Here is a 144,179-nt window from a genome sequence, read left to right on the forward strand (position 1 = left end):
CTGGAAGTTGTGGGATTTATTATAACAATTAATTTGATACCAAACTCTTGGTATCTGTCACTTAAGGGGACTTTTAAAATAAAAATAAAGTCTCCCCATTCTAGCCTATGAAGGTAATTCACTGCAATGAGGGAAACACACATTTGACTGTTTTTACCTCACCAGGGCTTATAAAACTATTTTTATAAGGTCCCTGCTTATAGTTACACGGCACCCAGCCCTAGGGGCACATAGGGCACACCTTAGGGGTGACTTATATGTAAAAATAAGGTAGTTTAAGACTTTGGATCTACTTTTAATTCCAAAGTCGAATTTGCATATAACTTTAATTTAAAAGCAGCCAGCAAGGTAGGCCTGCCTTTAAAATGACACTGGGCACCTCAGCAGTGCACCTATGGGTGCACTACCTATGCTGGGGTCCCTAAACCTACATGCCCTACTATATACTAGGGACTTATAGGTAGGTTGACTTAGCCAATTATAATTAACCTATTTGCATATTGATTTTACACAGAGCACAGGCCCTGGGACTGGTTAGCAGTACCCAGGGCACCATCAGAGTCAGGAAAACACCAGCAAAAAGGGGAAAATGGGGGCAAAAAGTTAGGGGGCCTCTGCAATCAGCCCTGTTTTCTCACAGTACCGATTTCATTTTTTACATCTTTGTTTTTCCATTTTCACCCAGTAAAGTATATTGCTAAAAGCACAGAACAGTCTGTTTGATAGAAAAAACACCGCTCATGGAACAGACTGCGATCCCGCATGATTAGAAACTTATTGGGTCGTTGGTACGAATCTCGCATGTTAGTCTCAAAGATAGCATTTATTGCAAAGAATGACCGCATCTCCAAGAAGGGGTGACACCTGACCACTATTTTACCGACCTGCCTGGTAGTTTCATGTCAGGCCAGATAAAACGGTCATGAAAATAATCAAAATCCAATGTTTTTTCCACTTGAAATAAAAACTGAACATAACAAACATAAGATGAAAAGACATTTAAAAGCTATTTTACGGTGTCTAAACTATTCAGAATTTATGGTTAAAAAGAAGCATTGGCAAAACCAATAGGTCCCGCCTATTTGAGGGCTATTGGCTTAGTCAATGTCTTTTAACCATGTTGTAAAAGCAGTGCAATTGCTGTGCAGCATGACAAAAACAGAAGAAGAATCCAGATGATGCGGTCAGTGCAGGCCGTATCATAGTGCTTTTTTTCCAGCAGGAGGGACAGTGCAAGCAGCTCTCGTGGGTGGGACAGGAGAAGCGACACAACGTGGAAGGAGAATTGGGTAAGCAGCACAACATTGGAGAGCAGTGGCATAACAAAGGCCCCTGCAGCCCCCGCAGTGTGGTGGGGAAGGCCCGAGCACCAGAGGATCCCCTCAGCACAGTACTCTGGCCTGAGAGCCCCTGCCTGAGTCCGGCGGAGGGGCCCCTACATGAACTGTGAAGGGGGACCCCCTCAAGTTTCGTTACACCACTCCTGGCTTATGAACGAAAATGCCCTTTGTGTCACTGATGGGTTTAGCCACTCAATAAGTCATCATACATGCACTCTGACACTCATCTTTGCACTCACTTATCCATTCATCCATCGACTGACTCATTCTTGCATTCACCTTGTGTCACAACCTCAATAAAAGACACTCAAACTCAACAACATATACAAGGCAAATTAAAAGAATACAGGTAAAAAATAGAAAATAGACTGCTGTCTAAACACAGCATTCATTTGCTTGCAGTAACGAAACAAAACATGGAAGCTGATTTCCACCTTACAGAGATATTGTACATAGTCTGTCATTGTTTTATAGTTCCAGCATGACCGCCAAGCTTAGAGCCAACATGTTCGTAATTTTGCATGTAAAAACAGTGCAACAATGTGGACAACAGCAATCTATAACAGTTGCCTGATTTAGAGGAAGTGAGCACCTCTGGTGCAGCACACTACAGATGGGATGATAGGCAAGCAAGAGACCCATATGTTTGCGTGGAGAGCTGTAGTATGCTCTTGAGAAAACTAAAAATAAGAAAGGGAAGCAAAGTAGTGAAATTAGAACTTTAAAAAGAGAAAACTAAAAGGCTGGCCAACCAGCCATGACATTGAAGTGCACTTATTGTCAGGTGATTGTGGACATTTAATCAGGAAATGTCATTCCCAGGGCAAGAAAGCCATTGACTGACGCAGACTGAACAATTACCCCATGCAGGACACTCACATGGATGGAAGCAGAGTGCAAATGACAGACAGACCAGTGGCAGAAGGGGGTCATATGGATACATGTAATATTTAACATTTGGTTTTAATTGAATACTCATGGCAGACAGCTACGTCTGTCAGGCCTTCTGAAGAGATTCTAGCAAAAATCAATATAGTGCAAATCTTCTACCCCATAGGTTTTCATTACAAAGGTAATCTGTGAGATTTGATGTAACAAAATACCTGTATGTAGTATTTAATGCAGAGTAATAACAAAGCCTGTTGACTTTAACATATGCTTTTCACAATGAATATGTCCAGCCTACTGCTGTTATCATAACTCGTCATAATAAACAGATCAGACCAATGGCATTTGAAATCAAATTTTCTATTGAAACAATCATGTCTAAAGCTGGTATAATCATGCCTAAATCTACTATAATTGGTTTGTCACTATGGCAAATGCAGGCCTCCTGTATTGATTGTAACTTTTTGCACCATGCAGAAATTCCTATGGAACAATCTATGGAATGAAAAATAGGTATGGGGGAGAACTATGTATTTTTAAAACATGCTGTAGGAAGCTGGCTCTGTATATACTATATCAAAATGAGATATAGGGGGTCATTCTAAGTTTGGCGGGCGGCGGTTGCCGCCCGCCAAACGGTAACCGCCAATTGGCCGCTCCGCGGTCAAAAGACTGCGGAGGCCATTCTGACTTTCCCGCTGGGCCGGCGGGCGCCCGCCAAGGGAGCGCCCGCCGGCCCAGCGGGAAAGGGCCTGCAACACAGAAGCCGGCTCCGAATGGAGCCGGCGGTGTTGCAGGTGTGCGACGGGTGCAGTTGCACCCGTCGTGCTTTTCACTGTCTGCTAAGCAGACAGTGAAAAGCATACTGGGGCCCTGTTAGGGGGCCCCTGCACTGCCCATGCCAGTGGCATGGGCAGTGCAGGGGCCCCCAGGAGCCCCAGGACACCCGTTCCCGCCATCCTGTTTCTGGCAGTGAAAACCGCCAGAAACAGGCTGGCGGGAAGGGGGTCGGAATCCCCAGCGCCGCCATGGAGGATTCTCCCAGCCGGGGCTAATCTGGCGGGAAACCGCCGGACCCGGTTTTCCGACCGCGGCTTAAAGCCGCGGTCGGAATGGGCACTGAAGCACCGCCAGCCTGTTGGCGGTGCTTCCGTTGCCCGCGGAATGAGGGCCATAGTGTGCACAGGGCCCAGGGCTTCCCCAGAGACTTAACAGAGCCTAAAGTAGATAAAACTAATGCTCTCTTTTGTGGTAGTGTGGTCGGGCAGTTAGGCTTATCAGAGGGTAGTGCAAAGCATTTGTTGTACATACACAGACAAAATAAAAAGCACACACTCAATTTCTTAACTCCAGACAAAGGGTTTTTATAATGCAAATATATATTTTCTTAATTTATTTTAAGAACCACAAGGTTCAAGTTGCAGGTAAGAACTTCAAGAGATTCATATTTCACACATGTATCAACAGTACTTTGTTTGAAATCGATAAGTTATACAGTTTTGGAAATATTGGCAATAATCTGTTTTAAAACTTGACTGCAATTTTCAGAAACAGTTCCTGGGGGGAAGAAAAGTGCAGGTAAGTACAACACTTACAGTTCCAGTCTCCGGGTGTTAGGAATTCCACAGGTTGGGGTTCAAATTAACCCCCAGCACCCACCACCAGCAACACGGGGCCGGTCGGGTGCAGAGGTCAAAGTGTAGGCAAAATTAACATGGGCTCCTATGGAGACTGGGGGTGCTCGGTTCCATTTCTGCAGCCTGGAACCCACGGCTTCGGAGGGCAGACCTGAGGGGTTAAGGGGAGTACTGGGTGGGGGGCACAAGTTGGCACCAAATATACACCCCAGCGGCACTGGGGCAGCCGGGTGCAGGGTGCAAACAAAGCATCGGGTCTCCAATGATTCTCTATGAGGTGACCCCAGGGGTCACACAGATGCTGCAAGCGAGGTCAAGGAAGTTTTCTCAGGCAAACCACAGGCTGGACAGGGAGGAGGGCCGTCAGCTGAACATTGCTGCACTGGAGGTCAGGTTCTCCAAGGCATGAGGGCTGCGGGTGCAGTTTGTCTTTAGGTGTCGGATATCTTCGTCTGGAGCTTTCACGGTCGGGGGACCTTGGAATTCCCTCTGCAGGCATCATTCTGGAGGGGTGGAGAGGTCAACCCAGGATGGGCAACTGCTCAGAACGGCCCTTAGGATCCTCTCTAGCTGGTTGGACCACCTGGACACGTGTAGTGGGCGTCAAGTGAAGAGTGGTCAGGACTCACGCATTCGGTGTGGGTTTGGAGTCCTTAGTTGTTGTTTCTTCTTTGGACGGGGTGCTGTCCATGGGAGTTCTTGGTACTTTTGGGTGCAGGGCAGTCCTCTGTAGCTTGGCAGAGGTTGCTAATCTCACTGGATGCATCGCTGTACTTGTGCAGGTTCTTTGAAGCAGGAGACAGGCCTGTAGGGCTGGGGCCAAATCAGTTGTCATCTTTCTTCGTCTCTGCTGGGGGTTTCAGCTATGCAGTCCTTCTTCTTGTCAGGTCACCAGGAATCTGGTGAGCTGGGTTCATGGAGGCCCTTGAATCCTAGATGTAGGGGTGTTTCAGGGTTCAGAGGGCAGTAGCCAATGGCTGCTGTCCCTGAGGGTGGCTACAGCCTCCTTGTTCCCACTCCCTTAGGGGAGTGGGGCACAAACCTAATCCTATTGAGCCCTATCCTCCAAACCAAGATGGAGGATTCTGCAGTGAGGCGGTCACCTCAGCTCTAGACGCCTTAGGGTTGGTCCTGGCTGGGATAGTCTCTCCTCCCTATTTTCCCTAATTTTCCCACCTGACTTGCTGCCAAAAGTGGGACTTTGTCCAGGGGGTGGGCATCTACACTAGCCCTGAGGCACTGTAACATGAGGCTTGAGCCTTTGAGGCTCACAACCAGGTGTGACGGTTCCTGCAGAGGGGAGGTGTGAAGCACCTCCACCTAGGACAGGCTTTGTTTCTGACCATAGAGTGCACAAAGGCTCTCACCCCATGTGGTCAGACAATTGTCTAAAAGTGGCAGGCTGGCACAGACTGGTCAGTCCTGCACTAGCAGTTTAGCTAACATGCAGGGAGCATCTTTAAGATGCCCTCTGGGTGCATTTTTCAATAAATCCCACACTGGCATGAGTGTGGGTTTATTGTGCTGAGAAGTTTGGTACCAAACTTCCCAGTATTCAGTGGAGCCATCATGGAGCTGTGAAGTTTGTAAATGACAAACTCTCAGACCATATACTCAATATGGCTATACTGCACTTACAATGTACAAAGAATGGACATAGACACTGTAGGGGCATATTGCTCATGCAGCTATGCCCTCATCTGTGGTACAATGCACCCTGCCTTAGGACAGTAAGGCCTGCTAGATGGGTGTCTTACCTATGCCACAGGCAGTGGTTTGTGGGCATGGCACCCTGAGAGGGGTGCCATGTCGACTTTGCCTTTTTCTCCCCACCAGCACACACAAGCTGCAAAGGCAGTGTACATGTGCTTAGTGAGGGGTCCCCTAGGGTGGCATAATGCATGCTGCAGCCCTTGGGTACCTTTTACAAGGGGGTTAAATGTGTGCCAGGGTTGTGCCAATTGCAGAAACAAAGGTACAGATTAGGGAAAGAACACTGGTGCTGGGGCCTGGATAGCAGGATCCCAGCACACTTTCAATCAAAGTTGGCATCAACATTAGGCAACAAGTGGGTGGTAACCATGCCAACAGTAGGACTTTCCTACACATGCACTATGTTTTTTTAACTAGAATGGCCTACAGACCTTAAGCTTTGGCTAAAATCATGCATTGTCTTCACATTTCTGGAAAAGAAAGTTGTGGAATCTCGATGAGCCACATAGTTTCCAATTCAGCATTCTCACACATTTTCCACTAAAAACTGTACCTCACTGTGTGGCTGGGCCTAGTGCATCTGACAGGAACTGATGAAACCAGGGAACATGCGAGTCTTGGGGGTCTTGTCCCCACCAAAAAACAGTAAAGATGGTGTTCTAGTGAGGGGAAATTAATTGGGGTAAATACCCCATACATACTTTCCCCTTAAACACAGTAAAGATGCCCACATGGGGCTAGAAAGGCTGTTATGCCAAGGAAGGAGGGCACAGGCTCATGCCGATGCCCATTAAGGAGGTGCTCCCCCGTCAAAGAGTAGCCTTGGTGTCCAGTGGAGTGGATCCCTACTAAATGCGATTGATTGATTCCTGGTGCAATAACGTAGCATAACAACATAACATAACATACAATGTGGCCTATAGCCTTTACCATTGGTTTAACCAACACAAGCCTATTCAACGTCAGACAAACTAGCAACCATCATGCATACAGGTACAAAATTACAAATGTGTTAAAAACACAATTTGCAAAACTATGCACAAAACAAACTACAACCCTTCTCAATAGGAACAAACAAGAATACCACTATGAAAACTCCCAGGGTTTCTCACAGTGGGTGGCCAATGCCATCATCCTCGCTTACTACTGTAATCTGTGAGACTACATGTAAAAAAACATACCTTCCAATAGCTCTTATCACAACAACTGACTGTGAAAGGCCTGCTAGCATTAACAATTGCTTTTCCCAGTAAATAAGCTAGGCCTACTGTACTTGTCACACCTTTTCATAACAGGCAGCACCGTTCGTGGTGCTGTATCTTCACAATTCTGTGCTTGGCTCTGCCTGTCTGGCAATTTAGTCTGCCGGCCACCTGGTAAACTCATTGCTATGGTGATCAGTAGCAGTGAGATACATTGTTTCAGACACCCTGATGCTGCATGGCAAAAACAAATTCTACCTCACTTGCAGCTCAGCGCAGACTGTCTGAAACACACTTAACAGGCTGGCTGTGAGGTAATCCGGCATGGGTGGGTCAGGAAAGTAGTGCGCCTGTCTCCATTCTTCCATACAGGCGGTGCAGCAGGCAAGACCAGATTGTTTCTTCTGTCATGACCTCTTTACTGCCACTGCGCCCGCCTAGACAACTATTGGTAGTGCCATACGATGCGCAGGACCCCTGGACCCTCTTAATAGCCAGAAGGTGGTTGGAGCACTTAGCGTGGGCACCAGAGTGCATTACCATTTGCCCACTGGAGAGCTCTCCCAGCTCTCTACTCTTGGCCCCCCAGTCAGCCTGTGCAACCAGGCGAAGTGCAGTACGGCACTAGCTACCCAGACACAGCTGACCAAGGAGAGCTGTGCACCTGCAGTGGATGAGGCGGCATAGAGCAGACCCCATCCCAGCTGAGGAGAGAGACCCCTGGACACTGGTGGGAGTCACCCACAGAGAGTGGATTTGTTTCCGAGAGTCACTGCCCTCAGTAGGGAGCACTTTCTGTAACCCATACCATGTGTTCTTGCAGTGAACCCTTTTACTGTCACTAAATATAAATTATATAGCTCCAAGTCGACTGTATTCAGCAATGCACAAAATAAATGCTTGTAATAGAGTGTCAATTGATATGTGACCTATGACAAACAGAAATGTCACACATAGGTACTGCACAAACATAAAAATGCCAGGCATACACACAGAGAACCTGGCAGCTTTGTACTAAGAGGGCCTACAAAGGATTTGCACAAAACCAATCTTTTATAACCACGGTTTGTCTTACCAAAATCCTTTCCTACTACAGTAATCTGTGTGATTACATGTTCCAAAATATCTATTTGTAGGCTTTATTATAGAGTATTAACAATCCACCATTAAATGCCTATAAATAATAATAATAATAATAATAATAATAATAATAATAATAATAATGATTTATAAATCACATGGCTACTCCGATCAGAGTGTCCGAGCTAGATGAGAGTGAGTCAGTAACCAGAGAAGAGCCTATGGCCAAGACTTTAACATATGCTTTTCACAATAAATATATCCGGCCTACTGCTGTTATTGTAACATTTCCTAATAAAGAGATCAGGCCTATAGCCTATGGCTTGCCGACATTACCAATTCAGCTCTGTAATACTGAGAACAAGCTCGGCCACGAGTCAGAAAGTGCAGTACAAGCACTCTTCTTTGTGGAAGCTTAGGGAACCAACATGTGGCTGAAGCCTAAGCCCCTCTTTCTGTAGCATCTTGAAAGCTCTATTTTGTTGATCACAAAAGGTTTGACAACAGCTACGGTGTCAAACCTGACCTAAAATGCATGTACATTAGTAAATCCTAGGCATCCCGTACTGCTTTCAAACACACAACTGCTCTTTGAAGTCTAAAGTGATTGATGAAGAGGCAGATGCTGGGACTGGAAAACAGCAATACATTTCTCATGACTACCTATCTCCCATCTGTAATGCTGGCAGACAAAAACAAACAGCATAAAATTACAGTTGGTGTGTGTGTGTGTGTGTGTGTGTGTGTGTGTGTGCTCGCACGAGCACGTGCGCTTGAAGCCCATGCTCAACTTCCCTAAGCAGCAATATTGCTGGTAACTAAAACAGATGGATAAACAAACAAAATAGTCATAGGGTTTTGGAGCAGGGGCACTTATTGTGTGAAAGCACACAAGTTATGCCCAATCAACACATGCACTCCTGTCCACCAACATGTAGGAAGAGCCAAAGCCTCTCTGTAGTACTTCTGAAAGCACTTTTTTGGTTGATCACATAAGGTCTAGAAACATCTGCGCTGCCAAGCTAGACCTAAAAATGTGTAAATCTGTAACATAATTGCTTTAAAATTGCAAAGGCTGCAATTCTGATCTTAAAAATGCATACATATTGGCACGATGCATTAGGTAGAAGCTTTTAAAAAATAAAAAGTGGCAACACAATAAAATGTAACATTGCTTTTTATTAGTATCGCAAATTGAAGCATACAGATTAACAGAGACACATCCTTTTGCCAGAATGGTGCATTTGATTTAAAGTAGGTATTACAACTATTTCTCATAACATTATGTGTGCCTCTCAGGCACTTGGTTATCTCTAACTAGGCCATATCATGCAGAAGGATTTAACCAAAGGACAACAGTTTATCATGAAAGAACTCTAAGGAAATTACACAGTAAAAAGAGGTTCTTCAGAGCTTCCCAATGACCTTTTGCTCTTCATCAATGATTAATATTTAAATATTCTACTGGCGGAATAGGTTTTGCAAATTGTCTGCAGTATGGGAAGTCTTAAAAATGTGGCCAGTTTTTCCACCAGGAAAGTTTGTCCTGCAAAATCTCTCAAGAAGCGCTTTTACATTTTCTAATTTTTAGGCATCTGAAAGAACTGTTTGCAAACCTTTAGAAGTTTTACCATGGTTGCGAACATCCCCCAAAACCTCACAAAGTGCATGGAAGCCAAGACCAACACATCTGCACACATCTGATTAATATTCTAATCATTCTAGGTCTTGTCGTTTACATGCTTTCCAGACAGGCTCTCAAACCTCCGACAGCAGACTGCTTGAAGTGTCTTAAAAGAAACGCTGTCTTTATAGTGGGAAATTGCTAAGAATTTTTGCTTGTAATCATGTGAGTTCTAAAGCACCATTTGTAGGTGAAAATGTGAATACCCACAGTTTCAGATTTGTATCTGACATCTGTAAATGAACATTAGAAGGATTATCACTGTGATACATATTTTTGCATTACACTATGACGTATTACTGTCCCATTTCTTAAGAGGTGTCAGGTGACATCAAAGACTGCAAGAATAGAGACTACATAAATATAGTCAGCAGGATTATCAGCCATGCAAAAATCTCCCTAAAAACATTTTCAAATATTCTAAGACGAGAGTTCGGTTGAATTTAGGAACTTTAAACTGGACAAAATGTGGAGAGATGTTTATGTATTTTGGATATTTTGTCTTTTTTTTATGTTTTGACTTTTATTTTTCCTCCCAATATAGTTTTGGTATATATTTGACATGTCTATCATTAAAGTGGGAAATGTCAGCGTCCTCTCTCCCAGCCCACATCCTTACAGCTATAACCCCCACCAAAAAAATCTTCTTTGCAATAAAAGTAATAAAATACAAAATCTAATTGTGTATGTGTTTCCATTTTAAAAATGTTAAGATTACATTACAGATGGTTTGCAGGGCCCGTATTTATACTTTTTTAGCGCCGCATTTGCGCCGCTTTTTGACGCAAAAGCAACGCAAATTTACAAAATCCAATTGGATTTTGTTAGTTTGCGCCACTTTTGGGTCAAAAAGCGGCGCAAACGCGGCGCTAAGTTTATTGCGTAAGAATGCCTGATAATGATAACATGGTTCAGTCATGGAAGCAAGCTTCAACTCCTGATATGCTCATGAACATGATGGGACTTCTATTCCTCCTCGTATGGGCCCAGGATGTCAGCAGTGGCGGCCTCCTCAGCGATTTCACATTGGTTGGAATTGCGGCGAACTTTTGCATAACCATTATCGGCCCAATCAGTCCCCCAGCTGCAAGAAACACGAATAACGATATTAATAAAATACATTGGCGTAACAAAGGCCCCCGCAGCCTCCACGGTGCGGGAAGAGGGGGCCTGAGCTCCAGGGGGCCCTTTCAGCACAGTATCCTGGTCTGAGAGCTCCTGAGTAAGTCTGGTTGAGGGCCCCTCCTTGTACTGCCCACTGGCCCCCCTCAAGTTTCCTTACTTCTCTGATAGAATATTACAACGTTATTTTGATTATAGCAAAACTCTAATGATAGCATAAGGAGAACTTTAAAATGGAAATGTTTTAAATGTTTTAAAGATATGCTTGAATTGCAATCAGTCACTGAGCTCTCTGTTACACCACTGAAATTAGATTCCAAGCCCAGCTCTCTATTTTCTAAGAGCACTGCAGGTTCTTTACTCAGATACACTGGGACACACTGATGCCAATACGAGTCGGATCAAACATAAAGGATACATTTTCTTTACTTAACTGAGCATATATTTCTTTGCACCAAAAATATGAATTTTTAGACAGGAACATAACATATAGAGATTCACAACTTCTCCATAATTAGTAGTGACCAAAAGATCAATTCTATATGTAAACATTTCTGTCACAGCCCTAATTTTAAGACATTTCAGAACAGCCACGTTTGTAGAGAATTTATCCTGAAAATCTGACATGGTGCTGGCCCTACTGGACCTACCTAAAATACCCTTGCTGCACGCAGACATAGATCTGTCAATTAAAGGACAAATCCGTGGGCATTTAAACACTGGCACACTGAAGGGGCAGTAAAACAGCTGACTACAAAAATAATCAGGCTTTCAAAGCCTTACCAAGCCACCACAGATGGAGAGTCTTAGAGCATTCCAGAGGGCTGGGACGGTGCTGCCCACCTACAGTTACCTCTGGACTTTAGTGCCATGTACTGTTAGGAAAAACTGGCTTTAGCCCTTGGATTAAAAGGTACACTCTTGACCACTATGAACAAAGTTCTAGACCATGTTGTCATCTTTTAATAAGCAAAGCAGCTGTAAGTGTAGTGTGGCCTCTAATGGCAGCCAGTTTAAAGAGGATTACTCGGCTGCTCTTCTTCAGGCTGAAAACCAGACAGACTGTGGCAGTAAGGTACTGAATTATCTCCCATGTGAGGAACTTCATTAAACATAGAATGCATTAATTGTAAAGGTAAGGACTATACGCTGCCTGGTGGGCTACTGCGTTTCTCTAGACCTCTCTAGGGTCCTCATTTACTACAAACTGGTGCATCACTCATGATGTGGCAGCTTGCATGTGCCGCCCTGTGCCCCCCTAGCAACACCATGGTAGCAATACAGCGCACCATGGTGCTCGTTAGCACATCTGTGTCAGACTGTCTGATGCAGTTGTGGTGCTTTGCTGGACTAGATTCAACAATGTTGACGCTAGTTCGGCAAAGCGCGGGGAGGCCAATAGAGCAAAGCACAGCGTCACTTTGACACCTGCCCTGAGCATGTGTTAAAAAATGACGCTAGGATGATGCAGTGAAATCTTGTAGATGTCACTGCACCATTCCTAAGGGCCCCCTTGCGGGGGAACGCCTCCCTCGCATACATTATACCTGGTGCAGGTATGATGTGGTGGAAGGGTTTACATCTGGCGCAATGGCACCATTGCACCAGTTTGTAAATTCGGCGCAGGTTGGGGGAGTGTTCTGCATCACCGTCAGAAAAAATGATGCCACATCAGTGCAAGGGCCTCATAAATGAGGCCTTAGGTATCATAAGAGTTCAGTTCATGGAAACTGAGGTAAGAAAAGATTTGAGCTAGTCACGCTGATGTGGATAGAATTTGTGTCCGATCATGCAATGTCTATGGATGACCATCATGTCTCCTTTGCCTGTTTTCCAAACATTGAGACCTCCGTACAGGTTTTTGGTGCAGCAGCTGATGCGACAGGTGCACCACCCAAAGCCAGACCTGAGGATGTACGCACACTCCTATCTATCAGGAACCTATTTCAAAGCTAAAGTGGAGCAGGGGGTTTACTTCGGGACTGGTCCAGAGAGAGAGCCATCTTGGTCAAATGAGCAAACAGTTTCACTTCTACTCAAGCTCACCTGTTCTTGATTATCCAGTAATCTTCATCATCTTCTGTTCCATACCCGATAATGATGATGGCATGGTTAGCTTCCTTTGCACACTTTCCATCATATATCCCTAGGAAAAACATACTAGAAGGTTAAGGGTATACTAAACACAAAAAGCGAAACAACCACAATGTTACAATTCCCGCTTGTTTACTATGCATAATCTTCCCAACATATACCAATTTAGTAATTTAAACATTATTATCACCAGGTATTTGTGGGAATATAATGCATCTATCATCTTGCTTGGTGAAATAAGTATTGATTATGTGCTGAATATAAGTGTGATGCAATTTGTATGTTCTTACTGATTTTTGTGCATCTGGAATTTGTTGTAAAAATGGGGCTTCACTTAACCTCTTATTCCCAACTACAGGTTGCTAACAGATGCTTGTGGTGTCCTAAGGTCTCAGACAGGGTGACTAATCATGTCATTTGCTTGACCATATAGGTGGTGCTTTCCAAGCAGATTTAATGAGGTTTCAGCTATTCCACATGGAAGTGGAGAGGATGCCTGCATTTTATAAAACCAGGATGTTAGAATTGGGTCTCTAGTTGGCAGAGGCATACACCCTAGGCTGGCTTAATTTAGAAGGCAATGTGTAAAGTATTTGTGCAATAACTCATACAGTAACACTGTGAAAACACCGCAAAAGTACTTCACACCAGTTTAGGAAAATAGATAATATTTATCTGAATAAAATAAGACCAAAACGCCAAAAATCCAATATGCCCTAGTCAAGATACTGCTTTTTAAAGGTCTAAATGAGACTCAATCCTTAAGAATCAGTGGTTGTATCTGTTTAACACACAATATCCGGGATGTGTAAAAAATAACGCTGCACGGTGTCGCAGTGGAGGAGACGTGTTGAAAAATACGGAATTGCGTTGGATTTTCCTTCTTGGCACAGACAATGTGTTGTTTCTTTCCATGTTGCAAGGTAATGCATCCTTTTCTAGGAGTTCCACCTTGGTACCTCACTGCGATGTGGGGATATTTAGAAGCCCTGGGAATCCTGGACGCACAGAAGGAGAAGGCACTGCTTCGATCCAGTAGGCAATGCAGTGATTTTTCAGGTGCATAGGGATTTTCTTCTCTTTGGTGAAGTCTTTGTGGCCCTGAGACCTCAGAACAGGAGGCAAGCTCAATCCCAGCCCTTGTGGGGAAGGCAGAGTCCTTCCAGCAGAGCCAGGGGCCAGGAGGCAGTAGGGCAACAAGCAGGGCAGCAGTCCCTCCAGCAGAAAAACAGTCTAGATGAATCCTTTGGGCAACCAGACAGTCCCTCTGTCAGAGTCTAGTTGTGGATCAAGAAATGTATTTTTTGGAGGGTCACAGACCCAGTGTATATACCGAAAATGCAGTTGAAGTGGGGGAAACTTCAAAGAGTTGCTCTGAAGTGCAGAACTTTCCCTTTTAACCCAGCCTAGTCTGCCAGGAGCCCTGTGGAGGTTATCAGTCCTCTGTGTGAGGGCAGGCCACTGACCTTTGAAGTGTAAGAGAGAGCCCCCCTCCACCCTTCCTACCCAGGGAAACCCATCTGTATACAGATGAATGAAGATGCAGCTGAGTGTCTTGTGTTTATGGCTGTGTAGGTGGAATGTACAAAGGGAGCTGTCAACCAGCACAGACCAGACATGGATAGGAGACAGGCTGTAAGGCGCAGGTGTCAGTAAGTGCAGAGAAATGCCCACTTTATAAAAGTGGCATTTCTAAAGTAGAAATATGAAATTCAACTTCGACAGACAGCAGGATTTTCTATCACCATTCTGGCCATACTAAACGTGATAGGGCTACTCCTTTCAGATCAGAAATATCACTTAAAAGTATATAAGGACAGTTTTAATGCTGGCCTATGAGAGGAGCAGGCTTCACAGTAGTGAAAAACAAGTTTGTGAGTTTTTCATTGCTAAGTCGAAGTGGCAGTGAAACTGCACACACAGGTCTTCCAATGGCAGGTCTGAAACATGGTTAAGGTGCTAAGTATGTGGGTGACACAATCAGTTCCGCAGGCCCACTAGTAGCATTATTTGACAGGCCCCGTGCACATCTAGTGCACTTTACTTAGGACTTACAAATAAATCAAATATGCCAATTGGGCCTGAGCACATGTTACCAAGTTTTAGGGAGAGAGCACATGAATTTTAACACTAGTTATCAGTGGTAAAGCACCCAGGGTCCTAAAGCAAACAAACATGAGATCTGAAAAAGAGGAGAAACAAGGCAACAAATTGGGGTCACCCTTCAGAGAGGGCCATTTCTAACACATTGGAGACTTCTCTGGAGGTTGGCGCTAGAGCCCCATGTATACTGGATAGCCAACTTCTGCCATTGAATTTCCACGGGTGAGAGGTAGAATTCCTTTAAAGAGAGTCAACAGTTGCTGGAATTAAGAAAAGCGTAGGTATATGTTTTTGGAAGTATTTCTCTAGTATTGTGCTGCTTTCGATGATACTGCAGAAGATACACATAAGAGGCATGTGTGGAGCTTAGGGTTTAGTAATTAGGAGGCTAATTAGTCAGTGGCTGAGAATGAGATGTTCTTGGGGTAATTGAAAAAAAACGTTGACTAAGTTCAGAAGTGAGGCCATTGACATCATATATTTTACATATCACATTCAATCATTAGGGTATATCACAAAAAAATTGACTACAATATAAGACAGTGGTGACAATTCCCTGAAAACACTGACAGTGAAGGTGTTCTACATTATACTTGTAAAGCATTGTGGGGCAGATTGGTCAGCACATGGCCTAAACTTTCCTGATTTGCAACTTCTACACATTTAGGTTGTACATTGATGTTTAATTGATGTTTAATTGTCCAAGTATATGAAAGAACCTTACCTCGTCCCAGACACAAAATCAACATAAGGAAGAGTGTTCAAACTCAATATACCTACTGAAAGAACAGACTGGTTAAAGCTAGTAAAGAGTTAGAGATAGCTGAACCTTTGGTGTCTAGATATGCTATGATTTTGAAACATTTAAAGTGGATGGGTGAATACTGATTGACCGGCCACAATATGGACTAAATGCTTTGGCAGCCATTATAGGATGTGTTTCCCTAACCATGAAAAAAGGGAAGGCCACATAGATGGATTCACCCTGGCCCCCAGGGCTATGTAGGGCCTTGTCAATTGTAAAAAAAATAAAAAAATAAAAAAATGTATATATATATATATATATATATGTATATATATATATATATATATATATATATATGGATCACAGGTTGCACAGTGTTAGCTCCTGGTACGATGGCACTCCGAGCCAGCCACCCCACAACACCTGTGGTGCCACAGCACTAGTATCACAGTACTGCTAAAACATTAAAAAACATTGAGAAGGGTCTGGTCATGGTCCAGACCCTGTGGCCAAACTCCATTGTGCAGGCTGTTGACGAAGTGCAGTGAAGCTTGATCTCCTACAGTGGATTGGGTGAAGGGCCAACCCACTGCTGCACTATGTTGAAGGCTGAGCACAGAGAAGTGGTTCGGCACCTGTGGGGTGTTGGGTGTAGGCCCTGCTCCCTGCTGGACACATCTGAAGGCCATGTGCAGCGGGTAGTTAGGTGCCCCTGATGAAAGCTGTGTGCACCTGAGGATTGTGTGCCAGCTGGAGTTGTTCTCAGTATCTAGCTGGAGGTTAGGCCCAGCTCCCCATTGTGCACAAGAAGAGGCTGTCTGCAGCAGAGGGATGGGCACCCATGTAGGGTAGAGGGCCTGGTCAGTAGATCACAGGCTACCACCTGCTGTGTACGGCCAAAGCCAATGTGCAGCAGGAGGTTTGAACTTTGACATATGAAACGTGGGTTGGAAACCCATGGAGGGAGGGGCTCAGAGCTTGGCTGAAGGTTGATGACCAGTGGGGTGTTTGGCACCCTCAGCTGGCAATGGCAACACACCCAATGCACATGGCAGAAAGACATGCAAAGCTAATGAGATGGAAGCTGGTTGCCAAGTGGGTTGAGTAAATGTTCCATTGTGGATATGATAAAAAAAACACAGAAATAAACTGAAAAAGCGAAAGGTTAAAGCAATGTTATAGTTAGGTGTGTTATTAAGATCTTAGCTTAAAAAACTTGTGTTAATTTGTCATTATAATTAGGTGTTGAAAAGAGATAAGAATTAATGTTTGAAAGCAAAAAGAAAAGAATTCGCCAGTTATATTTTAGTGAATTAACTATAAAGAGTGCCCGGCTGTACATTGCTTATGACCTTACATATTATGTCACTCAGTACATGTTAAATGACATCATCAGTGGCATTGCTGATGACATCGCAAATTAAATTATTGATGACATTACTGATGTCATCTCAAATGACACCATCCTTGATACAGTTATTCACTTTACTTTGCATTGAGATTGGTGGATTGCCACTCCATCTTGTTTGTAAAGGAGAGAAGTAACTGCCCCTAGGTATGGCTGCTTCTGGTATGGCTCTGAATATGGGTTTACACACTTGTTTGTGGATTACAGATTGGAACAGGATCACTCCTTATGACAAGAACTTGCAATTTCCCTTGAATGGTACCTTCAAAGTGACAAAGCTTGAGAAGTTGAGACAAGTGATGTATGAGACGAAACCAAATCTAGACCTGCCAAGTTTGAGGCTTTGAATGTGGTGAAGTATGTTGCACATAGGTAAGGATGCAATGCATGAAGACTCAAGTTAGTCATACTGTTAGAATTTGGTTGAATGTGAGAAGGAATTCGAGATAGCGAGCATGGCGTCAAGGTATGATTGAAAGTGTAGCTGTTTACCCCGCAGTCTTGAAAGAGAATGAGAAGGAGACACCAGACAAGAAGGAGTGTCAAAGTAAAGATCAGCAGAGAGAGAGGCAGCAGATACATCCACAGATGCACCCATTACAACTACTGTTACCGCTGTCATAGTCACTGAATCATGACCTCACTCTGGAGAGAAAGCAATCACATAAATTGACATAGTTAGAACATAGATAGATTTTGAAGAGATTTTGAGGGACACAATTTGTCAAGACAAACTGAACACATATAATGTGACAAAGTTGAGATATTTGAGTAAAGAAGCTGATAGGGAACCCTGTAAGCGCATGAGAAATTGGGAAGTCTGGGTAAAGAGTATGAGATTGACTTGAATAAGAGAAAAGATTTGCAATGATAATGATGATAAGTGATGAAGAAATGAAGGGGATGAGATTATCAAAAGTGCAAACTAAAGAATTTGTGAATTGTGCCAAAGAAGGGGAAAAACTGAAGAAATTCAAGGGCCAATGGGCAAGGAAGGAAGAAGTCAAGCTGAAAAAGAAAAAGGCAGAAACTGGAGCTGAATGAGTCACAAGTTTGAGTGATTGTGGAGTGATTTCATGAATATCTTGTGCGAGAGTTGATCTAAGCTTCTTTCATTTACAAAGTCTTTCCTAAAGCTTTGGGAAGAGCCCAATAAATGGTACACAGAAGTAGAAAGACTTTTAAGTGTTTCAAAGGTACATTTGGAAGATTTGAATATGCTGTTTGAGATTGTGGTTTCCAAACACCTGTGGATGAAATGTAGAGGGGTTGTGGATGGCCAACAAAAGAATAGTCAAGCACCGGGTGAAGTGCATAAAGAAAAGTATGGGAACTGTGATGCTGAGTACAGTGAGGGAGGGGTTTAAGAATGGGGAAGGGGCAGGATTCAGAGACGTGGCTAAAAAAGAACAAAATATTTTGTAACAATTTTGTTGGACGTTCACGTATAGGTAACTGCAAATAAAGCATTATGCACACACATGAAATGTGGGAGATTATTTTGTCCCGTAAGTAAGCTCAGTTAGTAAACGTGATCACTTCAGATGTCTGTGGGTGTAACCAGACAGTCACTGATTTGAATCCTCGGGAAATAGTGATGTGTATTTACAGTGCTAAGATGTCCATGCATGAGATTGAAAGCACTGTAAATATGTAAGTTATTATTTTACAAATCTGTATTACACACTTCATAAGAAAGGTTACACACATTATAAACAGGCTGATGCAAAGAGAGGGTAAAATTTGTATTTAAATGTAAGGCTCAGATTTACTAAGCCTTTGCATTGTCCTTGCATCACGCAAGGCAACACAAAGCCTTAAGTAACATTTACAAATCCATTCAAGGTCTGATTTGCCTTATGAGATTTCGTAGAGAAACATAGCACAACGCAGCAGCTTGCGCAGTATTGTGTTCCATTTTATAGTGGTAGGTGTTCCATTAGAGAAGCATTGGCATTCCTGTGCATCCACCCATGGAACTTCACACAATCCTGGATTTACTAACGTCAGTAAGCCTGGGATTATGCCAAAATGGTACAACACCGACCATTGTGTAATGAGGAGAAATATGTTTATTTCTTCTCGTTATTTCCTCTTTCTGCATCACGCATAGAAATATGAAATTGCCCCTTAAGATTGTTTTTGCGCAGGAAGGAGTTCCTTCCTGCACAACAACAATCCTGGTGTTAAGGCAGGAACCCTTGTACAATGGTGCAAATGTGCTTATGTTGGCGATAGGCAGTCTTAAGAGTGCCAGCGTATGTAGAGAACTAAAGATTGCCATATCTTAGTAGATATGGTGCTGTTCAGCTCTCTCCCATTCACATAATGTAAAAAAGCGACTTTGCTTTCTGCCCTGCGTTGCAAGAACCTTATGCAAATATACCTCTATGTTTTTCAATAATACGCTAACCGTATCTAGTGCAATTGTTTTTTTTAGGTTTCTATCAAAAGGACAAATTCCTTATTCTATCAATTAAAGCCCACACTGACTCTCAAGCAATTGCACACATTCTCTTTCAGTGGGGGTGACTCTGGAGAGAAGGCTTGCTTCTTTCTTACTTGACCCTTCTCCCCTTTCAACCTACTGCAACTCAACTGTTCCAGATGGTTGTTTTTTAAATAAAACTATTGGAACAGTTTCGATCAGATTAATAAAGCTTTGGAACATTGTTCCTCCATTCCCCTGCCCACTTCAACTTCTGCCTGCAAGGTTTGTCCCAAATGATGTTCCATCTCTGAAAGTGATGAAGACATTCAGAAGAGTAACTGAGGCCCATATTTATACTTTTTGACGCTAAACTGCGCTAACGCAGTTTAGCGTCAAAAAATTTAGCGCCGTATTTATGGAATGGCGTTAGCCGGCGCAAGCAGACCGGCGCTGCCTGGTGTGCGTGGAAAAAAAACACGTAGACCAGGCAGCGCCGGCGTAGGGGGAAAATGGCGCTAGGGCGTCTTAAAATGGCGCAAGTCGGGTTGACGCAAAAAAATCGTCTTAACCCGATTTGCGCCATTTTTTCGACGCCCAGACGCCATTTAAATGACTCCTGTCTTAGTAAAGACAGGAGTCATGCCCCCTTGCCCAATGGCCATGCCCAGGGGACTTATGTCCCCTGGGCATGGTCATTGGGCATAGTGGCATGTAGGGGGGCACAAATAAGGCCCCCCTATGCCACCCCAAAAAAATTGAAAAATAACAAAAATTATACTTACGTGAACTTACCTGAATGTCCCTGGGGTGGGTCCCTCCATCCTTGGGTGTCCTCCTGGGGTGGGCAGGGGTGGCAGGGGGGGTCCCTGGGGGCAGGGGAGGGCACCTGTGGGCTCATTTTGAGCCCACAGGCCCCTTAACGCCTACCCTGACCCAGGCGTTAAAATGTGGCGCAAATGTGGGGTTTTTTGACCCGCCACCTCCCGGGCGTGATTTTTGCCCGGGAGTATAAATACGACGCATTTGCGTTGCCGTCATTTTTTTAGACGGGAACGCCTTCCTTGCATCTCATTAACGCAAGGAAGGCGTTCACGCTAAAAAATGACGCTCTTTGCCAATACTTTGGCGCTAGACGCGTCTAACGCCAAAGTATAAATATGGCGTTAGTTTTGCGCCGAATTTGCGTCGATAAAAACGACGCAAATTCGGCGCAAACGGAGTATAAATACGGGCCTGAGTATTTGAACTGAAGGTTGTGTAGAAAGAGGTGAACTGGTCTAAAATTGTGAGGGTAACAGAACAGCCAAAAGAATCAGTGCATTCCTAATATGAGAGGCTAAAGCAGATTTATAGACAGTACAATGGAGTTGAAGACCCAGCTTGTGAAAGGCTTACTGGATTCCTTTCAGTGTTTGTGCTTAGTTTGACCATGGAGCTTAGTTCTCAGATACAGCAGATTGTGATGTGTTGGCAAAGTCCCTCAATGAGATATTGAAGTATGCATAGTAATGCAGTGACACATATGATACAAAGAGAAGTACATGACGCAAGCCAAAAGGGCTCAGAGGAGTTGGCAGAGAGGTTCTGTTGTGGTAGTGTTAGATTCTGATTTTGATTCTCTTTCCTGTTCACAAGCAAATATGATTGTACAAGGCGTTGGCGTTCAATATGCACATATGGGAAATGTGGTTCTGCAAGGAAGTGGAGGTGCGGATGACAATTTAAATGTGAATGTGAGAAACAGCAGCCTGAAAAGAAGCACACCATGTCATTATCAGAACAGGATTGGACATTGGAACAAGAATATAGACTGAATTCTAACAGAGTACTGAATGATGTTCAGGTGAATCCTCAGTTTCAGAACATGAATGTGATGCCTTATAGTGTGGGGATGCAGTCAGCAACCTCAGACCAACTGACCCTTGTACAAAACGTGCAGAATCAGAGACCTTATAATGCAAAAATGACACAGTTCCTCATTCTATGTCTTCTCTGCTAGGTAGAAGAAGGAGTGGCCTCTGCATATGCTACATTGGATGCAGGAGGTGAGGGTTAGAGAAAGGGAAGCGGAGCGCAGGTGTCTGGTGGGCTGATGGAAGCTCAGTCAGTGGTTCAAGAAGGCGGGTCCGCAGCTGTGTAGGGCCTTTTATGCATGGGTCAGGAGTTTGAACTGGCATCGTTTCTGTACAGGAAGCCTGTGGCGTTCCCTGATGTAGGGGGTCATGTGGGTTCATCTAGGGAAATCTAGGACAAGTCTGGGTATGGCGTTCTGTATGGTCTCAGGTCGTTGGAGGAGGAGAGCTGCGATGCCTGCATAGACAGCATTGCTGTAGTGTAGTCAACTGGAGATGAGGGCCTGGTGATGGTGCATCTTGAGCTTTGGGGTAGCCTTTTGAATCCTAAATCATCCGAAGCATGCAGAGGATGAAGAAGCAGGAGTAGTAGGCAGTTCTCTTGAGTTGTCATGGATAGCTTGTTGTCCAGAATGATGCCTAGGTTTCTAGTGCGGTGAGTAGGGGTAGGAGTAGGTCCGAGGGCCACCAGGATGCATTCCCTGGGGAGCTTTTGTTTCTAAAGATCAGTACCTCAGTCTTGTTTGTGTGAGCTTCAGGCAGTTGTCCTTCATTCAGTTGGCAACGTCTGCTGGTGATGTCTTCAGAGAGGTAGAAGACGAGTTGTGTGTTGTCAGCATAGGACATGATGCTGAGCCCGTAGGGTTTCACAATGCTAGTCACAGGTGTCATATATGTGTTGAACTGGGTGGGGCTGAGCGAGGATCCTTGTGGTTCTCCAAAGGTGATTTCCTTGGATTTGGAGGTGAAAGCGGAAAGGAAGAGTTTTTTCGTTCTTCCAATGAGGAAAGAGGCAGCCCATTTGAAAGCAGCTCCCTGGATGTCTATGTTATGCAGCCTAGTGAAGTTTGTGTGTGTGGTGGAAGACCGTATCAGCTACTGAAATGTCTAGGAGGATAAGAACTGCAGTCTCTCATTGGAGTAGGGCTCATATGTCATCAGTAACCAGGATGAGGGCTTTCTCTGTGCTGTGGTTGCTGCGGAATCCAGATTGGGAGGAGTCGAGTAGGAGGTTCTGTTCCAGAGATAAGGAGACTCATTGGTTGATGGCTTTTTCTAATACTTTGGCCAAGCAAGGAGATCAGTCGGTAGTTGTTGAGTTCACTGAGGTCTGCAGGTGGTTTCTTTAGTAAGATGTTGACTTCTGCATGTTCACAGTCCTCAGGGAAGGTGGCCGTTTCAATTGAGGTGTTGAACAAGGTGGTGAGTGCTTGGTTGATTCTGGCTTTGCCTAAGTTGAAGATGTGATGACGACATGGATTGGTTGGGGCCCCTGAGTGGACCGAATTCATGATGGAGGCGGTGTCCTGTGGGACAAGCTACTTCCATTCATTAGTCAGATGTCTGTGGTGTTAGCGGGGTCATTGTGTTGATTGAAGAAGTCAGTGGCCTTGGGCTGGGATTTGAAGTTTCAGTAGATGTTGGCGGTCTTGTCATGGAAAAGTTTGCAAGGTTGTTGCAGAGTTTCTGTGAGGGGGTACTGTGGTTTGTTGCAGCTGAGGGGTTGGAGAATTATTTGACAATGTTGAAGAGTTCTTTGCTGTTATTGGAGTTGAAGTCGATGTCTGAGGCTATGGCCCTTTTTTTTATTCTCTCAACTGTTTATGGTAGAGGTTGAGGGTTGTCTTGAAGGTGGTCTTGTCGATCGTCTCCTTGCTGGTGCGCCATCTCCTTTCCAGTTGTTTACTGTGTTGTTTAGCAGTTTTGAGGTCTTCGGTGTACCAGCTAGCTTGCTTGTTGGACTTCTGTAGGTGTTGTTGCTGATGGGAGCGACACTGTTGGCACAGTCGATGATCAAAGTGTGGAAGTTTCTGATGTTCAGGTCTAGGTTGCTGGAGAAATTAAATGTAGATTTATATAGTGTGGCTTATCACCTGTGAGGGTCTTAAGGCACTGTCTGTGGGCACGGGGAGCAATGTTCCCTGTAAGGCGCGTGCGTGAGCGTGCGCGCACCTTTCCTTCCCCCATCACGCAGGCCCCTTTGGCAAACGTGCATGTTGTGCTGTTATCGAATGTTCCACCATTCTTATACTTTGTGGTAGTTTATATGCGTTATCACTTTCTAAGCCTAAATAAGCCTTCTAGAGCGATATACGTGCTCCCCTAAGGCAGATAATGCTCATATTTGAATCTGGATTGAAGTCAATGAAAACAGCGTTTAAATGCCGCGGGGAGTGTTTTAAACATCATTTGGCGTACTTTAGCATACAAGCGAGCAAGTGATATTTGTCTTGGAAATTAATGGTTAATGAGCTAGGAAATGCTTCAGAACAGTAGAAAATGTGCTGTGATCGAATGTTCCACCATTCCTATACTTTGTGGTAGTTTATATGCTTTATCACTTTCTGAGTTTAAATAAGCCTTTTAGAGCGATATACGTGCTCCCCTAAGGCAGATAATGCTCATATTTGAATCTGGATTGAAGTCAATGAAAACAGCGTTTAAATGCCGCAGGGAGTGTTTTAAACATCATTTGGCGTACTTTAGCATACAAGTGAGCAAGTGATATTTGTCTTGGAAATTAATGGTTAATGAGCTAGGAAATGCTTCAGAACAGTAGAAAATGTGCTGTTATCGAATGTTCCACCATTCTTATACTTTGTGGTTGTTTATATGCGTTATCACTTTCTAAGCCTAAATAAGCCTTTTAGAGCAATATACGTGCTCCCCTAACAGGTCATGTCCTTGAGGTGTGCAACCAGGTCACACAACTGCCTTGATGCCCTATTGCATGGAGCAATGATACCCCTTTTTTGCTTTAGTGGTATGGAGAGGCTAATGCCAAAGATCTTGGCTAGTTATGCGCTGCACGCGCGTGAATGGTCAATTTCTTGGCGCACGTATCCTTGGCTGCAGCGCACAGAGACCGCACACTGCCGCACACAGTGGAAAAAAATTAGAGTGAACATTGACGGGGAGATTAAGAGATTTGCCCAAAATCACAGGATGTTGCACCGACGCCGAGGCTTGAATCCATATCTCCAGCTCCTGAGGTAGTCGCTCTGACCACTGCGCTACATCCTCTCCCTTGGAGGAGATGAGGTGGGTGGTACTTAGAGAGTTGATCCATCTCTCCTTTGAGACTTTGCCCGACCTTCGGTGGGGGATGTTGGGCAGACTGAGGGCAGCGGTCTGAGGGCAGAGGTCCATCTGCTGGTGATGTTGAAGTGGACGATGGAGGTGAGTTTCATGGTGTGGCTGTAACAGATGCAGTTGCTGGAGGTGAATATGGGGTCTAGTCTGGGGCCTGTAGTGTGCATGGTGTCGTGGATGAGTTGGGTGAGTCCAATGTTGTTCATGATGTTAAGAAGGTTGGTAGTGTTGATGTCATTGTGGTCGTCGAGCTGGAAGTTGAGGTCAACAAGGAAAATGTAGTTGTTGGCATCTAAGGTGAGGGTGCAATGAAGTTGGTGGTGAATTTGCAGGAGGATGGACCTGCTCCTGGAGGATGGTAGGCAAGGGTACCACTGGTGGTGGTTTTGTTGCCTCTTTGGAGTCGGAAGTTGAGGTGTTCCGTGGCAGGGGCAATGTTGTTGTTTGTGGTGGTGCATTTAATGGATTCCTTGTTTATAATGTTGGTCTCTCCTCAAGTCTTGTTGATGTGGGCGTGGTGGGTGATTTTTGTACCTTTGGTTATTGTGGTGGCAATGTTAGGCACAGAAGTAGGGCTGAGCCAGGTCTCAGTGAGGAAGAGGACGTTGGGTGTGAGGGAGGAGATGAGGCCTCAAATCTCAGTGGTGTATTTGGATAGTGAGTGTGTGTTGGGAAGAGCTCATGCAAGTTAGTGCTTTTGTTCAAGAGGTGTCTATGGTGTGTTCAGGTGGGGCTGGTTTTTGAGGCAGCTGTGTGGCAGGTGAAGTGGCAGATAGTGCAGGTAAAAGGTCCTACTATGGAGGGTGGGTCAGGGCGAAAGCTTTGTTTGTTGCGCTGTCCGGGGTGAAGAGGGTAGAGTTCGGGTGAAGTGGGTAGAGTTTGGCATTGGTGTATATGCTGGAGGGTGGAGGACAAGGGGTCATGGTGTGGACAGGTGCAGACGAGCTTTCCTTTTGTGCATCTTTGGTACACCAGTATTGTGCCCCTGCGTGCATCAGCTGCACAGTCACACTGTGGCCACCATTACGTAAGGCATGGGAGGGGCGCAGTGGGCGGGGTTTCCGGAGGTAGGAAGAGACGCAGGAGAGCAGGTAAGGAGTAGGGGGGAGACGGCAGGGGAGAACAGGGGATCAAGAGGGAGGTGGCAACAACAGAGTGAAAAGGGTGGCAAAAGTTACCAGGAAAAGGTGGCAAAAGTAGGCAGATAAATGTAGTAAAAATATGCAGAAAAAGGTGCAAAAGTAAGCAGGAAAGGTGGCAAAAATAAGGCGAGAAAATGGCAAAAAGAGAAAAAGTGGGAAGGCGGGAAGCGGGCACAAAGGTGTAAAGAGGATTGGAGGAGGAGAAATGAGAACAGCGGTTGTTGGTGCAATGGAGCGCAAGGTGCGAAAGGGCCTTGACTGGTGGGAGGATCAGTCCAGGTTAGTTGGGAGACAACTCCCAGTGCAATCCTTTTCCAAGTTCCCATGAGATATGGAGTGGTTCACGGTTGTAGACTTGGGCAAAGCATTCTTTTCCACTCTCCTGCATGAAGACAGTCAATTTCTATTTGCATTTGAATCTTTGAAAAAAGTTTTGGTTTGGTGTTTGGTTCCTCAAGGGTATAGAGAGCGCCTTTCAATCTTTAATCAGATATTGAAGTAAAATCTGCAGACTTTACATTTGCCTTGTAATTCTGTGTTAGTTTAATACATTAACAACCCATTGGTGACATCTACAAAGAAAAGAGATTTGCAGACTAGACACAATTGCATTGTTAAATCACTTCACAGAGAATGGGCACAAGGTGTTTCCTGATTAACTTCGAGACTGTGAGAAAGAAGTCATATATATACGGGATGCCTTCTTTTTGGCCACCATGGATCCTGTAGCAGTGGCACTTCCTGGTTGCCTGAAATCATTTGCAGCTGTCTTGCTGGATGTCTAATAGAGCAAGGGGGTTGTGATGGGTTATGCACTTATTGTGATGGTTCCTCATTCTGTTGAGATTATGCTGTCTCGTACTCAAACTCAGCATTCAACAAGATTCCATTTGAAAGAGAAATGAGCAAATAATTTTGGAGGCAAAGAACATTTCCATCATAGGGTGTAATGTTTTGAATCCCATAACACTTTAGCCAATTCCAGATTATGAGAATGAGGAAGGAAACTTTGACCATGGCTGCTCATGTTTCATACATTACAAACGTGAACGGATGTTCAGGGATGCCACACTGGAATACTGGGAGAACATGAGGGGGAAAAATGCTATTGCTTAACGAGTATGCCACAGAGCTCCAGTTGGCCACACTTCAGAATTTTTGGACTGTTCTGATGGAAGCCCCACCCTGGTGCTACTGATGTTGGACTGAGACCTTAATTTAGTCATGGACACTCATATGGATAGGATGGGTTGAAGGGTAGAGGGAGAGATGATCAAAGAAAGGTTAGAGAGCTTCATTGAGGCCATTGAATTGTGAGATATTTGGAGATCCCTTCATGACAATGAAAAAGGGTACTCCTTCTACTCTGCGGCACATGACATGCACTCAACACTGTATTCTTTTTTCACGAAGGGCAACACACTCCCCAGATTTGGTGCAGCCAACTGGACATTAGTGGCCACTTGCCACTCCAAATAACACTGTTCACTGGCTCTGGGAAACAGCAGGGATGTGGAAAATGGAAATCTGGCAGCTGACAAACAAACAGGTGGTCAAACACCTAGGTAAGTCCTCTGAACTGTACTTCATGGAAAATACGAACTTGGTACAGAGCTCTGTCATTCTCTGGGAGGCATACAAAGCCATGATTAGACGGGTTGACTCAATCAGAGAAGGACTATGCAGAGAACTCCACTCCCCCCGGGAAGGCAGAAATGGACATTAAACAGACTGAATATCACTGAGTTGCTGTCTATGAAGTCAAGATGAAATACTTGGCAAAACAGAAAAGAAAATATGACGGAGGTAATAAAGCAGGTAAACCGCTGGCATGACTTGGGACCAGGAAAAGGAAGACATGTCCATTAGAGAACTAGTGGGGGACGCTGGGACCAGAGTGAGAGGCACCTTGGAAATAGATGAGAAATTCGCACAACACCTAGAAACTTTCTGTGACACACAGCTGCAGGTCCCAGCTTAGGAGGTGATAGGGTTTATAACGGAGTAACCCATGCGATGATTGAATACATACCAGACTAGAGCCCTAGAGGATGGTATCATGGTCGTGGAAGTGTTTTAGGTGATGAGACAGCTACAAGTAAGAAAAGCTCTGGGACCCCATGGCTTCCCAGCTGAACTGTTCTGAACACTAGCCAGGTGGACAGCGGTCCCAATCCATGTGGCTTTTGTGCAGGCATTTCAAGTGGGAGAGCTACCAAATGACATGTGCTCTGTCCTCATTCCACAGTCAGGGAATCCCTGAGACAGGTGCGAGTATAATCAACCTTTCTCTCTAATTGTGGCGGATATTAAAATCCTGGCCAAGCTTCTAGCGAACAGGCAGGTGGATCAGACTATTATATGATAGACTGGTGGCCAGGGTATGGGTGAATGGCCACACCTCCAGAGAATTTAGAGTGAAATGGGGAACACGCCAGGGATGTCCACTCTCACCAATGCTGTTTGCCTTGGTGATAGAAGTACTGGAGGAGTGGGTCCGCATCAACGCACAGGTCTGGGGCAGGCTGGAGGACAATGGACATGACAAGAGAATATCATTGTTTGCTGATGATATTCCATTATACTTGATGAATCTAGGCCAGACATTGGACAGACTGCAAGACATCTTCAGGATTTTCAAAATTTATTCTGGATTTGCCACAAACTGAGGAAAATCACTACTGTTCCCTGTGGGTGACTGAAATCGGGGTGTGACATTAGCTCTTCCACTGTGAATAGAGACAAACAAGTTCAAGTATTTGTGAATCTGGATCAACAATTATCTGAGCTTGCACAACAAGATTAAGTTAGTCCCCCTGGTAAAAACACTGGAGCAAGATATGAAACACTAGCAATCGCTGCAGATGTCACTGCTGGGTAAGGCAGTGATGTTCAAAATGACAATGCTCCCTGGTTCCTGTATGTCCTACAGAATTGCCCCAATGAAATCCAGGACACCTTCTTTGCTAAGGTGGATGTTCTGGTGTGGACACTGCTCTGGGCTGGAGGACAACCCTGTATTGCTCTGAGGGTCCTCTGGGGGTCTAAATATGAGAGAGACATAGCCCTGCCAAGCATCTGGGAATACTATACTGCTGCCCAGGTGAGCATAGTAAATGATTGGGCCTATGTAGATTGGGAAGATCCCGCATTTCATTTGGACAGGACAGGAATGGGGAACAGGAGCTACCTGCACACCCTGTATGAGGGGAGGTTGCTACCCGAGGCTTTCTCAATGACAAAAACAGTGGTAGCCATTTGGAAAGGTTTGAACAGAGAGATGGGATGGGAAAAGAGACTGACCCCAAAGGCACCACTATGGGAGGGCTCTAGGTTACGTATCATGATCGCACTTCAGAGTTTCCAGGGGTGGAACAATATGGGTCTTTCCATGCTAATGGACATGTGGGATGACAATGGCATGGTTTCCTTTACCTTTCTGATGAAGGAATATCTGCTGACATAGTGGCTACATTACGGACAATTGAGGCATGCCCTTAGGGAATGTGTGTCCTCAGAGAAAGAGGTACAAGAAGATTCCCCATTAGAGGGATGGGTTGACAAAAAGTTGATCTCACTGACATATGGCACAATCATGAGAGATACACAATCCCGATGACAAAATTGGGGGAAACATGGGATCGAGACATAGTGGGAATAGATGAGGGTGACTGGCGGGAGGCTCTGGAATTTCCAGCTGAAGAGACCATAAAGGTGAACTTTTGCCTGATTCAGATTAAAATCTTACACCAAGCCCATGACACCTGTACCTTGTTACATAAGATAGGCAGAACAGGAAATGCAAATTATCTCAGGGGTTGCAGTATGGAAGGTTACCTTTTCCACATGCTCTGGAGCTGCCCATGCATAAGAGGTTTTTGGGAGGTGATAGGTGGCACATTGGAGAGGGCGACAGGGCTACCCGGGAGCTACAAACCCGTTTGGCTATAATGGGAATCTGTGGCCCAACAGATCATTCCCAGTATCAAAGGCTATTGGTAAATTTGGCAAAACAGGACTATGTGCAGAAATGGGGAACTGTTGCTCCTCCTCAGCACCAACACTAAGAGATTGGAATGGAACATTGCAAGATCATGGAAAAGGAAATCTACACAGAATGAGGGTGTCAGAAAAAAATGAGAAAATATAGGGAGGCTAGGATACAGATAGAGTGTCAGGGAAGGATGGGGTAAGATGGTATAGTTCTGGCTTAAAAATGGAAACCAAGAACTATCCTGTAAAAACTGTAGCATGCACAGGCATGATCTTGATCCACTGATAGGATAGGGTGAGTCATTGAGGATGAGGTGATTACCAATTCTACACTTCCTCTGTGCCGGATTCAAAGCAGACAGGGAGTACAAGGAAGCTGTGGTATCTTATGTTATATTTTATATTATATTGTACGTGTGGTCCTATACATAAAACAATACAAATCTAATATAGAAAATGTTTCCATTTGAGCTGTTGCCCACCTAAAATTGCCTCTGCTTCAATAGATGTAAATAGGGAAAATAAGTTTCAAACTCTTTCACTTTCCTGCTCTAAAATGTTGGCATGTATGGAAAGTACATGTTTCAGTCTACCTGTCAGAATGGCATTGACGAGCAAGATTTTTGTGAACTCATTAAAAATATGTCCTGATTTTAGTTTTTAGAGCACTAACAATAACTTCTGTTACAAAAAGAAGCCCCTCATTTTGTTCACTTCTAAAGGACACGCTTGAAGTTTTATAGCTGAATCAATGTGGCTTTCGGTGCGCCATAATTTGCCATAAATCTGGAATATGAGTGCTCTAGTTGTTCATTAGAACACTGTGGGAGGCTGCAGTAGAATAATGATGAATCAACTGACAGGCTACTGTTATTGTTAGAAGTTCATGTTTTACTCAGAATATCAGACTGTAGTCTCACACGGCTGAGGATGACAGTGTGAACTTTTAGAAAATATATTCTGGAGCACCTCCCACAACCTCTAGGAGAAAAGTAGGAGAGAAAACAGTTTTCTCTCAAACATGGTTCATCAAATTCCTGTAGTGGATCAGCATTTTTCAGAAGGTAAAATCATCTTAGAACACACCACAATTACTACAATTATTATGGTACCACTAACAAACTATTTATATTGTGACTAAAATCTGCTATCACACTTTATATGTGCTCCTTCTTGTGGACTTCAAAAACAGTCTTTCACTACATGCATTTCAATGGAGTCTGTTAGACTGTCAGTCTTAAGGTGCTCTTCCCCCAAACTGTTTGCCTTAATCCTTATTTTTTGCTGAACTTGTTTTTGTTGGCCGCTAAGACTCTGTGCACTTTACCACTGCCAACCCGTGTTAAAGTGTGGGTTCTCAATCCCCAAAACATATATAACTGGCTTACACCCAATTGGCAAACTTAATTTACTTGCCAGTATCTACTAATTTGGTACTACATGTACTCAGGTCCTGTAAATTAAATGCTACTAGTGGGCCTGCAGCACTGATTGTGACATCCACTTAATCCATGTTTAAATATATCAGCCAATCAAGAAGGGGGCTACCAACGTGCCCTTTTAAGGTCAGGGTGTGTTCACCCAGCTGCCTTACACCTTTTTTCAAAATTCATTTTCAGGAAGCAGGAACTGTGTCCCTGACTCCTGTAATGTGCTACAACATATTGTTCAGCTTGTGGCTAGCCAATCAGGATTGACTAGTCCCCTTTAAACTGGCCAATCAGAGCATGCCTGGTCACCAACAAGCCATGTACACTTCTGTCCAACCCCGTCAGGACCTTCCCATGCACCTTTGAACCAACTTCATCAACTCACAAAAAACACGCTTTGTGGGTAAATTTCTAACTTTCAGCCAGTTGTAATGTATTTCCTTTCAGCAGTTTTCTCTTTACCTGCAACGGAAGTGTTCTACAGAAATTTAATATGGGAAATCGACTATTTGGCATCCTCAGCCAATTTTTCTTGGCCGCTGCCATAATTAAAAACAAAACGAAAAAAGAACGTTCTATCTATGGAACCTCTGAGCTGACTTCAACTGCACTGTGTCTACTGCCACCGTGTGATATGTGTGTGAGAAGAGAGATGGATATGAGAATCTAGTACAAAGAATGTAATGAAATAATAAGGTGTTAGCGGTAGGTCAAAGATTATGAAACAGATGCTTAAGTATAAATAATATATTGCATAGAAAACACTATCAGCAGGGATGTTTGTAAATTGTAATTTTTGCAGAATATTTTTTGGAAAACGATGTTATGACGAGGAAGCACTTCACATATGGACATGATAATTTCCGTTTTTCATAGTTGAGTGACGTGTTCCAAAACACAGAGTATGAATATTAAAAGGCTGATTTGCAGCAATAACTGTGAAACCTTAAGGCTCCTGAAATGATACGTGCATCTTAAACAAATATTTGTACCCTTGATTTATAATGATCATGAGATAGAACTGAAAGCATTACCTTCCCCATCAAATAACATAAAGTCTTCGACGGCAGCAAATCCCACGGTAACAGGACCGTCGAAGGCCACCGCGGCAGCAATGTTGGATTCGTCTGGCAGGAGGTAATACTTGGACATATTCAGTTGTATGGATTCTTCCCGTGTGTAGGAGCACTTTTCAGGCTTAAAAAGGAGCATAAAAAGTTCCTTGAGTGACAAATACCAATTTAATGTTCTGTCAGGCACACTGCAAGTTCATCTTTCTACTTCCTTGTCTCTTATAAGCTTCCTCAATCACAGCCAAAAACAGGAAACGCACAAGAAGATCTGAAAATCCATTGCTACTTGACACAATGTATAATTCTGGACTATCTATTCTCCTCAGATATTGGAATTTGAAAATATAGTCACCTTAAAAATAAAAGTAATCACATTGTCAGCATGCAAACCCTTACATACATTTTCCTCAGGAGCGGTGGAGTCCCTACCAGACATTGATGCTCGCTGCTCAACCTGTCTTTCTTATTAAACTCTGTTGGAGATGTACAGAAGGCAAGGATGAAGTGTTTCTGGCAAAGAACCAAATAGTTCTCTGTTTAAGATTTTATTCAATTAGTTAAATCATAGAAATGCATTAGCGGGGCCGGTGAATGAAATAATCAGTAAGCATACAAATCATAAGGAGTAAAACTAAGAACTCAGTAAAGTTCACCTGGAAATCCAGCATAAGTTTGTCTTCTATGGATGGGGAAAGGGATCCTCTGCTGACATAGGGAAATCGCGCTCTTTTGTAGGGATTTAGGCAAAAGCTTCATACATTTACTACATCAGTAAATGGTTCATATGCTCATAAGCAATAGAAATGAAGCAAAGAGCACTTGAGGTTTTTTTCACTAGTCTAATACATGAAGTCCTAATGTTCACGACACTTGTTCTGAGTGCATGAAATGCTAGATAGTATGTTATTCAGTCTGGGACAATTGCTCTGTACTAGGGAAAGTACGCACTACTGATTATTTTGTCAGCTAGTGAAATCTGCGAGTCTTTATTATTACACAGAATAAACAGTTGTTTAAATCAGAAATTAGACAGCGACCTCACAAAAAGACGAAGGACGAGGCCTAAATTCTCCTCAGTTAGAGAAAGCATGAATTTGTACACTCTATGCACTGGCATTTTGAGAATTAGGCAACCCACTTTACCACATGGAAATGCTCCAATCCAGTCCTCATATTTATACACAGCAAACCTCAACACTTGGTTCCATTAATTTTCTGACCTATACTGCCTGGAAAATCGTGTTTTGGTAACTGTTAGAAATTGGGTCTCTAGTTGGCAGTCGGTTTGAACACTGTCCAAGTAGGGACCCTCTCTCTAGGCAGGATAAGGGAGATACCCGCTCAGATAACCCCTGCTCACCCCCTTGGTAGCTTGGCATGAGCAGTCAGGCTTATCTCAGAAGCAATGTGAAAAGCATTTGCACATAACACACAGTTATAAATGAAAACACTAAAAAAGGACACCACACCAGTTTTAGAAAAAATAGCTAATATTTATCTATATAAAGTACGACCACATATAATAAAAATCCACCATACAGTAATAGATATATGAATTTAGCAAGATTTACTCAAAAATACAGTTCCTTGAAGTCAATAGCTTCACCTGGGGCTATCACAGCGCCGTGATCACCAAAACCAACAGTTCAGGCCGGCTGCGGCGTCGCCGGCCAGCTATGGTGTCGGGAAGACCTGCAAACAGGCCTTGCAACAATAAATCCCGAATTTGGCAGTATTTCACTGTTAGGACATGTAAAACACACCAGTACATGTCCTACCTTTTAAATACACTGCACCCTGCCCATGGGGCTACCTAGGGCCTACCGTAGGGGTGCCTTACATGTACCAAAAGGGAAGGTTTGGGCCTGGCAAGTGGGTACACTTGCCAGGTCGATTCGGCTGTTTAAAACTGCACACACGGGCACTGCAGTGGCAGGCCTGAGCCATGTTTACAGGGCTACTTATGTGGGTGGCACAATCAGTGCTGCAGGCCCACTAGTAACATTTGATTCACAGGCCCTGGGCTCCTCTGGTGCACTTTACTAGGGACTTACCAGTAAATCAAATATGCCAATCATGGATAAACCAATCAACAGTACAATTTACCTAGGGAGCACATGCGCTTTAGCACTGATTAGCAGTGGTAAAGTGTACAGAGACAATAAACCTGCAAAAAAGAGACCTGAAAAAATAGGAGGAGGAAGGCAGAAAGTTTGGGGATAACCCTGAGAAAGGGCCATTTCCAACAGTAACTATTTAGCCAAGCACCCACACAACTGACACATTTGGCTTTGACTCATTTCAAAATGTATACTTTTTAGATAAAGGTTGCAAAGTTCTATCCAATTAGGTATTTGTGTGAAAACTAGAAACGTTGTGAAACATTGCTTGTGTAATAAACAGTTCACACCACCTGTCTATCGCCATCTGCAAACAAAATCCCAAACAGAGCCACTGTCTCCCCACCTGAAAACAAGATGAAGTCAACAAGTGAACAATCCTATGTTGGCTTCCCTCTGTCCAATACAAATATTCATCTAAGAGTTTTAAAAACCCACTCATCATTTGTCATCAGTGATCACTGGACCCCATTCAGGGATACATGTAATTGTCAATTCAAATAGATTTTCTAGCTCCACTCTGCAATCAGATCCACCTCAAACATTCTTGTAAGGGATTGGATGATGCAGCACTGCTGCTTAGGGAAAATTGGGGGGCATCACATTGTTCTTTTAGAATTATGAGGGAACCGCCCAAATATTTTACCCTCTATGGAGAACTATTGATGCAGCTCTTAGAGGTATCAAGTTATTTAGCAATAAGTGCAGGAGTCAACTGTTGGAGTCCCTTATTCCAAATTATGCCTACTGCAAGCCAAGATTCACAACCTAATCTGTGTTTGCACATGCTCTAGTCTTTTGCTGCGTTCAGGTCTGGCTGGCTTCTACTTAAACAGCTCCATGACACGGACGTGCAGCGGACATGCCAGCGGACATGTTGCTGGTGTGCTGCGGGCGCGCCAAAGGCGTTCCTAAGGCTAGCCCTCTGTGCCCTGTGCCCATCCGTGACCTGGAAGCGACCAGCATCAGCCACGCTGCTTCTGTGTCACCAAGTATTTCACACTCAGAGACTACACTGAAAGAATGCTCAATAGTTTAGCCACATTGTATGTTGACCCTAAATGTCAGTAAATTAGAGGGCCCTGTGTCTAGTATAGAATGTAGATGCTTCTTTGATATGTCAGACCCTCCTCTTCAGTCCACTATTCAACCCAGGAGATGCACAGACTGCAGGGTGGGTTAATCAGCGAGCGCTCCTTGATCAAGCATGCTCAGGAAATCCATTATCTTATCTGTGAGCTTCACCTGGACTCCCTATTTGTTACAGAGTCCTGGCTAAAAGATTAGCCCAACCCAGATATTGTAATAGTGTTACCAATAGGCTATTTAATCTCCAGGCAGGACAGACCTGGTCGTCAGAGTGGAGGGCTTGCCATTATTTTTAAAGACTCTTTGCAACTGGATCCCCTCAATTCCAACTACTTGGAAGGAGCAGAAAGTTTAGAATTCTGTTTCAGGATCAATCCCTCACAATCTTTCCCTGGTTTCTCTCTATTTCTGACCTCACCTGGGGAAGAATTTGCTCCGCTATTTGCTTCACTATTCTATCTTCACTCTGCTTGGTGTTTTAGGGCCACATGTACAAAGCTTTTTGCACGTCGCAAACAGTGAATTTCGCTGTTTGCGACGTGCAAAAAGCAAATCGCAATGCACAAACCCCGTTTTGCGATTCGGTAACCTGGTTACCGAATCGCAAAATGGGTTTGCGAGTCACAATTAGGAAGGGGTGTTTCCTTCCTAATTGCGAGTCACAGTGCAATGCAGGATTGGTTTGTGACCGCGAACGCGGTCGCAAACCAATCGCATTTTGCACCCCTTTGAAATGGGTGGTGACGAATTTGCAAAAAAGAAGGGGTCCCCCATTGTGAATGGCACAGCAAACATTTTTTCAGAGCAGGCATTTTGCACCCCTTTGAAATGGGTGGTAACGAATTTGCAAAAGGGAAGGGGTCCCCTGTTGTGAATGGCACTGCAAACATTTTTTCAGAGCACTGAAAAAATGAAACAAAAACGTATCATTTTTGGTTTTTGTAATGCATCTCGTTTTCCTTTAAGAAAAATGGGCTGCATTACAAAAAAAAAACTGCTTTATTAAAAAGCAGTCACAGACATGTTGGTCTGCTGTCCGCAGCAGGCCACCATCCCTGTGAGGGCCGCCATTCGCAAGGGGGTCGCAAATTGCGACCCACCTCATGATTATTCATAAGGTGGGCATTTGCGACCCCCTTGCGAATCGCAGATGGTGTCAGGGACACCATCCAACATTCAGAATTGCGACTCGCAAATTGCGAGCCGTTCTGACTCGCAATTTGCGGGTCACAATTCTAAATGTTGCTACATCTGGCCCTTAATCTTCACCCTGAATGTAAAGGGGACCAAGAGGTAGCCAGGTTTTGGACACCGTGAGTTTCTTGGGATTACACAGCCTGGTATCAGGCCCAATGCACAAAGGAGGGCACACCCTTGATGGTATTTGTACTAACAACCAGGCCTTAATTGTTGATAACTCCATTTCATAGAGCCGTCTGATAATTTCTTCATCCCTTTTGCTCTTACCCAAGAGGCAGGAAAGGTCACTGCTGTACCTTCACCTGTTTTAATCATCCACAAATGGGGAAACCTGGCCTCAGATTCCAGGTATTTGCAGGCACTTCTAGAATCCTCTCCCTATTTAACCGTTCGAGTTAGTAATGGTGTGGAGCTCTTTAACAGATGGCTAATCCAGGTTGAGGACAGCCTTTCCTCTAAAACTCCAGCCAGGAGGAAATCTAAGTTGTGCCGCTCAGCCCCTTGGTATGATTTAAGTCTGGGAGAGCAACATTTGCTCTGTAAACAATTTGAAAGAAAGTGGCAGAAGGCCTATAATCCTAAGGACCTAGCTAAATTCAGAGCTTCTTTAACATCATACCATAAACAGATTAGGTTGTTAAAAATGACTTGCTACTCTTTTCAAATAGAATCAGCTAAATCTGCTCAAAAAACTATTTTCAAAATATCAAATTAATTTCTTAAACCCAAGGCACTGGTGACCCAGATTCTTCCATCACAAGCTCTGTGCGATGAGATTTCACTGAAAAAATACAATTAATTTGCAAAAAGTTTGTTTCATCAGTCCCCTCCTATTAATCTAGGGATTGAAATTGCATCAGAGAACAATGTGGGCACACTGTTGACATTTCAGCTGATTTCTCTAGACCAATCATGTCTAGGCATTTTGGTATGTACGACGGGTTCCCCCAATGATCCTTGTCGTCCTACAATTCTACACCAACTGGTTGACACTGTCAATCCACTAGTCAATCAGATTCTGAAAAACTGTTTGAGTTCAGCAGAAGTGCTGGAAGCCTGGAAGGTGGCCATGGTGAAACCACTTGAGAAAAACCCTCTTGCCAACCCCACCATCCTATTTAATTTGCTGCCAATCCCTCTCCTGCCAGCCCTGAGTAAAATCATAGAGAAATTGGTCAACCACCAAGTTAACTCTCATCTTGAAGTAAATAATGTTTCCGTCCAAAGCATTCAACTGAATCTGCTTTGCTGGAGGTTGCTGACACATTAAAATTAACATTGGATGCAGGAAAGAACTCTGTGTTGATCCTGCTAGACCTCTCAGTGGCATTTGATACCATCTCTCATCAAATCCTCCTCCAGAAGAATAAAAGAATATGGAATTGGAAGATCTGCCTGTATGTGGTTAAAATCGTTCATCACAAACTGAAAACAGATGGTTCAGTTAGGTCCTTATATATCAAAGTAAAACATGGTAGCCATCAGTGTCCCTCAAGTTTCCTCTTTAATCCCTGCCTAGTTTAACATCTATATGGCACCGTTGATTTCCCTTATAACATCTTTCGGAAATGATACCATCTCTTATGCTGATGATACCCAATTAATTCTGTCCTTATATAAATCTTCTTTGGGGTCGGAAATCAACTTAAAAAACTGTCTAAGTGCTGTTATTGAATGGATGCAGATAAACCATCTGAAATGCAACACCAACAAGATGGAGATAATGTTATTCGGAAAGGCTAATGATTTTGTCCCTTCACTTTGGTGGCCAGAAGACACCCCTCCTCCTCCACCCACGGTAGAGGTAGCTAGGAATCTGGAAGTCAAGTTTGACTCACAGCTATCCTTCATGCCACATGCCCTGGCCATTGCAGGATCCTGCTTTAATCTTATAAAATCTTTAAAAAATGTTTTTGACCTTCTACCTCCTACAGCTAGGAAAACAGTAGCATATGCCCTAATTACCTAGAGACTGGGCTATTGCTATAGCCTTTACGTGGGGGCTTCAAAACAAGTATTCCAAAAGCTTCAAGTAGTCTATCATGGAGAAGCTAGAGCAGTACTTAAAGTACCTAGGAAAACATCTCCTTCTGCCGCATTTAAGATCTTGCATTGGCTGCCTCTACATAAGAGAATATTGTTTAAAACACTCTTGTTTGCTTTCAGAGCCTATAAAAAGATGGGTCCAAAATTCCTTGCAGGAAGATTCACACCCTACCACACAAGCAGAACACATAGATCCTCACAAGCCAATCTACTGCAACCAGCCCATTTTAGGCTCAAAACAAAGGAAGGAAATTCGTTCACCATATTAGGGATCAATGCCTGGAATTCTCTCCCTAGCCACTTGAGATTCATTGAGTCCAAAGAAATATTCAGAAAATTCTTTAAGGTCTGGACCTACATGATTTCCAACTACCTCAGCTATGCCTACATTCGATAAGGGGCTATTCTTGATTCTTTAAGTGTATAAGCGCAACCCATATATCATTACTTCTCATCACTCCTGTACCGTTATAGCACCAGGATACTCCCTTGGGAGTGACAGAGCACTTTATAAGAGACAAATCAAATCAAATCTCTCAGGCTTGGCACTGGCCTGTTAATCCCACTGAAACAATCATGAGGATGTGTAGGGAATGATCTCATCTCAGTGGTTTGCAGAAATCAGGGCTTAATGAATCTTAGATAATTAGCATGGGACTGATTTAGAATTTGCAAGGTGTGTTACTCCATCACAAATATGATGTATATCTGACCACCTTCTACGAGTGCATTATAGGCAAAGGCACTCAACACCTAGTGGTATATGCTCGCTTTACAAATTTGTTTTAATTTGATTTCATGGCACTTGTAATATGGTGGATGGGGTATCCATCGCATTTGCAACAGATCACCCACTTACCAACTTTTTAATCAGGCCATAAGTATTAACTGTGCCATGTCATAGATCCTTAATAGAAGACATGAAAAAAACAATCCCAGGACTCAGACGAGAAAAAATCATTGCTGTACTAATGTCTGAGTGTAAAAGTTGATTGTTGCCTTTTCAAGCAACTGCAAATTTAATATAACTTTGTCAGTTAAACTTAGCAGAGATTTCCACCTGGAAGACTTTAAGTGCTGTATTGCGGAGGGAAATCAACTTATGCCGCTTCCAGTCTGGGGCACTCTTTGCCTAGCTCAGCATAAGAGTTATGCTCTATTAAAAACGATCTAAGAATACTGTGTGTAGGAAAGTACCATCTTACCCGGCATGTTACCTCCATTTTTACATGTATGTCAGTTTGTTTTTGCCTGTCTCTCAGGGATCCTGCTAGCCAGGACCCCAGTGCTCATAGTTTGTGCCCTGAATGTGTATACCTGTGTAGTGACTAACTGTGTCACTGACGTTCTGCTAACCAGAACCTCAGTGCTTATGCTCTCTCTGCCTTTAAATTTGTCACTATAGGCTAGTGACCACTTTTACCAATTTCAATTGGCACACTGGAACACACTTATCATTCCCTAGTATATGGTACCTAGGTACCCAGGGTATTGGGGTTCCAGGAGATCCCTATGGGCTGCAGCATTTATTTTGCCACCCATAGGGAGCTCAGACAAACCTTTACACAGGACTGCCACTGCAGCCTGAGTGAAATAACACACAAGTTATTTCACAGCCATTTTCACTGCACTTAAGTAACTTATAAGTCACCTATATGTCTAACCTGCACTTGCTGAAGGTTAGGTGCAAAGTTACTAAGCGTGAGGGCACCCTTGCACTAGCAAAGGTGCCCCCAAATAGTTTAGGGCCATTTCCCCAGACTTTGTGAGTGCAGGGACACCATTACACGTGTGCACTACATATAGGTCAATACCTATATGTATCTTCACAACGGTAAGTCCAAATATGGCCATGTAACATGTCTAAGATCATGGAATTGTCCCCCCATTTCAAATCTGGTATTGGGGAGCCAGTTCCATGCATCCTGGGGGCTCCACCATGGACCCCAGGTGCTGCCAAACCAGCTCTCTGGGGTTTTCTCCGCTGCTACAGCTGCTGCCACCCCACAGACAGGGTTCTGCCTTCCTGGGATCTGGGCAGCCCAGTCCCAGGAAGGCAGAACAAATAATTTCCTCTGAGAGAGGGTGTTACACCCTTTCCCTTTGGAAATAGGTGTTAAAGGATGGGGAGGGGTAGCCTCTCCCAGCCTCTGGAAATGCTTTAAAGGGCACAGATGGTGCCTTTCTTGCATAGACCAGTCTACACCAGTTTAGGGAACCCCCAGTCCCTGCTCTGGCACGAAACTGGACAAAGGAAAGGGGAGTGACCACTCCCCTGTCCATCACCACCCCAGGGGTGGTGCCCAGAGCTCATCCAGTGTGTCCCAGACCTCTGCCATCTTGTCCAGAGCTCTGAGGGCACTCTGGATGCCTCTGAGTGGCCAGTGCCAGCAGGTGACGTCAGAGACCCCTCCTGATAGGTGCTTACCTGACTAGATGGCCAATCCTCCTCTGAGGGCTATTTAGGGTCTCTCCAGTGGGCTTTTCCTCAGATAACGACTTGCAAGAATTCACCAGAGTTCCTCTGCACCTCTCTCTTCGACTTCTGCCAAGGATCGACCGCTGACTGCTCCAATACGCCTGAAAAACTGCAACTAAGTAGCAAGAAGAATACCAGCGACATTGTAGCACCTAATCCTGCCTGCTTTCTCAACTGTTTCCTGCAGGTGCATGCTTTGGGGGCTGCCTGCCTTCATCCTGCACTGGAAGCCACAAAGAAATCTCCCGTGGGTCGATGGAATCTTCCCCCTGCTTCCGCAGGAACCAAACTCCTGCATCACCGGTACTCTGGGACCCCTCCCATCCTGATGGGCATGGCCCCTGGAACACAAGTGGTGGACCCAAGTGACCCAGACTGTCCAGTGGTCCAACTGTCCAAATTTGGAGGAGGTAAGTTCTTGCCTCCCCTCTCCAGACAGTAATCCTGTGCGTGAACTGCAGCTACAAGGGCTTCTGTGCACATTTCCACAAAATCCTGCATGTACAGCCAAGCCTAGGTCCCCAGCACTATGTCCTGCGATGCTCAGCTCCCTGAGTCGATCTCCGGTGTCGTGGGACCCTCTTTTGCAGTGTTGAGACAACCACGGTGTTCAGACTTCTTGAACCCGTGTTCAAGACTTCTGCGGGTGCTTCCTGCATGTGCTCTCTACGTTGACAAGGGCCCCCTCTGTCTCCTCTCCCAAGTGGCAACATCCTGGTCCTTCCTGGGCCCGTGCACCACCCTTTTCTTCAACTGCGACTCTTGCAGCTAGCAAGGCTTGTTTGCAGTATTTTGCCAAGGAAACAACTCTGCATCTTCCAACGCTCCGTGGGACATCTTATGCACGAAGGAGAAATTCCTAGCGCCTTTCATTGTTGCAGAATCTTCAGCTTCTTCTATCCGGAGGCAGCCATTGTGCACCTTCATCCGGGGATTTAGTGGGCTCCTGCCCCCCCGGACACTTTCGCGACTTTGGGACTTGGTACCCTTCCTCTGCAGGTCCTCAGGTCCAGGAATCTGTTTTCAGTGCTTTGCAGTCTGTTGTGGTCTTTGCAAAATCCTTTATCACAACTTTAGTGTGTTTCTGGGGAAATAGCAGTACTTTACTTCTACTTTCCAGGGTCTTGGGGTGGGGTATCTTGGACACCCTTAGTGTTTTCTTACACTCCCAGTGACCCTCTACACACTACACTAGCTTAGGGGTCCGTTTGTGGTTCGCATTCCACTTTCTTAGTTTATGGTTTGTGTTGCCCCTAGGCCTATTGCATCCTATTGTATTCTACAGTGTTTGCACTACTTTCTGACTGTTTTACTTACCTGATTTGGTTTGTTGTGTAGATTTAGTGTATTTTGCTTACCTCCGAAGGAAGTAAATCCTCTGAGATATTTTTGGCACATTGTCATTAAAATAAAGTACCTTTATTTTTAGTAACTCTGAGTATTGTCTTTCTTATGATATAGTACCTATATGATATAAGTGGCATAGTAGGAGCTTTGCATGTCTCCTTTTTCAGCCTAAGCTGCTCTGCTATTGCTACCTCTATCAGCCTAAGCTGCTAGAAAAATACTACTCTACTAATAAGGGACAACTGGACCTGGCACAAAGTGTAAGTACTATTGGTACCCACTATAAGCCAGGCCAGCCTGCTACACTGTGTCATCATTAGATTCCGCTTAGGTCGCATTATTAAACTGTGAGTCCAGGTTACCTCAGAGTGGCTTGGTTCATCTCCGTTGGGTAATAGCTATAGCCAGGTGTGCCTCTTGCTTGGATATAGAGCAGTAAGGGGCCTCATAATGCAATCAGTTCCCTTCTTGAACAAGGATGTAGCAGAACACAATTACGCAAATAGCTGTGCTCCATTAGTGTTAGCAGCTGGCTCACTTGTACCTCTAGTGCAGGCTCATCATTATACCGAGCTGTGGATGTCACCACCAGAAAGACATTAGTCAGGGTTGATATCTCAACAAATATCATCCCACCCCTTGAAGATATCAATTTGCAGTGGGGCATCTGCCAGAAGAGATGCTGAATGCATCCTTTGTTAATGGGCTTTTGTCATGACGCCTTCATGGGCCCACTTTGGTTCTCCATTTTAGTTTAGGTATATATTTTGCATTTTACATATTTTAGGTTGACATTGCTTTTTAGCAATGACATTTCACACACTCTATGCTTGCACAATATTTTTCCGAGAATACATTGTACATGCTGCTTGTTTTTAGTTAGCCTTTATCAACATATAATCTTTACACTCTGTTGAAGGCTAGGAACATAGAACAGGATATCCAGGTGCTTGTGTCATCAGCGTGAAGACAGCTTCTAACATCTAGACATATAATTTCATTAGGGCTGTGTCTTTAACACAGTGTGGTTTTGGTTATGTACATGGTGCACTGCCCAGAGGGGTAAGAGAAACACTATGGCACTACTGTCCTGGAATGAATCCTGTGTTCGACATGCAGCTCTGTTGTAGCTGATGCTGATCTTCCATCGTGCCACCTTAACTCAGCTCTCCAAGTATGGGGGTCTCAGGCTATCCTCCTAGATCGGGCATCAGCTATGCTCTCACGTAGTCACGTAGTGATGGGTAGGTAGATATACTGTAGATATAGGATTAACATGGTTGGACTGTTTATTTTTTCACCATGTTAGTAACACTATTTACAATGCTTTGTTTCATCTGCCTAATAATCGCAGCTCAGTCTCTCTATGAAAGAATACAATTGTTTTAATATTTATTTGCATCTTTCCTGTGTTTTCCGTGGTCATGCATGAGTAAAAGAACGAAAAGTGTGAGACCTGTTTCATGACTTCCTTTGGAGTCAGAGTGCCATTTGCAAGGTTGCTGTAATTATTTTATCATATCTAGGTTGGGGGTTCGGGCTAGGCACTGTGAGCTAGCTAGGAATTGGTTCAGCAGTTCCTAATGGTGTATACAGACACAGTACTCTTGTTCTAAAGTTTTGCCACCCTAATAGGCAGTCCTACCTTTTTAGTGGGAACCATATAACACTTGGCATAGCCATATTAGAAGTCTCAGACATTTCTTTCTTGATAGTTAACATACATACATGTATATTACAATGTTCAAAAATGAAGTTACAATTTTTCTTGTTAATTCATTTTACCAACTTATACAACATAATTCATATTGAAAATACCTCACATTTTCACAATAAAGCAGTACCATGCAGTGCAATCTGCTTAAAAACTGTACTTTTACTGTATATTGAAATTTCGCCTAAGGCTTCGCTGTTTAGAAAAAGCTAGTTGTCATTGACCTAGCACGAGTAGGGTCTGTTTATCAACAAAATACGTTTTTTTAAACAATGGTCCAATTTTTTGCCAAAATAGAATGCAGGGAAGCACATGAATGAGAAGGTTTTATTCTACACCCATGAAGTGATTTAACTTGTTCTGGTCACCTTGAATGTCTGCCAAGGATAAATATTGTCCTATCTTAATTGATGATGCATACACACAATTCCCTTCTGGAAAACAGTTTCAATTAATAAATCTGAATCCCTTTATCAGTATTATAATTGAGAGACTTACATATTCAACATATTCATAATCCTCGCTTGTCATGATTCCCTTTGCACTGATATATTCAAAAGCCCTTGCTGGTTTGCCTCCACAGCAGGCTGTGTTTCGTGTGTCGCAGTCCACAAGCTGCTGCTCGCTCAGTTCTAAGAGCTTTTTATATTTAATGCAATAACGAGACTCAATGACTCCAACCTGTGTGAAAGAAACATTAGCGGAGGCTTCATTAACATATTGGTGAAAACTATTACAACGTCATTGAGTATGCCCAAAAAATATAAGTAAGAATGAGAGGTGCCACTGTTTGCCTACCTGGAAAACACCAACCTAAAGTCAATTGTCATTTTTTATTATTTTTATTTTAGCCTGTTGGAATCTGTGGTTGACTCTCCATTTCCCTTTTGATCAATGGCTGCATCTCTATTCTAATGTGATCAATTGTTGCCTCTCCATTTTGAATAGGCAGTTGGCAGCATTCAACATTGTTACCCATGGCCATCTAATCAACTAAATTGAAAAGCTCAATGTAGACTCTCTTGTCTGACTGCAATATTTTTGATGCTTCCTTCTGAACTGACATCACCTTGGGAAATAGAACCCATTCTCCTTCTTCTTAATTTGTTGATCTGTGCCTTCCACATGTCATGTTTCCCTTTTCTTTAGCATCTATGTGCTCCATTTCATTGACTAGCCTATCAATTGTATACTGATGACCTGCATGTGTTAATGCAGAATCCCTATCCAAGGCACTGAGGCCCTCATTACAACTTCGCTGATCCGCTGCAGCCAGAATACCGCCAGTGCTAGTGATATGCTGGCTGCCCTATTAGGAGTTTTCCGCTGGGCCAGCGGCGAAAACTCACCACAACCTTGAAGCTGGCTCATAATTGAGCCGGTGGCAATGATGCGGTGCAGTAATTCAGGCAGTGAAAAACGCGACAGGGCTGTCCATGGGGGCCCCTACACTGCCCATGCCAAGTGCATGGGCAGTGCAAGGGCACCCATGGGGCCTCCAGGACTCTGTTTCCACCAGCCTTCGCATGGCAGGGCAAAGGCTGGCGGAAAGGAGACTTGTAATCCCCCGGGCAGCTACCGCCGAGACAGCCAGGCTGTCAACAGGCGGCAACCTGGCGGTGCCGGCGGTCGGACCGTGTCCCATCTGGCATGGTCATAATAGGGCGGTTGGACCTCCCTGTCTAAGCGCGGTCTGACCGCCATTGCGAGTGTGGTGGTCTTGAGGCCGCCACACTTGTAATGAAGGCCTGAATGTCTTAGAGGAGAGGATGGCTAAAAGCTGCATCAAATAAAATAGCTCAACAACTATCCTAGGCCTTATCACTGCAGCAAAATATTCTTCCACATCACAGCCCCACACAATTCTTTGCCCACTTTTTCAATATGGGTCACAAAGCTAGGTTCTTGCAAGACCACAATCTCAGCCTAAACATACATATTAATTGTAAACCTAGCTTTTTCAGTGCAGGCAACTTTGGATTGTAGTGATGCAAATCGACCGCAACCAGATTTTAGAAGGTAGTCGAACAGTACCATGGCACCTTACATCAGATGTACAAGAACTAGCCAAAACAAAGTGCAACAACTTATTGCAAGTGTAAGAGATATTTATGTTTAATAAATAATATTTATTTACTGACATGAATGTTTTCCACTAGAAACAAAAAGGCGGCACTTTACTAGATCATGTTTTTCTAACATGAGGCAAGCAAGACCTAACTTGGGCGCGGCTCCGTCTTCTGTTTCTACCTTTTTATTTCTCATAGTCTCTGCATGTGGCAAAATGTGCATAAATAAGAAGCTTTGATTATGTGCTGTTCTTGGTAAATGCTTGAGGAAGCCTTGCATCAAAATATTACTGTTCAAGGTCTTTCCCTCCTGTTCTCATTGGGTCTGTTCATATTATGAGTCATTGTTTTGAGTGTATCTCAGTTTGTACTTTCAAATCCAATGGCATTAGGTTGAATGACGGCTAATTATTATTTATGGGCATCGGCCTAAACTACGCATGCACAGCCATGCATACCGGAAGGCCGCAAGCTGAACAACATTTGCCTGAACAACGCATATGTGTTAACTACGCATTTGCCTGGTTAAGGCAGGCACATATGCAATGTTGAGGCAGTGGTCTAACTGTGCAGATGGGCTGGCAAGCAGGAAGGAGCAGAAAGGCGGATTGGTCGAGGTAAGTGGGGCTGAGATATTTTTTAAGGGGCGGTTGTGTTTTTTTGATTTTAGGGTGCGTGGGGGGAGGGGTTTAGTGCTCAGGGCCGGGGTTGGGGTGGATTAAAGGGCCAGGGGTCGGGTAGTTTGGTGGATGTCAGGGCCGGTGGGGATGGTTTGGGGTAGATAAAGGGAAAGAGGATCAGGGGGAGGTTTTTAGGGGTGCATGAGGGGTTTAGGGTTCAGGGTGGGGCAGTATGGGCGGGCAAGGAGGAAGAAGGATCGGTGAAGGTAAGTGGGGTGGGGTTGTATTTAGGAGTGAGGGTTTTTTATTTTTATTTTAGGAGTGTGTGGGGCAGTGTTAGGGCTTGGGGGTTTGGGGTAGATTTAAGGGTAGGTGGCCCAGGGCGGTTGGGGTAGTTTGGTGGATTTAGGCCTCAGGACGGGGAGGGGTCGGGGTAGTTTGGGGAAGGAAGGTTTTTAGAGGTACATGGGAGGTTTTAGGGCTTATTAGTTTTTGGAATTTAGGCATCAGGGCGGGATGGGGGTTGGGGTAGTTTGGGGAGGTATTGAGGGATGCATGAGGAATTTAAGGGCTCAGGGCGGGGTAGTTTTTGGAATTTAGGGCTCAGGGTCATGGGGTGTTGGGGTAGATTTGGGGGTGGTGGAGTAGGGGCAGTTTTGTGAATATGGGCCTCAGGGCAGGGAGAGTGGGGTAGATTTATGGGCAGGGGCTGGGTGGATGGCTGGTGTGCTTTAGGGCTCAGGGATGGGTTAGATTGAAGGGTAGGGCGGCTGAGGGGTGGGGTAGTTTTGTGGATTTAGACCTTGGGGTAGTTTTAAGAGCATGGGAGGTTGGAGGGGTCGTGGTAGTTTTTTAGGTTTATGGCTCAGGATGGGGGGACAGGGTAGTGGGTTAGTTTTAAGTACAGGGGCGTGTTAGGGTGCAGGGTAGGGGGGGAATATACCACACATATTACTTCAACCCATATGCTTTTGTAACAAAATTCGCTGTAAAGGCATGCGTGGTAAAGCCATGCATGGTAAAGATGCGGTCGTAGTTGTTCAGGCATGCGTTGATTTTGCAAGGGTGTGTCATACAACCATTATTCATCAATGGATATTGTTTAGAATGGTGCTAGGTAAATTTGTATTATATTCTGTACATATTTAATTGAGCCTGTGTAACATTTTAATCACCTTATGCTGACGGTTATTTTCACGGTGTATGTTCTTAAAAGGGGACTCATTTTGTAGGTGAGCCATGAGTTGCATTACCCTTTTAGAGAGAAGATCCTTGATTGTCTGTCTCATACTTAGGTCTCAAAATATTTTTTATTATTTTCTCTGACATAACAACAGTCCTCCTGCAGCATTTGACTGAATTTAGTGCTAATTCCCTATTCAAGATTTATTATTCATTTTGATTCAGTTTGAGGTTAATCATATTTTGCTTTCCATCAAGAACTAAAATCTTTTAAAAGTGTTAAGCTTTCTAACTTATTCTCATTTGTGGAAGGCTTATTTAATTAAATATACTATTTAATTTGTGGACAGTCTAATATACTTAGAGGCACTCTATCAGATTATCAGAGACAGTGTAAACAGTTTTTATTGGATAATGTGGGCAACAATTGGATAAGATTAGATAAAAACTAGAGCTAAAACTGTTCCCCTTCTTCATAATCTGTCTACTCTCCTGTGTTGTAGGGGCACTACTGCCAGGGTTCCAGTATACCTTAGCTAATCCTGAGCAAAGTGGTGTCAGTCTTACTAGGGCAATGTATTGCACCAAATTTGGCTATGACAGAGTGCAGTAGTGTGGTATTGTGCGGATTATTGTGGTGTTATGAATTATAATGTGCACACATTTTTTGTTTGTGAGATTTTGATTTACCGCTATTTGGAGTCTTACTTATTGTGATTTTGATGGTTTTGCCATATTTTGAGATGAGATTGTTGTAGCTCATTTTGTATTTAAGCATTGTCGTCAAATGTGCTGAAATTATAGGGATTGAATATGTTGAATTATATTGAGTTACAGTAAATTTTGCTCAATTTTCTTTGGTTTTACTCAACAGATTTGTCAAAATCTAAGATCTCGAGATATATTCATGTTGAACTTGCTTGCAAAGTAAAGGTGTGAATTGTGAGGTACCCTGTTAAAACCAAGACAAGCAATTTTCCTTAATTACTAAAGGTTTAGCTGAATAGTGTTCTAATCTACATTGGTGATTGTTTATTCTTTGGTGCAAAAGTGTAAACATGCTGGTTAAGGGATGGGTTGCCGCTGGTTGAAAAATCGCCTTCGTGTGTTTTGATAGTGCCACAAGGTACAAAGTTTCCTAAGGGAAATTGACCTATGTCTCTTTTCTTTCTTTATCTAGGTTAAGCAGACATGACATTATTAATTATATTTGTTTGTAGTTTGGCTTATGGTGTTGAAAGCATTACGTCATAGTGAGTTAGGAGTTGGAAGCAAAATAGAGCGGAGCAGAGTAGGAGACTTTTAGAGTGCTTTTTCAGAGCTCTATTTCCTTACAGCCAATGCTGGATCATCATCAGATTTACAAGATTTAAATTTATTTGAATTGCACAGTAATTGAAACATATACATTATTAATTAATCTGTTTTTTGCCTTTTGCAAACCATTAACTTTTAAGAAACCTTCATGGTTTGATACTGTTGGACCTGGCCCTCTCTGTAGGGTCACTCCCCCCCAAAGGTTTCAGCCTTTTTTTCCTCCATTTTCTGCTGAATTCCTTTGTGTTCCCGTTAGGACTCTGTGCACTTAACCACTGCTAACCAGTGCTAAAGTATTTGTCCTCACTCCCTTAAAACATATTGGCTTATGCCCAATTGGCATATTTAATTTACCTGTTAATCTCTTGTAGAGTGTTTTACCATATACCCAGGGCCTGTAAATTAAATGCTATCAGTGGGCCTACAGCACTCATTGTGCAAGCCACTTATGTAGCACCGTAAAACATGTACCATGCCTGCATTGCAGCCTGAGTGCAGTTTTAAACTGCAGTGTCGATTTAGCATTAAAACTCTGTTGCCAAGCCTTAAACTCCTATGTGTAATCCTTAAGGTAGGCCCTAAACAGCTTATAGGGTAGATTGGTGTGTAATTAAAAGTTGGATTAGTACTTTTACGTTTTTGCAAATCCTGGTAGTGAGAAATTTCCAATTTGGAGTAGCTAGCTTTTTCATGTTTTGTGTATTTGGGACTGTAATAAAAAGCCCTATTTGATGGTAATTTGGGTTTTTGATTGTTTAAAATGGCACAATTTCTCACAGATATTAAAATATTCTCTGTCTTTTTTGTGGAGTCTCTTGCTCTTCATGTAAATGTATTTATTTGATGGCCAGGCTCAGCCCTTGGACTCGATCCAGGCAATAGTGCATTATGGTCCCCAAAATCAGCACATAGAAAAGCATTAACAAATCTGGCAGTAGAGGATGGTTCCAGACTGGGCTTGGGTAATTTAAATATGAATCCAGAACTTACAATGTTGCATCAATACAGTCTGCGTTCCTAATCTTCCATAGTTCCCTTTGGAATATTGACGGGTTTTCAGTGTACCTGAAAGTGGTTGCAGTATCCGAGGAGTATCAGTAGGGCAGTGCGTTTTTGGTTATGCGGTTTTGATTTGTGAGTGGGTGAAAGTTGTGGTGTATGCATTGGATGATTTGTCCTATGGTGTGTTGTGGAGTTCAGTTGCGTCCAAGAAGACTTTGCATTGCATGTGGAAAATGTTAGTGCTGTTTCATATTTTTTGCTTGTGCTTATTGTGATTAATGCACTTGTTATCATATGACGGTTAGGTTATTGAATTCATCTAAATCCAAGATCCGGTGTTTGACATGTCAGTTAAGGTTGAGGCATCAAAGAAAGGGACTCATGACTTCTATTGTGGGATTGTACTAACTAACATTGGGGTTCGGTTAATCGTTTGTGCACTGGAGTAGAACCTACTAGTCGGAGAGGGTACCTGACAGTCAAGAACTCAGTTTGTGTGTGTGGTAGTATAGAAGGGTTCTATTCCCTATATCCCCTAAAGTGATTGCTGATTCTAAATTCATTTAGGTAAAGCAGATAAGTATTATTGTACTTCTTGCTTTTTTGTTTTTGCAAAGCACACCAGATTGAAGTGAAAATCTCTGTGTGCTGCATTTTGTGTTATCTAAAATCACAATGAAAGAGAGAGAGGTACTCAATGTAGGCATACCCTCCCTATCTTAATACAATGATATGAGATTTTGAGATGGCCTTTAAAGAACCTATAAGAATCCCAAAGCTTTTGGGGAAGTAGCCTCACCCACAGCTTATTGTGGCATTCTTCATCATTGGTGGGCCCCCATGCCTTGGTAGGTTCTACCTTGGTGGACTCAACCATTGCTGGGAGTTCTTACTTTAGTGCGAGCAGGATTATTGCAGGGATCCAGAAAAATAGTAAAAATATCTTGCGGTGTACTCATTTATTGTCGATTACCCCAGATATGATTAAAAGAACATGTGTATCGGACATCGGGTGAGGTTCAATAGCTGATCTATCCAATAACTTGCACCAGCATGTTTCCGAAGGTTTCAAAAGCCCATACGGTCAGGGCTCATATATACCCTACATATCTATGCATTTGTACCATGCACCAACCATAATGTCAAGTGCTCTTCGACCCTATCGTTGCTTCTTCTCATTAGACAGGCACCCTAATTTGAGGGTGGGTTCAGGTTCAGACTGGTCAAATCAGGGAGGCACTCCCTCGCAGTTACACATTCATCAAGGGGATGTGCCTACATGCACACCTATGATCTAACCTGTCAGCATTAGTTGAGTTATAGGATTCCTGTGGGTTTTTTAAAACCCATGTTAAAAAAACATTCTGCATCTTTTGTATGTTTGTGTTGTGTGCTACATCAATAGGTGTCATGCTGAGACTGATAATTCAGTTTGTGTGCCGTGGTAGGATTGGGTGTTACATAATTTGTTGTTGTGCCTCCATTGATTGATTTTGTTGAGTCATGCTGGGATTGGGTGTTTGTGGCACTGAGTATCACCTTATGATTTGCTTGAAACCGGTAGCCCTTTCATTTTGGATTAACAAGTTCTGTGTTTATTTTGTATGAATACTGCACATGAACTTTGAGAAAATAACAGCTAAATTGAGAAAAGATGATTCAACTGTTCATTAGGGTCAGGAAATTCCTCCTAAGGGCACACCTGTATACAATATGGGCATTAATGTTGGATCTCACACATCTGTTTGGGTTAGACAATATAATAAGATCATAGCAAAAGATGGGTTTTTGCAATTTCCCTAGTATGGCATGTTCAAAATATGAGAAGAATGATATACGAGATGAACCATCAACCAAGACTCCTGCAGTTTAAAGCAAATAGAGCATGTGAAACTGCCACACGCGAAAAGGAAAAGCAGAAAAATAGAACACAAACGAGAAATAAGATTCATACCTGGATAGTGTCAAAATGGAAAGCAAGAAAACAAGGGTGCTAAAACAGTGTGCTCAAAAGTGCGGGTGCTTCTGCTGCAGTTGTAAAAGAAGAGATGGAGGTGTAAAACGTTACTAGAGGGAGCTTGGGGCAGCAAGAGAGAGCCTGATAATGACAGTGATACAGATGATGAGTTTTGCATGGTTTACTAAATTCCTGACCACCTCTATATAATGCCGTCCCTCAACCTGCAGTGTGACTTTCACCATAGTCAGTAATAAAAGGAGAGGAGGGCAGACCTTGTAGAGCAGGGATCTCCAACCAGTAGATACTGAGCTACCAGTAGCTCTCACATAATTTCCTATCAGCTGATCCTGCCTTGCCCAGGTCTGGCCCCAGACACACACACCAGAGGGTCAGAGACTGCATTGTGTGAGGACAGGCACAGCCCTTTCAGGTGTAAGTGTCAGCTCCTCCCTCCCCACCCTAGCCCAGGAGACTCATCAGGATATGCAGACTACGCCCCAGCTCCCTTTAGCTCCCCTTGTGTCACTTTCTAGAGGGAGTTTACAACAGCCCAACTGTCAGTCTGACCCAGACGTGGAATACACAAGCAGGCAGATGCACAGAATGGTTAAACAATAAATAGCCCACTTTCTAAAAGTGGCGTTTTCAAACTGACAATCTAAAAACCAACGTTACCAAAAGGTGTATTTTTATATTTTGTGTTCATAGTCTCAAAACTCCATATCTCTATTTGCCCCTGATAGGAAATTGCACTTAAAAAATATTTGAAGGCAGTCCCCATGTTAACCTGTGAGAGAGATAGGCCTTGCAACAGTGAAAACCGAAGTTAGCAGTATTTTACTGTCAGGACACTTAAACACATCAGTACATGTGCTACCTTTAACATACACTACATCCTGCCCATGACCTAGGGCCTACCTTAGGGGTGACTTACGTGTACTAAAAGGGAAGGTTTGGGCCTGGCAAGTGGGTACAATTGTCAGGTCGAATTGGCAGTTTAAAACTGCACACACAGACACTGCAGTGGCAGATCTGAGGCATGTTTACAGGGCTACTTATGTGGGTGGCACAATCAGTGCTGCAAGCCCACTACTAGCATTTTATTTATAGGCCCTGGGCACTATAACAAAGACTTACTAGTAAATCAAATGTGCCAATCATGGATAAACCGATCACCAATACAATTTAGACAGAGAGCATACACACTTCAGCACTGGTTAGCAGTGGTAAAGTGCCGAGAGACCTAAAGCCAACAAATACTGGTAAGAATAAATAGGAAGAAGTAGGCAAACATTTTGTGGATGACCCCACAAAAGGTGCCAGATCCAACATTGACATCAACCAATGGACTGCCGGATAATTTGCCAGATAGTCAAGCTAGTCCTAAACAACAGTAAGGCCCTCATTACAACCTTGGCGGTAGGCAGCCTTCCGCCATGCTGACGGGCACCAACATACTGTGACTGCGGCGGTATACCGTTACGGGTATTATGACCAACACTGAGAAATCCGCCGCTATACAGACACCCACACAAGTCTGCCAGACCAAAGGTCAGTGATAAACTTGCGGTACCAAAACCCACATAGTTACGTCAACAGAAATACGGCCACAGTATCAGGACCCACGAATCACCGTGGCGGTCTTTCAACTGCGGTAAATCATTGGTGGTACGTACCGCCGCGCTCAAAATACACACACACTTACAAAACTACACCACATTGGGCAATCAAACTACAAACACATGACACACATACACACACCACACCCACACACCCAATCCAATATAAAACACACACCCACATTACCCACAACCCTTTCAATGAAAAAAAAAGATTGCAAACAGAGAGAGAGACAAGCCAGGAGCACCCACTCAATCTGAGCCACAAAACACCATCACCCATACACCATCCACGCACCTCACAGCACACACCCCAACACATCACCCCACACATCCTCACACATACCACACACACCACATCAATGGCACCCCAAAGACACCCCAGGTTTTCAGAGGAAGAGCTAAGGGTCATGGTGGAGGAAATCATCCGGGTAGAGCCACAGCTATTCGGATCACAGATGCAGCAGACATCCATTGCAAGGAAGATGGAGGTATGGTGGAGAGTCGTGGACAGGGTCAACACCTGGGACAGCACCTAAGAACAAGGGATGACTTCAGGAAGAGGTGGAACGACCTACGAGGGAAGGTGCATTCCGTAGTTGCAAGACACCAGGTTGCCGTACAGAGGACTGGCGGTGGACCCCCACCTCCCACCCCACAACTAACAACATGGGAGCAGCAAGTCTTGGCAATAATGCATCTTTAGGGCCTCGCAGGACTAGCGGGAGGACTGAACTCTGGTAAGTCAAATCTTAACTATTATATTCCCCACCCTACCTGCATGCCATCACAAACTCCTGCCTCTACCCTCACCCCATCACTCCACCACCTCACATATACCTCACTATCACAACCCACCCATCCCAATACCAAGCCCTGCATGCCACACCAATGCATGGACACCCATCACAGACCTGCATGGACACCCATCACCACAGCATGCCCAATAGAGATAACCACCTAGCCCACAAAATCACCACTCACACAAGGCAAAGCTGACAAGGCAATCACAACCATACAGGGAAACACACCCATCCACAAGATGGCACAAGCAGATACAATAACACTGCATTTTCATCCCCACAGGACCCCCACTCAATGTCACCGGAGAGGAGGTGCCACCATTATCCAGTCCCCCCACAGAAGAGGCTCACAGCGATGACAGCAGCTCTGCACGCTTGGATCACGATGATCAACCTGGCCCATCAGGGACCTCTGGACAGTAGGTTACCCTGCCACAGTCCCAAACCACCACAGAGCCTCCGCCCTCAGGAAACATCAGCAGAGCACCCACCCAGCGGGCCCATACCACTGTCCCCAGGACACGTCAATGAGCAGTGTGTCCACCACTACAGGGACCCCAGGCAACCCCACAAACCCAAGAAAATCAGGGTCCTGGGGTCAGTGGTAGTGGGCACACGGTTCAGGGGACAGAGGCACAAGACAACAGGGAAGCTGGGAGAACTGCTGTGCGACAGAGGCAGGACAGGCCCAGGGGACCCACTCTCCACGAGGCACTTGCAGGGATCCTGGGAGCATACCAACATTCCCAGGAGACCTTGGGCAAGATGCTGGCCAACTTGCAGGAGACCCAGCAGCTGCAGGAGGAACAGTACCTGGGGATCAGGGAGGACCTTAAACACATCCACAGCATCCTGGTCACCATTGCAGGGGTGCTGGCTGACATGGCCAACACCATGAGCGAGGCAGTTGCACACAACGGGCCCCTCACACTAGTCACAGCGATGAACAGCCCTCCACCTCCGCCGGCGCTAGTGGACAGGAGACCCCGCCACTACAACAATAGGCCACCACACCTCACCCCCTGCAGAAGGAGAACCACCCGCAAACGGTCCCTGCAATCCAGGCAGAAGCCAGAGAACATTGCCAAGACCCCCGCCAGGAAATAAGACTCTCCTGATTGTCACCCTTGTGTCCCACTCTGTCACCCTGTCTTCCTTGAACCGCCACTGCTCCCCTTCCTATGCCCCCTAGGACAATGCACCTGTGATATCAAGAGACTGGACTCTAACTGCAGATTCCTCCACCATCACCCCAGCCCATTGCACATCCCCCTCTACTTATTAACATTTAAATAAACACCTTTGGAACAAATACAAATCTGGAGTCTGTCAATTGATTCAAATATGTATTAGTAAAACAATCTGAAAACATTTCAATTCAAATGTACAGTTATATATACATTGGTATGACCTGTAGTGGGCAGCAGTAAACACACCAGGAGCCAGAGTGGGGCACAGAGATCTGAAATTAGAGATGCCATAGGGTACAGTAAGTGGCCATAGAAATAGGGAAATCATGCTGCCATGTACAATGTCCTACAGAAAACTGAAATGTTAAGTGAAGTTACAGTGTCTTACCTGTGTGTCACTGGAAGTACTGTCGAATGATTGTACTTCTGTTGTCCACATCTTCTTCCTCTGCCTCCTCTTCGTCATTGTCCACAGGCTCCTCCACTGACACAAGACCATCTCCAGGCTCATCCTCCTGCAGAAAAGGCACCTGGCGTCTCAAGGCCAGGCTGTGCAACATGCAACATGCAACAATGATCTGGCACACCTTCTTGGGTGAGTAGTACAGGGGTCCACCTGTCAGATGGAGGCACCGGAACCTGGCCTTCAGGAGGCCGAAGGTTCTCTCAATTATCCTCCTTGTTCACCCATGTGCCTCATTGTAACGTTCCCCTGCCCTTGTCCTGGCATTCCTCACTGGGGTCAGTAGCCATGAGAGGTTGGGGTAACCAGAGTCGCCTGCAAATATCGAGGGATACCTGTTAGACCCACACCAACCCTTAGGGACAACCCCATACCCATATACCAACATATACTGGGTGGGGACCTTGGGCTCACCTATTAGCCACACCTGGTGCTTCTGGAGTTGAGATATCACATATGGGATGCTGCTATTCCTCAAGATAAAGGAGTCATGCACAGAGCCAGGATACTTGGCATTCACATGGGAGATGTACTGGTCCACCAAACTCACCATCTGCCCATTCAGAGAATAATAGCTTTTTCTATTCCTGAACACTTGTTCATTTATATATTTGTGTATATATTTTATATATATTTGGTAAATACTGTATTTGAGATATTCATGGATTTCTGACTATTTGTCTCCATTCCTTTTGTCCTTGCATTCTTCCGGAGGGTTACGGGGTGTATATATAATGTTGATGCATGTGTTTGTGTGTATGGTGTTGGGGGTGAGGGTGGGGTGGGTGTGTTGTGTGTTGCGTGTGTGTGTCACTCTCTTTTTCCTCCCCCCTCCACTATGTGGTAGGTGCAGTACTCAGAGTGGTCGTCGCCGCCGCCGTTGGTACTCCTGGTAGATGAGAAGATACACCAGCATGGGTAACGCCTGTAATTCGGACTCCATGGCGTCCTGGTTCTTCATTGAGTGTGGAGAGGTGAGTGGTTTCCCTTCCAAGTACTGTTTGCGCCGTGCTTTGTGATGGCGTTGGTTCCGCCCCGGAAAAGCTGGTGGATGGGCGTGTTGTAATGGGGTGGGCGGTACATTGTCTTCTGACTGGCTGTTGCCGGTTACCGCAGCGGTGTTTGTTGTTAACGCCGTGGCGGTCGGAGTGTTAAAGTGGCTGTATGTGTTGGCGGTTTCCGCCGTGGTCGTGATTCCATTTTTGTTACCGCCAGCCTGTTGCTGATATTACCGCCACTTTAACACCGACTGCCAGGGTTGTAATGAGGGCCTAAATGTGAAAAACTCTCCCTTTTGGGTACGCAGGTAACCAATGATAACATTATTGTATGCTCACTGGAGCAAAACTCGAGCACTCTAGTGTCGGTGTTTAAGTTCTGTACCCTTTTTGAACCCTTATGCGAGACAGAAGCTCAAGGAGGATTTCAGTAATCAGAAGTAGCTCTAACCCTAGGAAAGTGTGGTAAAGCACGTTAGGGCCCACTTAGTGCCTCCATTTTTAAATGTGCATTTTTAACTTAGACTTTCTTTCTGTTGGAAACCTTTTATATGGGTTTCTCTCATGCAATAATGTGCTGAGAAATCACTGTATATGCTGCTTGTTCCTTGGAAGCATCTAGTCTGTACACTCTATCCAAGGTTGAGCACACAGAACACAATGCCCTAAGTATTCTAAATGTTCATAGAGTCAGTTATGTGATTGTAGGCATATCATAATATCGAGCCTGCACCTCTTTCAGTGTGGCACAGATGGTGCCAGTGTTATAAAATACTGCTTCTGCTCCATACTCAGCAGAGGAATTCTTCTGCTGGAATGTTCCTGGAATGCAGCATGCAGTGCCCAAGATGCAGCTTTGCTGACTCTGATGCTGATCTTGATTTTGACCTCCATCCTGCACAGGACAAATAGCCTGCACTACACCAGACAGGCTTCCTGGCTTTCCGGTATATCTTACCCAGGTATGGGAGGTTGGGTAGTCCCAATAAATCTGGTGGAGGGTACTGCAAACTATGCTCTCTGTAGTACAGGTAATAATAGATAGGATTGTACCAACAAAATTACATTACCATGGTTGAGCTGGTTACCATGCTGATCAGTATAGGGAAAGGTGCGGAAGACATTGTGACGCGAAGGGTTAATTAGCTTGAGCAGTGTAGATGAGCGTGATGCCTGCTGAAACCCGAACAACGTGGAAAAGTTCACGATATTAGTTTCAAGCTTGTTTGTGTAGGAGACTCCGTCTCAACCTTGAGAACGAGAGCACAGGGAGAAGATGGAATGAAAACAATGGCTAGGGAAGGGCAGAGCAGCCAAGAGACAAGTGCTGATAACATAGCTAGAAAATGCCAGAAGGGGATGGAATCCAAGCTTTGAGTTATTTAAGCACTGAAGTGTGAGTGAGGGATTTGAAGCTCGCAGATGGGGTTGTGAAAGCTGCCATCTCCAGACCCAGTGCTGTCTCCCTGTTTGCTGTTCGGATGCTTGAGAGGGGGAGAGGTCCAAGCGGGCGGTAGAGGGCTTCCCAGCATTTCGTGGACTAAGTTAAATTCCACACAGGGATGAAAGGCCTTTGTTTCTCTGCTCTATTATTATGATTGATTATTATGCTTGCACTGTGTTTATAATGTGAAGTACTCAGCTCGTTTATATTTTGCTTTCTGAATATTGTAGTGTGAGCTTGCTGCAGTAATTGAAACATGCATTTTGGTATGCAGTTAATCAAAGCTAATCTGAAGTATTCAGCTCGTTTATATTTTGCTTTCTGAACACCGTAGTGTGAGCCTTCTGCAGTAATTGAAACATGCATTTTGGTGTGCAATAAATCACAGCTTATCTGAAGTATTCAACTCGTTTATATTTTGCTTCCTGAACATCGTAGTGTGATGCATTTTGGTATACAGTTAATCAAAGCTTATATCTGTCAATGAACTCTTTGCTCATATATATATATACATAGATGCTCTTTGTAGTGTACTCATATATAAATAGATGCTCTTCATTGCTATTCTTATTCTACCATTGTTGATGTGCTAAATGCATACATTTACCTGAAATTCTAGTAAAGCTAAATTGTATTCATAATTGGCGTGTGGTCCTTCATTGAGCGTCCTTATTGACTTATACCGAACAGGTGTCAACCAGTCACCTGGATAGGACACATGCTTTGTCTCGTTTGCCAAATAATCGCAGCTCATGTTGCTATGCAAGAATAAGATTATTGGAATACATTTTGTAAGAGACATTTTCGCATCTTTCTTGTGTCTCATCTTGGTATGCAGAATGACAACGAAAGGATAGATCTGTTTCCACAATTTCCTTGGGAATCTGAGTAGTCATGTTTAAAGTTGGAAACCCATCTGGTATCCTGATGTGTTTAGGGGTTCAGATGGGGCACTGTGATCTTGCTAGGAACTGTGTTAACATTTCCTGATGGTATGTGGGGACTGAGTGATGCCCTATAATCTGAAATGTATGATGACCGGATACACAGCCCTACTCGTTCATAGGAACCCCATAACATGGTCCTACCAACATTCTAGGCCAGGTACTGATGTAATGGGTCTTCTGAGCAGTTGTTAAGCACCCAAGTGCTCCCTTTTCACCTTGATACAGAGAAGTCAATGCTTTTAGGGATAAATCCTCCTCACCTTAATAGTAAACCTCTATTTTAATCTGTAGCCTCTGAAAGGATCATTCCACTATAGCGTTACCTCTCTGAATCCTATTTTTTAAAATGGTGTATTTAGTTAACATTATGGTTAACTATAGACAGGCTGTCAGAGCATATTTGGCACAACAGGGTCTCCCTAGTGTATGTGTGGGGGCGAGGTACTTTTATGGTAGGAGCCTACTAAGCGTATAAATGTGACGTTTTCTATTCATGGGTCAATTTTCATGCAGAAGACACAAACAAACCAACATTTCATATAGACACTGAGATGGCAGCACCTAATAAATACAGACCATACTACCATTTAGAATACTTTTTTTGCAAGAGGTGCTAAAAGAGATTCAGAATGAATGCAGGGCTGTCTCAGCCCTGGATTTGGGAATTTAATTGATAGACAATTTTGCCACAGTTTCCTCAGTTATATTAAGCAATATTAAAGGAGAGGCAGTAGCATCAGCAGTTTGCCAATGACTCCCACAAATTTCTGTACAAGATCAGGAACACAAGTTTCTGAAAATTACTGGGGCCACCTATACATCTAAAAGTCAAGATAATTTGGGAGCCAGACCCAATAAACCTCAACTTAAAGGCAAATCAGAACAAGAAAGGTTGAAACAGGCAGCAGAGGCTCTTAAAAAACATTGAGGCAAACAAAAGTAATATGGAAAAAATAAAAACACAGGATCTCCGCAACCGGAGCCCACTTAAAAGCTTTACAAATTGCATAACTAATACACTTAAACAGCCTGATAGGTGTCAGTATACTGATACATGTCCTTCTCGTTCCTTCCAGGACTCACCAGACAAATGCTCTGAGAATGGAGGACAATCCGAGTTCAGGCATGAAGAGAATGTGAATCCAAAAATGGACTCACAACTCTCATCTGATATCATCATAGAAAAAAAAGAGGAAGTTCTTCAACTAAACCCTTATTCAAAAAGAAAAATGTGACAGGTATTTCTGTTAAATATGCCACCCACACTTCTTTATCATATTTGTAATATGGTGGACTACTAGAAGTGAGAATTTAGAATTAACCAAAAATGAGTGCAACATGGTGTTCAAATGCCAAATATGAATGTGATGCCAGTGCAGAATAAGCAAGGTCAAATGACATGTAATGCCAATATGTTCTAAGCTGCAACAAAGCACGTTCAACAAAAGGTATGGTTTAAACTCAAACTCTGAAATTCAGCATAGTCCTTTCATAATAGCTCACAGTCTGCAACAGTTTCCAGTTTTTGACAGTTCCTTTGGACTGGGCAATGATCAATCACAACTATGGTTACTGAGAGGGTAGAATGATTGCATGCTTGACACAGTTTCACAGATGGACCAAAGTGGGCCATATATGGAGGGGGAAGTTAATGGCCATCCTGTATCATTTTAAATTGATATTGGAGCTACTGGTTTCTGCTGTCAGATCAGTAGAAGCCTCCAACCTAACCAGCTTGAGAAAATAAGTCCAGATTGGTGGCATCTCTAATAAATAGAGTAAGCGCCTAGTTTCAGATAAGCTTCCAGTAAAAATAGGGTCCACTGATAATGATCATCAATTTGTAATATGTGACTCTAGTCCAGCCAATCTTTAGGGCACAGGTTTGCTGTGAAAATTGAACTGTGTGCTCTATTGCATGCCAGATGGTGTGAAACTTCAGACACAGGATGAGGTTGTAGATTTTTATTGAAATTGTCGTAGTTGGATTCTCGCTCCTAGGCGAGACTGCTGGTTTAGGGATGATAGCACTTTTGTTTATAGGTGACTAGGCCAATCCTACAACAAGTCACAACTGTTGGCCCAACCCCCTCGGCTGACAAGCAGTACCTCTCCAGAAACACAAACAGTGAAAGGTGATTTCTGGCAGCCTTTACGAATGGACTCTAGAATGCGACATCTCCGGGGAGTCGTGGTGGAACGGATATTACCCTTTTCTCACGTTAATATTAAGTCTCGGTCACACACAGGCAATAAAGGGGATGTTGGAACCTTTTTGACAGGTTTATTTGAAAGAATGCAATCTACGATAAAATGCGTGAGCTGCAATGATCAGAATAATGATCAATGCAAGAAACAGAATTGTGAAGATGAAAGTCGTGAATACAAAGAACCCCACCATCTTGCAATAAGCATTGAATGTAAAATACCCTAAACCTCTAGCATGGAGAACCTAATGTGTAACCTTACATGAGCTAGATGAATTAAACCTAATCTGCCAGTACCAGGTCCATGAAAAGCACCACTAACCCTTACTTTGGAATGAGGTCTCTAGATCAGACTCTGTGGTGACACGAAGGCTGGGTCTGCGTCATGCCACAGTAAGGACACCCGAGTGAGGATTAGTCCAAGCTAAAATTCTCTGAGCTAAAACAACTTAAAATCTCATTAAAACCTAGTTAAACCAGCTAAACCATAAAAGAGATGAAAATGTCGACCATGACAAGCACAGCAGGCCAAATGGTAATCAAATCAATAAGGCAATTTGGCATTTAAATTGTTAACTTTTGAATAAAGCCAATGGTCAAATTAGTTAACAATAGTCATGATCTTGAAGAATGTCTCCAAAGTCATCGAATGGAAGTGCATCCAGGAAGGACTCCACATCATCAGATGTCAGATCAATGACAAGATTGGCAGATGGATCCACGGAGCACAACTGGCCAGCAGCCTGAAGTGCAGGATCACCCCCAAAGGCAGCACCATCCAAAGTGCCTGAAGGAGCCAGATAGTTGACCAGGGGTGGCCCATAGGTGGCCTTGTGAATCAGCCTCTGTCTCATTGAGCACAACTGTAAATGAACCCTCATCTGGAACACCAGCAGCTCTAGGTCCACAGGAGGCACCGGCAGAACAGCAAGGCACACCACAGAACTGCAGCATGTGATCACGGCATAGCTGGGCTGGTGGTAGTAGCTCCATCACTCCACTTAGCTGAGAAGGCACAACCACTGCGTATTAGGAACAGCTGCAGCAGTATCCCTCTAATCAATGCCAAATTCACCAGTAAGCTGCCAAACACACGTAAAAAGAGTGAATGGATAGCTGATGGAATAACTCTGAAGACAGTCCAGAAGATGGAACTAAATCCAGACCCAACAGCCTTAAAGAAACGCACAATCCCGTAGTGCTCAAGGCTTTAAAAATTCTAGAAACCAGCTCTCCAAAGTGCTTTAGGAAGTTGGTATTTAATAGGGATTGTATCTCGGCTGATGATCTTGCTATATGGAGAGCATACATCTTCTGTCAACGCAACTTGTTTGTGGAACAGTAGCACCTTTAGTCTCCTCAGCTTGTCATCATTTATATTAGTAGTATCAATGTGAGGCCACATTTCTGTGCTGTTATCTCTTGTTTGGTGGGAAATAGAACATGTCCATAACAAGTTACAATCTTAGAGACTGAAATTGCATAGGCAATCCGTGTTCTTATACCGCAACAGCTCTGTTCATTCAGGACCACATAACTTCCATTTGAAAGTATATGAAATGCTGGCCGAATAAAGGGATGAGAGTACTCTTCTGAAAATAGGCCAAGTTTGTGACCCCAGCATTGCAAAGGCCATGAAGGGACATCTGTTTGCAAATCACTGAATGACTAGCAGTAGTCTTGCATTCGCTTCCGCTGAGAAAGACCTCTGTTTCGCCGTTCAGACATTTGTATTCAAAGGGCAACTCCCACTCTTCTTTAATACAGTTATCTCCTAACCACTCGTATCTGCCCACAGCAGGATGTTTCAAGCATTTCGTGAAACAAAAGGTGGAAATTGGCAGATTTATAATGCCATGTACGAGCCATACTGTTGATGGACTTTCTGCAATGGTGAAAGGCAGCTTCTCCAACTTTTTTATGTTAAGCATGGTATAACTTGCTTCCTATTTAGCCAATATCTGATGTTGCCTGGATAAATTAAAAGCAGAAGGTCAGCACTGGTAATATTTTTCATGGAACGCAGCCATTTCTCAGAATCTATAAAGTCCAACCTAACTGCATGATGGAGGCAGCTGACTTTGTCTTTGTTGTAGAAGGGACATGCCATTCTGAATGATGTCAATCGCAGATGACTCTATGTAATTAAGCGTGCATAGCCTGTTGGACAGATTATTAATGCCATTATCGACAACTGCTAAAGCCTTTTCCAAATGTTCCTTATCTATCTGCCTCAAACATGCAGCCGCTTCCATTTGAGAAAGCTTCCAAATCTCATTGTATATGGCGTACAAAAATCTCTTTGAGTGGGGATTTCTGGGACCTAGCAACAATCCTGCAAGTCTATTTCCTCTGAAAGGAGATTAAGATGTTCTTTGACTGCTGCTAAAGTGTTAGTCTGTAACCGTTGTTGGCACAGTTTACCCACACTGTTATGTGGTAACTATACTCAAGTGTTGACCCAAGACAAAGCGAGGGTCTGCCCGGCTAATCTTGAAACCCCCTGAGGAATTAACAAAATGCGTCTGACAGCCATTTGTGTCTATTGGCCACGATAACCATCCGCCCGGGACTGGAAAGTGATGAATTATAGGTACCATCCTGAACCTTTGCACTTAGTTCCTCCTCTGTGACATGTACGAAGGATTGACAATTACGGAATTTGGCTGGTGTGGGGATACTGGGCGCATTCATTTCCTTTATTTTTTCTAACCCTAGGCAGGGTGTCTGCTGAACTATGTCATTTAAAAATATAATTTGAACAGGAATAAGGCATGCTCCAAAAAAGCTTCCCTACCCTGAGTTTGCCAATGTTGTGTTCCCCATGCACTCTTTACATCAATAGTGTTCTTCCAGTATTCGTATCCTTCAACTGCAAGTCGGGAAACAAAGGAATCTGAATGAATGAATTTAGTGTTAGTTAGCAAAATATTCCATATTTTATAAGCTGGTAACTTGAAGTAATGTGACTCTGCATTTGTAATGTCATGCCCAGAAAAGTATGCATATTTATCTAAATATTGCTTTGGGCTCCCCACAGGTGAAGGTGAACAGTGATCCCACTGTGTGTAATTAAATATTGTTCTTGTTGCATGGTGCAGGTAGTAATGTCCCCAACTACCATAACAGAACGTTTCCCCACAATTCTTTGTGTTAGTGTACACATCATCACTTTCAAATACAGTGTAATCTTGTAGCTCAGCAAGCATTGAATGAACTGTTTGAACATCCCAGTCATCAGAACTAACAACAGGTGTAATTACATCAGTCATTAAATTTGTGAAAACATATGGAATCTGTATAACCTCAGTAGGCCCGTATATATATCAAAAGGAACTTTATCCCACACAATCCCATCTGGAATTGGTACTGCTGAAATGTTCATAAGAGACAACTCTCTTCGGACCTTATGTGAGGAAAGATATAGAGTTAGAACTTCATCCACTGGCTTGACAGAAGAGCGTTCAGGAAGATAATGACCATTTATCAAAAGAATGAAAACAGTCACAAAACCAATCCATAACAGAAAGGCAAACAATGGCAGAAATATCCACAGATAGTACCATGGATAAACCAAATAGTTATTTTCAAGCCATATGTACAGCTTACGTGCCTCTGAAAAGGTTTAATTAGCAGGTGTAGATGAAGTTGTAGAGAAGTCATTTTGGTCGATGAAGTAACCAGAAGCAGTCTCTGCTAACACAGGAGCCTGTGCATTACTGGTGGATGGATCCACTTTGCGTGGAGGTTCATAGTAGATGGTGTTGAGTTGGAGTAGAAGACAGCCACATCTTGGACACTTGTTGTCAGTGAAGTGGTAACAGGAATCAGCAAAAGCTCATTCTCCGCCCTCCCCATGCTTGAAGAGGCATTTGTAGCATCGTTGTACATGATGGTGTAGTCAGAAGTGTTGTTATTTCTTCTTTGAAGAGGTATCGCCTGTTTGTAGTGAGAGGAAACCGGGAACTACCCAAGGGACCTCTGGGTCTACTGTGTAGGATCGGCCATGTGGTGCAATTAAATGTGTCAATGGAGGAAAATCTGTTTGCTTTGGAACCAGGCAGAAGTGTTAGAATGACAGTTCTGGTACCTTTTATTCCCAGGACTTGGACCGGTGCTCTGTATGATGGGCCGAATTCCTTCTTCACAGCAATCTTCTCACAAACCAGATCCCCCAACTTTAGGAATCCAGCAGGGAGAAATTGTTGGCAAATCCCTTATTCCTAAAGTGGCAGCACTGGTCGATAAATTATTATCACAAAGCTGCTTAAGCTCCTGTAAAACAGTGAGATGTTCATTTTTGTCAAAAGGTGTGTCTGCTGCCACCATACCAGGGCCATATAGATCTGGGACATACATAGGTATCCCAAAGAGGACCTCGTAAGGAGTGAGTCCTCCCAAGGACTGTCTTGGCAGATTATTCAGGGCTCTCTGGACTCCATATAGGTGATGCAGCCAAATGCAGCCTAAACCTAATACTCTAGCTGTTGAGGACTGCTTTAGATCTCGATTTCTCCTCTCCATGACCAAATTACTCTTGGGATGTACAGGGTGAGGAGTAAAGGAGTTCAACACCCATCATCCTCATGGTGTCCCTGAATGCCTTAGAGGCAAATGCAGGGCCCTGGTCTGAATAGAATGCTGCAGCTGCATATGTACCAATAAAGATTAGCTAGTCTTTCACAACAGCTCGAGCGTCAGCCGACCATTGTGGCCGTACCCACAGGAGTCTAGAACAAGAATCTACAGTGACTAAGATGTATATATATGCACCATCTGGCTGTAAGGGACCACAACGGTCCAGGTACACAATTGATATTTTAGCCCTTTATCCACTGGCAAGTGTCATAACAAAGAACACATTGCTAGGTTTGTTTGTATAGACATGGCCACCAGAAGTGTTTCTGTAAGAATGTTATTGTGGCAGTGAAACCAACATGAGTGGATGCAGCACCTTCATGTGCTGCTTTGACGAGATCTAATCTCTTGTCTTGGTTGTGGATCACTCGATCTCCAACCCCAGGAATTGTTGCAAAGGCAACATTCAGTGCACTGATTTGGTAAGCATACTTTGTAGGGTATTGTTTTGGGAGGGGCTTGCCTTCAGCTGAAGCTTTCACGGCAGTTAGTATTTCATTATCCAATCTCATGTGGTAATGAGTCCCTGCAGAAACAGAAGCTGTAACTACTGTGGATCTGGCTGCTTCATCAGCCAAGGTGGTTCCAATAACTTGTACTCCTACACATTGGTGACCCAATGTATGGACTACAGGAGCCTCTGATAGCTTAACCTTAAGATCAGCCACCCTTGCCCACAGAGCTCTGTGTTTTATGGTGTTCCCTTTGGAGTCTCTAAACCTGTTCAATCGCCAATGATTAAGATAATCATTGTAGGACTGGACACAGTAGTACGAATCACAAACAATTCATTGTGAGGTGTCCTGGATCCGTATGTTCTAGCTCTTGGATAAGGGCTTTAAGTTGAGCCAACTGAGCTCTACTTCCTCCAAAATCTGCATGTAGGCATTGTGAGGGTAGAATACACCATCCTTCATAACTCCACTCATGGCTGCACAAGCAGCTGAGTATTGATGTATTGTACCTGGTTGTGCCGAACCATCAGTGTAAATGACAGTGTGGTATCTGTCAAGTGGCAAGATATTAAGAGGTGTGGGGTACTCCTGTTTATATTGGAGAAATTCTTGTGTTTGAAGTTTTGGGTCAAAGATATAATCAACATCAGTTCATTTGCAGTCAGGGAGGTTGCCCATTGAATCCAACGTGGATGAAATGCTTTAGTATTAGGAACGCTTGCATTGGTGATGGCCTCTAAGGCTGGCACCAAGGTAACGACAATAATGCGTTTCCCTTGGGCAAGTGGCCTCTCCTTGATGACAGCCATCTGTACAGAAGTTAGTATTTTTTCTGTGGGTGAAAAGCGGTGTTCTGCATTAGAGTATAAACGTGAATTGTATGCTACGGGCACCTTGTCACCCTCATTAAAGGTGACATAAGTGAACCCGATGGCACCAGCAATGATTCTGATACCACATTTGTTTTGTTGTCGCATGTGTGTAAGTGTTTTGCTTCTGGCCTGTCTTGCTGCAGTCCTCCAAGAATGCGCATGTGTTCAATTGTCCAGTGTCTGTTTGAGAAATCTGGGCAAATCAAATCATAAAGACCCTCATTATGACATTGGCGGTAAATGCGCCTACCGCCACACTGACGGGTGCCAACATACCGCCGCAGTGGGGAATATCCGTTCGCCATATTATGACACACACAATCCAAAAGAATACTGCCACATACACAAATCCGCCAGCCCAAAGGTCGGTGCTAAAGTGGCGGTACCAACACCGATACCGTTACGCCAACAAAACATGCCTATCAGATTATGACCCACGAATCACCACGGCAGACATTCAAAGCTGGCAAACCATTGGCAGTACATACCTCCGCGCTCAGAATGGACACCCACATACAAAACAACACTACATTGTACAATATGAAAAACACACACCAAACACTCATACACACACCATACCCACACCGCTATAAACCACCCTCCCACATTCCCCACAACCCTTTACGAATACCAATAAGCGCCACCAGACTGACACCAAGACCACTGCGATAACTAGACACACACCACTTACACCCCTCACGCACCCCACATCACACACCCCACCACATTACTCAACACACTCTCACCAACACACACCACACAACACCCATGTCCCCACAAAGGCACCCCCGTTTCACAGATGAGGAGTTAAGGGTCATGGTGGAGGAAATTGTCAGGGTAGAGCCACAGCTCTTTGGAGCACAGGTACAGCAGATCTCTATTGGCAGGAAGATGTAGCTATGGCAGAGAATCGTGGACAAGGTGAACAGCATCCAAGAACAAAGGATGACATCAGGAATAGGTGGAATGACCTATGGGGGAAGGTACGTTCCATAGCAGCAAGGCACCAGTTCGCTATACAGAGAACTGGTGGTGGACCACCACCTCCTCCCCCACAGCTCACAGCATGGGAGGAGCAAGTCTTGGCAATACTGCATCCTGAGGGACTAGCTGGAGTAGCTGGAGGACTGGACACTGGTAAGTCAACATTTACTACTTATCACCCCTCATACCTGCATGCCATCACACCCCCTCACTCCCATCACTCCACTCCATCCCACACACTGCACCTATACATATGACTAACTCCAATTCCCAGCCCTGCATGCAATACCAATGCATGGACAGCCCTCACAGCCCTGCATGGACACCCATCACTAAAGCATGCACAGCATAGGGTAACTAACAATCCCACAATACATCACCATACACAAGGAAAGGTGGCAGGGCAACCCCATCGATAGAGGGGAAGCCAGGGATGTACAATATGTCACACACATGAAGCATAATATATCACTTGCATCCCCACAGGTACCCCAGCCAATATCAATGGAGAGGAGGTGCCACGGCTATCCAGTCCCCCAGCATAAGATGCCCCCAGTGATGACAGTAACTACTGCAGGATCTGGATGAACTTCCTGGCCCATCAGTGACCACCGGAAAGCCGGTCACCCAAGCCCTCTCACAGACCACGACAGAGCGTCCCCCTTGAACAACCAACACCACAGCACAGCACCCACCCAGTGTACCCACACCTCTGTCCCCAGGACACGTCAATCAGCAGTGTGCCCACCTGTACAGGCGGCTGCAGGAGGAACAGTATCAGGGGATCAGGGAGGACTTGCAGGCCATTAACAATACCCTGATCTCCATAGCAGGGGTGCTGGCAGACATGGCCAACATCATGAGGGAGGCAACAGCACACCAGCGGGCCCCTACCACTAGCCAGTCAATTGACCAGCCCTCCACCTCCGCTGCCGCTAGTGGCCAGGAGGCCCAGCAGCATGACCCACAGGCCACCAGCACCCCTCCCCCTGCAGAAGGTGAACCACCCCGCAAATGTTCCCAGCGAACAAGACAGAAGCCAGACACACTTGCCAAGACCACCACCAGGAAATGATTCTCCTGATTGTCCCCTTGTGTTCCACTCAGTCACCTTGTCCACCTTGAACTGCCGTTGCTCCCCTTCCTATGACCATTTGGACACTGCACCTGTGCTACAAACAGACTGGAACAATAACCTGGACTTTCCTCAATCATCAACCCATTCCATTGCACCTTCCCTGAAATTTGTTAGCACTAAAATAAACACCCTTGAACACAACTCGACTACTTGTATGTCATGTGTTGAAAATGTGTGTTTATGTAAACAGTTACATCTATTGCAAATGAACGGTACATTGTGAGATCATATAATTAATGACCTGCAGCTGGCTGCAGTAATCACATCAGTACCCAGTTGTCATAGCACCAACATCTGTAAAATGACAAACCATAGGTGACAGTAATTAGAGGTTAAAGGAAGTTAATGCCATTATGCCACAGCCACACAGAACACACCAATAGTAATAGAAATGTGAAGTTGCACTGTCTCACCTGTGTGTCATTGGAAGTACTGACGGATAACTGATGTTCGGTTGGCCTCATCCTCAGCCTCTTCATCCTCACTGTCATCAGGGTCTACTGCTGCCAAAGGGGCATCTCCTGTCTCCTCCTCCTGCAGAAAGGGTACATGGCATGTGAGGACCAGGTTGTGCATCATGTAGCATGCCACTACTATCTGACACACCTTCTCGGATGAGTAGCACAGGGATCCACCTGTCAGATGGAGGCACCTGAACCAGGCCTTCAGGAGGCCGAAGGTCTTCTCGGTGATCCGTCTGCTTCATCCATGTGCCTCATTATACGGTTCTTCAGCCCTTGTGCTGGCATTACTCACAGGGGTCAGCAGCCACAATAGGTTTGGGTAGCCAGAGTCACCTGCAGGTAGTGAGGGACAACATTTAGCCACACACAATCCTATGGGGTCAAAAGCAGAGGCATACACTAACATACACTGGTTGGGGACAAAGGCTCACCTACTAGCCACACCCTGTGCCTCTTAAGATGGGCCATCACATTTGGGATGCTGCTATTCCTCAGGACAAAGGCATAATGCACGACCCAGGATACTTAGCATTGACGTGGGAGATGTACTAGTCCACCAGGCACACCATCTGCACATTCAGTGAGTGGAAACTCTTACAATTCCTGTACACCTGTTCATTCTGGCGGGGGGCCAAACGCAATATGTGTCCTGTCAATCACCTCAATAATATTGGGGATATGTCCCATTGCATAGAATACAGCCTTCACAGTGGCCAAATCTTCCACCTGAGGGAAAGAAATGTAGCTGCACATGTGCTTTATCAGGACAGACAACACTCTAGCCAGCACGATTGAGAACATTGGCTGTGACATTCCTGCTGCCAAGCCCACTGTCACTTGGAAAGAACCTGTCACCAGGAAATGGAGCACTGATTGCACTTGCACAAGAGGGGGGATCCCAGTCAGAATGCGGATAGATGAGATCAGGTCTGGCTCCAACTGTGCACACAGCTCTGAGATTGTGGCCCTGTCCAGTCTATAAGTGAGTATAATGTGCCTGTCCTCCAGTGTAGCTAAGTCCCCCAGGGTCTGTACACGGGGTATGTCTCCACCTCCTACCCATTCGCAGCGGTAGGTATCTAAGGGACACAAGAGTGAGAAGGCTGTCACAATTGGAACACCAAAAGCACGACAGCAGTCCACATGGTGCCACTCTAATTTGTGACGCAGTAATTGTCGATATGCCTGTTCCCCCCCTGAAATGGCGACCACCTGTCCTTTATGTAGGGATAGGTGGAAGTGAGGTAATTCCGCCGATGTTGGGTGTCGTGGCGGAAGGCGGTCTTTTACCGCCGTGCAATTCCTCATTGGATACTATGAGGCTCTATGGAGTACAGTGGTCAATGGGGATCTATGCCGGCGGTGATGGTGTACACCGCTGCAGACTTGACCGCCATTTTCTATCTGATTCCTCACTTGTTTCCTGACCTTCAACAGGAGAAAACCGACACTGCGTGTGCTGCTGTGGCCTGTGTCTGGAACCAACCATGGCCCGTGTGACTCGGAAAAGGGCCCCAGCCTTCACTTCAGAGGAGTTGGAGCGACTGGTGTATAGGGTCCTACCCCAGTACGGACTGCTATATGGGACTCCAGACCAACAGGTGAGTATGTGGGAAGGATGCATGGAGATGTGTGTGCAAGCGTCGTGTAAGGTGGGGGTAGACGGGATGTCTTGTGGCGGTGTACATGGTGTGCGCTGGGCGATGTGTCTGCCAATGGTGATGGAAAGGGAAATGGTGGGCCATTTGTGTAACAGGCTGGACTGTTTGTTTAATGGTGTTCTCCTGTCTGTATTGCCTCTGCAGGTCAGCGCCCATCAAAAGAAGGGAATATGGTGTGCCATCGCCAAGGACGTGAGGACCCTCGGGGTCTATGGCAGGCGGAGCTCCCACTGTCGGAAACGATGGGAGGACCTGAGAAACTGGGCATGGAAGACCGCAGAGGCCCAACTGTGGATGGCCTCCCAACGAGGAAGAGGTGCCCGTCGGACCCTGACCCCCCTGATGGCCTGCATACTGGCGGTGACTTACCCTGAGCTGGATGGGCGCTTGAGGGAATCACAGCAGCCACAAGTGATTGAGTACAGTGGGTATCATTACATATTTTGGCTGGTGGGCTGGTATCCAGGTGGTGGATGTGTGTTAGTAGGTGCCCCTAAGGCCAGCTACACATTGCAGCGTAGGTCATCTGAAGGGTAATGGGTGTATGGCAAATACAGGTGACCTAGCTTGTTAGCAGTCCATTTTAGCCAGGGCATCGTGGGTCCCAGGAGTGCTGCAGTTGGCGGTGTGTGCTCCTCATCTTGTCTTAGTGACTAGCCATAGCACTGGTAGTGGAATGCATAGTGCTTATGCCTGTTCCCTGTGTCTGATGGTGATGTGTATGCCAATAGTGGTGTTGGTGCAGTCATTGACCCAGTGTATCCTTTGTCTCTCCCCCCTCCTTTCTTGTTTTGTCATCCTGTCCTTATATGCATTAGCATCATCTAGCAGAGGAGCAGGGGCACTGGTGACAGAGGGAGCTGCATCCCACAGGACCCAGGAGGCAGAGTCCACCGACACCGAGGGAACCAGTGGGATGGAGGGTGAGGGGAGCACCACAACGGAAACTGCAGGAGACAACACAGTTTCTGATACCGATGGAAGCTCCCTGATGGTGATGGACACCTCTGTGACCACCCCAGCAGCAGGTATAGTCACCACCCCCGTACCAGCACCACCCTCCCAGCAGCCCCTCAGCGAGTTGCCTGTGCCCGCTCACCCAGGAGGGTGGGCATCTCCTTCGCCCCAAGCACCTCAGGCCCTGCCCCAGTGAGCACTGCTGCCTTGAGTGAGGAGGCCATTTACCTCCTGAGATCCATTCATGTAGTGCAGTCAACCATTGTGAATGCCATCCAGGGGCTGGCATCCCAGATGCAGCAATGCAATGCATTCCTGGAGGGCATTCACAGTGGATTGGCTGCCCAACAGAAATCGATTCAGACTCTGGCCTCCTCTCTGATGGCAGCCATTGTCCCTGTTTCTACCATCCCCCCTCCAACTTCCATTTCCCAGGCCCATTCTCCTGAAACCAAGCCCATCCCAGGCACACATACAGACAAGCATGCACACAAGACAACACCCAAGAGTGTCACAGGCAAACAAAAGCACCACACTTTTTCCCACAAGCATTCACGCAAACACCATGTAGTTGCAGACACGACAACATCCACTGCCTCCAGTGTCTCCCCCACCTCCTCCTCCTCCACCTCCGTCCCTGTCACGTCCACACTCACACCTGCATGCACTACATCAGCTTCCACTACCAGCACCACCACACCAAGCAGAACACACCTCACTGGCAGACATCTCCACAACAGCCATGCACGAGTCCCCTGTGTCTTCTCCCACCCTGTGTGTCACCCCCTAAAGGACACAAACGCAATCACTCACACAACCAACAGCTATCCATCTTACATCAGCTTACAGCCCATGCACCTGCACCCAAATCCAGCAGACATACACCTCCTACATCCACTCCCTCATCCTCTACTCCCATTACTCCTTCCTCCTCCTGCCCCAACGTCCCTAAAATATTTTTCCTTTCTCAACTTGACCTCTTCCCTCCCCTGCACCTCAGCCAAACAGTCCACGGGGACAGTGGTGGCACCACCTAGTCATGGTGGGAAGGACACTACACCTCCAGGCAAGAAGGGGAAGGAGCCTGAACCTCCAGGCAAGAAGGGGAAGGAGCCTGCACCACCAGGCAAGAAGGGGAAGGGGCCTGCACCAGCAGGCAAGAAGAGGAAGGAGCCTGCACCTCCATCCAGGAAGGGGAAGAGCCCATCAACCCCTCTCAAGAAGGGTAAGGGATCCACGCCCCATGTACTGGAGGAGACGAAGCCCTCTACTCCAGCGGATGCTGTCAGGGTGACACCTCCACCACCACCAGCTGTCACGGGGCACCCACCGCCAGCTGATAAATGCAGACATCAGCAAGTGCAGAGGCTGCCCAGGAGGCTCGCCATCCACCACCACACTGCAGCCATCAGCAGGTGCAGAGGCTGCCCAGGAGGCTCATCCATCCACCACCACACTGCAGCCATCAGCAGGTGCAGAGGCTGCCCAGGAGGCTCCTCTTTCCACCACCACACTGCAGCCATCAGCAAGTGCAGAGGCTACCCAAAAGGCTCCTCCATCAGCCAACACAATGCAGCCATCACCGCGAGCAGACGCCATGTAGGGCACCCTCCAGGGGCTGCTGCACAAGTTGCCCCCTCCAGAATCAGTGGGCAAGTCACACACTTGAGAGACTCTGGCCTTGCACTCCCCAGGACAAAGCAATGGGCATGTTGCCCTCTGCAGAACCAGTGGGAAAGTCACCCACTCAAGAGACTGTGACCTTGCACTCCCCAGCAGAGGGAAATGGGCATGAAGCCCCCTCCAGAACCAGTGGGCATGTTCCCCACCTGAGAAACTGTGACCCTGTACTCCCCATCAGAGGGAAATGGGCATGGAGTCCCCTCCAGAACCAGTGGGCATGTTCTCCACCTGAGACACTGTGACCGTGCACTCCCCAGCAAAGGGAAATGGGCATGGAGCCCCCTCCAGAACCACTAGGCGTGTTCACCACCTGAGAGACTGTGACCTTGCACTCCCCAGCAGAGGGATATGGGCACGGAGCCCCCTCCAGAACCAGTGGGCTTGTTCCTGCATCCAGCTGAGGTGCCCTCCCCAGGTGCCTGCCCATTTGAAAACTGATGCCCCTGCAAAGTACTATCCGGATGTGGTCAGGATTCGATTTGGGGCTTAGACTGTGCCCTGTGGCCATGTGGGCCCTTTGAACATTGGACTGGGCAGTGTCCCTTTGTGTACATGTGTGAATATCTGTTTCATTGACAAATCATATTAGATATTTAGATGTTGATTTGATTACAATCACTTTCATACATTCCTGCCATTTTTCGGGGACAAATTGTTTTTTGTGTGCAGCTGGTTGTGTGTATGGTGTGTGTGTGTTGTGCATGTGTGTGTCACTCTCGTTTTCCTCCGTCCCTCCCTTGTGTGCTAGGCGGCTGTACTCACCGTTTTCGCCAGCGTTGGTGTTCCAGGTGGAGCAAAATGTAGAAGATCATCAGGAAGACTTTCGGTTCGGGTTCCATGGCGGCGTTCTTCTTCCCTGTGCCTCTTCAGTGAAATGTTTCCGCCAGGCTTTTGATGGCATTGGTACCGCCCCGGAAAAGCTGGCAGTTTCCAGTGTCTTAATTTGGTGGGCGGTACTTTGTCTTCTGCCTGGCTATTGGGGCTACCGCCGTGGTGAGTGTTGTTTCCACCCTGGTGGTTGGTGTGGTTGATTGTCTGTCTATGGAAGTTATCACCGCCATGGTCATTACTTGGCGGTATTTACCGACAGCCTGTTGCAGTATTACCGCCACTTTATCACTCACCCCCAGGGTCATAATAAGGGCCAAGGTGGCTTGATGCAATGTGCATAATCAGGAATGTATGTTCTGCCATAGTTGAAGAAACCAAGTAAAGACTGCGGTGGTTGTATTTGAGTCTAAAAAGTGAGGGCCAGGCTCTTGCCCTCGTTTGATAATTCATAACCCAGGAACAATACACTGAGAAAATCTATTTTAGGTTTTCTAAAATTGAATTTATAGCCAAGGGCTGCGAATCTTAAAACTATCCAATTGACCCTGGCAAGATGAATGTTGAGGTCATCATCTATGATATAGATATCATCCACATAGGACAAAGCCTTGGGGTCAATATCATGCAATATTTATGCTACACACGCTGGAATCAACCCTGGGCTTTTCTTCTAGCCTTGGGGCAAACAACAGAATTGTTTTTGTGAGCCAAATGAGAGGTCCAGACTTTCATGTGGTAAGTTCTGGCAGAAGAAAATGTTGGACATATCCAAGGTTTTTTTGTATTTTTTTAGCAATATGTTGTTAATTGGTGACGTGCTGGGTGAATTTTGAATTACATATGTGCGTGTATGACTGTTTAAGTGTCTGTAGTCTAGGACTATTCTATATGAAAGGTGGGGTTTTGCAACAGAGAATAACGAGTTATTCATTGCAGAGACATAGGGCTCTATTACTCCCTGGTTCTCGAGCTGAATGAGGATCTCTCTCACTGGAGCTTTAGCTTCGTGTTTTACAGGATATTGGAGCTAAGGCTGGGGTGTGGACCTAATAGGTATTACATAGTAGGGGGAATCTCTATTCCACCCTATCTGGTAGCGGTATCTCGCAGGTACCTGCGCCAAAGCCTAGTCAACAGCGTACGCTTGTTTTACCGCTTCTGGAGCAAGATCTGAGAAAGAAGGCAAAATTACATCTTCCCCATGTGGGAGCTTACCGACGTGTTCGGGTGGCCAGTCTCTTTCTGCCAATAGGATATCACAATTAAGTTAATCCCAAAAAAGCACACTAATGGTGCGCTCTATGTCTCCCTCAATTTGGATATTTACATCATAAACCCTGTCGTGGGGGGAGAACATGCCCGTCCGCATTCTCGACTGCAAGAAAGTCGTTAGTTACTCGGATGTCCGTAAATTAGTGCCAAAACACCATTGTTGGTGCCGCCATGTCGTAGTTTGAGTGTCGCTCCTAGGCGGGACTGCTGGTTTAGGGATGACAGCACTTTTGTTTGTAGGCGACTGGCCAATCCTACAACAAGTCACAACTGTCGGTCCAACCTTCCCAACTCACAAGCAGTACCTCACCAAAAACACAAACAGTAAAAGGTGATTTCTGGCAGCATTTATGCATAGACTCTAGAATGCGACATCTCAGGGGAGTCGTGGTGGAACCGAGATTACCCTTTTCTCATGTTAGCAACAAGTCTAAGTCACACACAGGCAATAAAGGAGATGCAGGAAAGTTTTTAAGTTTTATTAAAAAGACTGTAGCCTACGATAGAATAATGAAAAAGGCAAGAAACAGAATTGTGAAGTTGAGAGATGTGAATACAAGGACCCCCACCATCTTGCAAAAGCATGGTATGTAAAATACCCTAAAACCCTAGCATGGAGAACCTGATCTCTAACCTAACGAGAGCTGGGTGTATTAAACCTAATCTGCCAGTACCAGTTCTATGAGAAGCACCCCCAACCCTTGTTACCTTTGAATGAGGTCTCTAGATCAGACTCCGTTGTGACACGAAGGCAGGGTCTGCATCAAGGTGATGTGAAGCATAAATGGCGTCAATAGCATCAGATAGGAATCCCTCTGATAACCTTGTCTGCGTGAAATGTATTTATACAGATCTTGTAGGACCCCTGACACAGGTATGTTACCAAACAATAGATAAGGAGGCATACTTGGGGTGGCAATTATATAAACAAATTCCCTCCAAAGGTACATTATGTTCCTGTCACCCGTAAGTGACTGAGCAAATTAAGTAGATTAAAAGTCACTAGGTGATGGGGGCACAAGCCGGTAAGCCAGAAGGCTAAGCTAAACTCCTGATTCCCATAAAAACTAAATAGGATCCACTACAAAATCGATTGCAAGAAACAGTAGTTGGTCATAAACAGTCTTTACCAAGTAAGACTTGCCTCCCGACGTAAGATATACAGTGAATGCAAAGTCTGGGATCTTACAGGCAAAGACACTGGACTGAATAAAATTATTGAACCAGTGAGAATCACACTGAGATCTACTGCAGAGTATCCTTGAACCTCTTAATACAAACTCACATCTGAGGTAGTGGAAGAAATTACACATGTCATTGAATCCATGATAGAGCTAGGTATCTTGAAGGAAGTGCTAGGGAGTCCTCACAACTTACTAGTGATGGGCATGCAGAAACTGAACAAGAAATGAAGAATATTTCAAGGGGCCACAAAGGTGATTCAATTGTAGTCACAATGTTGTACTGTGGTAGCTAATCCAGCAGTGATTCTTTTTTCAGATTCCATATGATGCTGAGTGGTTCTCAGTCACTGATCTGTGTCTAGCATCATTTTATGTTCCCCTACTTGAAGATAGCCATGTTTCTTTAGTATTTTTTTTTTTTAGAGAAAATCCTTGTGTGGTGTTGTGTCCTACAGGAGTATACAGAGAGCCCCTAAATCTTCAACCAGATATTGTGTAACAATCTGGAGACTTTACGTTTTGGTTTAGTGCAGTACATTGACAATCTATTTGTGGCATTGATAACTCAAAAAATGTGTAAGCAAGACACAATTGCTTTGTTGAATCACCATGCAAACCAAATGGTTTCATTTTTTATTTTGTATTGCAAATTGTTTTCCTTTAAGGAAAATGGGCTGCAATACAAAAAAAAAAAAAACTGCTTTATTGAAAAAGCAGTCACAGACATGGAGGTCTGCTGTCTCCAGCAGGCCACCATCCCTGTGAGTGCAGGGAATCGCAAGGGGGTTAATGTTAATGAGGTGGGTCTTTGGGACCCCCTTGCGATTCGCAGAAGGTGTCTGAGACACCATTCTGCATATGATTTTGCAAATTGGAAATTGCGAGTCGCACTGACTCACAATTTCCGATTCGCAAAATCCTTTCTTGCTACATCTGGCCCTTAGTTGTTTACTCCCACAAGCCTGAAGGGTGCACACTGTCTTCGTTGACACAGACCCACGTTGAGGCAAAACCACTAGTGGCTTAATTCTCTACATCTGTTTATCCAGTGGCCGCAGAGCTTACTGGGTGCCTCAAAGCTGTAACCTCTGTGGGTCTTAACATGCAAGAGTGTGAGGTATAGTAATGGGATATTGACTTATTGTAATAGTTCTGTAATCAGCTGACATCTTACTGACCCACTCCAGAACTCAGCACATGACAGCTCAGTAAATATGAGCAGGTAATAGTGGCAGCAGAAAATGTTTCTCTCAGGAGATGCATTGTCCTAAATCCTGCTAAATCCTTAAATTAAGCCTGACTGCTCTGTGGCAAGTGACCAGAGGGTGAGCACAGGTTACGTTAGAGAGAGTAACAGACTTACCCTGACTAGGATTGTGGTCCCTACTTAGACTGGGTGCACACCTCTGCCAACTAGAGACCCAATTTCTAACATTGACGGCAGTGTGGGATCGGACATGTGCTTGTTCAGTACTTTACAGTAATTTGAAGTACACTACTATCCACATCTAGACCAATTCGAATCAATTGTGTCTTATCCTCACTGGCATTAATTCTTTTCCTACTCTCTTTAATTGACATTTTTAATTTTTCAATTCTCCCTGAGTTGGCTTTTTTTTCTGTATCAACATGTTTCATATTGGAGGTCCCATAACTGCACCTGCTCGCATGCATTGTGAGTTGTCCAAGTTGGAGAGATACACAGTGCAACAACTCACAGATTTTGAATGGGATTTAAGGTTTCTACCAAGGGCTTTGCCAAGAAGGTGGAGCTGCAAAAGGTGCTGAGGGCCTGTTGGATTCTAGGGAAGCAGCAAATGAGACCACAGAGGAGGAGGATGTGGAGACCAGGATTCAGTGGAGAATCTGGAACTGCCAGTAGGACAAGGGGCAACCAGCCTGCGAGGAGAGATGGACCCCCAGGGCAGGAAGCAGTATGTCATCTAGAGGCCTGTCCCCAGTGGAGCTGAAGGGTAGTAGGGAGGAAGAAAATTCAAATTGGAGCTGGCCAAGAGATAAAGGAGGAGGAAGAAAAACAACTGGCCATAGAGGAGGAAGAGAGGACAACCAGGCTGGTATTAGAGGAAAAGAAAATGATGTTGGCTCAGGAACTGAGTTTGAAAGAGCTGGACAACAAAGCCAGGAAGGTTGAGTCCAGCAGTGATGGTGACAGCAATTCTTCTCTGCCCTCTGACAAGAGTTCTACATATCCAAGGGTCTGGTGTCTGACTTTGTGGTGGGAGACAACATAGACGGATGGTTTGAGGCCTGTGAAATTGCACAGGGTCCCTGAGGAGCTTAAGAGCAGGGCCCAGAGTATTTAAAAAGTTGAATGTGTACTTTTAAATGTAGCATGTCCTGGTAGTGGAACATGATTAAATCTGTTTTTTACTACTGCAAAGCCTATCTCTTCCAAAGGTGAACATCGAGGTTACCTTGAAGCAGCCTTTAAGTGTAACTTCCAATTGGGAAAAGTTATAAATTAGGAGTTTGGTGCCTCTGAACTCACAATTTAAAACTACAACTCAGATTTTAAATTGTAGCTCTGAAAATGCCACTTTTAGAAAGTTGGCATTTTCTTACTTTAATGGGTCTGTGCCTCTGCATGTCTCTGAATACACGTCTGGGTTGGTGACAGCTGGGCTTTGTGCATTCTCTCTAGACAGTCACACACAAAGGGAATTGAGGTGTGACATTTGCATCATGATGGCCCCATCACCAGGCTGATGGGTTTTCCTGGGCTAAATGGGAGGGAGGAGTGGACACTTGAACCTGAATAGGGCTGTGCCTGCTTCCACACCAAGAGCTGCATAACCCCCTGTAGAGTGCCTGGAACCTGCGAAGGAAGGACAGGGACCATGTGCATTCTAAGGGCCTCTCTTTGAAATCCCACCCACTTCAAAGGCTCAACTTGGTATAAGTACTGGACTCCAAGCCCCATCAAATCAGAACTTTGCTGGAACCAAGAAACTTCTGCCTGAAAAAAGAGCTGCTGTACTGCAAGAGCGACTACCACTTTGCTAACTGCTTTGCTGTTTTTTCCTGCTGCCTGCTCTTTGATGTGCTGGAGGAGGGACAACCACTTTGTTATCTGCTTTGCTGTTTTGGCTTGCTGCCTGGGAGTGAGAAGAACTGGACCTGCTCCCTATATTCTTGAACCCAAGTTTCTCCAAGGGCTTGCTGGCTTGCCCCTGATCTTGATGTCTCAGGACCATCAAAAGCTCCCTTCAACTTTGCTTCAGCTGCTAAACTCTGCCAACTGTGAGTCTTCTTTTGCCTGAGGTGCCAATCTAGTCCTTGGCTTCAGATGTGGGTGTGTGCAGCTCTTTTCTACAAAAACTGCTGCATCGAGTCTTCAACGCAGATGCTTGCTCCATTCAAGGTACTTTTTCAGAGGGCTCTGCATGAGTCTTGTAGCCGGCCTGCCCTCCATCGTGGTTGGCCTGAACTTTGGATTCACCTCAGTCTAGCTGAACCTCAAGTAACCTTTTAGCACCATTTCCATTAAAGCACTACATTGCAATTTATTAATTTTTAATTCATTTCTTGAGTTCTACTTATTAGATTTTGGTCATTTTGGACTTATTTCACTCAGTTAAATATTGTCTATTGTTCTAAACTGGTGGCTAGGCATTCTGTGTTTTTTTTAATTGTGTTACTGTAATCTAAGTGTTGCACAAATACTTTACACATTGTCTCTTAAGTTAAGCCTTACTGCTCTGTGGCAAGCTACCAGAGAGTGAGCACAGGTTCCTTTAGGGAGCGTAACTGACTTACCCTGACTAGAATTGTGCTCCCTACTTGGACAGCTACACAGGTCCCTCAAGCGAGGCAATAAATAAAACAAATGGAAAATAGAGACCAATTGGAATCTATTTAGCATACACAAAAATGAGAAATGTGAAAATCAATATATATTTACTAACTCAATCATATAGTGGGGGAGTACAGGCACACAGGGAAAGAACATACAGTGTGTAGAAAAAACACATAATCAGGCATCATAAATGTCACAAACAGAAACACTCCAAAATTAAAAATTGAGTCAAAGTGCTGCAGTCAACGACGTTTTGATCCTGAGTTCAAATCTAGGATCGTCAGAAGGACAAATCAATGAGCCTGAGAAAAAAGGATTAATTCCTGAAAACGGGTTTTAAGTCCATGACCCTGCAAGATCCCTATGCCAAGGCTGGGATCATCATTCATGAAAAAAGGGGTATCATACCCAAGTGCCCAGGTAGTAGAAACGATGCACTATGACCATTGGTAAAAAAAAAACAACCTCAAGGTATGACGGACAGTGAAATGTCAAAATAGGACCAACCGAATAACCGCACTGTAGCCTAAGTGTCAGGGTCTTTTACTGATGTAAGGCATGGCTTTTGGACTACTAATTCAAAGTCTATTACTATCTGCAGATATGAACCTTAAATGTCAATTATAATCCTTAAACTGTCGCCTGTGCATCCTTGTGCTTGGTCACTTTGACCGGATGTATGTCACATTCAATCTTAAAGGTCTATGTTGTAGTTAGCAATACAAATATGGATAATTGTCCATGAGAGCAGCTCATACTACGCAAGTTTATGAGTGGTTATAGTTTCAGAGGATATCTTGATTTGTCGCTGCAGGCCTTAGTTTACTTCTCTGTTTGGCTGTCTTGGATCATGTCTCTTTGTCTCATAGTTGGTAACACCTGCGATCCGCTTCGTGGTTGGGCTGAGTTCATGCCCATGTCTGTGCCAGTGTGGCATCAGCCTGTGTGTGTGAGCTAATGTCCATCTTATTATCCCTGTGTTTGAGAAGAATTTCAGGTCCCCGGATCATTGAGTTCTGTAGCATTTCCGTAGTCTGTAAAAACCATGACTGATGGTTTCAAAGGGCCAAAGCGTGTATTAAGTTTGTTCAATTGTGGATGTAGCACCAGAAATTTCTTACAAGGTAGATTTGTTTCACAAAAATATTTTGCCACTGTAGAGATCTTGAAATTCTGATATTCATAAGGCCATGCTTTCTCGACATCTGTATGAGCTGTTGCGCATGCAGATGGCATAAGAGGAATGTGGCGATTGGTGCCCTATTGTTCTCTGTTCTTTTAGCTTGTGAGTTGACTTTGTGGACCCTACTGAACTCTTACCCTGTAAGTTGAGAAATGAACTTACTGAGTAGCGCTATCAAGTCAATACCTAAGCTCAGTCCTGGAACATCAAAGACTCAGACTTGTTAAGCAGATTCCCTAAGGCTTACTTAATTGATCATCATATTTGCTTGGCTAACAATCTAACCTACTGAGGGGCACATTTCCCATATGTTATTGAGAAAAACACCACCCTCGATCTTGCAAAAACTTTTTAGTTTCAATCTTGTCAGAAACAGCAGCAACACCAGCTTAAATATAGAGCCTATCACAAAACTCTTTCAAGAATAAGTACAGGATTCACAAAAGTGCAAGAATGCAGTTGAAGTATTATTCATAATATATATATATATAGAGACACCCTGTCATGCCACACTTCCTGATTTAGTGATAGATCGCACACCATCACATTCTCTTGAATCTTATGAAATCTACAGGGAATAAAGCTGCCGTGCATGTCTCAAAAAACAGAATGCCAATGCTTACGGTGGCGAACGCCCAGCAAGATCCACAGTAGTCGCCTTGATTTTTGGGTTCTGTAACACAATTTTATTTTCTCCAGTCGACCTCTTTGGGAAGATTAACAGCGGTTCTGATTTTTGTTACTTCCACCTGTTTGTTTTCAGATCGTGAAGCCTGGAAACATCCTCTTGAGTTTCGTTCTTGTGTCGTCTGTATATAAGAAATGCAATTAAATGTTTAGCATGGAGCCATGCCTAATATTTGACCAACCTCATTATGCGAGATTGCAGACATGTATGCAAATCACCAACAGTGACGTCAATTAACCAAAAATGCCAGGGTAGAGGAAGTGACATTAAATGACATCAAATTAAATTTCTCAGTGATGATATCACAGGAACTATTGTCCCATGACCCTTCATTATGATGCCTTCACAGAAAAGAAGGGTATATTTATCATTCCTATGAAGAGTTTTTTTTTAAGAGGCGAGAGATATTTGCTAAAAGACATCATATTCTAAAAGGCCACTTATGATTCTATGTAAATAGGTGGGCAATTTCTCCCAAGAGGTTTCTTTTGAGATTATTTAGATATTCGATCTCAAATCTCCAAACCTTTGGTTCCCGCCGTTTCTATATCTATATAGCTGAGCCAAAATATTTTTGTGTGAGTAGCAATTACTAAGGGCACCTGGGACAAAAAAAATAGTGATTGCATTTCATTTTATTCTTATAGTTTTCTCATTCAAATACATGATGTATATCAAAATGTTGCAGGTAGATTACAACGACACAACCACTTTCTTGAAGAACATAAATCAATCATAAAAACATTTTGGAAGTCAGCCAAATAAAAACAGTAGTATGTAAAGCATTTTTATTTTTTTATAAATGTCTTTATCACGTTTTTAGCAAATAAGTCCTGGTGCAGGACGATTATCCCAATACTTGGCCTTCTGATGTGTTTTTCATATTTCTCCATCATATTTATAACTTAGGTGACTCATATTGGGAGTCGGATAGATCGCATAGGGAACATAATGATCCATAGTACCCTTAGCGTGACATCTCATGTGTAAAGTATTCTTCCCAACCCTACTATATTTTTTGTGTTTCTGGGGGCAACCCATTGCCTCATATGTCAGAATCACAAGTATTCAACTCCATCTAACCCTTGTTTCCATGCCTGAAGCAAAGGGGGTTCTTGGCTCTGCATGATCATCTACAGAACTTGGAAAGTCCCTGACCAGAAAGGTTTTAGTCCCATACATGCCCACAGTTTGCAAAAAATACAATGATGGGTTGTGGCACTGGAAACATTCCAGGCATGTTCCCACGATTTGTATGCCAGAGTCTCTTGGCAGTGAGATCCCGTCTATTTACATATTTAAACAGTATAATGCACAGTCTACTTGTAATTGCTGGCTATTGTGGGCCCTAAATGCAAACATCCACTTCTCATCTTCCAGAGGGCCCAAAACCTTCCAATGCTTCCCTGAGCTTGCCAAGATCCAAGGTGGAATTAATGATCAACATTTTATAAATAAGGGAAAGTTTCCCCTTAGATGGAAGTGGGGTGATCACAATCTTGGCCTCCCGGGATCTCATCTATCCCTGTGAGATAATGTGCAAAGCATGTCTGAGCTGCAGGTCTCTGAAAAACTGTGTGTTCAATAACCCATATTCTTTCCTCAACTCAATAACGAGGCTCAGCTTGCCTTCCCTAATAGCATCACTCAAGCTGGTAATTCTAAATGGGTACTACCACTAAATTCCTTGAAGGTGGACACCTCTGATGATAGCACCCACCTATAGTGGTGAATGTTAAGTAGGATAGTGAGCTCAACCATGTTTCTATGTGCTGCTTTCCAAATGCTGTATACCACCTTTGTCACAGTAGGGGTTCCTTGTGGGAGTTTTCTGACATTTAAATGCTGGGGGTAGTTTATCCCTCATAGCCAATATTTCAACGACATATGCCGGATTAGTACATACTTGGAGCACGTGTTCAATCAAAAACATTATTAAAGATATTTTATTTCATTTTATTTATTTAATTATTTATGATTTTTCTAAGCATGCAAAAAACGGTCAAGGTGTCCTGGGGTTGGACTGGGGAAGGTCAAGATCTAGTTCAAATTCTTTCAGTTAGCCCAGTAAAATGTGCTGCACAAAAATCTAAGATCCAAAAAGCCATATTTTAAGACCTTTCCTCAATCTTGAAAGATTAGTAGTTGTAGGAGGCTGGCCTGGTGTGTGGTGGGTATCTACGGTACTTACATCTTATACCAGGTATCCCTTATTAGTGTAGTGTAGTCAGTGTCTAGAAGCCAGGCTCTCTAGAGGTAGCTGTGGATGAGCAGCTACGGCTTATCTAGGTGACATGCAAACCTCATGCAAAACTACTGTAGTCACACAGTACTTACACACATGAAAGAAACACTCAGTGTTACAAAAATAAAGGTACTTTATTATGGTGCCACAAACACCAAAAATACCATAGAGACTAAACGCCCTTAGGAGGTAAGTAATACACAAATTATATACATTAGAATGCAGAAATAGGCAGAAAACAGTTAGAAAACAGTGCAATTAGTGAAAATCCCAATAGCTAGAAATAGCCCTATGGGGAGCATAAACCAAATACTAAGAAAGTGTTATGCAAAAGTCGGTCTCCCACCTAGGTAAGTGTAGTGTGTAGAGGGGCGCTGGGAGTCCTAGGAAAGCCACAAGATGAGTACCACCACCAACCCCAGCGACCAGAAAAGCAGGAGTAAATCACTGTAAATTCCCCTGATCACACAGAGAGAAGAGAATAAGAATTATGGAAAGCCCAAAAGAGATTGCAAGACACCAACAGTGGATTCCTGGACTAGAGGACCTGTGGAAGAAGGAGAACAAGTCCAAAAAGCACAGCAGAGTCCAGGAAGGGCAGGAGCCCCTAACCACCAGGCTGAAGGTGCAGGAGGTGAGCCACCGGTGAAGAAGAAGACTCAGCACTGCCCCAAGAAGACAAAGTCGGGTTCCTGGGGGATGCAGATGATGTCCCACGCCGGAAGGAGGATTGCAGTCGGGTTTGCGTTTTTGGGATTCCGCCCACAAGCCTTGGCACATGCAAAACTCTCGGTGAGCAGAAAGTGGAGCTGCGGGGGACCAGGAAGGACCAGGTGGACTCTACCAAGGAAGGGGAGTCGGAGGGGACCTTCAGCAACACAGAGAGCCCACAGAAGCCCAGGCAGCACCCACAGGAGTCTCACAGGACGGGGACCCCAAAGTTGCAGAAGAAGCCCATGCAGCACTAAGAAAAAGGTTCCCACGCCACCGGAGAACCACTCAGGAAGCTGTGCATCACAGGAAGGAGTGCTGGGGGCTGGAGCTTGAAGATGCCAGAAGATCCTGTGGGAAAGGTACCAACAAGCCTTGGCAGCTGCAAAGCATGCGGTGCACGGGGTACTGCCCTCGTGGGCAGGCAAGGGCTTACCTCCACCCACTTTGGACAGCTGGAAGAGTGGACCGTCGGGACAACTTCAGTCCACCACCCATGATGCAGAATTCACGCAGCTCAGCAGGAGAGGGGATCCACGAAGCAAGTCGTTGTCGCAGTTGGTGCCTGCAGAAGCAGGGGAGTGACTCCTTCACCCCAAGGAAGATTTCTTCTTTCTTCTGATGCAGGCTGAAGATTGGCTGTCCTCAGAGGATGCACAACTGGGGACATGTTGCAGTTGCTGGAAGGAGCCACAGATACAATGTTGCAGGAGGCGTCTTGCTTCTTTGTTGCAGCTTGTAGGGTCCTGAAGATTCCAGATGCAGTTTCTTAAGTCAGAAGTCGAAGTGGAGGTTGCCGAGGATTCCTGCTGGCATCTTGCAATCCGAATCTAAGGAACCACTCAAGAGAGAGACCAGAAATAGCCCTGAAAGGGGGATTGGTCAGCTAGCAGGGTGACCACCTATCAGGAGGGGACTCTGACGTCACCTGCTGGCCCTGGCCACTCAGATGCTCCCAGAGTTCCCTGCCAACCTTGAATTCAAGATGGCAAAACCCAGGACCCTCTGGAGGAGCGCTGAGCACCACCCCTGGGGTGATGATGGACAGGGGAGTTGTCACTCCCCTTTCCTTTGTCCAGTTGAGCGCCAGAGCACGGACTGGGGGTCCCTGAACTGGTGTAGACTGGTTTATGCAAGGAGGGCACCAAATGTGCCCTTAAAAGAATTTTCAGTGGCTTGGGGAGGCTACCCCTCCCAAGTCTGTAACACCTATTTCCAAAGGGAGAGGGTGTAACACCCCTCTCCTGAAGGAAATCTTTTGTTCTGCCTTCCTAGGCTTGAGCTGCTCAAGCAACAGGAGGGCAGAAACCTGTCTGGGAGGTGGCAGAAGCTTGGGCTTCCGGGAAAGCCTCAGAAGGCTGAAATGGCAATACTGGGGGTCCTCTAAGGATCCCCCAGAGTGCATGGAATCATACAACCAATGCTTGCAAAAGCCTTGGGATAGGATTCCAACATGTTTGATACCAAACATGCCTATGTTCTGAGTAACCATTATGTAGCTGGACATAGGTATTGACCTATGTCCAGCACAAACGTAAAGTGGTGTCTCCGGACTCACAAACTCTGTTAAAATGGGCCTGGAGTTCATGGGGGCACCTCTGCTAGCTGCACCCTGCCCTCTGGGCTAGATGGTCTGCCATAGGGGTGACTTATAAGTGACCTGGTGCAGTGGAAAATGGCAGTGAAAGGGTGTTTGCACCTTTTTACGCAGGCCGCAATGGCAGTCCTGCAGAACCCTTTGCTTGGGCTCCCTTTGGGTGCTAAAATATATGCTGCAGCCCATAGGGATCCTGTGGCGCCCCATTGTCCTGGGTACCTAGGTAACATATACTAGGGACTTATAATGGGGCACCAGTCTGCCAATTGTGGATGGAATACAGAGTTTTGGGAGAGAGAGCATAATCACTGGGGTCTTGGTTAGCAGGATCCTAGTGAACATAGTCAAACACACTAACATCAGGCAGAAAAGGGGGTAACCAGGCCAAGTAGGAGGGCACTTTCCTACAGTAGTTGATAGTAGATATGAAGGGAGGCCGGCTCAGCTCCTGGCTGCCTGAAAGGTATAAGAGCATCTTCCTATTCGTACTTTATAAACTGAAGGAACAGTGAAAAGTAAAGTTGAAGAAGATCAGGGATTCCTTGCAAGTTGATGGGGGGAGAAAATTTCAAGATGAAGGAAAGGATTTGAGAGTGGAGTGACTTCTGACAAATGGTGCCTTGAACAGGATCCTTACTTACACTTGCAAGATTACAATCTCCCTTTCCACATCTTGCAAACCTTCTATCAGCATGCCCCAGTACAATTCCTTTAAATGTGTTACAGTCAGGTGTCTCTCCAGGGGCCCTTGTATACTGATTGTACATCAGCCCATCCTCCTCTTCTTCTTCCAGGTATCCAGATCAATGCAATAGAATCATCCCAATCAAGAGAAATGTCCCTATGGGCCAATATAAGATATAAAGTATAGAGTCATGAGCATTTGGACATGACTATTTCATATCTTATCCCCAAATGTACCTTGTAAGAGACATTAAGGTATCCATCTCCATAACTGGTATCAATTCAGAATGTATCTCCTCTCAGTTCAGATTGGTTGGATTACAAAACAATCCCAAATCTTATGATTCCCTGTGTGTTTGTCCCTGTTGCATGTTGAGCTACTAATGAGCTCTGCAGTGAAAAAATTGTCCTGCAGAAGTATATCCTATGGAAAATGTTAAGTTATATAATTCTGAAATTAGATTCTAAAGCCAACACACTAGGATGTGAGCGTGTGTTGTCCCTGTACTCATCCAGGCAAAGTATTGCATATGCAAGAGGAGAGTTTAACACATTTTATCTGTTAGCTCCTCCATTATTACTTTAGCCTTCTTTGAGGTGTGGTCTTGTGTATAATTCTTGACTTATCCACAACTACAGAAGGCCATTTGTAGAAAGACAAATGCTCCATTGGCCAAATTCGATCTGCTTTAATAAAATACTTCAACTCACTAATCATTATTATGTGACTCAATTTGGTAACACCGGTCAAATCCCAGGCCCTAAAGCCACCCAGTTTATGTCTAAACTCTCATTTCTTATCTGTCCATTTGTGCAAAGCTTTCTTCTATTGGTGAGTATTCCCAATCATTTGTGACCACTAAGAGGGCTGCCAGTAGTGGCCCTCCAGGTACACTAGGGGAACACTGCCATTGTACACCGATCAATGCAGCTTTGCAAATGGTTTATGTGGGCTTTTAGGTTGCAGGAACATGGTATCAAATAAATATATTTTTGATAGTTGCAACTATACAAATATATCTTGGTTTATGGCAGTGTATCACAGTTCTTGAATCCTTACTAAGGTTCTACCCATCAAGAGGGCCAACAGACTTGAGTTGCACTGGAAACAACATGGATTCTTATCAGTTATTAATAAATCTGTTTTCACAAAATATATAAAACTGTCTGGACATATTAAATAGGGCTCTGTGAGAAAAAAGAAAATATTGTCAGCATAGAAAGAAATGCAGTATTCCGTGCTGACATGCTACAAAGACCTCTAACCAGTGGATGCTTCCTAATCCAGCAGGGCTGAGGTTTCAAAGCTAATGCTAGTAGGGTTGAGGGAATGAGGCAGTCATTCCTCTTGTCACTTCTAAATCAGAATTTATCGAACAAAATTCCAAACACCCTCAGTGCTTTTATGGGGCTTGTATACAGTAGGGTGAACCAAAAGACATATGATGGTTCAAAGTGTATTTTCTGCAAGTGTTTCTTCGTGGAGTAAAATGCCTTCTCAATTTGAAGGGGCCATATTGCTGTGGAGCTGCCAAAATCCTGGCCAGTTCTAGAGACAACTCAGATTCAGATGTGCTGATCTCTGGGGCACATGCACTGATAGTCTATCAGGATAGAACAGGAAGGAACAGGCTGTAGGAGGCTATTTACAAGTACTTTGCCAGAATTTTTATTTCTTCAACAGAGATACTGGGTTGTAGGACTGACATAATTCTGTGGGTGTGCCCTGTTGTATACCAATGTGATTATGACGTGTTTCATGTCAGGTGATAAGATACTAACAATTGGAGGAGTTTCATACTCAAATTGTCAAACATGCAATTATTCCCCTCTTACAGGAAGCCATTTGGACCGGTGACTGTGCCAAAGTAGAGCTGGGTGATACTCGTCTGATCTCTCCTACCATGGTCTTCTTCAGACAGTGTGGGGAGCTCCAGATCCTCCATAAACCGTTCGATCAGAGTGGCATCGCCCAAAAAGGCTCAGACGTTTCCCTCTTTGTCACAGATGCCCTCATTCACTCCTCCCATCCATATAAATGTCTCTTTTTATTACTCAGTCACTGTAACATCTTCCTAGCCTTATGTGCATTTCTCCATATAACGTGCCCCAGCAACTTCTGTAAGTCTTACTCTGTTCTTAAGTCAACACAATATACATCAGTCCTGTTGGCTGGTTGTAGCAGAGGCATCCCTTTCTGCTACAACAACAGTAGTTTTAAGCTCTCTGATTTTCTGAATGATCTGATTGTTCCATGGGGCAGTGCAGGACATCTCAAAGACAGAGCTGGTTTTTGAAGACAACTGGTCCATTTGGGTATGGGTGAAAAGGTCTCCTGTGTTTAACCTTTCTACATTTCTCATCCACCTAGGGTACTCCCCAAAAGTTTAATAATAATGATTGTCAAGGGACCTGAATGTCCATATGCACCAAAATGAAATTGAGATTACTATGCAGTAAGATGCAGAAAGTTTAGGTATTGAAATTCCAACACTTTTAACGTTTTTAAAGTTTATGCAGTAGGGAAAACTGCAGAAACTGGACATTCGTCTAGAACACCACACTCGTATTTGCCCTATTGGTTGGGTTGCTCACCATGGATAGACCAGCTCAGGTATCATTTTGAAATTTGACTCCAATATCCAACCCACACCTTGTATAATATGTCCCCTTCCTCTATAATCTTGTTTTATTTGTTCCCTCTGCTTTCATCCTGCACAGTGCGAAGTTGCTTTGTAGCTAGGTTTGCTCTATATACGTCCTATCCAAACATACATATATATTACACAGGGGCATGGGTTAATACTGGAAGGTACCCACAGGAGCATGCAATGCAAAGTTTACAAAGGTCGCCAAGAAATATGTTTCAAATCTCCCAGGGGGACGGGGGAGTGGGCTTAAAAAAGTTATACAAATATATCCTCCCCGGGTGCTCATTTAAGGCTGCAAAGATGGCATTAACCACAAATAGAAAATCAGTTCTGTATACTGAATGATATCACTTAACCTTTGATCTCTGTGACATATATACTGCCTGGCCGTATGTTTATACCATAGATTGGTAACATGTGACATTCAGCACTGCTAAGTTTACACTGTAAATCAGACAGAAAAGGTCAACTCTTACCAAGTCTGCAAAATGGTTCATCTTCAACCGGAAGCTCTTGTTGCCACGATCTGCCAGCAGGTTGTGATCCCTCACTTTGTGCCACGTGGCCTCCCACGCGCTCCTTCGGAACTCCTCATCATCAGCAGTTAGGTACTTCTTTCCTGTAAAGGAAGATGAAGTACAAATATGAGCTGCCCGTGGTCCGACGAAGCACTGGCCTTTGCCAACTGTTGCCCATATGATCCCCTTCATGACTTTGGTTATGGGGAATAGGTAGGGCTGCTTTTTAAGAACATATACAATGTAGCATTAGGAAGTCCTTCCCAAGTTCGCCCCTGACCTCCATGTGCCTTTGACGTGTTGTTTTGCTAGTCCGGTGCTGCGTGGCTGGGGATGGTATGCCAGTCTACACCACCATTACCTTGACCACTACATCAGATTATCTTCCAAGCTTCAACTGGGTTTCTCATTAGGCTGTAGGAGCCCTTCCCAACTGTATACACCTTTTAGGTTGCTTCTAGCCATGCATCTCTAATGGGTCCTATACTTGAAGAAAGTGGGAGTCTCCGGAGAACAGATCTAGACAAAGATGCGTTTTAGGAGAGATTATCCTGGAGAGGACTGTCAGAAAACAATGTTACCCGGAATATCTACTGAACTTAAAACCTAGATCCTCTGATGGAAATTAACAATTTCCACAGAACCCAGTCGTAGTACACATTTGTTTATACTGATTCTAAATATTTTTGAACAGACTCCCTCCCTCCCAACATTCAAGCAAACACAAGGTGTGTATCACCTACATTCAGGTAGAAATGTAGTGTCTGTTGAGTGTCCAGTGGCCCAGCAGTCCAGTGCCATTGGCGGTGGCAGTCTTGCTGTCTGCTTTCGGCCAGCACTGCCTTCAGGGCTAACAGCTGACATGGCTGCAGTGAATTAGACATGTTATTGACTGTCAGTTCCTAAACGGTTGCTATACTGCCTGGTGGTCTCCTATGGTGGCAACATGAGTGTGGTGAACTTAGGAGGCTGAGGGGTACAGTGCACACATCTGTGAACATGCACATATGCACACATGTACACACGTAGAGAGAGCATTTTATTGAGGAGTGCTGAGGAGGGAGGAATGAAGAAACACACCTTCACACACACATATGATTCACAGAGAGACATCATGTGTCATTGAAGAGGACAGAGGAGGACTGAACGGAGCAGTACACACACATACATGCACCCACCAACCAAAGTTGCTGCTCTGTGTTGCTTAGCAGGGAAAAAGCAGGAAAGCACTATATCTAGAGAGCTATGGCACCATCCTGCTCTTTCTGTTGCTCTGACACACAATCAGGTTGCAGAGCACCACCCACTTCTGCACCACAGTGCAAAGGTATCTGTGCGAGTCTAGAATAGGTCACCCATCCATACGACACTTAGAATAACTTTAAATGTTTTCCTTCTGGGATCTCAGATACATATACATATACCTACTTCATCAAAGACAACCGTTGTTATTGAAGATGGAGGAAGGGAGCAAATATATAATTTGCTGCTCGAATCTATCATTTCGTGCTGCCGGTTGGCTTACTTGGTCGTAGGCACTCCAGGATTCAAAGCTGCAAACATTAGCTTTAAACAGACATCTGTTACAAGCGTGGGCTAATCCCAACTCGATGAGCAGCACCGTACTGATCCTTCTGAAAACTGAAATTGCATGTACAAACATGTCTTCACAAACGACCTGAACTTGAATTACTTTTAGTTTATGTTTCAGAAAAACTGCTGTAGTTTTTAGCAGAATCATATGAGAACCATCAGGGTAAGAATAACATGTATATAGAACAGTTTGAGTATATATGTGTAGGAAAATGGCTCCCTGTTGCAGTTACCCCCCACTGTTTGCCTGATATTGATGCTGACTTGACTGAGAAGTGTGCTGAGACCCTGCTAACCAGGCTCCAGTACCAGTGTTCTTTGTTCTTTCTCTAAAAATGTACCATTGTTTCCACAATTGGCACACCCCTGGCACACAGATAAGTCCCTTGTAAAAGGTACCAGTGGTACCAAGGGCCATGTGACCAGGGACGGTCCCTTAGGGCCGCAGCATGTGTTGTGCCACCCTAGGGGGCCCCTCGCCTAACACATGCACACTGCCATTGCAGATTGTTTGTGTTGTTGGGGAGAAAAAGGCAAAGTCAACATGGCATCCCCTTCAGGATGCCATGCACACAAAATGCTGCCTGTGGCATAGGTAAGTCACGCCTCTAGCAGGCCTTACAGCCCTAAGGCAGGGTGCACTATACCACAGGTGAGGGCATAGCTGCATGCTGCATTACCAATATGCCCCTACTGTGTCTAAGTCCATTCTTAGACATTTTAAGTACAGGGTGGCCATATTAAGTATATGGTCTGGGAGTTTGTCAAAACGAACTCCACAGCTCCATAATGGCTATGCTGAATAATGGGAAGTTTGGTTTCAAACTTCTCAAAATAATAAACCCACACTGATGCAAGTGCTGGATTTATTAAAAAATGCACACATCTTAGAGATGCCCCCTGCATTTTACCCAATCCTTCAGTGCAGGACTGACTGGTCTGTGCCAGCCTGCCACTGAGATGAGTTTCTGACCCCATGGGGTGAGAGCCTTTGTGCTCTCTGAGGCCAGAAACGAAGCCTGCACTGGGTGGAGGTGCTTAACACCTCCCCCCTGCAGGAACCTTAATACCTAGCAGTGAGCCTCAAAGGCTCAGGCTTCATGTTACAATGCCCCAGGGCACTCCAGCTAGTGGAGATGCCCACCCCCTGGACACAGCCCCCACTTTTGGCGGCAGGTCCAGAGGAGATAATGAGAAAAACAAGGAGGAGTCACCCACCAGTCATGACAGCCCCTAAGGTGCCCTGAGCTGAGGTGACCCCTGCCTTAAGAAATGCTCCATCTTGTTTTGAAGGATTCCCCCAATAGGAATAAGGATGTGCCCCCCCCCACCTCAGGGAGGAGGCACAGAAAGGGTGTAGCCACCCTCCAGGCCAGTAGCCATTGGCTACTGCCCCCCAGATCTAAACACCCCCCCTAAATTGAGTATTTACGGGTGACCCTGAACCCAGGAAATCAGATTCCTGACACCTAGAACAAGAAGAAGGAGTGCTGACCTGAAAGCCCTGCAGAGATGACGGAGATGACAACTGACTTGGCCCCAGCCCTACCGGCCTGTCTCCAGACTCAAAGAACCTGCACAGTGACGTATCCAGCGGGACCAGCGACCTCTGAGGACTCAGAGGGCTGCCCTGCACCCAAAGGACCAAGAACCTTCAGAGAATAGCGGCACTGTTCAGAAGCAACAACAAACTTGCAAAAAAGAAACAACTGTAAAGAGACTCTCACTTCCCGCCAGAAGTGTGAGTCTTCACACTCTGCACCCGATGCCCCTGGCTCGAGTTCAGGACAACCAACACTGCAGAGAGGACTCCCAGACGACTCCAACGACGTGGATACCCTGAGTTGACTCTCCTGCCCCCCCCCCCCACAGCGACGCCTGCAGAGATGATACAATGGACCCCCCTTACCGCGACTGCCTGGTAACAAAGGAACCCGAAGCCTGAACCAAGCACTGCACCCGCAGACCCCATGACCGAGAGGAACCACCTACCAATGCAGGATTGACCAGTAGGCGGCCCTCATCCTAACCCAGTTGGTGGCTGGCCCGAGAAGCCCCCCTGTGCCCGGCCTGCATCTCCAGAGTGACCCCCGGGTCCCTCCTTTGCTTTCAATAGCAAACCTGATGCCTACTTTGCACACTGCAACCGGCTGCCCCTGTGCCGCTGAGGGTGTGTTTTGTGTACTTGTGTGTGTGCTCTCCAAATCCCCCCTGGTCTGCTCTGGAGGACGCAGGCACTTACCTGGAAGCAGACTGGAACCGGAGCACCCCTGCTCTTCATAGGCGCCTATGTGTTTTGGGCCCTCCTTTGACCGCTGCACCTGACCGGCCCTGTGTTGCTGGTGCAGTGGCTTTGGGGTTGCCTTGAACCCCCAGGAGACTGACTGTGTAAGTGCTTTACTTACCTGAGAAAACTAACCAAACTTACCTCCCCCAAAAACTGTTGATTTTTGCAGTGTACACTTTTAAAATAGCTTATTACCATTTTAACCACAACTGTGTGTACTACTGTTTTAAATCAAAGTTCTATACTTACCTGTGTGAAGTACCTTGCATTTTATGTACTTACCTCAAATTTGAATCTTGTGGTTCTAAAAATAAATTAAGAAAATATATTTTTCTATATAAAAACCTATTGGCCTGGAGTTAAGTCTTTGAGTGTGTGTTCCTCATTTATTGCCTGTGTGTGTACAACAAATGCTTAACACTACCCTCTGATAAGCCTACTGCTCGACCACACTACCACAGAATAGAGCATTAGTATTATCTAATTTTGCCACTATCAACCTCTAATGGGAACCCTTGGACTCTCTGCACACTATCTCTCACTTTGCGATAGTATATACAGAGCCAACTTCCTACTATATGTTTCATGGTCTTCAAGTCACCTACACGCATGACCTTTTAAGACATTCACTTCCTGTGTTGTAAAGCAGTGTATTGAAAGGTATGACATACACGATGGGGTATATGATATAATAATGACATATACATAGCAGTTATAATATGTTTCACACTATTCTTACGTAATGGTATTTTATTACACTGCATGGATTTAAGTTAATATATTAGTGAGATGCTTTTCTTAGATTAGATCATTGATACTTGGCACATTCCTGTATACATATTCAGACAAATAATCACAGACCTGTGGTCTATATATTGTTGACAGTGCTTGTAACTGCATAGGATAACTGATATAAACAGATATTGCTCAGAGAAAGGGGTCCCCATAAGATAGGTGTGATTACACTAGTCAGGGTGAATGAAACCATGACAGGTTAATCATTGACTATGAAAATTACTCTCATTTAGATTAATCACATTTGAATATGTCTCTTGTGGGTATCCTAAAATTTTGGTATGGATACAGCCCTTTTTTCAACATCTATTGGCCAACCCTTCCTGAGATTTCTTGTGAGCTGTATCTCCTTTTATTGAAAATAGTGCATTTAGCGGCATAATTCTCAACATAGTTGTTCTTGTGGGTTTTCATTAGAAAATATAACTCTGTAATCTACAGATCATCCTTCTTACCGTACTTGGACTTCCACATCTCTCATTCCTGATCACGATGTTTGGAAACAATGGAAAAGGCCAACAGGACTGGCAGGTGGATAACTGCTTGCATCACCTGCATCCTACAAGAAAGGAAGGAAATAGTCATTGTAAATGTAAACTGTTTCAACTTGCATTCTGTTCTGTCCTGTCACTAGTGCTGGAGGCCCCTTCACTGGGATCAATGTTCCCCTCTTTAGGTAATTCTCAACATGCATCACTAATAATTGATACACCCAGGAAGTTGTCTACCAATGAGAAATATTAATAAACCTGAAAGTGACCCGTGAGGTACCTGGTTTTAGTGTATTACCAACTATGATGGTCATGAATGAAAGTAAATGTGTCATGTCAGATACTTGTAACTTCCACACTTTAACCAGACTCATCTAAGTTTCAAAGTCCCAGTGCATTAGATATAGATACACTGCAGTTGACTACCATAGACAATCTTTGTGTGCTTGACTCTCCAATATTAGGTAGATGAGTCTAACATAAGGAATAACAAACATAAAGACAAAGGCAATTTGTGTAAAAAAGTCTTTAATCAGCATGTTCAGGTTTACTATCTTACTAGGGTCTGATTTTTTGGAATTCACAAATGTCGTGTTTTGCTGGTTATACCTAGAAATTGTGCTCACAATAGCTATATATGCATAATTCTGGAAAAATAGTGTATTTCATTTTTACACAACGAATATATTACTGGACATGTCAATAGAAAATAAAAAATAGCAAATCCAAATGCGCTTGCTAAATTTTTTCCTCCTCTTGGAAAATATTTTTTCCCTTTGAGAAATCCCATTTTTAGGGGGGTTTGATCTTCCAACCATGGAAACAGATTTAGGGCTCATTACAAGCCTGGCAGTCGGAACACAGACTGGTGGTAAGGGGACCACCACGGTGCTGTTTTTCACTGGGTTAACTGGTGGAAACCAAGCTTTCTGCCAGTCATCACAGTGGAAAACACAGCCTTGTCCAATGCCAACGCATTTGGGGGGCGTCCAGCACCCTTGGAATGCAGCCTGATTGCAAGGGGGCTCCCAGGACTGTCTTTTCACCAACCACCATGACAAGGCTGGCAGAAAGAGGGGTTGTAATCAACCAGGCGTAGCTGGTTACAATCCCGACCACCTTCACCCCATCCGGATCTTTGATCTCGGCGGAGATGGCGGTCTGTTAACAGGTCTGCCTGCCAACCTTGTAATGTGATGGTCTTACCGCCACAGCTGTGGCGGTCTGACTGCCATCGCGAGTCTGGCGGTCTTATAACCGCCAGACTTGTAATCAGGCCCTTAGTCTTGTTTTTAACAGGAGTGAATCTCTGACCACCATTTCAGAGTGAGAAATTATCTGAAAATGGTTTGTGAATAACAAAAAAACTTAGGGCATTCCCGCCCGGGCATGCCTGCTGTCCACCAACAATAGCATATTTATTACATTTATTTAAATCAATTTACAAGATCAATTTACAAGGGTAAAAGAAAGTTTTTCACTTGTAAATCGAGCTATTTGCACATGTAAGCAAGATTTACATAAACAGAAGCTTAAGAATGAGGTTTTGATTGTCCAGTCAGTACTTATGAAACAGAAGACTTTATTTACAGCCAAACATATAGGCCAATTACATGATATTTGTCACAGAAAAGCAGGACCTGGAAACCTCTGGCACTGTCTTTATTAAACATAGTTTTTATGAAGCATAGACTCACAGACACTACAATGGATCTGTTAGTATGTGCATTTCTTAATTTTATTCTCATTCCCAGACCCGTGCTCAGCCTAGGTTTCAGTCACATCCTCTTCCCTGGCCTCAGCCCATTCCTTTAGAAATTGCAACATTAGCCTCAGCTGGAGCCATGCTCACTCTCAGGTCACAGCATGCTCTTGAACCCCAGTCTCTTTTTGTTATGCCCCAGGTCTTGCGACCCAAGCCCATCGTCAGTTAAGAATCATTTGGTAATGTTCACAACCCTATGTTTAAATGGACTGGCTGGAAGAAAAGATTATGATTGGGTGGTGGCGCATCCCTGTCATCACCTCAGTGGGAATCAAGGACTCTCCGAGATTCCTCCCAGTCGGCCACATACTGTATTTCCCTGGCATGGGGGATACAGCTCCCATTATCTCTTTCCAAGCCAGCCTGGTAATGCCTTGGAGAAACCACTTCAGGGTGTGAAAGCCACCACAGCAAAAGGAAAATTGTAAGGATTGCCTTACCACCACCATTGTCCTGCAGGGTCTGGAGGTTTCCACCATGTTCTGTTTCGATCAGGTCCCCGGCAAGGCCAACAAGACAAACAATGATTTAAGCATCCCACTCCATGCCGTGGCCCAACTGCCTCTGAAACTTACGGTAATTATTGCTGATGGCCCGAACAAGGAATGGCAGAGTGGTGTCAGGGCAGGGTGGTATCAGGTTTAAGTATGGGTTGATGGCACCTCACTCAAATGCTGAATCATGGCCCTGCACTCATCTAGGAGGTGCTGCACTAGGTTCTTGGTTTTCATATTTCCTAGAACGCCATATGCAAAATTTTAAGAAATTTGATGAATACTTTGTAACACAAGATTCTGTTCTCTTAATCAAAGTACCCAGGCCTTCTTATCACGCAGACTTACATAGTGACAATTGAGAAAGACATGGTGCTTTTTCAACCTTTTTGTGACTTCCTCAATGCCACATCCCTTAAGCAGGTGCTCAACCCATCAAGCTGCCTTTTTGAGCAAAGAATGTTTTCATTTTCCTCCCCAACCACAATCCTGAACTCCTTTCCACATTGTGGATTTAAGCTCCTTACAGCAAGGGTGTGACATGTGGTAGTGAGATGATTCAGTCCCTCACTTGGGGGTTTAAGCAGCATTGTATCACAGCATATTCAGCAGCATCATATGTGGACTGGCTCGAATGTGAAATGCCTATCACAGGTACACAAAAGGTGATGAGAGGAATGCCTGTAAATAGACTAAACTGGCAATCATTTGGGTCTACTGTCTTTCACTCACTGTGCAACTCTAGACACAAATCCAACCTATGCAAATCAGTACAGCTCTTCAAGAAAACAGTCCATCATGAACTGCTAGGTGAGGCATCCTCCAGTAGGGAACATAAGCAACCCACAACTGGGTTTCGCCTTGTTAGGCCTGATAGAGCGGTCCGTAGTAATAATTTACCTGTGTTCGGACGCTCTTTAGGCCGATGAATCTTTTGACTAAGTGGGAACTCTCTGTACTCTTAATCAATCAATTTCATTAAAATCAATAATCAATAACGAACATAAGCAATACCTTGTTCGACATAACACTTAACAATTAATCCAGAATACATTTCGGCGAACCCTGACCTTTCAGTCAGGAATAACCACACCAGTTTATTCAAAGTTAGTGAATTTTATTTCCCTATATTAGCAAAGCTAGCACAATATATATGTGTCTCAACACCAAATGATAAACGTAAATGAACATTAATAGCTGTCCATAACGGCGAAACAGGTGCAATCTATGTAGCATTTGAATCACAAGGCATTCGATAATAGCAATGCAAATCACTAATACGATAATCTGTAATGAACTAATTGCATACATTTAGTCAGCATAACAAGATCTCAAATTGCATCGTGCGATATATGGAATCCTCGTCTAACCTCAAATTAGCATCGGCATTTGGGACTTCATGCAAAAACAATTTAGCAACATTAATTTAGAAAAACTCCTAACTAGGGACCTTATCAAAATCAGCAGTTGGTTACCTAAAAGAAACACAATGCAATTTTACAATTTCCTTTCATATTTACCAATTACGATCAGCAATCAAGGAAGTCTTCGTCTCACAGGTACCGTTCTTCGGTCAGCATGGGTACCGTTTCTCGATCAGCATGGGATGGGGCAAAGGGGCAGGGGTGGACGGAGCAATTGCCTCATGGCGGCAAGGTAAACTACTACTTCATGCAAAGGGATCAAATCAAAGTTAAAGTCTCCAGGGCAAGAATCATTTAAAGTCTCTTTCTCTCGAATAGAGAAAGCATCAAAGTCTCTCAAAATGGCGTCGCAGCAAAGTGGGCCATAATAGCTACGAAGTCAAAATGGCGTAGTGTCAAGGTGATGGCTGCAATGAATCCAATGGAATACCTTCTTCTCGTGCACCTGGGTTTTTATAGACAACAGTTCAAATCCAGTAGGGTCTCCATTGGAGGGTTCATAGGTTAGCTTCAAATTGACCAATCAAAAACGACAGTTCTCAAGCTTTTACTTAAGCATACATTATCCTTGGAGATGGGTACGCAAGTTGCAACATTGTCTACCAATTAGCTCACTTTCAGAGCCTCCATTGTCCGCACCTGCAAATCGACCTTGAAGTAAAGAGAAAATATGCCAGGCTGGCACGAAACCTTAAGATAAGCATGTGAACAGTTTCTGTGGAAAAGTACAGCTTCAAGCAAAATACACGTTTATTAGCACAGTGGAAAAATACGAGCATCTAAACCGTGAGACCAGGCAACTAGGCCAAAGCCTCCGCTAAAGTAATGCTAAGCTAAAGCATTTCAAACAAGCAAATCATAGCACACATTTATGATTATGTCGGATTAGTGCAATTCTAATACACCACGTTATATAAAGCACGCGTATAAATGTTGGCAAACTACTCTGAGGGCACATTTTGTCCCCGTACAATCTTTATTAGTTCGGTTAAAGTCACACATGATTATTTCACACTACGTTTACGCTCTAATAAATGTAAAACCTTCATTTTCTGCTTCATCAATCCCTCCTCTGATGACTACTTGTCATCACACCAAACCATGCCCACAAATTTTATTCCATTAAAATTCTGTCAGTTCTCTTTTCCTTTTAATTCCCCTAGTTTGCGCTTTGTATTCTTCTGCCATTCTTTTCATAATTTTCTCTTCTTTTCTTCTCTTAATTCTTTCCATAATCATTATTATTCCCCTTTTTATTCCCCAAATTCCAAACACACAAATTATTACTATTAATATTCCTTCTATTATTTTCAATAATATTCCATTCCAAATTCCCCCAATCCAATGTCCCACTGAAGCAAGTCCCTTTCCAACCTTCTCCCACACTCCTGGTTCTTTCAATTCCTTCAAATCTGCACTCTCTTTTGTTAGATTAGCAAGCATAGTTTTAATTTTCACACTATTGTCGGGTATATAGGTACAAGAGTGTCGTGCACCAAGCATTTTGCAAACGCCTCCATCCTTTGCTAAAAGAATGTCTAAAGCAAGCCTATTTTGAAGAGTCATAGCTCTTTCCGCTGCAAGTTCAGCATCTATCAGGATTATAGCACCTGAAAACTTTGTCAACATGTTATCCACTATAGTAGACAACTTTCGTATCTTGATGGAATTCAACACAACTCCCAATGAAGGAATCATGGCTCCAAATATATCTCCTACCACAGCAGCTGCGGTCTCTCTTTTCTGGATACGATGGGATCCAGATGTCTTTTGAATCATCGATACGTCATCCAGTTGATAAACCTTTGGGAACACTATACCCAAATAACATCTCCCCCACCATCCCTTTGGAAGACGATAATAGGCATTATACCCACAAATGTAATATACACCTGGAATGACAGGGTCAAGTCCGTTCATCATGAATGTCCATTTGGCCTTAAAGATAAACGTATGTTTACACTCACTCGCTCCTACAAAAATATTGTCATAATAAGATTCACCTCGATATATACAAAATTTCCCTACATGCCAAGCATCTAAAGCTATTTTCCCTTGTGTTTTTATAGCAGCAAAATCATAGTTATCTACTGAAGTCCTCTTATGTAGCTCTTTTTCTAATTTCGCTTTCATTTGTGCCCTTCTATCATCTGTGCGATCTAAAAAGCTTATTTCTACAGCAGAGACTGAGCAAGTAAGGTTCTCCCTATGAGCATGAGCCGTTTCAAAAGGTTGCATTGGCTCGAAAAATTCCCTCATTATTTTAGCATCCCAATCTTTAGCAGTCTGGCTTAGTTGCGCTATTATAGGAACATAAGCAAAGGTAACATCATAATTCGAGTAAAAATACTGTATGTTAGTTTGACCATAAAACCTAGACATTACTATACTACATGTAATCCCATATGTAAGAGGCATGTGGTGATAAGTTACCCCTTCCTTTACTGATGTCGGTATCTGTGTACACACATAACAATCTTTCGCATCCATAGTCTCAACATACTCTGTTAGCAAGCGATAGAAAACGTTATACGAAAGCTCTTTCTTATCGTGCAAGAGCCTCTCATCCAATGCTAGTCTTTTCAATGGGGTTAGTTCAGTGACAGTAACAGGAGCAAAAGTAGAAGCCTCAATATTCTCACTCTCACCCTTTCCATGCATTCCAAGCACAATTGCCATTATTATTAGTACACATGTAATTACCAAGCCTATACACACATATTTACAATATTTCTTTCTATTATTTTGCGTAGCGTACCTAGTCATGATCTGTATAGAATCAGAGAGCTAGAAGCACCTATAAATGAAACTATTTAGCGATTCAGTTACAAAGCTGAACGAGCGCAATGTTCACACCGTCTTCTTCAAAAGGCCAGTCACTTATCAGTTAGCAGCATTTGTCTCAATTCGGCAATAACTCAGTCTTTATCGGTTTAGCAAGTCTCCTCCAGTTTAGCAATGTCTCAGCTGGTTGTTTCTTTCACGTTAGATTGTAGCAAGCAATATCATTTATTACTCTTTCAATCGACAGAGTCTATGAAACTTTTCTTTTCTATTGGTATCTCTTCTTCTTCTTCGTTCTCGATGCTTAGAGATACAAACTCGTCAGTCCAATCGTCATTGACTGCATATGCCCATTCAGGACCGGAATATCTCCTGTTTGGTATCCTTTTCCTTTTCAATTTTGCTTCTCTTTTCGACTCTGCCTCGCTGGCACTTTCCTCTTTTGTCAAGTCTTTTTCCTCACTTGACGATTGTTCCACGACAGTCACTTCCTTTCTTTTCTCTTTCACTTTTGGCCTTCCTCCTTCGTTCAAACTTTCTTTACCCCTTTCTTTTATTGGTGAGATACTTAGTCTTCTCTTTGCACCGTGTCCATTTGATGGACCTGCTGTCTTTTCTGTGGAAGCTTGAACCTTTTCCTTCTGTTCTGCCTCGTTCCCTCCTTCTGGGGAATCAATCACGTTCTCTTTTTCTTTTTCTGTATCGTCTGCTTCTGGGAAAGCCCTCCTCTGATCAGGCTCTCCTGCCTTTTCACCTTTTTCGAGCCCTTTCGTCACTGTTACTTTCTTCAGGCTCTTTATCACTTTCAGCTGCTTCAGGTTCCTTGTCACCTTCAGCTGCTTCAGGCTTTTTGCTACCCTCAGCTGCTTCAGGTTGTTTGTCACCTTCAGCTTCTGCGTCGCTGTCTGAACTTTCTCCTTGGTCTCCCCCAAGCGAGTTGGTGTCTTCGTCTTCAGAGAATATCTCTTTTTCTCCAGTTTCTGCCTGTTCGCTTTCAGTTCGGTTCTGTTCTGTCTCAGCACTCAGCACTGTTTTATCAGGCACTGGCAGTTTCAGCGCTTCAACTTCCTCATCTGTGGGACACAACACCTTCTTTGTGTGACTGGCGTGAATCCAGTTGGGAACCCCCGCACACTTCACAGCGGTAGTTGTCGTCAGGATCACTTGAAAAGGGCCTTTCCAACGGGGTTCCAGACACGACTTTCTCACGTGCTTCTTTACCACGACCCAGTCACCTGCTTTCAGTGCGTGTCCTTGACCTTGTATCGGTGGCAAGGTGGTCGCTTCCACCTCGTGAGAGAAAGAGCGAACCACTTCAGCCAGTCCCTTGCAGTAGTCTAACACCATATCATCTGTAATATTCAAAAGCACGTTTGCGGGAACTGCAGGAAGTCTCATAGCCCTGCCCATGAGTATTTCATGCGGAGACAATCCAGTCTTTCTATCAGGAGTGTTTCTCATTGACATTAGCACTAAGGGCAATGCGTCAGGCCATTTCAAATTTGTCGATGCACATATTTTCGCCATTCTCGATTTCAGCGTACCATTCATCTGCTCCACCAGTCCTGAGGCTTCAGGGCGATAGCTACAGTGCAGCTTTTGCTCAATGTTCAGCGCTTCGCAAAGTAACTTTATCACCTCGTTATTGAAGTGACTTCCCCTATCTGATTCTAAAGAGATCGGGAATCCGAAACGTGGTATCAACTCCCTCAACAATAGCTTCGCAACTGTAAGGCTGTCATTTCTACGTGTGAGGTATGCCTCAATCCAGTGACTAAAAATGCACACAATCACCAACACATATTTCAGACCTCCATGCACAGGCATCTCAATGAAATCCATCTGCATTCGACTAAAAGGCCTGCTTGCCCTACCAATGTGACTCGCGTTCACAACCGTTCCCTTTCCTGGGTTCATCTGCTGGCAAGTGACACATCGATGGCAAACTGCTTCTGCAGCTTGACGAAATCTGGGGTTAAACCAATCAGTTTTGAACAATCTTATCATGGCATCTCTCCCTAGGTGAGCCTGCCCATGATAGAACCGCGCAAGCTGTGATAAGAGACTGTTTGGCAAAACAAATTTTCCCTCATGTGAAACCCATAACTCGTCTTGTCTCTTTATACATTGTGATTTAATCCAGGAATCTCTTTCATCCTCCCTGACATTATTTTGTAATGCTTTTAGTTCATCTATTGTATCTACAACCTTCAAGGCAAATGCTTCAGCTGGTTCGAGTTCTGGCTCATTTATCGTATTCCAATCATCCCTGAGTAATATACAGTTCAAGGCACAAAATCTTGCGACTTGATCCGCATATGCATTTCCCAGCGAAACATAGTCCTGTCCTTTCGTATGAGCACTACACTTTACCACTGCAACTTCGGCTGGCACTTGAATGGCGTGTAACAATTCCCTTATCCTCTCCCCGTTCTTCACTGGGGATCCTGAAGAAGTCAGAAACCCTCTCTGTGACCATAGTTGTCCAAAGTCATGCACAATCCCAAACCCGTATTGACTATCCGTGTAAATGGTGACTTTCATCAATGCAGACAGTTGACATGCTCTTGTAAGGGCTACAAGTTCAGCTACTTGTGCAGAATAGACTCCTTGAAGCCATCCCGCTTCCAAGACCCCTGTTACAGTACATACAGCATATCCTGCTTTCAAAATCCCCATCCCGTCTCTTAGACATGAACCATCAACAAAAAGAATTTGGTCATTTTCATCAAGTTTAGTATCCTTGATGTCCGGTCGAGGTTTTGTGCAAAATTCAGTCACCTGAAGGCAGTCATGCTCGACGTCTTCAGCGTTCTCAATTTCAGCATTTTCTCCAGGAAGCAAGGTTGCTGGATTCAGCATAGTGCACCTTTTCAGCTGCACATTCGGTGAGCCCAGAATTATCGTTTCATACCTTGTGAGTCTTGCTCCAGTCATATGTTGCGTTCGGGAGCGGGTCAAAAGTATCTCAACTGAGTGAGGGACCATGACTGTTACTGGGTGTCCCATCACTATTCCTTCACTCTGAGTGAGGCTGATACCAACTGCTGCTACGGCGCGCAAACACCCTGGGAGTGCTGCTGCGACCGGATCCAAAGTAGCTGAAAAATACGCTACTGGTCTGTTTACGCCACCATGGGCTTGGGTCAAGACAGACAGAGAACATGCATCACGTTCATGACAAAACAATGTGAAAGGCTTTGTGTAATCAGGCATACCTAAAGCTGGAGCCCTGCACATGCATTCTTTCAATTCAACAAAAGCATCCATCTCATCTCCTTTCAACTCAATTTGATCCAAAGCATCCTTCTGGGTCAGTTTCAGTAGAGGCTTTGCTAGAGTCGAGAAGTTGGGAATCCACTGGCGACAGTACCCCACCATTCCCAAAGATTTCCTCACTTCCCTCCTCGTCTTTGGTGGACTCATTTGAAGTACACTTGTTATTCTTTCCTTCATTATTCTCCGTGACCCTTTCTCTATTTGGTGACCCAAGTATTTCACTTTCTTCTGACAGAACTGTAATTTGGAAGGAGACACCTTATGTCCATTCCTTCCCAAATGATTCAACAGAGCAATGGTATCGGCTGTGCAGCCACTTTCCGTCTTTGATGCAACCAGTAAGTCATCGATGTACTGTACTAGGGTTGACTCGAACGGCAATTCTAATGCTTCCAAATCTTTCTTTAGAATCTGATTGAATATTGACGGTGACTCAGAAAACCCTTGAGGAATTCGACACCAACTGTATACTCTGTCTAGGAATTTGAAACAAAATAGGAATTGGCTGTCCTCATGAAGAGGCACAGAAAAGAATGCTTGTGACAAATCGATGACTGAGAACCACTCAGCATCGCAAGGGACCTGGAACATTATCACAGCTGGATTCGGTACTACTGGGCAGCATTTGACTATGATGTCATTTATTTTCCTCAAGTCCTGCACAAGTCGGACCTTTCCACTCGGCTTTATTAGTCCCATTATTGGTGAATTACATGGACTGCTTAACACTTCTTTCAGTACCCCCAGTTTTACAAATTCGTCAATGAGTTGAGCAACTTTCATGAGGGTATCTTGTGGCATGTGGTATTGTGGGGTCTGGGGAAATATTGCATTGGGCTTTACAGCCACTTTCACTGGTTCCACTACTTTCATCAATCCCACCTCTTTCCCTGTCATATCCCACACTTCCCTTCCGACTGTTTCCCGTAATTCAGCTGGGATGTCTTCTTCAGTTATCATCGGGAAAAGACAAATCAGAGGATACTCTTCATCTACCGTTTCCATCTCATCCCCCTCTACACTGTCCTCTTCTTCCCCATCACTGCTCGTCTGTATTGTTATTACTTCGTTCGAGCACATGATCGAACAACCCAATTTGCACAATAGGTCTCTCCCTAACAGTGCTATTGGGCTTGAGTCACATACCACAAACTGATGTACCCCTTGATAGTTACCGATGCTGACTGGTACCGGATCTGTAATTGGGTTCGTCAGATGTCTGTTTGCTACTCCCACCACTTGAACTGTCCTCCCTGAGAGTGGCAAATTTGGTACTTCACTGCTCTTAACAGTTGAACGTGTGGCTCCCGTATCAACCAAGAATGAGACACGATGACCCATTACTCTTCCCTCTACGTACGGACCCCTTTGATCAACTTCCAAGGATGCCGCAAGCACACAATCTCCTTCTTCTCCTGAACTTTCACTCTCCCATACGTTGTTTATTCCACTCTCACTGTGTAATGGGAACTGTTGTACGGTGCCATTTGTACTCATTACCTGACCCGAGACCTGTGGAGGAACCATCACTTGCTGCTGACTCATTGGTGCCAACGGTATTTGCATTTGCTGATTAGGTACCATAGGTAACTCCTGTTGCATTGGCTGCATTTGCGTCATCTGCATACGAGGCATCTGCATCTGCTGCGGCTGCATAGGTTGCAATCCCTGCAATTGATTTACGGTCTGAAAATTTGGGCTTGGACCTCTCAATTTCGGTCCCCTCATTGTCTGAAATGCATTGACATCATTGTTTTGCTGACCAACACCTGCACCTGCACCTTCCTGCACCACCATCGGGCACTCGCGTTTCCAATGACCTACGATTCCGCACACGTGACACGGCATCACCTTCTTCATTGCCTGCACACCCGTCACAACAGTGTTCAAATCCGGACCATTATTCACAAAACCTCCTCTGCCTCTGCCTCTAGGCTGTGACTGAAACGCCATGTTTCCCTGCAACTGCGGCTGCGGTTGCGGTACCTGCTGTTGGAACCCTTGCATCCCTTGCAAACCCTGCAAACCTTGCAAACCTGTTTGAGCTGCCTTGAGCTGCATCATCATCACCTTCTCTTTCAACCTTTTCTGTTTCACTTCTATTTCGTCGCTACAGTATTTCGCATAATTCAACACCTCATCAATCGGTTTCGATTGCCAACAAATCAAATGCGACTTTATCATCTGACTTATCTCTGGCCTCAGCCCTTCCACAAATCTGAAGACAAAGTGGAGCATGTCCTTCGCCTCGATTGTTTCCGTGCCACTGTAATTCTTGAACGCCTTCAACAACCTCTCATAGTAACTATGAATCGATTCTTTAGTCTCTTGGGCAGTTCGATCAATCTTCTGCCAATCCACATTTTTCGCGGCAACCTTCGTTTTCAAATGCTCAATCACCTTATAGTACAAGCTCATTACCATAGGTGATGGTGCGCCCGTCTCCCTGTCTCTCTCTGGTTCACTCGTCGGCCAACCTCCAGCTCTTTTACAATCCTCCCACAAATCTGCCGGAACCACAATCTCAAAGAGAGTATTCAGGTCTTCCCAGAGACACTTTGCAAGCTTCACAAACCTGTCAGTCTGTTGATACCATTCAATCGGTTTCTCCCTCAGTTTGGGAAAATCATCCGTAAAAGACTGAATGTCACTTCTGTGCCATGGTACATGTACTAATTTTCCCCCTGCTGTCTCCCTCATTGGTAACATTGTTACTGTATCACTACTCTGCGGTCCTTTCTCATTGTGCTCTGTAGCACTGTCCCTCCTCTTTTCCTTCCTCTTTACCCACCTGCTTTCCCACTTGTCTAGACACCTCCACACTTGGGCACTCTGCAGCAATTCTCTAAGATGTGTCTTCATGCCTGCTGACCTCATGTGTTCAAAATCTGTGGTCCCAAAATCTAACCTGTAGCTCCTGCTCAAGTGTTTCATCTTGTCTATGTCAACCCCGTTTCTGTCAGCTGCTTCTTGCAGACTCTTATGTACCTTGTTCACTCCCTTCGTAATCCTGGGACATAGATACCTCAGCTCCTCTTCCGTGTAGGACTCTAACCTATTCACACCCATAGTCCCTTCCACCAATTCTTGTGCTTCCATGTTCAACCTGACCCTATTCATATAGTCTTCTCCTTTCCCACTGGCTGAACTTTGTGTGGAATTTAAACTGTTGAACCATTGTGTCAACTGTTGCGCATTCACCCCCATCAGCGTGGCATTCACATCGACTGCCATCGATGGTTGCGGCAACTTTTCAGTATTCGATGTTAAAGGTATTATCAGTGGGGGGCTCGACCTCACCAGTGTCGATTGCGCACATACGGGACTAAACTCCATCAAGGATCCGTGTCCATTGGGTTGAGCCGCTATCGGAGTTATCCCTGGAGTGTTTTCTATGCACCTCCTTTCGGTCCCATTCTGCAGCATTGATCCCTGACCGCTCAGACCCAAGTTAGGCTGACTATACAGAGGTACCGGTGGACCTACAGTAATGGGTAGTGATATCGCGTCTGGGTTCTGTCCATTTCCCATGTTCTGAGGCATGTTCATTCCCACACCATGGGTCATCATTGCCGGCATGCCCATCTGGCTCCCCGTCATCTGAGCATGTGCGTTTCCTCCCTGCATCTGCTTCTGGGGCAGCATAAACTGAGTTGATTCAGCTTGTGCCATTGTTGGGTTGTAACCATTCTGTACGCCCCTTACTGTTGGATCTAGAATCATTCCTGCACTGTTATCACTGTTGAAGTACCCTGGCATCTGCAGCTGATAATTTTCTGCTGGTTTCAACACGGGCACATCTGGATATATTCTCCTAACCTGCGGTATCTGCGGGGTGAACAGCAGACTCGGGTCCTTAGATCCCGATGACGCTCCTGAACTCTGAGTTTCACTGTTCTGTACCGATGCCGGAGGGGCAGAACTGGTACTTGGACCTTGTCCATTCTCTGCATAAGGCGGTGGACGGTCGTTCAGCAATTGCATTATTAGCTCCTCATCCTCTAACTCCTCTTCTCTTTTCAACTTTTCCTCGTCCTCTCTATCCCTGGAACACTTCCTGTCTGTCTTACAGGTGGCTTTCTTACCTGCCTCCCCTTCTTCCTTAGTAATTGCGGGAAACAATTTTATCCCCTGCAATACATCTGACCTCCACACCTTCTGTGCATTATCCCACCTAGCATCCGCTAGTGTCTTTTCTACCTTTATCATCCTAGTCTCAAACTTCTTCTGCTGTTGCTGTCTAGCCATTAGTTCCCAAATTGCTAGAGCCTCAAACTGTGCTGGCCTTGGAGGCACCTTCATGTCGTACATCGTGAATCTCAAATTCTCTAGAATCCTTATATTGAATGTCCCATGTATCGGGAACGCTACGCTCCCATGTTTCTCTGTCAGTTTGTGCCATTGCTTTAACCAAAGGCACGGAGCTACCCCCTTCTCTTCCATTACAATATAAGCTGGTGTACCCTCGGGCGGCGTCTCTTCTCCTACGCTCGCTTTAATGTAAGACTCCCCCTTCATCGCACTCCTAAATGCTTTAAAGAATTTCATTTTCTCGCCTTTTATTTCACAAAGTTTGTAATTCAATAGGTGACTTTAATTCCCGGAATACTCTTCACTTGCCTTTCCCCTTCCAATCGAGTCCCACGGACTGCGTCCAATCCGTGCGCGACCCTTCTCTGCAACCAACCTATCCCAGCGCGGCTCCTAGTGACGTCACACTCACACACCCTGCGGCTGACAAAGCCTCGCGGCTAGTCCTCCTTCACTCACCTCTTCTCGTAACAACTTTTTGCATGTATCGCGAGCTACCAAAAATAAAACAGATCTGTCGGTTTACTACAGGAAGGGTAACACAGTCGCTTCAGGACCTTAGGGACCTTTCACTAGCCTCGGCCGCTATTCCGTCTTTCTCGGTCCCCACGTTCGCAAGCAAATCTGACCCGCAGATCTACTCTCAACTTGTCAATGATCTGTTCTAGTGCACTTAGAATCTTGTCAAAGCCCGAAGTCGAAGTTTCTTTCACTCCCTAACACACGTACCGACTCGTTGACCACGCCCGATCAACCTACTAAACCGCCCAGACCACAACATGGATCAACATACTCCGGAGTCTCTTGACCTCGCAGGGCCCGTCTCAACAACAACAACCACGTGGACCTTTTTATGCACAAAGCGCCACACGCACATGAAGTTCGACGACTTCCCTACTCTCACACTCGGAGCCGCACCTCCGCTATCTCTATGAAGTTCGACGACTTCTCTACTTCTACACTCGGAGTCGCACCTCCGCTATCCTCAAAAAGAGAAAAAAAATCCTCGCAACCTTTTCACACACCCTGCGGCAATAAGCTGTGCAAGCGCAAAACCCTAACTTCACTCATACCATCACTAGTACCGCCAACGCTGATTCCACACCTCCGTTCTCTCCATTCGCAAGCTCCGAGATCCCGGGAAAGTCGCGGTGGACCTAGCCCATCATCATTCTGTCAATCTGTTTTACCCAAAAAAAAAATCTAATTCAACTTCTCGAGTTGGGTCTCAAAACTGCGTAACCGTTAATTCAACACCATGGCCCTCATTCTGACCTTGGCGGGCGGCGGAGGCCGACCGCCAAAGTCCCGCCGTCAGGTTACCGTTCCGCGGTCGAAAGACCGCGGCGGTAATTCTGACTTTCCCGCTGGGCTGGCGGGCGGTCGCCTTCAGACCGCCAGCCAGCCCAGCGGGAAAGAGGCTTCCACGATGAAGCCGGCTCGGAATCGAGCCGGCGGAGTGGAAGCTGTGCGACGGGTGCAGTTGCACCCGTCGCGTATTTCACTGTCTGCACAGCAGACAGTGAAATACATTTAGGGGCCCTCTTACGGGGGCCCCTGCAGTGCCCATGCCAGTGGCATGGGCACTGCAGGGGCCCCCAGGGGCCCCGCGACCCCCCCTACCGCCATCCGGATCTCGGCGGTCCGACCGCCGGGATCTGGATGGCGGTAGGGGGGGTCGGAATCCCCGCGGCGGTGCAGCAAGCTGCGCCGCCGCGGAGGATTCAATGGGGCCGCGGTACACTGGCGGGACCCCGCCAGTGGTGCCGGTCCGACCGCGGCTTTACCGCCGCGGTCGGAATCCCCATTGGAGCACCGCCGGCCTGTCGGCGGTGCTCCCGCGGTCCTCCGCCCTGGCGGTCAAAGACCGCCAGGGTCAGAATGACCACCCATGTACTTTAAGAGTACAGGGTCCCAAAAGACGTAACCGTCCTCTGCTACCATCTACTGATAGAGCGGTCCGTAGTAATAATTTACCTGTGTTCGGACGCTCTTTAGGCCGATGAATCTTTTGACTAAGTGGGAACTCTCTGTACTCTTAATCAATCAATTTCATTAAAATCAATAATCAATAACGAACATAAGCAATACCTTGTTCGACATAACACTTAACAATTAATCCAGAATACATTTCGGCGAACCCTGACCTTTCAGTCAGGAATAACCACACCAGTTTATTCAAAGTTAGTGAATTTTATTTCCCTATATTAGCAAAGCTAGCACAATATATATGTGTCTCAACACCAAATGATAAACGTAAATGAACATTAATAGCTGTCCATAACGGCGAAACAGGTGAAATCTATGTAGCATTTGAATCACAAGGCATTCGATAATAGCAATGCAAATCACTAATACGATAATCTGTAATGAACTAATTGCATACATTTAGTCAGCATAACAAGATCTCAAATTGCATCGTGCGATATATGGAATCCTCGTCTAACCTCAAATTAGCATCGGCATGTGGGACTTCATGCAAAAACAATTTAGCAACATTAATTTAGAAAAACTCCTAACTAGGGACCTTATCAAAATCAGCAGTTGGTTACCTAAAAGAAACACAATGCAATTTTACAATTTCCTTTCATATTTACCAATTACGATCAGCAATCAAGGAAGTCTTCGTCTCACAGGTACCGTTCTTCGGTCAGCATGGGTACCGTTTCTCGATCAGCATGGGACGGGGCAAAGGGGCAGGGGTGGACGGAGCAATTGCCTCACGGCGGCAAGGTAAACTACTACTTCATGCAAAGGGATCAAATCAAAGTTAAAGTCTCCAGGGCAAGAATCATTTAAAGTCTCTTTCTCTCGAATAGAGAAAGCATCAAAGTCTCTCAAAATGGCGTCGCAGCAAAGTGGGCCATAATAGCTACGAAGTCAAAATGGCGTAGTGTCAAGGTTATGGCTGCAATGAATCCAATGGAATACCTTCTTCTCGTGCACCTGGGTTTTTATAGACAACAGTTCAAATCCAGTAGGGTCTCCATTGGAGGGTTCATAGGTTAGCTTCAAATTGACCAATCAAAAACGACAGTTCTCAAGCTTTTACTTAAGCATACATTATCCTTGGAGATGGGTACGCAAGTTGCAACATTGTCTACCAATTAGCTCACTTTCAGAGCCTCCATTGTCCGCACCTGCAAATCGACCTTGAAGTAAAGAGAAAATATGCCAGGCTGGCACGAAACCTTAAGATAAGCATGTGAACAGTTTCTGTGGAAAAGTACAGCTTCAAGCAAAATACACGTTTATTAGCACAGTGGAAAAATACGAGCATCTAAACCGTGAGACCAGGCAACTAGGCCAAAGCCTCCGCTAAAGTAATGCTAAGCTAAAGCATTTCAAACAAGCAAATCATAGCACACATTTATGATTATGTCGGATTAGTGCAATTCTAATACACCACGTTATATAAAGCACGCGTATAAATGTTGGCAAACTACTCTGAGGGCACATTTTGTCCCCGTACAATCTTTATTAGTTCGGTTAAAGTCACACATGATTATTTCACACTACGTTTACGCTCTAATAAATGTAAAACCTTCATTTTCTGCTTCATCAGGCCTCGTCAGTAATGTATAGCTTGGCACTTATGGCACAGTGAGCAAGGGACACTTTTTTCTTGGCCAATTAGGGCGTGACATCAGTCATGCGAAAGGTGATGGCAGGAGTGGTTTCAATAAGTCTTACAAATGAACTCATAAAGCATGAACATCAGATTATATGGATGTGCTTTTTTCGTTACAATTATAAAATAAAAAAGTTACTTTAAATTCTATACTACACTCCTAAGTACCCTGCCCAGTCCATTGATCTAGTCCTAAATCCCTCCACCCTAATTTACTCTCATTTCCGTTTACTCTATGTTGTTAGTCAGCTCTTCTTTCATCATAAATTAAACCTCACATCCGATAAAGCTTTTCAGTAACTAAAGTGAGGCGTGTTCAAATAATAATAGCATTCTGTGACATTTTCATCCCACAATTATCTAATGCCGGCACTAATAAAACAATTCAATAGCGTCATAGGTTTACTGTAGTAATTTGCATGTAAGGTGAGTATTCGTTTTCATTTGAGTCGCCCAGTAAGTTACCTGAATGGTAGGCTTTGCAGGTGCTCGTAACTCTTAAAATGCCTTCTGGAGAGGGATACCAGAGTTTTTTCAGCTGGACATTTTATGGACCACTCAGAATCTGATAAGAGACCTGATTTCCTGCCCCATTTCCTTGGATGGTGGGCAGGCGTGGGAAGATGGTGACCAAGATGATGACCACTGAAGATGAGGCCTTATCACGAAGGTCTCCTCAAACATCTGTCGATCTTCTCACGCCTACTCTGTTCACAATCATAATCTGCACCAACTGTCAACCACCCAGTGACCACATCTGTTATAACTGTGGTTCACAAGCACATTGATGGAGGAATCACCGGCCTGTGCGTTCAGTGTTCATAATGTCAAATGCAAGAAAGAAATCATAGGAATTATCGTGATCACAGCATTGGGTCTAGGTAAATGGCTAGGTCTCCATAGAGATGAAGGCACCTTAGGGTCCGAGCACAGTGGGGATGGGCCAGCAAGATGTAGTCAGACCTCAGGCCAAGAGCCATTGAGTAGGCATCTTGAAGCCACATGTATGTGTGCAGCTCAGGGCAAAAGAAGACGAGCCCATGCAAGAGACATTCTACATTTTAAAGAAGCTATCTTCTATCTTGTTTTTTTCGTTGTTTCTGTCTTGTGGTGTTGTTTCTCTGTGTTGTTGTACGCTCGTGTTTTGTGCTTTTGCAGTTTTATTTTGGTGTTATTTTTGTAATTTTAGGGGTGTCATACTGTTTTGTAGATTGGGCCTGTGGTATACTGTATTTTGCTGCCTCTGTATCATTTTTCGATGCCGATGCTCAGAAGAACTTTAACAGCATTGCCTGACCTCCTTGTTAAGAGGAAATCTTTGTCTCATTAATATCCCTAATACTGGTGTTGAGACGCTTCCAGAGGTTTGAAGAGAAAATGGAGAAGTAGTTTTATTCAGATTGGACTTTATGTTTTTAGAAACACCTTTATTGCCATATTTTTATATTTTGTAATATTCTGGGTTTTACAATAAATAATGTGTATACGTTACAAACTGAGTTAAGACAGAAACTATTTGTTCACGTAAAAAAGCTTTTCATTTACATGCCACATAAATAGTCGAAGTGACCATTTTACAAATATAAAAGACATTATCATATCAGGCAATCGATTTCTACACCACTAACAAAACCAAGGCAGCAATCATTATGTTAGATGGGGAGAAAGCCTTCCATTTAGTGTTTTAGAGGGAAATCCGTGTAAAAATGCAGCTGCAGAAATTATAATCAGTTCAAAACAGGTTGGAGGAATCGTGACGAGCAGCGGGACCCGACAAGGTTGCTCCGTGTCCCATATTCTTTTTTTATGGAGCAACTCACTTGACTGGTCGTCAAGATTCTACTGTTCTTCCTCAGGTTTTGCAGAAAACGTGATATTTTATCTGCCAGCGGAAGAACGGAACAATAAAAACGCATTCTCTTGTTTTCTTTATATTATGCCTCAACTTTAGCAAGGCTGGGGAGGTTGTTAAATCAGTGGCAGAAAATACGAATGACTGTTGTTGGTCGGGTCACATTTGTGAAAAATGAAAATTCTTCCCTGTTTTATTTATCTTCACGAAATATATGGTTAAAGAGCAGCAATCGTTTTTGATGCCATTGAGACAGAGTTCCGACATATTATTTGGCAAGGAAAAACAAAACAGTATCAAGCTTCAGGCCTAGCAATTAGGACAGCAAGAACGGAGGGTCTGTAGAGAGCAGACGCGGTCTAGTCTCTCCGCAGGATCATTCGGGAAGGGGAAGTGACGGGACGCAGATGGGATTGGCTGCAGGTAAGTGGGGGTGGGAGAAAGGGAGGGGGTTTATAGGGCTGAGGGGGAGGGCCCGGCCTCTTCCGCTCTAGTTCATCGCACGGTGGAGAAGTTGGCCGGCCACCCACCCTGCAGGAGGAAGAAGGATGGCAAAGGGTGTGATATGAGGGGTTTGGGTTGATAGAGTGAGTGTGTGCGTGTGGGGGGAGAACGCCAGTTAGGGCAGGTTGCGAGCAGAGTTTTTTGAGGCAGTAAATGGGGGAGGGTGGAGAGTCAGATGCTGGCCTGGCCACCCTTCCAGGGGGGAAAAAGAAGCAGGTGAAGGATGAGAGTGTGGGGGATGCCTGAAGCAGGTAGGGCATGAAAGGAAAAGGAAGGATGTGTGAGGGAATGGAGGGGAAAAGGGAAGGAATTAGTGAAAATGATGATCAAGGAGAAGTTGAAAGGGTGGGGGTTTCTAAAGTTGGAATTTGTTAAATAAGTTAAAAGTTATGTATAAGTTGCAATCCTGTCCTAAATAAATGGCCTTTTACACTAAGTAGACTGTGTCACTGACTGTGTCCCCGAGGAGGACTTACACTTCCTAGAATGAAATTGTATGATCAAGTGGCTTTTTTGGATTGGTTATCTCAAGCCGCTACTTCTATAAACGATCACAGTAGCTTTTATCTGAACAGAATGATTAGTGAAGCAGGATTTATGCTTTTTTCATTTAAAAAAAATTCCCAGACTGCTGAAAAGATCCAGATTTAAGATGCCACTTGTGACAATCTACAAGCTCAGTAGGATCTGGCAGGAGTTGGATGATTCCAGATTCCATCTCCACTTGCATCTAGTTGATTGTATGTATTTAGGACTACCTCTGAGCATTTTCACGATCAACCAGTGGGACAGCCTTGGACCATGACCTCTTAGGTGGAACCTCACAAGGGGAATGTCCACACTTAAGACCCAAATAACATTCTGCAGAACACTCCCTCTCACTCCTAAGAGATGCATTACTCCTTCTAAGATTGTGGTCTTATCACGGCACCTGTATCACTTAACTCACCTTACTGTAGTTTTTCCATGGAGGGTTTTCCATTAATTAGACAATCTGCTGTGAGAGCCCATCAGGCATAGTGGCCAGTGCAAGGTAGCATTGATCAAACCATGCCTTCTGGTGGAATCCAGTGATCTAAGGACCAAACATTTTGAACTCTTCTAACTGGCAGTCAAACTCCAAATGTCGTTGACTTGTCTATCTTTGCTGGGGATACCTGTGTGAATGGGCGACTGCTGCATGTAAAGGAATTAAGCGGTCTTCTTCTCCTGGGCGTTTGCCACAGGTAGGCCATTCACACCTACTGCATACTATGCTGAGCTGTTCCATCACAAAACCATTGATCACCAAATATATCACACCCTACGCCGCAGTCGTTTCCCTCCTTGGCCTCCCCGCCCAATAGAGACACATCACTGTAGGTGATCTGAAGCACTGACATGATGCAAATATCACAACTGTCTGCAACCTGTTACAAATGGTCAGCTCCTCTCCTTTAATGCACTGAGGGTCAATGTTCAATGCATCATACCCTTCTCCAAGCTGTCTAGACCCACTGGTCCGTCTCAGATACAGAGAAAGAGCTGTCATTTTTATACATTATGGTTCATGGCTTTAAATGTATTAATTGGTTGTATAGAGACTTTCAAAGCCACACAGATCTCGTACACAACAAATAGAAACCTAAAGCATAGAGAATGTTCCATGAGAAGGAACGGGCTGAACCCACGGCGTATCCACACATCATCTCTCAGAAAACAAAATTCAGACTAATTTAATTCAATATCCTGCAGAGAACCTACCTACCTTCTGTTGTAATCAACAAACGTATCCCCAGTGCACGTGCCTCCTGCCCACGCTGCTCTGCTGATTCTGCTGATTGCTCATGATCTGGTCATTGTCCTCCTTGAGGGGCTACGGGTCCAAACTACTGAACAAACTGGCACCCCTTGTTGGGGTGCCCATAGCTCATACTTGGGAAACTTGTGCTCTAGGCATCTACAAAAGATCCAAAAAGAGCAAGGCTGCAAGTTACTTCCTCAATCTTGCTCTACTCCTTGCTAAACATACATTAACCATGAAATGGAAAACTATAGATCCTCCTAAGTTTGAGGCCTGACACCAGACCAACATTAAATTGGCAAGGCCGAAAACAAGGCCCTTTACAGAGAAGAAGCCAAAGGTCTACACTGGCGACCTATGACAGGAGACTTGATATCATGTTGGAGAACTTGAAAGAAGTTCTCAATTAGGACACTCTGCCCCCATAAATCCTATTATTCCCACAAAACTATTGTCTAAACTGCCTCAACTCTAAACCTAACAATGGCACCATCACCTCATCCACTCCGTCCCAATTCTGGGCCCGATGCCCAGAGATGCCAACCACCTGAACGGCATCACTCTCCCTGACTGATCAAGATTTCTCCCTTATTTTCATACATTTCTTTCCAGTTTCACTCTAACCACTGGTTTGCAGGCAGAACATAGGCATTGATAGCCATGATCGTGTCATTTCTCTTCGTCGAAAATGAGTGGCAATTATATGATAAGCAACTCTCACATATTTATTCAATGGTCTGAAGGGACAAGCAGGGGGGCACCCCTGTCCAGTGAAGTGCAGGGGGCTACCCAAAGGCATGACAGGTTCCTCCAAAGTGTAGAATATACTTGTCCCACAAAGCAACACACATTAAAAATCCAAGATGGTGGATTTCTCTCCAGCAGTGTAAGACCTGGCTAAACCAACCTACTGGTGTGGCTCATTTCCAATAACGCGCCCCTTCAAACCATCTGCAAATTCCATTCCTGGGCCTGCCATCTGTCTGGGGGTACAGGAAGAGGGGGTAGGCCTGGCTGGCTTTTCTTACTGTCATTCTGTCTTTGAAGCCCAGTTTGATTTACCCAGCCACCTTTCTGGTCTGTGCTCTGCACCTGCAGAGATCCCCCACCAGATAACCTCTGTTCTATGCAGGCCATGTACCCCCTCATCAAAGCAGCTTGGCTAATCCTGTTAAGGCTGACCAATCAGGAGAGGCTGCTAGAAGGCTGAATTTTTGCTCACCGAAGAGAACATCCTATCACATCTCTTCTGTATTAGTTATGATAAAATAAACAGTGACAAGTTGTTGGATTTATCATTACCAATCTTTTGAGTCCTTGAATGGCATGTGTAACTCCTTCCTAGCCATATTTATACTTAAATGAAATATCCCAGTGTTAGCCTATGGAGCTAAGTATCTTCACTAGGGAAAAACTAAATGGACAAGTTTTACCTCAGGGAATATAAAACACCTTTTATAATGTCTCCGCTTATAGGTATATGGGACCCCACCTAGGGGAGACCTCTGACTTTGATCTAAAAATGAGGTAGATTACCACTTTGGAAGTACATTTAATTCCAAAGTCGAATTTGCATACATTTGACTTTTTAAAGACAGTCTGCAAAGCAGGACGGCCTTTAAAAATGACAGCAGGCAACACAGCAGTGCACATTCCAGTGCATGAATTTACTGGGCCTCTAAACCTCCCTGCCCTATTATATACTAGGGAGTTATAGGTCGTTTGAATCCCACATGTCTTATTATATACTAGGGACTTACAGGGGTTTGTCATTGCCAATTGTAAATGTATCTATTTACCATAAGCCTTTTTAATCAGAGCACTGGTCCTGAGCCTGGTTCGCAGAGTCCAGGGCACCCTCAGACCAGAAAAACAGTTTCTATGGATCAAACATGGGGCTATAAAGTGGGAGGACACTGCAAAAAGCCCTGGTTTTTCACACTGACCACGATGGAATGAGTGTGATGGTAAAAAGAAATCAATTTAGGGCGCTGAGTTAAATCTTTTAGAACAACAACTGTACGGTCTTGTAGATGATCACCATGCCAGGGGTCTATCAGAGCTACATCTTGATCAAGCTTTCTTGAAAACCTGATGGATTTAGGGTTATACTGCTGCTTGTTGGGATGTGAGGAGTCAATTGTAACATTTTGAAGAAGTTTGAAATTTGCAATATTATTAATTTCTTCTAATGCTAAAAATGAGTCTTCAATAGGATCATATGACATTGATTATCTGGCTCTATATTAATGTCTTAACCCAGATCCATCTTGCCCTTGGGTCTCTCACTACCCTTTGTATTTCAGTATTTCACTGCCTAACTCTTTGGCAATTAATATAGCCACGCCTCTAACTGCCACACCTGATGATGCGAAAAAGGCATGGTCAACATACCCTGGGATTCTTGACTGGGATGCAATGGCTTTGAGGTGAGTTTCTTGAAAAATAAAAACACTTTCATGTGAAGCCCTAAACTAGGCCAAAATTGATCTGAATGTAGTCCTATTATTCAAACTAGAAAAAAAACGCTAGGAAGAAGGACATAGGAAACGGGCGCTCACAGTAAGTCCATACAGTCAAGTTCACAGAGTGTTTTTTGTCATGGTGCTCATGACAGGAGGATCTTCCTGACTCCTCCAATGTTTCAAAGGAAACTGACAGTAGCAACAAACAGCTGTCAGAGCACTCACAAGAGTAAAATTTAAGAGTATGGTGATGTAATAAATCCTCTGTGTGAAGGGCAATCACGCCAGGCTCTGGTTCAGGATAAATTTATTTCTTGAAGTAGTTCAATCATGATAGGAAAATGTCCTTGAAATCATATACAATGAACGCAGTTAATTATCGCATCCCGGTATAGTACTGCAGAAATACTAATATGTGAAATGGAAGTCCTTACTCTGGTGACGTTCGTATTTATTTATAACTCTTCTCACACATCATCACTTGGTGATATAACTCCTATATGGTAGAACATTGACTACTTATGAGAACTTGACTCAAAATGTTTGACCCTTTATAAATGGATTGCAGCACATTTTCTATTGTCCAAATCTTGGGAGATTAAGTCACATATAGCATGTTTTGACTTGCACAAAACTCATGATAATTTCTGCTCTTAACTTGTCTGTCTGAGATGACATGTACTTAGATACAAATGTGTTCTCAATTTTACAGCCCTGATGAAGTCCGTGAGAGGGATCTCTCATTGGACGAAACACGTGTTGGCTGTGGAGGCTAATTGTATATGATTTCAAGGACATTTTCCTATCATGATTGAACTACTTCAAGAAATAAATTTATCCTGAACCAGAGCCTGGCGTGATTGCCCTTCACACAGAGGATTTATTACATCACCATACTCTTAAATTTTACTCTTGTGAGTGCTCTGACAGCTGTTTGTTGCTACTATTATTCAAACTACTTACATTGCATAAAATTACCTTCAAGAATCCAGGAACCAATCTTCAAAAGGCTTAAAGTTGTTCAACAGCATGCCACATTTCAAAATGGCATGCCTTCTGAGCACCCTGATGTGCCTTGAGATCCTACTACATCTTTTTCCTTTATCCTTAGTGCACGTGTCCCCACATTCCCTGAGCCAACTGCCTACCCCCGGATTTGAGCTAATGACCCAGGATCACACTGGTCCAGGGTCCTGCGGTGACATTGCTCAACCCATCCTCAAAAACCCTGTCCCTGTGATGCCCTTCCCCTTATCCCCTCCTCGTTGGGTGCCATGGAAGTGCACTGAGAACTTCATCTATTGCTGCTCAAGGCCTGCTTTCTCTTCCTTGAGCTCTCTAGACCCAAACATCAAAAGCAAAAGAAAACATTGGAGAGCTAAAAGACATACAAGAGTAAGCAAAAACGTCTTAGCCAAATAAAGAGAAGAGGGGAAGGGGTAGAAAGGGAGGCAGACACCACTGGCTCAACTTGTTCTCAATTCCTCTCTCTGCCCCCAAACCCATTATGAGAATTATTAATAAATTTCAAGAATTCATTAGCCTGTTCAACTGGAGGAAAAAGTCCAGGATTGTCCATTAAAGATGACTTTCAGATATGATGTTGAGTGAGCCTGGCTAGGGTACCTACTTTTTTAAAGGAATAATTCATTGTTTTGAATTCTCTACATTGATGTGCTGCGGTCAAAGACATATTGGAAAAAATCTTAAATTAATAATTGTCCCACAGAGGCATGCATGATGCCGAAACTTGGCAAAAGTTCAGAGTGCAGCTCTGTTGGCAGATAGTAGATATGGATGACAGGAGATGAGCTGAGATAGGTGGGCCGTAGAGGCCATGGGCCTCATTACAACCTGGCGGTCAAAGACCGCAAGGGTTGTTTTGGCGATTGTACAGGCTGGCGGTACAATTTGCTGTACTATGACCGCGGTGGTAGCGCAGCGGTCGCACCGTCTGGACCGGCAGTTATCTGCCATCGTTGCCACGGTGGTTATAATCCTCCAGCGCTGCCCTGGGGATTATGACTCCCCTTCCCGCCAGCCTGTCCATGGCGGTAGAGACCGCCATGGAAAGGCTGGCGGGAAGGGGAGTCGCGGGCCCCTTGGGGCCCCTCACTGCCATGCACTTGGCATGGGCAGTGCAGGGGCCCCCAGGCACAGCCCCACCCTGCTTTTCACTGTCTACACTTTAACCCTGTGTGCTACCTTATGATGACTCCAAGCTTCCGCTAGTCAAAAGTACATTCTCTTGGGTGCCATGGTGCTCACAGTGCTCAGAGCACACACTCGATCGGCGGTATCATTTTTACATTATATGCATGCTGATACGCTTAGTACACGTTCTTTGCAGCAGGCACATTTAGCCTGTGCGCTATCATATGATGACTCCAAGCTTCCACCAGACAAAAGTACATTCTCTCTCCAGGAAGAACATAAATTGCCAGAGTTATTTTGGCATTTTTACATTACATGTACTTTGTTATTTGCCTTGTTCACGTTCTTTGCCGCAGGCACATTAACCCTGTGCACTACCTTATGATGACTCCAAGATCCACTAAACAAAAGTACATTCTCTTGGCTGCCATGAAAGTCACAGCACTCAAACTCAATTGACGGTATTGTTTTCACATTATATGCACTCTGGTCTGCTTAGTACACATTCTAAAGAGCATCATGGTGTACCTGTATGATAGGGGATCCATAACTTTAGTCCAATTGGGCTACAACTCCCAGAAAGCCCTGGGATGTAAAGTAAAAATCCACTACTGTTAGACTTTTCATCCTTGGCATGATCTCCCTTAACGTTTTGCCTCTGTTTCCCAGGTCGTTGATGTGATGTGTGCTGGGCTATGTTTTTGCTGTTTTTGTTACTCTGGGCACTTTACCACTGCTAACCAGTGCTAAAGTGCAAGTGCTCCTATCAAAATGTGTATGTAATTGATTAATCCATGATTGGCATATTAGATTTACTAGTAAGTCCCTAGTACAGTTCACTAGAGGTGCCCAGGGCCTGTAAATCAAATGCTGCTAGTGGGCCTGCAGCACTGGTTGTGCCACTCACATAAGTAGCTCTGTAATCCTGTCTCAGACCTGCCACTGCAGTATCTATGTGTGCAGTTTTAAACTGCCAATTCTACTTGGCAAGTGTACCCACTTGCCAGGCCTAAACCGTCCCTTTTCTTACAGGCACCCCTAAGGTAGGCCCTAGGTAGCCCCAAGGGTAGGGTGCAGTGTATGGATAAGGTAGGACATATAGTAATGTGTTTTATATGTCCTGACAGTGAAATATTGCTACATTCGTTTTTACTGTTGCAAGGCCTGTCCCTCTCATAGGTTAAAACGGGGGCTACCTTTAAATCTGATTAAAGTGTAGATTCCCTTTGGGAGTGGATAGACATGTGGAGATTGGGGTCTCTGGCCTCACAAAAAACAAAAATACATCTTTTAGTAAAGTTGATTTTAAGATTGTGTGTTTGAAAATGCCGTTGGTATTTTCTTGCTTAAACCATTTCTGTGACTCTGCCTGTTTGTGGATTCCCTGTCTGGGTCAGTTTGATAGTTGGGCTGGTTGCACTTCTCACTAGACAGTGAGACAAAGGGAGCTGGAGTGTAGTCTGCATTTCCTGATGAGCCATCAGTGCTAGGAGGGAGGGGAGGAGTGGTCACTCACACCTGTGACCACTCCTGCCCTCACACAATGCAGTCTCCAACCCCCTGGTGTGTGTCTGGGGCCTAGCCTGGGCAAGGCAGGATTTTACAGAGACTACCTCAAAGGGCAAAATGGGTATAAGAAGGGCACCCAAAACCACAGATTGTAAACACTTCTGGAAACCAAGAGGAACCTCTGCCTGGAGAAGAGCTGAGGAAGAAGAGCTGCCTTGCCTGTGAATGTGCTTTGTGGAGCTATCCTGCAGTTGCTGCTTCTGCCTGTGCTAGAGGACAAATACCGGACTTTGTGTTGCCTTCCATCTTGTGAAGAGCTTGATTTAGAGCTTGCCTCCTGTTGTTTGAAGTCTCAGGGGCAGCAAAGACTTCTCTCTGCCAGCACCTGGAGCCTCTGAAGAGATTCCTACTCTGCCAAGTGGTGCCCATCCAGTTCCCGGGGCCCTGAGAAGAGAAGCTGGCAGCCCAAGAGTTAGAAATCCACGCACAGACCGCCATGCGGGGAAAAGATTGCCGCAACTCCGATCTGCGGCTGAAAAACCGACACGCCGCCGGCTTTGCAGCTGAAAATCGACACTCGGTTACAACGTGACCAGAAAATCGACACCCGCGGCTGGAGAAATGATGTGCAGCATCGCTGACAGAGACCGGTGAGATCGCAACCCGTGCTGCATGGTTTTCGGACCATTCTGACGCAAAAAACTCTGGGCGTGTAAAAACAACGCAAGGTCTGCCAGGCTCCGAGAGTGCTGACTTTATTGACGCATCGCTCTCCTGCAGAGAGAAGAAATGACGCACACCAACCCGACTAAATGAGAAACGACGCAAGGTCTTGCTCGTGAGTGAAATCAACGCATCGCAAGCCCTTTTTGACGCGCACTCGCCCGTGTGGGGTTATTTTCAGGTACAGTTTCCAAGGTACAGTTTCAGGCGTTAGCATTGTGTTTAAAACTACATGAAGACTCTCTTTGTTTTTTAATTGATAACTTGACTTGTGCATTGTGGATTTTTGTTGTTTTGATCTTGTTTTGTTTACATAAATATTTTCAATTTTTCTAAACCTGTGTTGTGTCATTTTGTAGTGTTTTCATTAAGTTACTGTGTATGTTGGTACAAATACTTTACACCTAGCGCTCTGAAGTTAAGCCTACTGCTCGTGCCAAGCTACCAAGGGGGTGGGCCGGGGTTAGCTGAGGGTTATTATCTTTCAGCATGACTAGTGTGAGGGTCCTTGCTTGGACAGAAGGTAACCTGACTGCTAACCAAAGACCCCATTTCTAACAACTACCGACCCATATTGTCACAGAAAGTACATAGTAATGTTCACTCACTTTTACACAGAATGTCTCTATTAAAATTGATCACGTCATTCTCTATTTCATGTGTCTTGATCAACACTTTCAGTGGACAAAAAGCAAGACTGTCCAATGAAGTGCTGCATATCTCTGCATGCCCTTATCACAGCGCTTACAGAAAGTTCAGAAATATAAATGAAAAGTAATATGAGAGGCGGCATTTTATATAAGCCACTGGTTTGGAACAAGAGGTAAGTGTGAATGGTAACGTTTATATTTCTAGTATTCCATTTCATGTATTGATGTAGGGTAAGATATGCATCATTTTTTTCTTAGAATGTTAAGCTGCATGCATTTGAGCACTCCTTGAAATTAAAGAATGGAAACAGGAAAAAGGATCTAAGTGTTGAAAAGTAGCCTTGAACATAAGCTTTCCAAAGATATGAGCTCAGCATACACACTATGGGGGTCATTCTGACCCTGTCGGGCCAACGACCGCGGAAGCACCGCCAACAGGCTGGCGGTGCTTCAGGGGCAATTCTGACCGCCGCGGTCAGAAAAGGGAAACCGGCGTTTTCCCACCGGTTTTCCCCTGCCCCAGGGAGTCCTCCACGGCGGCGCTGCAAGCAGCGCCGCAATGGGGATTCCGACCCCCTTCCCGCCACCCTGTTCCTGGCGGTTTTTACCGCCAGGAACAGGATGGCGGGAACGGGTGTCGTGGGGCCCTTAGATTTTGCACCCGTCGCACCATCTCAACTCCGCCGGCTCCATTTGGAGCCGGCTTCATTGTTGAGGGGGGTTTCCCGCTGGGCCCAGCGGGAAAGCCAGAATGACCGCTGCGGTCTTTTGACCGCGGTGCGGTCATTCGCCGCTTCCCTCCAGGCGGGCGGCTCCCGCCGCCCGCCGGGGTCAAAAAGTGGCCTATTGGCAATGCCAAGAAAACAATCCTAAAGGATATTACAAAAATTTGATCCTTATTTAGTGAAGATTGTGCTATTTTTGGTATTCACATTCATATTTAGCTTAAAGCACTTCCACATTTAATGGTGCAAGGTTAATAACTTTACTTGCTGAAGCTAACAAGCACAAATTTGCCAAAGTAGTGGCATTAACTATCACATTTCTTATACTATTCTTCTTTGTAAATATTAATCATATTAAATGCGCGAAGATCTTCTTTCTGCTAATCTAATATGATTTTTTTACACTTCCCAACCTTTTCTGAATGACGGCCTATATATCAGTTTATTAGTAACAAAGCATATTGTTTCTAGTACTCCTCTACACCTGATGTGATGTTCAGCAGAAGAGTATTTCAAAGTTGGGCAGCTTTACAGAAAAGGGTTGTTCGTAATATGTGATTTCTGAACCAGACCCGTCATGCTTGCATGAACTGATGGAACATAGTGCTCTTGATGACGCAGAAAAAGAAGGATCAACATATATTCATATATCATGTAACCAAAATCGTATAATGTAGTGTGATTTTAGTAAAGAAAATAATGTACAAGGGAAATTGTGCCCTCGGGGTAGTTCGCCATTATTATAAACAAGCTTTATTAATCATGAAGAATTGAAAAATGTAGTAATCCGTCATAATTGCAAATGTGTGCTATGATTTCTTGTTGAAACTGTTTTATGCTTAGCTTAAATTTAGTAGAGGCTTTGGCCTAGTTGCCTGGTCTCAAATTCTAACTGCGTGGCTTTTCCTTGAACTAATAAAACATGTATTTTATTTTAGAGGTTGTATTTTTCCAGTAGAGATAACTAATACTTTTATCTCAAGGTTTCGTGCTAGGCCGGTTTCATCCCCTTTAATACAAGGTCAGTCTCTGCAGGTGCGGACAATAAGGGTACTGATACCGGAATAATTGGCAAACTGTGTTGCAACTTGTGTTCCAGGCTCCAAGGATAATGTATGCATAAATGAGTACTAGGAGAAAGACATTTTCCATTGGTCAATTTGAAGTTACCCTATGAACACTCCAATGGAAGACCCTGCAGAATTTGGAATGTTTTCTTACTTAAACCCACCGGACAAAGAGAAGTCAGCCATTTTCCTTGATGCCAATTTGAAGCCAAATGCCAAACTCCATCTTGGACGACATCCCGATGCCCTTTTCTCTATTCCAGAGAAAGAGACTTTAAGAATTCTCAACCTAGAGACTTTAACTTTAATTTGCCCTGTCTTGCCCATGCAGTAACTTTGCCTCATTCTCCTTGCCGCTGCAAGGAAGCTTGCCCTTAACTTTGCCCCTTTGAAATCTGCCCCATGCTGATCAAACCGGTACCTGAAGGATGAAGACTTTCTTGAATGCTGATTGTATTTGTTAAATATGAAAGGATAATTGTATTATGCATTGTTTTTTTCCTTTTAGGTACCAACTGCTATTTTGATAGGGCCCAAGCTAGAAGTTTTCCAAATTTGTGTTGACTAAATTTGTTTTGCATGAAGCCCCACATGCCACTGCTAATTAGAGGTTAGTTGAGGGTTTTCATTCGATGCACCATGCTAAATTGAAATCTTGTTATGCTGACCGATGTATGAAATTAGTCAAATTCAGTTACTTATATTAGTGATTTGCATTGCTATAACCAAGTGCATTATAATACAGATTTTGCGTAGATTGCGTTTCTTCCGCCGTTATGGACAGCTAGTAATGTTCGTATACATATATCATTTGGTTTTGAGACTTATATACATTGTGCTAGCTTTGTTAATATAGGGAAATAAACTCATTAACTTTTAATAAACTGGTGTGGTTATTCATGACTGAAAGGTCATGGTGCGTCGAAATACCAACTGTTATTGATTTCTAATGTGTTATTTCGATCTATTAATTGAGTATTGGATATCGATTACAATAAATATTGATTATTGATCTAAGTGAGCCAACTATTCTATGATGAGGAGAGCCCAACTCGGCTAAAAGGTTCACCGACCTCCAACGTGTCCAGGTACAGGTAATTTATAAGGGCTGGTCGCGTTACCACTCTTACTGGCCACCAGTGCAATACTTAATATTTACTACATTGTCTCTCACCTCCGCCCCATCCCCAGCCTTAAGTGCTTGTTAATCCTGCCCTTAAAGGGGAGGGCATTGATCTCCATGTGTGCACACTTTGACGGTCTTAATAACTAGAAGTCTTTAGGGACATGCTGATCTGCTGGCTTGAAGCGCTATAAAGAAATAAGCCATTCTCTAGATGTGTGAAACCCCTTCCAGGCATGTTTTGGTCCGAGGTTCTTTGATCCAGCCTGGTCAGCTCACTCCGGCTTCCAAATGACGGGTGAGAGGGGTTCTAGAGTTGGGTGCCAGATGTGCCCACCAGTATTCACTCCCTTGCTCAGTCTCTTAGCCTTCAGAGATCGTACTGTCTAAAAAACACATTTTCTGCAGACATGTGTGTGAAGCAAACTTTTTCACAAAGTTGCCCTAAATAACTATACTATTCTTTAATTGGTTAGTTATATGTGGGAAATTCTCAACAATCTTTGGAAAGTTTCACAATGTTGGTTTCTATGAACTGCTACCTTCCTGTACCTCTTTGGGCTATGCACTGATCCACCTCAACCCCCCACCCTTCTAGGTGCTCTGCCCACTCATCCCTCTCTCTCTCTCTTGTGCCATCGCTTACCCCTCTCTTTCTCTCTCTCTCTCTCACACACACTCTTCCTGCCTCTCTCATTTGGTTCACTTCAAGTCTTCGAGTACAGTTTCTTTCCTGTGCCTTTTAAAGGTTTCCCTCCCTCAAACTGACCCTCTCCTCCTGTTCTTGGGGTGCCTTCTGCGTACACAGGTGCCCCCTCTCTATGTGTCTGTGGCCTGTTCTCCCCTTCTTTCTCTCTTTCTCTCACTTTCTGCTCCTCTATCTGGAGTTCATTCACCACTTAATGCACAAACTACCTATCCCTCTCTGTCTTCCTTTCTACCTATTCTGTGCAGCTCTCGCCCCCCATCTATTCACCATGCCACATAATTCCACTACACAAATACACTACACATCACACAATTTCACCACATACAATTCCACAACTAACAATTCCAATCCAATACACATAATTCCATTACACACCAAATACATCCAATCCAAACCAAAACACATGGGTAAAAGACATGATGCACAAATGTGAGACCTATTGCATTGCAGATGCTTGTTGCATACAGCAGTTCAGGACACCATTTATAGCCCCACCCATCTCTTAGTGGAAGCGCGGAAGGAGCGCGACGTTCAGAGGCGCTAAAGCTCCTGACTTCCAATATAAAGGCAAAGTCAAAAGCATATGGACTGATAGCAGCTCATATTTACTGGTAAAAAACATTCCATGTGTGGGGCGTATTATTTGATTTTCGTTTAAATTCAGAAGGCTGATTGAAATTTTGTTACATTTATCATTGTCAGATTGAACAAAGTTGTAAGGAGCTATGAGGGGCATATTATGGAGGCATAATGCGTGTTTGAAGTTGCCACAATTACTAATTATCACCACTTTAGTGATGTTAGAAATCAGAGATAGATCCAGGGTTGAGCAACTATGAGATCGCGTAGTAGGTGCTCTTGAAAGTGCAGGGATTTCTTGGGCTGGTTGCGGAGGCGGTCTGCGCAGCAGCGGCTCCTCCACTGGGGCGGAGAAGCATTGCAGGCCTTGCTAGCAGCGGCAGCTGCAAAACCTTTACAAGAAAATTATAAGAAATTGTGTTTATTATCGTTTTCTTGTAAAAGGGCGGGGCCACAGATTCTGATGAGCACCGAGGGGAATGCACAGCACTCCCCCTCAGTGCGCATGTATGTTGTCTGGCACACAGGGCTCTCTCCAGCTTGGCACTGTGTTGCCGGGCTGGAGAGAGCATGCGTAGGATCCCAGTCTGCCTGGGAGTGCCCTGGCTGGGTGCTCCCAGCCAATTCTGACGCTGCTTTGAGCAGGCTGGGAGCCCGTGCCTGCGGCACAGTAGCGGTGCAGTGGTGTTGGCGGTGGTGGTAACAATACAGGTACGTTTTTTTAAATGTATTTGTATTCATTGTTTATCCCCCCTTTGGTCCTGTGCAGCACCCACCCCTTTGGCACGCCACGAACAACAACTGGGTCTGCGTGGCAGATGTGGCTTGTAACCTCCTCAAGTTATCTAGGAGTGCTCCCTCCATGCTATAGTCACTCACCTGCTATATGCCAGGAGAGATCCAGGAGGGACCCAGTATATAAGAGTCCAGAGAAACAAGTGAGGCCTCAGCTTGCTAAAAACAACTGGGCATTCCTCAGCTCAATGAAGCAGCACTCTCAATGAGAAGTCTCAGGAAAAACTGACTGCTAAAGGCATAAAGCATTGTGCTTTTACAGTTACTTCTGTAGCACCAAGCTCTAAATCTTCCCCCAAAGTTTCCCTCGTCCATAAGCAACAGATAATTTTTTGAGATCTGAAGCCTCTCTCAGAAATTATGCAGTTAGCAGGAAATCCTAGCAAAAAAGGAAGAGAACTTGACCCCACAACTGTCTCTAGATCAATTCCCTGCTTCAGATGCATCAGATACTATGAAAGAAGTCATTGCCTCCTGCTACGTCCCCAACCTCATGGCAGGGGAGGTTCCCCACAGCTGGCAGCATCACTAGAGAACACCCTACACTCCATGCTCAGATGTTAAGTTCCACAAAAGTAGCCTTTGAACCTTTAAATGCCTTACCATCCAAAACAACATATATAATATTATCCTCTCTCTCAAATCACCAGGTGGCTATATTGGGCATAAAATTGATTTACTAGGGTTTTTTTGGGCACATCTGAATTTTTCAGGATGACACACACACATGGTAAATTTTATGCAGCTACGAATGGGCAACCATTGTTGAGGGACCCCCATCAAGAAGATATGGGCATCAAGTTGTATCCTGATTGAATCCTCCAATTTATATAATTGAAGGTTTGGAAAAATTGTGCAGCACTAAAATTTTACCTCAGTTGAATGAGTTCATATTGAATCTAAAGAACAATATGCGAATGTTTATCAGTAAATTAGGTGAATTTCATGGTTTTCAGAATTGTATAATACTGAACAATGATGCTGCACCTACATGACACAGAGTCAGGATTATTCCTTTTTCTTACCGAGAGAAGCTTAAAGCAATGTTGAATGCCTTATGTAAGAAAGGCATTATTGAATAGGTGTAATCACCTTCTGGGCTATCTCCAAATGTTATCTCAGTAAAGATACCAGGAGAATTGAGACTCTGTGTTGATTTACGCAGCCTTAATAGTGCCATGCATATTGATTCTTATCCTCTCCCAACTTGAATGAAATGGTTACAAAATTAGCAGATGAAAAAGTTTTCATTAAACTTAGCAAGTGCATACCATCAAGTCAATCTCAAGAATAAATCTAAATTTTTAACATCCTTTATCACTCCAGAGAGTCTTTTCCGGTATTGTAGAATGCCAATTGGTTTAGCCAGTGCTGCCTTAGTCTTTCAAAGGTTAATGAAAGAAACTCTTAAAGGGTTACCAAGGGCTATGGCTTTCCAAGGTGACATTTTATTTTTGGACATGATGTGGAAGAACATGATAAGAATTTTAATACTGCCCTAAATGCATTGTCGAATAAAGGTCTAACCAAATGCAAGTTTAGAAAACCGAAAGTGGAATATCTTGAACACCTATTTGGTGGTAGTAAGCAGTAGGCCTAAACACAGTCATGTGGATAGCATCCTAAAAGCTTCTGTCTCTAATAGCAAGGAACAATGGATTGTCTTCCTTAGCCTGATTGAATTACATGCAAAATGTATTCAAAACTATGCCACTAAATTGGAACCATTTAGGTGTGCTAAGTTTGAGAGGTATGAACTCATGTCTCAAACTTTCAATGAAATGAAGCAGTTGATAGCCGAAGCACCTTGTCTTCAACTGTTTGTCATTGGTAAAGAATGCATTGTGGTTGTGGATACAAGCAATTGTGGTTTGGGGGAGAGTACTCACACAAACGGAGAAGGGAAGAGAATGGTTTGTCTTGTGTCAAGGGCACTTCCCGAGGCAGAAAAATATTATTCGGTGATTGAGAAGAAGCTACTTGGATGTGTGGGGATCAGAGCATTTTAGGACTTTTCTGTGGGCTACCACATTTGTCATAAAAAATTATCATAAACCTTTGATGCACATGATGTCTCAAGGTGGTGAATGCATCATGATGCCTAGGTTATCCAGACTTGAGTCTAGATTGCAAGTGTTCCAGTAAAAGATAGTGTATGTGCCCGGATGGAATAATATTCATGTGGATTGTATGTCGAGGTTACCTTTGTCTGTGGAGAACTTCATAGAAAAAGGGTTGGATGAATGTGAAGTAGCTTTCACCTTACATAATATTAATTTGATTGGTGGTTATCATCCTTTGTTGCATGAATCCATGTGGAATGAGGAAATGAGGTTGGATGTTGGGTTGAATTGTGTTGTTAATTTTATTGATAATGGCTGGCCAGAGGAACGGCATATTCCATGGGAGTTGCTGTTTTTTTTTTAAAGTATGTGAAAGGTGGGAAGAGAGACATTGTTACCACCATTTTGTTTGAGGAAGGAAATTGATAGAGCTCATGAAGGGCACATGGGAATTTCTAGCACCAGAAGGTGTGTTAGAGACATTTTTTGGTGGCCGGGTGTAGATGTGATGGTAGAGCATTAAGTTGTATTACGTTATGAGTGCACCTCTAGTGACAAATCAGCTAGACCATTGATTACAGATCTGGTCAAACTTCCTGATAGACCATGGAGGAAGTTGGGGGTAGATATAATTATCCCATTTGTGGTTTTGCCTAAGCAAGAGGCATTTGGCATGATTGTTTTGGATTCTTTGTCCAAGTGGTAAGAGATTACAATGGAGAAAGAGGTTACTTCAGAAAGAGTTGTGAAGTTTTTGGACAAGGTGTTTTGTGGGGAAGGGGTCCAATAGGAAGTTGTTACTCACGGACCACAGTTCATTAGTAAATATATCAAGAATTATTTGCAAAGATATGGGGGGTCATTTTGACCCCGGCGGGCGGCGGACGCCGCCCGCCTGGAGGGAACCGCCATATGGCCGCTCTGCGGTCGAAAGACCGCGGAGGCCATTCTGGCTTTCCCGCTGGGCTGGCGGGCGACCGCCAGAAGGCTGCCCGCCAGCCCAGCGGGAAACCCCTCCCCACGAGGAAGCCGGCTCCGAATGGAGCCGGCGGAGTGGGCATGTGCGACGGGTGCAGTTTGCACCCGTCGCGTATTTACAGTGGGGCCCTCTTACGGGGGCCCCTGCCGTGCCCATGCCATTGGCATGGGCACGGCAGGGGCCCCCAGGGGCCCCGCGGCACCCCCTACCGCCATCCTGTTCCTGGCGGGCGAACCGCCAGGAACAGGATGGCGGTAGGGGGTGTCAGAATCCCCCATGGCGGCGCAGCAAGCTGCGCCGCCATGGGGCATTCCAAGGGCAGCGGTAAACCGGCGGGAGACCGCCGGTTTACCCTTTCTGGCCTCGGCAGAACCGCCGCGGTCAGAATGCCCTTCGGAGCACCGCCGGTCTGTCGGCGGTGCTCCCGTGGCCGGTGACCCTGGCGGTCACCGGCCGCCAGGGTCTGAATCAGGCCCATGGTATTGTACACAAAACATTTTTCATCTTCCACTCTGAATCCTGTGGTGAAATGGAAAGATTTAATAGAGTGGTGGAAGATGCTATACAATTGTCTGTCAAGGGGAAACTGGATTGCAGAAAGGTGTTGCAGTATACGTTATTAGCTCCTAATTTTATGGCATTGTTCAGTTCTTTAGCATTATTCAGTGGGTGCCAGCCAAGTACCACCCTGTTCCATCGTGGTTGAAGACTAAGAAAGAAAGTGATGTTGATGTGGATTTTCAGAGAATCAGGAAGGTTGTGGAAGATTAAAATCATAAGATGAAATGTATTATGAGCAAAATGAAGGGTGTTCCTAGAAAGAGAGAATTGGTAACCTTGTCCGTCTCAACATAATAAATCTAGGTGTAAGGGATTAGCATGTTAGTCGGATCCTGTACAAGTTACTGAAGTATTTAAAAATGCTGTACAGGTTGATGCTGAGATCTTATGGAATCTTAATTGTGTTTTTCTGCTTAAGGGAGAGACTCTGGAAGGGGTGAAGTGTGGTAAAGAGAGAAGTAATGCGTTCTATCAAAGATGGGCTTAATAAGGATTGTTGTGAGTCGCCAAGTTCATCCAGTGGTGATAGGAGAGTGTATTGGGAACTGGGAAATAGTGACAGAACACACAAATTACAAGTGAGACTTCATGGTTATATTCTAAAGTGATCCTTCTATTTTTCCCCTTTGGGGTTTAGTTATTATAATGTCCCTTTTTGTTGTGATTGTTTCTTGCTTAAGGAGGAGATGTGGTATGTAGGAACATGCATACATGGTTTTGGAATATGCATTATCATTAGATGTGTATATTTGTATTGGGAGGAAACGTGGGATGTTCGTTCATGATCAGTTGCTTGGGAGCTGACACAAGGATCTGCTCTATGATGTCTTGTAATTACTGAGGGCATTAAAGTATTGCTGTCAACATCATTACCATTTCTGTGGGACTCTCGCTTACTTTACAGCTCTGTCCTTGAATTGTTACACCAGACAGTCTGCCAGATACAGTCAGCTCTTCCCACAAGTCTCTCTCCCATCTCAACGTCTCCTTCTTCTTTCGATGAGGACCTTACTACTATTCGAGTCATACATAGCAATAAGCTAACCACTAGCTAGCACCAGGTGTCTGGGAAAACACACAGTATCTACAATGGAAAAACATACCATGCAAAACAAATGGAAATGAAATGTGCAGGCCTCTCAATCTTAAACGCGTTAACTAAAGATAACTTAAGTTACATAGGCCCTCATTATGACTTTGGTGGTCTTCTAAGTAGACTGCCGAAGTCACGCCCGCCATATGACCCCCAGTGTTGGCGGTCTTCAGACCACCATATAATGGCTGCTGGCTGCTCTCCACCACTATTCATGGAAGCTGCCAGCAGCCATACTGGCATTTGGCAGTCTAGTGGTGCTTGCTCCGTCGCCACCACGACCACCCCGACCACCAGGTAAGGTGACCGACCGATGGGGGGGGGTGTTGAGTGTTGTGTGCGTGAATGTGTGTGTGTGTATGTGAATGAAGAGGTCTGGAGAGGGGGTGTTGCATGTGTTTGTGTGTGTGCAAGTGTCTCTGTGTGCATGTGTGTGCAAGTGTTTCTGTGTTTGTGTGCATGTGTGTGCAAGTGTCTCTGTATTTGTGTGTATGCATGTGCAAGTGTCTGTGTGCTTGTGTGAATGCGTGTGTGACGGGGTGGGGGAGTATGTGTGTACGAGGGGGTGGGGGTAGTGTAGCGGCCATGTGCGTGGTATATGAAGGAGTGAGCGTGGATGTGTGCGTGGATGTGTGCGTGTATGTCTGTATGTGTGGTATGTGTGGTGTGTGCGTGGATCGGGGGACCCTTACGGGGTTCAGTATGGAGATCGGGGGAGGGGTGCCGTTGCTGCTTGGGGCGAGTGGGGGGCTCCTGATGGTGCAAAGGGGTGTGGGGGCTCTTATATGGAGGGGGGATTGGGTAGTCCTATTGTGGCAACAGGAATTAGTATTCCTGTAACCAGTATCCTTACCGCTAGGGATTTCGTGGCGGGGCTGCTCATTATACTGCAGGAGTTGTTAGGTGGACCGCCGGGCCGAAGGTGGTCAACCTTCGGCCAGGCGGTCCCACCCCCCTGACGATGCAGCCAGCTCACTGCAGTGGACATAATTTGGCGGTCCTGCACCGCCATGCTGTCGGCGGTCTGACCGCCACCACTGGCGTGGCGGGGCAGGACCGCAAGGGTCATAATGACACCCACAGGTGCTCCTCCTAATGGCTAAATGCAGTCACCTACTACAAATTAAGGGTTTAAAATGCATATGTTGTTTAACAATGGAAATCACACTTTGCTAATAAATGTCAACATTCTGCAAATATAAAATTACACTTTTCCCATGCAATGAAATATCCATTATCAATATACAACATAATTTTTTCCATTGCCCTTCACTGTTGTTATCTACAATTTAGAGGTTTCATTGATAAATTCAGTTCATAATCCATTCAGCAGTAGTCATAATCTCAAGGAATCAGATGAAGAACTCTCTGCTTATTACTTTCACTTTGCGGTGAAATGTAATTAGTTTATATTCCATTTAGAGACAAAAGCTCCTCCACTTACAAAAGTTGGCGTGTTTCACCCATATCAAAAAGTCTCCTCCGCAGGACAAAAGAGAGACAAGCTAAAATAAATATGTACACTTAATACAGAGATAAATTACTCCGTGGACAACCTCTTGTGTAGAAGTGAATTACACCCATAGGCCTATTCACATAAAGAAAACAACCTGCTTATGACAAATCAATTACATTGTGCCCCACATACATCGCCAATGGAGCCATGCATGGGCCAAGAAAAAAAAAGTTGTGTTACCAAAGCATAGTGGCACCTGGTAACTCTCTAACTATGTGCATAAAGTTGTTATGTAGGTGCAGAGAGAAATTCAACACGGCGGGGCAGGACCGCAAGGGTCATAATGACACCCACAGGTGCTCCTCCTAATGGCTAAATGCAGTCACCTACTACAAATTAAGGGTTTAAAATGCATATGTTGTTTAACAATGGAAATCACACTTTGCTAATAAATGTCAACATTCTGCAAATATAAAATTACACTTTTCCCATGCAATGAAATATCCATTATCAATATACAACATAATTTTTTCCATTGCCCTTCACTGTTGTTATGTACAATTTAGAGGTTTCATTGATAAATTCAGTTCATAATCCATTCAGCAGTAGTCATAATCTCAAGGAATCAGATGAAGAACTCTCTGCTTATTACTTTCACTTTGCGGTGAAATGTAATTAGTTTATATTCCATTTAGAGACAAAAGCTCCTCCACTTACAAAAGTTGGCGTGTTTCACCCATATCAAAAAGTCTCCTCCGCAGGACAAAAGAGAGACAAGCTAAAATAAATATGTACACTTAATACAGAGATAAATTACTCCGTGGACAACCTCTTGTGTAGAAGTGAATTACACCCATAGGCCTATTCACATAAAGAAAACAACCTGCTTATGATAAATCAATTATATTGTGCCCCACATACATCGCCAATGGAGCCATGCATGGGCCAAGAAAAAAAAGTTGTGTTACCAAAGCATAGTGGCACCTGGTAACTCTCTAACTATGTGCATAAAGTTGTTATGTAGGTGCAGAGAGAAATTCAACACATATCATGCAAGACCTGAATCATACTTTGGAAGTTTTGCTGGGTGTAGACCTCTAATAAAAACACTTCATATTACAAATCTATCTATAAAAAATGAGTTAGTGGAAACTGGCAAATGTTTTGATTAGGTTGCAATTCCCAAAACAAAAGTTGTGTTCAGAATGCCTCCCTTTCTTTCTCACCCTGCATTTTCTAGAACTTGATCAACAAATGCACCTTCTTCAATAAATCTTGAGAGAAGCGAGCTGTAAATTGAGAAAAGAGCAAAGAATCTAAGATCACTCCCTCATATGATGCTCCTCTTCCCAGTCCTTACAAATGAGGTTTGATACCTTACTGACACCAGTAGCACAAAATTCCTTTCTCTATTTTCCATTTTTTTTATTTTACACGTCCTTCCCCCGCCTCCTCTTGTTTTGTTTCCTGTCACTGGACGCAGGTGAGCATGCTAGTTTGCTTCTTTAATCTGTGTTTTTTTCTGGTTTCTTTTTGCACTTACTTGGTGACTGCATACAGTATGTGTGTGGGTTGGGCCACCTTTGCTGGAGGAGGCGACTGTATGCCCCCCCCCTTTTTGGATGCACCTCCCGCTCATGTACTGAGCTGAGGCAGATGGCTGCTATCATGCTGAGGAGGGGTTTTCAAAGGGCCAACATTGCAGCTTCTTGGTGGCTCTGTGCATGTCTGTTCTTGACCCTGGAGTCAGAGCTTGGCTACTTCTTCTTGTAGCAACCGGGTTCTTTTGAGATGAGACTCGGTTGCTTGGTGATGGCTACAACCAGGAAGCACACACACTGCTATAGCACGTTGCTGTGCTTTCTGGTGACAGTTTGTTGTGATGGAGAAGAAAAATCATGTTTAGTCTACTGAGCAGCAGGAGCATGAGGGATTACTGCATATTTCTTGTGCAGACTTGCAGTCCTTGATTAAGGAGGCTGTGGATTTGGCTTTACAAGAAGAGGAGGTCCCTGCGAAGCGTCAGGTGTTGGATGATAAGGCAAATGAGACATATGACTGTAAAGGCAGGTACATTCAGTCTTAACAAGTAAGGGAGGTCTTATCTCATATCAGGGACCAACTGGGGTTAGAGGCCTCGTGTCTTGAGAAGGATTTTCTGGTGCAGGATAACCTAGTAAGGTGGACGGTTTACCTTTTCATGAGGTCATTAAAAATCTGCTCATTAAGGAATGGAAGGATATTGACAAATCTACGTTTTCTTGTTTTCTCCACAAAAATATTTGTTGGAGGGTTTTGACGACCAACTTCCTCAGGGACCTAAGGTTAATACAATATTGGTGTCCATGTCCTCCTCTTCCTCTTTGGCCTCAGAGGATCCTGTTGTTATGGACCCAGTGGATAAGAAAGGGGAATCTGCCCTGAAACTGGCCTATGCTGCTTCTAATTATGGCACTCATACAAACATCTATGCTGCATATGCCACACAGGCTCTTCTGAAGGACTTTCATTCTTTGTTTTACTGCCTGCAAGCTCAGGATGATCCTCTGGAATTATTGGCACATATGGAACTGTTGTAACAGTTTTTGTCAGATGCTGCCTTTGATAGCCTTTGGCCCTCTGCTTCTGCGGCTGGTGCTTCCATTGTGGATAGAAGGTCATTAGGGTTAAAGTCTTGGAAGTTGGACCTTGGTCAACACTCCTTGATTTGCAGGTTGCCATTTTTGGGCCAAGAAGTGTTTGGTCCAGAGCTCAATGAAATGGTTCAAAAGGCGGCAGAGGAGAAAAAGATCCTGTGGCCCTTCAAACCTGTGACAGATAAGCAGTCTAGTTCCGGAAGGTTTTTTTTGCAAGCCAATAAACCCTGCCCCTTTTGAGGTAGGGCCTATGGTTGGGGGGGGCTTCTGCTACAATACATTGTGGCCCTCTTCCTCCAGTGCCCCTTCTATCCAGCATGTGAAATGACTACATAGCAGTGGGAGGTCTCCTCAGAGACTTTCTTCCCCAGTGGAAGATTTCAGTGACAGATGCATGTGTCCTTTCCGTACTGGAACATGGCTATCAGATTCAGTTCAAAGATTAATTTCCTCCTCCACGTTTTATACCTACACTTTCTCCAAAGGTTCCTGGGCAGTTGCAGAGTCACCAAGTGGGAATAGACTTACTCCTGCTGATAAAAGCAATTGTTTTAGTGCTGGACGCGCAACAGGGTTTGGGGTTTTACTCAACTCTGATTTTGGTCCCAAAGCCAGATGGGTAGTTTCAGCCCATTCTTCATCTGTGGTCTCTGAACAAGTTTGTATTGGTAGAACATTTTCAGATGGTGTCCTTTTAGTCAATCGTTCCTCTCTTCATGAAGGGAGACTATCTGGCAATACTGGATCTCCAAGATGCCTACTTTCATGTGCCAGTGCATGTGGAGGGTCACTCTTTCCTGAGGTTCATGGTCCTTGGCCCACATTTTCAGTTTCAGGTCCTTTCACTTGGCCTGGCGACCTCGCCCAGAGCCTTCAAAAGGTACTGGACTGTTTTGTTCCTTTTTTCACTTGAAAGGTGTTGTGCTTTATCTATATTTGGATGACTAGTTATTGACTGTTCCATCTCTTTTGAAGACTTGACAAGATGTGGAGCTGGTGCTCAAGGCCTTGGGCGATTTCCGCCTGTTGGTGAACCTTCCGAAATCTCAGCTGGCTCCTTCCCAGATGAAGATGTTTATCGGCGCTTGCCTAGACAATTGGCTGGGGTCTGCATTTCTTCTGGAAGAAAGGGTCCTGTCTCGCCAAGGGGCAGTGATAGACTTACTCTCTCACTTGCACAGTTATGCAAGATGTTGGTTGAGGGTGCAAGGACTGTTGACAGCTTCCACTGCAGTGGTTCCCTAGGCGAGGTTTCATTTAAAGCCAATTGTTAATCACATTCTCAGGCACTGGGATCCCAGCTCCAGGGACTACGGGGTTATGATTCCTCTCTCAGCTCAGGTTTCTCCAGCTCTGTCATGGTGGCTGATCAGGAACAATCTAGAAAAAGGGATTCTGTTTCAGGTCCATCCCCCAGTTCTTTTGACAACAGATGCTAGTGAGTGGGGCGGAGTGGCAGTGTTGGGTCACCTGGAAAGAAGTGTGTCTTGGTCTCCTTGGGAGAGTCAGCAGACCTCAAATTGGAGGGAACCCATGGTGGTGTTGAGAGCCTTACTTGTTTTTCAGGAGAATCTGAAGGGTCTAAATGTGGTTGTCTGGACAGACACCCAAGTTGCCAAGGCATACCTCATCAGCCAAGGGGACACACATTGTTCATCCCTGAATCTGGTTGCGTCTCAGATTTGTGCATGGGCAGAGAGGTATGTTCTGGATCTGAAAGCTGTGTACATCAGGGGGGTGATGAATTTGTGGACGTACAGTCCCTGCCGGAACCTGACGTTCTCTTGTGATGTATCACTTGGATTGTCCTCTGTTTGCCTTCCGGGAAATGCACATTTCCTTAACTTTTGTATGGACCTTCCATCTCTGTAGGCCTGGGCAGTGGATTCTCTCTTAATCCCTTGGGCCTGGGGTAGTTGTATGCCTTTCCTCTGATTCCGCTCCTGCAGAAGGTCAAGGAAGTACTGGTGCATGTGATCCTCATTGCCCCTTACTGACCCCGCCGTCATTGGTTTGCGCTCCTTCTGACCCTGGCCAGGGGTTGGTTTTTGGTTCTTCCTGGCAGCTCCTCTCACCTTCAGTTTCCTCTGCTGTCTTGCCAGATGGCATCTTGGTTGTGTCTAAGGGCTTGGCTATTGAATGGATAGGCTTAGGTTACTTGGGTTGTTCCTCCCAAGTTGCTCTGGAGATTCAGGGGGTTATTACAACTTTGGAGGAGGTGTTAATCCGTCCCAAAAGTGACGGTAAAGTGACTGATATACCACCAGCCGTATTACGAGTCCATTATATCCTATGGAACTCATAATACGGCTGGTGGTATATCCGTCACTTTACCGTCACTTTTGGGACGGATTAACACCTCCTCCAAAGTTGTAATAACCCCCTCAGTCTTTTCGGAAACAATGTACCCTGATGTCTTATAGTAAGCATTGGGAGTCTTTCTCTACTTGGAGTAAGGCCCGGCCCGAGGATCCTGCTCATATTAAGCCCTTTAAAATCCTGGATTTTTTATGGGATGGTGTTTTGAAGGGATTGACTCTTAGAACTCTTTCAGCTCAGTGGGCTGCGATTCAAGTTTGTTGTTCTTTTCTGATGATCATTCTATCTTGTCTCCCCTCATTTTGATGTTGGTTAAGAGCTTCAGGTTATGATGGCCCCTTGTCCACAGGATGGTTCCTTCTTGAGATTTGTCCATTGTTTTCAGAGGACTGCAGGATGTCCTGTTTGAGCCTCTGGAGGAGTCAGAGTTGGTCTGGTTGTCTGGTTGTCTGCAAAGGTGGTTTTCCTGGTTGCGATTACCTCGGCCAGGCATTTGGGTGAGTTGGGGGCTGTGCTTGGTGTTTTTTCCCTACCTGAAGTTTTTCCTAGAATGTGTCGTTCTCAGGCTGGACCCAAAGTTTGTCCACACAATCTCTTCCTTTTTTCATTTTTCTCAGGAGGCAATTTTGCCATTTTTCCTTGATTCCTCCTCTTCCCTTTCTTCTACCCTGGAAATCAGGGGGACATTTCGGGTTTATATGGAATGTACTAAGCCACTTCAGGTTTCACAATCCTTATTTGTGGCTTATGGTTTGGTTTCCAGGGGACAGAAGGTCTCTACCCAGACTCTTAGTAGGTGGGTGAGGCAAGCTATTTCCAGTACTTATGATGCGGTGGGGGAGCCTCTCCTGGAGGATGTAGAGGGGAGGTCTGCTAGGGCAGTGTCCACTTCCTGGTGGAGGAGAGAGGTGTTTAGTTTTTGGAAATTTGCAGGGTGACCACCCCCTCACTCACTACCATCTCTTAGTTTGGGACAATCTTGCTATACATTTTGGTTCCTCTGTCTTATCTGCTGCTTCTAATCACATTTGTTGTTTTTCTGTGAATAAACTTTGTATGCAGAACACCTTTTAGTGCTCACTTGTTTCTTTGTGCTTGGTTACTTCCTTGTTTGTTAGGACTGTGATGAGGAGGATCACATGAGGGGGTAATGTTCAGTTACCGGTAATCTTCATTACCCTGATTAGCGATCCTTCTCGTCCCAATCCTCTTCCGTATGGTCCCTCCATCCCGGATGCACCTTATTGGGCACTGCTTGGAAACATGCAGGAGAAGGCAGGG

General features: G+C 44.5%; 1 pseudogene; it reads right to left on the reverse strand.

Annotated features, from left to right (window-relative positions):
* Positions 1–10,413: 10,413 nt before the first annotated feature.
* Positions 10,414–97,448, reverse strand: LOC138287134 (cathepsin S-like; annotated as a pseudogene).
* Positions 97,449–144,179: the final 46,731 nt, after the last annotated feature.

The sequence above is a fragment of the Pleurodeles waltl genome, chromosome 4_1 (genome assembly GCF_031143425.1).
Source record: "Pleurodeles waltl isolate 20211129_DDA chromosome 4_1, aPleWal1.hap1.20221129, whole genome shotgun sequence".
In the NCBI taxonomy this organism is placed as follows: domain Eukaryota; kingdom Metazoa; phylum Chordata; class Amphibia; order Caudata; family Salamandridae; genus Pleurodeles; species Pleurodeles waltl.